Here is a 122,351-nt window from a genome sequence, read left to right on the forward strand (position 1 = left end):
GTTGATAATATTAAATTACCATGTTATACTCTCCAACCGACGCAGAAACTTACCCCCTTGTATACATGACAATTTATCTGCATCGCACTGGTTATCGCATTGCTTCTTTCTTTGGTGTTAGTAGATGGCCACATATATCGATATAAAGATCTGGAGGGAAAAAGGGGAATTGAGGCGAGTCAGGATAAGTATATATATATATGTATATATAGGCGTAGAAAAAGTCGAGGTTGCTTCTCTAATATCGATCCTTTTAAACCTTTTGCAGAAACTGAAAGTTATGACGTATAAAGGGAGGCTTAAAATTTAGAAATGATGAAGATGAACATCCGTAGACTCTCGGAAGAGATTGGGTGTAAGGAAGAGTAGCGTTAAATGTTTGTTGTTGTTTTTGTTGTTTAATTTGTTTTATCTCGTATATACAATCCCCAATGACCTCAATACCGTTGCACGCAATTAGAGACTGTTCGATCACTAAAGCGTTCCTCGTTCTCAAGAACAAGTCTCTGTAAGAATCAAACATCTTGGGAAATGAAAATTTTCAACCCCCCCCCCCCCTTCAAATTCTGCATGCAGTAAGGCACTCAGGGAGGATGCACAAAAATGCCCTTTTTAAAGGTCGCAGCATGGTAACAACGGCTGCTTGTTCGAGGCCTGGGGCCTCATTTTCATACAAAAACGTCGCAAAAAAAGAGGAAAAAGAAAAGATGGAAACTTCATGGAGAAATACAGCGTCACGCCATCGTGATAACGTACATGTTTATGACAATTGATCTGTGTGAGGATACTTCAGTGTAGATCAGCCGACTTCAACATGTTTCAAATGACATACAAGTATATCAGTGTATCTTCAGACAGAAGTATCTTCGGGTTGCTCAAATTTCATGAAAGAAGGTGCAGCACTCGGAATCTGGGTGATATGCACACGATTTGAGGTACATGTTTTAAGTTCCGTCGAGTAGTCCTCCATGAGGTTTGATCAATTTTTTTTTTTAAAAGCTGACAACCAGAGGCGAGATTTCTCTTCGGGATATTGTTCATAAGATAACACTCTTCCAAAGCCGTGCATGTTTCATTTGTCTGAAACATTTGTTGTTGGGAACATGAGATATAAACATCGCCAAATTATGCAATATCTGATTTTGAGCTTTTTTCGCGAATTGCCCCTATAAAAAGTAGAAGCAGGCCCACAGAGATTTTTACATATTTAAAAACTAGAATATTATAACCAGCTAGGTGGGTAGTTTCAGTTCCAGAATCGGTGTACTTTTGGAGAAATTCAGATAAACGTTTTCCCTGTTTTACCCGACAACAAAAATGATCGAAACTGTACCGAGATGAATAATCTATTGGTATGTTCACATTCACTCTCAGGGAAAATTGAATGAATCAAAGTGAAGACGAATTATGTCACTATATATGGTAGAAGTGCCAATTTGTAATGTTGTATGTAGCTTGAGATAGATAAATAAACATTTCACTCTTTTTTTGCGACGTTTTTGTATGAAAATGAGGCCCCAGGCCTCGAACAAGCAGCCGTTGTTACCATGGCAACAAGAGTGCTGCGACCTTTAAAAAGGGCTTTTATGTGCATCCTCCCTGAGTGCCTAACTGCATGCAAAATTTGAAGGGGGGTTGAAAATTTTCATTTCCCAAGATGTTTGATTCTTACAGAGACTTGTTCTTAATCACTAAGCTTTATATCTTCTTCGCTTTTATCGGCTCAGTTTTTTTTGATAAAATCGTAAATAGCCTTCTGGCTTTCGCCATTGCTTTTTTCAGAGGTTTCCAGATCATAATAAAATTTGCTTGGTAAATGATCTTATTCTTTTTCGTCGACCTTCATTGTAATCAGTCGTTTGGTGACTTGTTGCCGGACTTGTTTCTTTTCAGTTTTAATTGCAAATTTTGAATTTTCAGGTTTTCGAGAATAAAAATTCTCGGTTACTGACCGTTTCCGATTAAGAACCAATCAGAACAGATTCATCTCAGCACTTCCTTGTTATATGATAGAGAATTTTGCGGAATTTTTAATTTCTGTAACTTGAATCCTAAGGCGTAACGTGAGCGACAGTACCAGAGAAACAATTGCTTAAAGGCCCGTGAGCTGGAATGTGAAATGAACAAAAGAATTGAGTCTAGTGTTTTGTAGACGTTTAAGCTGCTACGGAAAGGTTTATCGTGAAAATAAAATGTTTGAATTCAATATAGTTTGTAACCACATCGTACACGTGCGTTCACTATATTTGAGTTTGCGCCGCAAAAATTTTAAACGGCCAGGCCGGCCTGTTGACGCGCCAACAGAATAAGCTTGTTTCCTGTAGTGTTTGCTCAAATTTAACTGGGCAGGTTTTTCAAGACATTGAGAAATATCAGTTTTTTCTCTTACTGATAACACTTGCATCGTCATGCAGTTTGGCGAACCAGTCAGGTTCCGATCAAATGCTTTCAGGATGAAACATCAACTGTCGTGCTGTATAGCGGCATAAAACTGAACTGCAGGAAATTTGAATGCAAAATGGTGCTCGACTTTGCAGCAAAGAATGATAAAGCGAAATGCAAAATCAAGCATCAAATAAAGAATGTTTTAATTCTTCGAGGTTATAAGGTTCTGGCTGAAATGATAGAGAATATCTCGCAATATAGAGTCAGTATCAATTGTGGTGTCAGCTTTAACCTTTTTGATCGGCGCTATCTGTAACTGATAGTTGACACTTCCATAGGGGAGACTCTATGTCGTGGAACAAACCATTCAATTTTCATTAATCAGAATGTGTATGTTTGACAGGCTTCTTCCAGATAGTTTATTTACATAAGTATCTGAAATTCTAAGGGATTCTGTTTGAATTAATAACAAGTTCGTTGACAAAAAGAATTCCGCTTTGTAAAATTCTCGTTATCCAGTTCTTCACTTTTTTGAGTACTGTCGTGCGCATGCCAGATTTTTACACTTCTTAGGGTATTCAAAATTAGGGTATTCAAGTTTTGCAGCAAAGAATGATAAAGCGAAATGCAAAATCAAGCATCAAATGGAGAATGTTTTAATTCTTCGAGGTTATAAGGTTCTGGCTGAAATGATAGAGAATACCTCGCAATATAGAGTCAGTATCAATTGTGGTGTCAGCTTTAACCTTTTTGATCGGCGCTATCTGTAACTGATAGTTGACACTTCCATAGAGGAGACTCTATGTCGTGGAACAAACCATTCAATTTTCATTAATCAGAATGTGTATGTTTGACAGGCTTCTTCCAGATAGTTTATTTACATAAGTATCTGAAATTCTAAGGGATTCTGTTTGAATTAATAACAAGTTCGTTGACAAAAAGAATTCCGCTTTGTAAAATTCTCGTTATCCAGTTCTTCACTTTTTTGAGTACTGTCGTGCGCATGCTAGATTTTTACACTTCTTAGGGTATTCAAAATTAGGGTATTCAAGTTTTGCGATGGTTTTTATAATGAAAAGCTTGTAGCTCTGCAATTTTTCAAAAAATCAAGGAGGGCATAAGACACGCTAGACATGTATATGTCGTGTCACCAGCTTTATCTACTTTCGTCACATTAGCGTATTCAGGTTAACACCTGATTCTCGAGTAACGTTCTTTTATTTCCTTGCAGATATGACACAAGGCTATATTCCTCGTGAGCATGTTAGATTTTAACACTTCCTAAGGTATCAGTCAAGTTATTTTTCTATTTCTGTAGAGGTAGCTCAAAAGGAGTTAATCACCATAATAATAATATTCACAATCTTAAAATTTTTGTTCGTCGAAGAATGTTAAAACTTACTTTGAATAAGTTTCTTTGAGAAGTCCTAGTTAAATATTGAGCGGTAACTCAAGCTCCAACCAATTACATTCGGCCGCGATACAAAACAGTTTGAAATGACTGCGTTTTGAAGGCTAGTTTCCATTTGCGTGGGAGGAAGAACTTCACTAAAAGATACTAATGCAAACTGTACCTGGTTAAATGAAAATCGTATAGCTGAAGAAACAGTGGAAAATATGTAGAAAAATTTTCGTGCAGGAAAAAAAGTTAGGCAATCATCGTAGGTGGATTTTAAGGTTGACAGCATAAGAAACTCGCCCTTTCGCACTGGCGCCTAGAAAATAACCTTTATCTATCTATACATTTTAAAAGAGCTCAAAAGCTATATGAAAATAATAAACTCTCAGAATTGTTCTTAAAAGTTAATGTCGCAGTAATATATAAAGACGTTTCTAGACTTAATAACAGCTGCGGATTTTTATTCCTACACCCTTTTAAACAAAAGTAGCCTTTAATTTGAAAATAAAGGAAAATTAAAAAGGCCCGACAGCTGTGTTTCGATAGAGGTATTCTACAGCCTTGCCGCTAATCTTCAGTAATTATGTCACTATAAGCGCGTAAACGAACTCAAAATGTTTCGCAACCCTTCCCGGCTATGAAATTCACTTTGATCAAGAAAGAGACGAAAAATCATTTCTGATCGCGACATCTTGAAAATACCCTTATAGAAAGTCAGCAACAATGTTATTTGACAATAGCCTATGACAACTTGAACTATACGAAAGTATATAAGTCAGACGCGAAAACCCCTCACGGTGACATATATCTTTCGGGACGCAACAAAATCTTACATTAAAGGCACACGAGTTTGTACATTCAATAGTGCGATTTATTTGAACTCAGAAAAATCCGTCAGCAGCGTTGTTAGTATGGCCTCCTTCATAGTCTTCTGAAATCTAACAGTAAGATGCAGGAAAGAAAGAGAATAGCGTGATCCAGCCAGCCGAGAGGACCTCAACTGCCGTCAAGTTTAGCCAAAGACCTTACTCGTCCGTCATGTTACTCATAGTTGGTTTCACCTCATTAACTTTCTTTGCCTTTGCAAAATATCTGTCGTAGGTTACTCAGTTTACGCAGCGAGGTATTGATTGAACTGACATCTGCCAATAAAGCAAACTGGACAACTTGATTAAAATCCCGTTATCAAATAAACTATGGCACATTTTGACTGACGCATTTTTGTGAAGAGTGCCGACTGAGAAAGTAGTTAATTATCTCCGAGCTGAGCTGGTAAAACGTTTCTATACAGCTGCAAACATCTTGGATCGCCGGCGATTAATATATACACCAGAACTTTTCATTCACTGAAGCTTGTGTCAGCGAGATGAAGACTACAGCACTTTGTGTTTTTGCTCTGTTCCTTTCTTCGATGTTAGTTGAGGGCGGGATGCATGTTCCTATCTGCACTGAGAGAAATGATTGCGATGAAAAAAAAGTACATGAATAAGTAGAAATCTCTCTCGTTTTCAATCCACCTAAAATGTTTTAGATAGTGTTAATGTTTAATTTGAGTTGAATATTCTAAGTGGTTCGATTAGGAGTGGCAATGTTTTTTCCTTTCAAAAGGAGAATTTCCAGTAAGGAACACTTATTAGTGAGCGTAGACATACCTTATCTATATATTTAGTCATATCAAATTGAGCTGGAATCTTTCAATAATGTTTTTTTCTTTATCATTTCATTCATGTCATTGTTGAATGATCTTAGTTGTTCAACTCAGTAATTTTTCGCACTAAAAGCCGTTTTAAATTCTTTTAGGTAAGGACTCTGAAAAAGTTTAGGGATAAAGGAGAGGCTGGAAATTTAGAAATGATGAAGATGAACATCCGTAGACGCTTGGAGGAAGTAAGTACAGGTTTTTAATCCATGGTCTCTTCGGTTTGTCTGGTTAAGTCAGTATCCAAATAGTTGAATCGTAAAAAGAAGTCATTCGGTTCTTTTCATGCATTTTACTCCAAATATTCGTCAGAGCTTAACGGTCTTGTTTTTTTATTTCTTTGTTTTCGAATAAATTTGAAGAGAAATTTTAAGATTATGTTTGTTGAATCTTTGTAGGCAAAACGTGAGCAACAGTTCCGGAGAGAAATTTGCTTACGAGCCCGCGAGCTGAGATGTGGAATGGAACAAAAGAAATAGGTTCACTGCAGTGAAGACTACACAGCTAACTTGAAGTTAAAGCATAATTTCATTCCTAAATGACGAAATTGAGATGCAGATGTTTTAGCCGCTATCATTAATATTGTATTCTGTGAAAATCTATAAATTGTTTGAATTCAATAAAGGCTGTGGTCCATATGGTGAATATGTACGATTCGCTCTATTTATTGTTGAGCCCTAACATTTTAAGTGGCCCGCCAGGGTAGTGTGAGGACTCTTTAACCCTTTAACTCCCATGACTGACCACGACACATTTTCTCCTTACGATTTCAATACAATATCAAACAAACAACTGATGAGAAAAAGGAAAATATAATTTAAGTGGATTATCAGTTGACCCAATACCAATTTCTCCAAATTACCATCATAAAAAATTGTATGATAGACAGAAAGGAGAATTACTTATAAGATCTTTAAAGTGAAAGGGTCTATCTCGAGGCTTCTATATTGATGTTTAGTTAAACACGAGTTATTACCCCTGTAATTCGCAATAAATTTCTATTCACAATTTACTGAGTCCGGTGCATCCCCAAGTAAACATCAGGGATCTTTCCCCTTGCACAGCTGCTGCAGTCATTTTCGTTTCACCATAGAAGAAAGGCATGATACTAGTCTTTATTTTAAAGAATCATAGAACGGCAGCAAATCCCTATCAGTTTGAGCTACAGAGCTATACAAAAGCTAACGTTTTGAAGAATGTATGCAGGCTAGGATAAGCTCAAAATATTTTACATAACCTCATTCCCTGCAGCCGGTAGTCTTTTTCGCATACTCAAATGTGGGCGGTTTCGATAGATGTCGGCCGTCCTCGTCAAAACGTGCCAAGACTGATGGCTGAGAGGCATCAGAACTGTCAACATCTAACCATAAAGTGAAATTGATATCATCACCTGCCGCGGAGAATTTCACGTTAGATTTCACACTAACGGATAAGATCGAACGAACGATATCGCACGAATCATGTGTCGAATTGCAACGCGTCCCGGCAATGTAGCATGTTAGTCGGCTGCCAATGGTGTATTTTATTTTGGTGCCTTTTATTTTAGTTCGACATTAAGTAAGCTCTGCTTAGTAACATAATTCTTGTTGTGATTTGATCTTAGCTATCCATGTGCCATAGCCTCCCAGCCAGTGGAATTAAAAGGGAAAACATGCAGCGCTCTGCTAAAGCCTCCTCGTTAAAATTGCACGTTTTTATAAAAAGCGTCGACAAAGCTGCGCGAGTGCAGGACCGAGCGGCTTTATCCAGACTGGCTCACGTCAACAAAATGGTTTTCTATAGCATTGCGTTGCGCCAGAGAAAAGACATCCGCAGAAAAAAATTAATGAATGAACAAACAAACAAAAAAATAATAAATTAAGCGCTCTTAGAGATACTAAAATCGAAAGACAAAGAAGAATGGGGTGCTTTCGCGGAGACCGTTATTATAACATATTTCCTCAATGTTTTATTGTTTTTTTCCCGCCGCAAATTAGTTTTAATCCTGACAAAGCTTAACTGAGCCTGCTCAACAAGACAAAACAATTCCAATAATATGGCTCGCCATTTCTCTCATCGTCTTTCATCGTTTTTAACTAGCAAATGATAATGTAAATATTGATTGTAACGAAGATGATAATAACAATAATGCAAACAGTGTCTATGGTCAAGCGACATGTCACTGGAATTACACAATTTTGCAAAATTCTCTTCGAAAAAGTGGCCTTTTTATTTTAAAAAAAGGTAAACCACGGTGTGAACGGCAAAACACACAACAGTTACGATTTAAGCGTTCCTTGCTTTAATGATTCAAAAGAGGGTACTAAAAATTTGCATTTCAGTGAATTGATATTTAAAAATCAAGCTGCTGGTACCTGTTGAAGACATCATTGCACACTCAAATATCATTTCTTCTCTGGCAATTTTAACTAAGCCACTGTAGGTAATGAATCTCGTATTCGAACCCATGAGCTTGCTTCAAAATTACTGTTTAAAGTAAACTAATATCTCTCAACGGAGCAGGCATTCTAATAACACTTCTCTATGAGGTTACCAAATATTACTTTCTATACCCTTTCGTCAAGAGAAGGGGGGAGTACCTACGATAAACTGTTTACAGGGTTGCACCTCTAGAAAGTTTGACACTTTCAGGCTAAAGGTATATAGAGAAAGGGGTTTGAAGGGCTGCAGTAAGGAAAACAATGAGGAAAGTTGCAACTGACACTTTAAATTGAACATTACAAATGTTGCAAAAGAAAAAATGAAATGTATAGAAACCACTTTTAATTTTCCCTCTTCATGCTACTACAAGATGTTTGAGTGTTGTGTTGATTTACTGAATTTAGATGAAAAGTACCCAATACTACAAGGAAAGTACACATATGCGAAATATATATATCGAGTTGCTCAGTAGTTCTTCGTCAATTAGGAAGAAGTATTTGAAACTCCGGGTAGGAAACCCCACCCCTGCCTCTCTATAAAATGAAAATGAATGCACCCTCCCCCGGTTCGCGTTCAATTTGAAATGTGCATCATAACGGCTGCCAAGTTTTAGAAAAACCCGTTTCTGCGTAAATTTTAAAGCCTGTGGTCAAAACAAATCCTAAAAATCTCCTGCAAAGGTGCAAAACATGATTTTACCCATCCTCAACATGGACGTGACGCCGTTTGTACAGTTCCTGGTCTTCGTTGCATACATTGGTCTTATTTTTGGACTTTCTGTTGAACTTATCGGACGTAATCCATTAAACATGTTGAGAGTAAGAGATAGAGAGGAAGGATCTGCCATAAATGCAGAAGGTTCAGTCATAACAAGCGAAGATTCTGCTATTACGAGCGAAGGCTCTGCTTTAAAGAACGAAAACTCTGTCAAAGAGATCGAAAACTCAGAGGGAAATACATGTTTGGCTGACTGAGGTGAGATCGTTTTTTCGGTTATTGAGTGACACTGGGACACAGTCTTCTTTGAAGTATTCAGTGCATTCGTAGACGAAATATTTTATTTGTGTAATTTTAAATCCGTCCTAGTAACTTTCATCGCCTTTCGCCATCCTCCATCCTACCCGAATATGATTATGTGGACTTAAACTGATGAGTTGATTAGGACAAGATTAATTTTCTCGGTACGTTTGTCGAATTCAAGTGGAAAAATGTAGATTATGGCGCACCAAGTTTCATATTGGTTTTTTCATTTTTTATGTAGACGCTTGAACAAAGCCGAAATAAACTCAAAGAAAACCCATATTTTTACCCTTACTGGCGAATTGATATTTCACCGGCGGGCTTTAAAATGAGGGTCGACACTTCAATTGTGGGCTACAAATTCAAAATGATTTTCACTCAAAAAACCTTCAGTCTTCGTTGGCAGCTTCAAATCACGATGGCTTACCAACCTTCTTTTTTTTGGCTCCAATTTTTTTCAAGATTAGTGGTAATAATAATTCAGTGTTATCGATTAATATTTCTGTTTGTAACGTGAGTTGAATGCCACATTTTATCTTTCTTTCCAGGGCATGCTAAAATTGAATCGTGGATTATTGGTAGAGTCTTCAGATTTAGAGAAAACAGTGCCAACAGATGATGAGCGTACGCCATCCCACCAGACACTCCTCAAGTTGCGCAGAAGAAAGCCTTTTTGATTGCCTTTTCCTGCCGTCCATAAAACGAACAGAACTTAAACGGACACTGCAAGATCATCAAATTTATTTAAGTGGGTAACTTAGAATGATTTGATAATATTAATGAAATGTTGACAATGATCTAAAAAAGAGAGTCAACCTGTATTCTAAACCCTGATATAGCGTTAGGTTGGCACTAACTTACCCGCCGACTGATAATAAGTTGAGGAGTTAAATTAATTGTATTTTAAGTTGGATAAAACGCACCTCGTGCATTACGGAATGAGAACTGGGCAACCTTTAATTACTTTGTGCGTGGAAAATTCTGGGAATAGCGCACGGACAAAGCCTGTTGTAAAGATTTTATGGCATATGGTATTTAAGAACAACTCTCGTACCCATTCTGATAAATTTTAAATACGCGCCATATTGGCGCTCTAAATAATGCAACTTAATACCATGTTTAATACTTCCTACACCAACAATCCAATTATTTTAAAAATATTACATCAATTTTATTTAATTTTTTTGTTCCAGAAAAGCTTTCATAGGAGCTAGCTAGATCTTTATGTTTCGAGCAGTGGTTCATGTAGAAGTGGTAGTTAAAGCCGTTTACAGAGAATGAGTAGTTGAAACTGAAAGATATTACAGAAACCACTTCACTTTAGGGTCTAAAATGATAAACGTAATCGTCATTAATATATTGGGAAAACTGCATTTGTGGACTGCTCTGTAAATTGTGGTCCGCGTATTCATCATCCTTCATTCAACGCTGTGTGTGTGGACTGCACATGGGTTTAAACGTTACTTCATTTAATCGCTGCTGATAAAATGAGGAAACGAATTTAATGTTTGGTTCATAATTCGAAATCCGACCCGAAAGCAAATAAATAACTAAGTTCGATGGTCCTTTCTTAGTGGTAATAGTGATTAATTTCTGAGACGAAGAGTTTCGGCAATCCCCTCAAACATTTCACTTTCACAACACAAAAAAATACATGAAAATGTCCTAAGATTATCTTTCTCAGACTTACTAAGTCTTCTTACTCATTAAATTATTAGTTAAGGCAATGTCAATGATACGCATACACCGAGATACAAATGAGAAAGGACACTCTTTCTTTGTGAGTGTATTTGTGTTTGTATAGTTTTATTAAACGGTTGAAATCCTTTCGTCTCCACCGCTTAAAGTTTTGGGTATTTGGCTGGTTTCTCGTTTGCCAGCGGCATAAACTGATATCGTGGTAATGTCACTTATCCTTGCGCGTGCCTTGAGATGAAGGAATTTGTAGAAAGCTCTTTTGAACTGAGGAAGCCTCCATGCGTATAAATAAGGGTTTATACCAGAATTGCACAACAGAATTAAGAATTGCAAATCCCGCAACCAATGAATCAGCACACAACTACAGCCTGAGCAATAATTTAACAAGTAAATCATAACACAGGCTGGTGTGAACGAAGCAAAAGATGCAAGAAGCACAATCATCAATGCTTTGACTGCTTTGCTGTCCTTCTTTGCATTGATAAGATTTCTTTGGTTCTCCTGTACATCAGACTTCGTGCTCTCTTTTGCTCTCCTCTTTCGCCAATATCTCGATCTTTGTCGCAGTCGTTTAAGTTTTCCTACATGAACAAAGATGAGAACCCCAAACGTGCTGAGAACAGCAGTGTTTACAAATATGAAGGAGTAGAATATAAATCCAAGTTGGAAGTAAACGAAAGAAAACCCTAGTGCCGCCACCCAAATTGACAGGGATGTTAAAATAGCGCGCTTGGAGGTAACCATTGTTCTGTACTTCACTGGCGACGATACGGCCACATATCTGTCTACGGTAAGTGCCATGAGTGTTAGAATAGACGACGTGCACAAGATAAAGTATAAAGTGTGAAAGATTTTGATATCTACGCTGTCAAGTTGAAGCGCTTCGCTGGTGTGAAAAGCAACTGACACGGGATCCAGAATCGTTCCCACAACCAGATCAGTGGCCGCTAGACTTAATAGGAAATAGTTAAAAGGTGTTTTCAAGTTTCTGAAGGGATCTTTTATGATGGCCAAACAGACTAGAAAGTTTCCAGGAATAATCAAAATTATTAGGAAAACTGAAAAGGAGGCTGTAAAGTATGAGAGAGCTTTTGGAGGACCAATGTTTGAACACATACTTGACGCCGATGCTAAAGCCATTTAAACTATCTGATTTGTTCCCGCCACATGGAGAAAAGATATATTTAGGTGTCCTTAAACATGGATTAATCCTGTCTTAAACTCAGGTTTAATAAGTTTAAGTTGATGTTTAAGTCACTTATACCTAGATTTAAGTTGGACTTAAACCTGGCTTATACTATCTTAAGGCTAAAACTTAATGCAGGTTTAAGTGCACATTAAATGTGTCCAAAACATTCCTGTATGTTTAAGTACTGTTTAATTGAAGTAAACAGAACTTAAACATTTAATGTTGTCAAAGTACCATTTAATGCAAATTAATCTGCTCAAAATTTGTTGCTTATTTTAGTTTTGAATCAAATTTGTGAAATCAGTGAAATATTATTGTTTTGTTGTTTCATTACTAAACTGCCACCCACCAGGTCACATATCACACTAAACAATATATGTTTCAAGTTTCTTTTATTTTAAATTCACTGATACACATTCTTAAAGCTACTGCCTATTTGTAATTAACCCTTTAACTCCTAGGAGTGATTAACAAGTAACTTCTCCCTAAAATATCTTGAACTTATCCAGCAAAGAGATAATGAGAATTCTCAAACTTATCAGGTATAGGTCTTTGTCTTGATATCACACCAGATTCTCATAACTAAGTTACAGGGAAATATGTAGCAGCTAGAGAGGATAGTTACCAATCAGATCTTGGGAGTTAAAGGGTTAAAATGTCACACATACCTAGCTTATTTATGCTTGACAGGAACAAATTTTCCCCATCATAAGTCAATAAATTTAACAATACTTGGAAGAAACTATCCCTGTGATCTAGATGACAATAATTTGTTCTAACAAAACAATTACTTCAGTTTGCCATTAAATACATGATAAATAAATGAATAAAAAGTAGAAAAAGTGTTAAGTATTTTTTCAATCACGACTCTTTGTTTATCTGCCTGACAGCCCAAAGTGGGCCAGCAGGTGCAGGCCTCTCCGACATGCCACCAACACTCCTTGGCTTAGCCATTGCCCTGGCATGGGGGGTCAAATTATTTTTGTAGGTTCTGTCTAGCCTGGCTTTTGCATTTGTCAAGCTTGTTCTTTCCCATGATAGCTTCTTGGTTACATATCTTGCCAGTTTCTTTTCTTTTTCACCAGTCACACAACGCGTGACGCGTTCATGAATTAATCGTTGGCTTTTTCTCGAGACGTGAGCTTGGGCCGCCTGTGACAAGACAATTGCGTAAACAATATTTAACATAATAACATTATACATAAAAAAACACAGGGTTTTGGATCACTTATTTATTGAAAAAGAATATCCATACAACTACAACGAAAACGAACATAAGATTCACCTTTCTGATTGTGAAATTAATACCATTCGTACTGTTATCACAGCTACGTTTCTTGTCATCAAGTGAATCCAACATGTCGTCTTTCTTCACAAGCAGTTTGCATCCATTATAGTTATGTTCTTCAGTCTCACGGTAGTAGTGTTGTTCAATAGATTGCATAGAGTATATGCAGTTTGGTTTCAGATTTCAGATTTTGCTTTTTACAACAAGTGAACGTTTTTCAACTATGATATTGGCATACTTAGCATACAAGGCATTCAAGGCTTTCAAACGTTCGCGACTCAATCCGTTCCAAAATTACCGCTCAATAACACCTTTCAGTGTGGATTAGCCGCGATTAATACGGCATGTATATGCGTATGTAAGTATTTTGCGCGTTTGCGCCATAATGCTCCAGGAGATCGCAATCCAAATACGTTGAAATACAAAACAAGTTTATCACGTGTTCGTCATGTGACCCGGCCCTGTCCGTGTATGGCAACGTCAATCATCATCAAGATAACACGCGTGATCAGCAAATGAACACCTCATTGGATCTCAGTTAGTTGTCATGGTGTTGAGGGCCCAATGACCTCTGGGTACTATTGCGCAATTTTTCCATTTTGCGGCGGAGGAAAAAAAAAATAAAGACGACAAAAAAACAAAGGCATTTTATGACTGGGCTACCACAGGTATCCCAGTAATAACAATAATGCAAACAGTTTCTAGGGTGAAGCGACATGTCACTGGAATTATACAATTTTCATACAAAATTCTCATCGAAAACAGTGGCCTTTTTATTTTAAAAAAAGGTAAGCCACGGTGTGAACGGTAAAACACACAACAATTACGATTCAAGCGTTCCTTGCTTCAATGATTCAAAAGAGGGTACTAAAATTTAAATTTCAGCGAGTTAATATTTAAGAATCAAGCTGCTGGTACCTGTTGAAGACATCATGGCAAACTCAAATATCATTTCTTCTCTGGCAAGTTTAACCAAGCCACTTTAGGTAATGAATCTCGTATTCGAACCCATGAGCTTGCTTCAAAATTACTGTTTAAAGTAAACTAATATCTCTCAACGGAGAAGGCATTCTAATAACACTTCTCTATGAGGTTACCAAATATTGCTTTCTATGCCTCTCCTTAAACTCTCTGATTTGTTCCCGCAGGCGCGCTAAAATCAGTGTATGCGCAAATAGTATATTTGTTAAACTTCGACTTGACACCGATTTGTAAAGGTGCTTTCTGGTGTCTTTTATGCACTCACGCCTCCAGCAAACTGGAACTTCTCGGGCCCTCGATGGAATATTCCGTTTTGATCCAACCAAGTGATGCACCTCGAGCTCTTTGGAACAGTATCCTTGTCAACAACTATGAAAGATCAAAACCAATCAAATAATTTCCTGCATGTGTGTCTGGTTACAATTCGACAGCTTGTCTGACTTTGTGACTCAAATACGAATTACCATGTTGCAGCATTAAGTAAGGGAGACCACCAACAGAAGATAACTTGAATACAGCTTCCACCTCAAGACAGGTGAAACAGAAGTCAGTGGGATAAATGCTGAGATTTTTGTCCTCAGCGTGGCGGTACGAACATCCTGAGTTTTGGTGAAACAAAATCAATAGATCTAGCTTTTCAGAGTTTCTTATAAAATTTTCTAATAACTGGGAGGCATACAGAAGAAAAAAAAAACAGAACAAAGCAGTTACATTATTTTGATTTTCAGTGTCAAATTTCATCATAGAGTGCATTCTCTTTGTTCTCCTCCTTTTCTCCAGCGATATTTTTGATAAACCTATGATCGTCAAAACAATTCTGATAGGTAAAATTCAACGAAGTTATCTTTATTCATAAAGTAAAGCTTCCCTTTATGTTTTACACATTAATACTAAATGCATTTTTTTTATCATCGCCTTTAATTTTTCCGTCAATTTATTTCCTATATAAGACACCTGCAATAGCCACGGATCGTCGCTAAAAGTTCTTTTTCTTAGGGGCTAAGGAGCTTAAGTATCATTTCATTCAGGTTTTTTAAAATTTATTGCGCCTATTTTCACATTGACTTACCGAAAAAAAAGTATCTCTAAAGAAATCATTGTCTATTTGACAATTTGACATATGGTTTAGTTAAGTTATACTTTCCTATCATCAAAATGTCAGTTCTCCTACATCCAGTTCCAATTGCCAAATCCTGATGTTTTCTATAGCTTTGTATTTATTTCACCAAAGACCCAACGTAATTGCAGCGATCAAAGAAAGTGTTCAAATTGTCTTTCTTTTGTCGCTTTATTTGAAGGAGTAAAAGGGCTGAGAAGCTTTTGGAACTAAAGTATTCCACAGTAAAGGAACAAAAAAAGCAAAATTAAATATAACTCTATTTATTAAAAATGGTAATTTCCAAAAACCATGTCGTCGTATACACTGATCACAAAAGCAGATATATACCGATATTGACAAGTTAAGCTAGTTATTGCGGAGAGTGAAGTAAAATTGAAGTAAAGAGAGGAAAAGAAACAGGAAACTGAAATAGAATCCATATAGGATAAGATATCAAAAGAAGCAGCCTCTTTGATTAGAAATAGCCGTCACGATCAATCTTGAAGAGAGCTGATAAACTCTATCACCGAGTTGCAGCTTACTTAACTTCTGTGCTATTATTAGATGAATTTGTTGGACGATTGTTTCCTTTCATAGATTAGCAATTAGTTCACTTTTTTTATCACAGAAGTATAGGTTTCCTTCTAATCCTAACAAAAGATAAGAAGCAATAAGACATCATTCTCGTTTACAAAAAATGATTACTCACGTTTCTGAAGAGCTTCGGCCAGGAGAATAAAAAAAAGAAGAAACAGTTAAGAGAGAAATCCGCCACAGGTTGATCAAGAGAGGATTGATTACACACAGTACGAATACACCGAAAAATACCGAAAAGATCCCAAAGTCGGGATCCTATGCCTAATCGAAAATGAAGTATGGGATATTTATCGCTATATCTGCTTAAATATTGGAAGCGACATAACCTCGGATTATCTTTTTCACAGTTTAAATTCAGTATGATAGGTATATAGTACTACTCATCATCATGCGAGAGCCAATTCGTATGAGTAGTCAGCTAAATATTTTTATACGTGAAAAGTGATAATCTGATCAGGACCGTACTAACGTGATCACTGATTCATAAACTGTGGATTTTAAAGCTTTTTAAAGTCTGAAACTTGTCTCAAATTCTGTTCGTTTGTTCATGTTTTGCGCCTGAAAGCTTGGTATGTTGGGTATTTCACACAATTAATACTGCATCTATTTCTTATCTTAATGACTTCCACGACTGAATGATTTTCCTAACAATCCTCGTTCCTTTTTTATTGGTTGTTTATTTTCTGTTTGGTCCTTTTGTATCTGTGTTTTAGGCAATCTGCCGAAAGCTGCACCGTGAATGAAGAACGGAGAAAAACTAAAACTGTTATAAGACTATGGTGCTAAAACAGCTCAGAAAGGACATTCTCTTAAAAAGATAAGAGACGAGCAATAACACAATAGAAACTGTTAAAAACGCGTTTCAAAGGTCATGTTTTGGGGAAAAAATAAACAGTTTATATAACCAGATACAGATGTTGTTAAAAGTTTTACGGATGACCCAGAGGAAATAAATGAAAATAATTTTTATGTAAATTCTCTGATTAACCGGCAGATTCATGATTAACTGGCTTGACAATTCCTTTCACTTTGTGATATGCTTCACTTACAGATTTGCTTCAATACACCTTCATCTGTAAATGAGCGAAAAACCTCTCACTTGTGAAAGGCTCGCTGCTCAATAAATAGCGTCACCTTACAATGAAAATCAGAAACTTACCTGATACGACCCGCGTGCCCGTGGTGGAAACAGTGAATGAGTCAGACTGACTAACGCAATTACATTAAAGGGCTACTGAACGAAGTCCAATATATATTATCTCAATCGATTCAGGAAAACTGGTCGAGTACACGAGGTCGAGTAATATTCACAATCTTTTGTGAAAATTTTTTTGTGCGTCATAGAATCTTAAAAATTACTTTGAATAAGTTTCTTTGAAAAGTCCCAGGTAAATACTGAGCGGTAACTCAAGCTCCAACCAATTACATTCGGCCGTGATACAGAACAGTTTGAAATGACTGCGTTTTGAAGGCTAGTTTCCAGCGAAAAGTTTTTCGGAAGTTTCTAAAGTTAAGGTGTTTCATTTGTGTGGGCAGAAGAACTTCACTAAAAGATGCTGATGCGAACTGCATCTGGTTAAATAAAAATCGTATAGCTGAAGAAATGGGTGGAAAAATATTTAGCTACTAGCAGAAATCGTTATTGTGCAAAGCAGGCGATTTGAGTAACAAAATGATAAAATCAAAATTAGAAGAGAGAAGAAAGAAATAAAAGATGTTTAATGCCAAATTAATTATTCATTCCATCAGTGCAAATCATGACTTTTACGATCTAGTCACATTATTCTATAACTGACAGCATTCAGAGTTGATATGTAGATAAATTTTCGGGGAGGAAAAAAGTTAGGGAATCATCGTGGGTGGATTGACAGCTTAACAGCATGAGAAACTCGCACTTCCGCGCTGGCGCCTAGAAAATAACCTTTATCTATGTATACATTTCCAGAGGGCTCAAAAGCTATATGAAAAAAACAATAATAAAAAGAATTCTTCTCAAAGTTAATGTCGCAGTAATATATAAAGAAGTTGCTAGACTTAATGACAGCGGCGGACTTTTTTTTCTACACCCTTTTAAACAAAAGTAGCCTTAACTTTGAAAAAGGCCCGACAGTTGTGTTTGAGGGAGGTTTTAGTGTTCCGCAACCCTTCCCGGCTATGAAATTCACTTTGATCAAGAAAGAGACGAAAAATCATTTCTGATCGCGACATCTTGAAAATACCCTTATAGAAAGTCAACAACAATGTTCTTTGACAATGGCCTATGACAACTTGAAATATACGGAGGTATATAAGTCAGACGCGAAAACCCTTCACGGTGTCATATATCTTTCGGGAAGGAACAAAATCTTACATTAGAGGCACATGAGTTTGTACATTAAATCGTGCGATTTATTTGAACTCAGAAAAATCCGTCAGCAGCGTTGTTAGGATGGCCTCCTCCATAGTCTTCTGAAATCTCACAGGAAGATGTGAAGATGATTACTGCCCCTGTAATTCGCAATAAATTTTCATTCACAATTTACTATAAGCTCAGTGCATCCCCAAGTAAACATCAGGGATCTTTCTGCTTGCACAGCTGCTGCGGTCATTTTTGTTTCACCACAGAAGAAAGGCACGATATTGTTCTTTAAATTTAAGAACCTGGAATAGCAACAAATCCCTATCAGTTTGATGTACAGAGCTATACATGTATAGCTGAAATCTTGAAGAATATATATTATCAGGCTGGAATAAGCTCAAACTGTTTTACATAACCTCTTTCCTTTCAGCCGGTAGTGGTTTTAGCATACTCAAATGTTAGCGGTTTCGATAGATGTCGGCCGTCTTTGTCAAAACGTGTTAAGACTGATGGCTGATAGGCATCAGAACTGTTAACATCTAACCATAAAGCGAAATTTATATCATCACCTGCCGCGGAGAATTTCACGTTAAATTTCACACTAACGGATAAGAGAAGGGGTCAGTACTTACGATAGACTATAGACAGGGTTGCACCTCTAGAAAGCTTGACACTTTCACGCTAAAGGTATATAGAGAAAATGGTTTCAAGGGCTGCGGTAAGGAACACAATAAGGAAAGCTGCAACTGATGCTTTAAATTGAACATTACAAATGTTGCAAAAGAAAAATGAAATTTATAGAAAACACTTTTAATTTCCTTTCTTCTTGCTACTGCAAGACGTTTGAGTGTTGTTTTGATTTACTGAATTTAGATGAAAAGTACCCCATACTACAAGGAAAGTACACATATACGAAATATATATATCGAGCTGCTCAATAGTTCTTCGTCAATTAGGAAGAAGTATTTCAAACTCAGGGTAGGAAACCCCACCCCTGCCTCTCTATAAAATTAAAATGAACGCACCCTCCCCCGGTTCGCGTTCAATTTAAAATGTGCATCATAACGGCTGCCAAGTTTTAGAAAAACCCGTTTCTGCATAAATTCAAATGGTCAAAACAAAGCCTAAAAATCTCCTGCAAAGATACAAAACATGATTTTACCCATCCTCAACATGGACGTGACGCCGTTTGTACAGTTCCTGGTCTTCGTTGCATACATTGGTCTTATTTTTGGACTTTCTGTTGAACTTATCGGTCGTAATCCATTAAATATGTTGAGAATAAGAGATAAAGAGGAAGGATCTGCCATGAATGCAGAAGGTTCGGTCATAACAAGCGAAGATTCTGCTATTACGAGCGAAGGCTCTGCTATAAAGAACGAGTGAGATCGTTTTTTCGGTTATTGAGTGACATTGAGACACAGTCTTCTTTGAAGTAGCTACCCGTATTCAGTGCATTCGTAGACTAAATATTTTATTTGCGTCATTTTAAATCCATCCTAATAACCTTCATCGCCTTTCGCCATCCTCCTTTCTTCCTAAATATGATTATGTTGACTTAAACCGATTAGTTGACAGGGACAAGACTAATATTCTGGGTACATTTGTCGAATTCAAGTGGAAAAATGTAGATTATGGCGCACCAGGTTTCATATCGTTTTTTCATTTTTTATATAGAAGCTGGGAGAAAGCCGACATAAGCTCAGTGAAAACCCATATTTTTACCCTTATTGGCGAATCGATATTTCACCAGCAGGCTTTAAAATGAGGGTCGACACTCCGATTGTGGGCTGCGAATTCGAAATGATTTTCACTGAAAAAACCTTCAGTCTTCGTTGTCAGCTTCAAATGACGAAATTGAGATGTAGATGCTTTAGCTGCTATCATCAATATTGTATTCTGTGAACATCTATAAATTGCTTGAATTCAATAAAGGTTGTGATCCATATGGTGAATATGTACGATTCGCTCTATTTATTGTTGAGCCCTAACATTCTAAGTGGCCCGCCAGGGTAGTGTGAGGACTCTTTAACCCTTTAACTCCCATGATTGACCACGGCACATTTTCTCCTTACGATTTCAATATAATATCAAACAAACAACTAATGAGAATAGGGAAAATATAATTTAAGTGGATTATCAGTTGACCCAATACCAATTTCTCCAAATTACCATCATAAAAAAATTGTATGATAGACAGAAAGGAGAATTACTTATAAGATCTTTAGAGTAAAAGGGTTTATCTCGAGGCCTTTACATTGATGTTTAGTTGCACACGAGTTATTGCCCCTGTAATTCGCAGTAAATTTTTATTCACAATGTACTATGAGCCCGGTGCATCCCCAAGTAAACATCAGGGATCTTTCCGCCTGCACAGCTGCTGCAGTCATTTTTGTTTCACCATTGAAGAAAGGCATGATAGTGGTCCTTAATTTAAAGAATCATGGAACGGCAACAAATCTCTATCAGTTTGAGCTACAGAGCTATACATATATAGCTAATGTCTTGAAGAATGTAATCAGGCTGGGATAAGCTCAAACTATTTTACATAACCTCTTTCCCTGCAGCCGGTAGTCTTTTCGGCATACTCAGATGTTGGAGGTTTCGATAGATGTCGGCCGTCTTTGTCAAAACGTGTTAAGACTGATGGCTGATAGGCATCAGAACTGTCAACATCTAACCATAAAGTGAAATTTATATCATCACCTGCCGCGGAGAATTTCACGTTAAATTTCATACTAACGGATAAGATCGAACGAACGATATCGCATGAATCGTGTATCGAATTGCAACGCGTCCCGGCAATGTAGCATGTTAGTCGGCTGCCAATGGTGTATTTTATTTTGGTGCCTTTTATTTTAATTCGACATTAAGGTAGCTCTGCTTAGTAACATAATTCCTCTTGTGATTTTATCCTAGCTATCCATGCGCCATAACCTCCCAGCCAGTGGAATTAAAAGGGAAAACATGCAGCGGTCTGCTAAAGCCTCCTCGTTAAAATTTCACGTTTTATTAAAAAGGGTCGACAAAGCTGCGCGAGTGCAGAACCGAGCGGCTTTATCCGGACTGGCTTACGTCAGCATAATGGTTTTCTATAGCATTACGTTACGCGAGAGACAAGACATCCGCAAAAAAAAAAAAAGAAAAAGAAAAATGAATGAACAAACGAATAAATAAATAACAAAATTAAGCGCACTTGGAGATACTAAAATCGAAAGACAAAGAAGAATGGGGTGCTTTCGCGGAGACCGTTATTATAACATATTTCCTCAATTTTTATTCTTTTTTTCCGTTGCAAATTGGTTTTAATCCTGACAAAGCTAAGCTGAGTGCACTCAACATAACAAAACAATCGCAATAATATGGCTGGCCATTTCTTTCATCGTCTAACTAGCAAATGAGAATGTAAATATTGATCGTAACGAAGATGATAATAACAATAATGCAAACAGTGTCTATGGTGAAGCGACATGTCACTGGAATTACACAATTTTGCAAATTCTCATCGAAATAGTGGTCTTTTTATTTTAAAAAAGGTAAACCACAGTGTGAACGGTAAAACACACAAAAGTTACGATTTAAGCGTTGCCTGCTTTAATGATTCAGAAGAGGGAACTAAAAATTTGCATTTCAGTGAATTAATATTTAAGAATCTAGCTACTGGTACCTGTTGAAGACATCATGGCAAACTCAAATATCATTTCTTCTCTGGCAATTTTAACCAAGCCACTGTAGGTAATGAATCTCGTATTCGAACCCATGAGCTTTCTTCAAAATTACTGTTTAAAGTAAACGAATATCTCTTAACGGAGAAGGCATTCTAATAACACCTCTATACCAGGTTACCAAATATTGCTTTCTATGCCTTTCCTTAAGAGAAGGGGGGAGTACCTACGATAGACTATAGACAGGGTCGCACCTCCAAGGAGTTTGACACTTTCAGGCTAATAGTATGTAGAGAAAGGGGTTTGAAGGGCTACGGTAAAGAAAACAATAAGGAAAGCTGCAACCGACGCTTTAAATTGAAGATTACAAATGTTGCAAAAGAAAAAATGAAATGTATAGAAAACACTTTTAATTTTCCCTCTTCTTGCTACTGCAAGACGTTTGAATGTTGTGTTAATTTACTGAATTTAGATGAAAAGTACCCCATACTACAAGGAAAGTACACATATACGAAATATATATATATACATCGAGTTGCTCAATAGTTCTTCGTCAATTAGGAAGAAGTATTTGAAACTCCGGGTAGGAAACCCCACCCCTGCCTCTCTATAAAATGAAAATGAATGCACCCTCCCCCGGTTCGCGTTCAATTTGAAATGTGCATCATAACGGCTGCCAAGTTTTAGAAAAACCCGTTTCTGCATAAATTTTAAAGCTTATGGTCAAAACAAATCCTAAAAATCTCCTGCAAAGGTACAAAACATGATTTTACCCATCCTCAACATGGACGTGACACCATTTGTACAGTTCCTGGTCTTCGTTGCATACATTGGTCTTATTTTTGGACTTTCTGTTGAACTTGTCGGACGTAATCCATTAAACATGTTGAGAGTAAGAGATAAAGAGGAAGGATCTGCCATAAATGCAGAAGGTTCGGTCATAACAAGCGAAGATTCTGCTATTACGAGCGAAGGCTCTGCTTTAAAGAACGAAAACTCTGTCAAAGAAAACGAAAACTCAGAGGGAAATACATGTCTGTCTGATTGAGGTGAGATCGTTTTTTCGGTTATTGAGTGACACTGGGACACAGTCTTCTTTGAAGAAGCCACCCATATTCAGTGCATTCGTAAACCAAATATTTTATTTGCGTCATTTTAAATCCGTCCTAATAACCTTCATCGCCTTTCGCCATCCTCCTTCCTTCCTAAATATGATTATGTTGACTTAAACCGGTTACTTGATAAGGACAAGACTAATTTTCTGGGTACGTTCGTCGAATTCAAGTGGAAAAGTGTAGATTATGGCGCACCAAGTTTCATATTGTTTTTTCATTTTTTATGTAGACGCTGGAAGAAAGCCGACATAAGCTCAGTGAAAACCCATATTTTTACCCTTATTGGCGAATCGATATTTCACCAGCGGGCTTCAAAAAGAGGGTCGACACTCCAATTGTGGGCTACGTATTCGAAATGAATTTCACTGAAAAAACCTTCAGTCTTCGTTGTCAGCTTCAAATACTCGATTGCTCAGCAACCTTCGTTTTTTTGGCTCCCATTTTTTCATGCTCAAGATTGGTGATAATAGTAATACTGAGTTATCGATTATTATGTCTAGTTGTAATGTGAGTTAAATGCCACATTTTTTCTTTCCTTTCAGCGTATACTAAAGTTGAATAATAGATTATTGGTAGCGTCTTCAGATTTAGAGAAAACAATGCCAACCGATGATGAGCGTATGTCATCCCACCAGACACTCCTCAAGTTGCGCAAAGGGAAGCCTTTTAGATTGCCTTTTCCTGCCGTCCATAATACGAACAGAATTTAAACGGACACTGCAATGTAATCAAAGTCATTTAAGCGGGTAACTTAGAATGATTTGACAATATTAATGAAATGTTGATAATGATCTAAAAAGAGAGTCAACCTGTATTCTAAACCCTGGTACAGCGTTAGGTTGTTACCAACTTACCCGCCGACTGACAATAAGTTGAGGAGTTAATTTAATTGTATTTTAAGTTGGATAAAACGCACCTCGTGCATTACGGAATGAGAACTGGGCAACCTCGAATGTACTTTGTGGGTGGAAAATTCTGGGAATGGCGCACGGACAAAGCCTGTTGTAAAGATTTTATGGCATATGTTATTTAAGAACAATTCTCGTATCAACGTCATCTCCGAATCTGCAGATGAATTGGAACCACATGGAGCAGTCACAATCAGCCCATTGGCTCCATGAAGAAAATTAATCACTCCAATAGTTCGTAAATTAAAAGGTAATACAATTAACAAGAGCTAAGGCTGCGCTCTTCTATCACTGATTAAAGAAATAAACGAAAAAGAAATCAAAGTCAAACAGAGTCGACTCCCATCAAAATTGGCTTGTCGTCTGTTTTACCTGAACAAAGAACAAAATATGGCAGACGAGGAAGCAAAATTGACATTTCCGCAAGTTGTTCCGAAATCTTATACCACCCATTCTGATAAATTTTTAAATACGCGCCATATTGTCGCTTTAAATAATGCAACTTAATACCATGTTTTAATACTTCCTACACCAACAATCCAATTATTATAAAAAGATTTCATCAATTTTATTTAATTTTTTTTGTTCTAGAAAAGCTTTTATAGAAGCTAGCTAGATCTTTATGTTTCAAGCAGTGGTTGATGTATTAGTGGCAGTTGAAGCTGTTTACAAACGACTAATGAGAATGTTGAAACTGAAAGATATTACAGAAACCACTTCACTTTAAGGTCTAAAATGATTAACGTAATCGTCATTGATATATTGAGAAAAATGCTTTCGTGGACTGCTCTGTACATTGTGGTCTGCGTATTCATCATCAGTCGTTAAAACGCTGTGTGTGTGGACTGCATATGGGTTCATACGTTACTTACTTCATTTAATCGCTGCTGATAAAATGAGGAAACGAATTTAATGCTTGGTTTATCATTCGAAATCCGACCCAAAAGCAAATAAATAACTAAGTTCGATGGTCCTTTCTAAGTGGTAATGGTGATTAATTTCTGAGACGAAGAGTTTCCGCAATCCCCTTGAACATTTTACTTTCACAACACAAAAAAATACATGAAAATATCACAAGATTATCTTTCTTAGACTTACTAAATCTTCTTACTCATTAAATTATTAGTTAAAGCAATGTCAACAATATGCATACACCGGGATACAAATGAGAAAGAACACTCTTTGTGAGTGTATTTGTGTTTGTATAGTTTTATTAAACGGGTGAAATCCTTTCGTCTCCACCGCTTAAATTTTTAGGTATTTGGATGGTTTCTCGTTTGCCAGCGGCATAAACTGATGTTGTGGTAATGTCATTTATCCTTGTGCGTGCCTTGAGATGAAGGAATTTGCAGAAAGCTCTTTTGAACTGAGGAAGCCTCCATGCGTATAAATAAGGGTTGATACCAGAGTTGCACAACACAATTAAGAATTGCAAATCCCGCAACCAATGAATTAGCACACAACTACAGCCTGAGCAAAAATTTAATAAGTAAATCATAACACAGGCTGGTGTGAACGAAGCAAAAAATGCAAGAAGCACAATCATCAATGCTTTGACTGCTTTGCTGTCCTTTTTTGCATTGATAAGATTTTTTCGGTTCTCCTGTACATCAGACTTCGTGCTCTCCATTTCTCCCCTCTTTCGCCAATATCTCGATCTTTGGCGCAGTCGTTTAAGTATTCCTACATGAACAAAGATGAGAACTCCACACGTGCTGAGAACAGCAGTGTTTGCAAATATAAAGGAGTAGAATATAAATCCGAGTTTGAAGTATACGAAAGAAAACCCTAGTGCCGCCACCCAAATTAACAGGGATGTTAAAATAGCGCGCTTGGAGGTAACCATTATTTTGTACTTCACTGGCGATGATACGGCCACATATCTGTCTACGGTAAGTGCCATGAGTGTTAGAATAGACGCCGTGCACAAGATAAAGTATAAAATGTGCAAGATTTTGATATCTACGATGTCAAGTTGAAGCGCTTCGCTGGTGTGAAAAGCAACTGACACGGGATCCAGAATCGTTCCCACAACCAGATCAGTCGTCGCTAGACTTAACAGGAAATAGTTAAAAGGTGTTTTCAAGTTTCTGAAGGGATCTTTTATGATGGCCAAACAGATGAGAAAGTTTCCAGGAATGGTTAAAATTATCAGGAAAACTGAAAAGGAGGCTGTAAAGTATGAGAGAGCTTTTGGAGGACCAATGTTTGAACACATACTCGACGAGGATGCTAAAGCCATCTAGACTCTCTGATTTGTTCCTGCAGGCACGTTAAAATCAGTGTATGCGCAAAAAGTATATTTGTTAAACTTCGACTTGACACCGATTTGTAAAGGTGCTTTCTGGTGTCTTTTATGCACTCACGCCTCCAGCAAACTGGAACTTCTCGGGCCCTCGATGGAATATTCCGTTTTGATCCAACCAAGTGATGTACCTCGAGCTCTTTGGAACAGTATCCTTGTCAACAACTGTGAAATATCAAAACCATTTAAATAATTTCCTGCATGTGTGTCTGGTTACAATTCGACAGCTTGTCTGACTTTGCGACTCAAATACGAATTACCATGTTGCAGCATTAAGTAAGGGAGGCCACCAACAGAAGATAACTTGAACACAGCTTCCACCTCAAGACAGGTGAAACAGAAGTCAGTGGGATAAATGCTGAGATTTTGGTCTCGCCAGCTGCTTTTTTTGGACAGTGAAGCACATCGGCTAATCAACGTTATTATAATTTATCTATATCCGTCAGCCCTACAAGAAAAATAACTTCCATTTTCTCTCAGTAGGAAATATCTATCGCTTATCTAAAATTAACATATACATATACAGAAAGAGGAAAAAACAGCGTCTACGACGGTACACTCAACGACATGATGCCTTTCGCTTTCAAGTTATTAAATTTGAAGTATTCTTTTTAGGAAGCAAAATTAAATGTATGCATTTCTGACAGATTGCATATTCAATTCAATTCTTAAGCTTTGAATATTCCAAAATATAATCATTGCCTAAATTAGAATCAGTGATCGAGGCTGTACATGTACCATCAACTCAGCGTATACATTAGCAGTTTTGGAAGTTGTAATCATATTTTTTTCTTTTTTATCTTTATTAGGTGATTACGTGATAAATAGCAAGGGAGGATGTAATGGTATAATTTTCAATCTCTTAGTTAATTACCCTCAGCGTGGCAGTGCGAACATCCTGAGTTTTGGTGTTTTCCTTTTAGAAAACAAAATCAAGAGGTCTGGCTTTTCAGAGGTTCTTGTAAAATTTTCTAATAACTGGGAGGCATACGGAAGAAAAAAAAAAACAGAACAAAGCAGTCAGATTATTTTGTATTATTTTATCATAGAGTGTATTCACTTTTTTCTCCTCCTTTACTCCAGCGATATTTTTGATAAACCTATGATCGTCAAAACAATTCTGATAAATATAATTTAACGGAGTTATCTTTATTCATAAAGTAAAAGTTTCCCTTTAAGTTATACCGCACATTAATACTAAATGCATTTTTTTCATCGCCTTTAATTTTGTTCCGACAATTTATTTACTATCTAAGACAACCGCAATAGCCGCGGATCGTCGCTAAAAGCTCTTTTTCTTAAGTGCTTAGGAGCATAAGCATCATTTCATTCAGTTTTTTTTTCTAATTTACTGCGCCTATTTTCACACTGACTTACCGAAAAAAGGGTATCTCTCGAGAAATCATTGTCTATTTGACAATTTGACATATAGTTTAGTCTAGTTACACTTTCCTATCATCAAAATGTCAGTTCTCGTACATCCAGTTCCAATTGCCAAATCCTGATGTTTTCTATAGCTTTGCATTTCTTTCACCAAAGCGCCAACGTAATTGCCGCGATCAAGAAAGCGGTCAAATTGTATTTCTTTTGCCGCTTTATTTGAAGGAGTAAAAGGGCTGAGAAGCTTTTGGAACTAAAGTATTCTACAGAGAAGGAACAAAAAAAGGAAAATTAGATATAACTCTATTTATTAAAAATGATAATTTCCAAAAACCCTGTTGTCTTATATTCTGATCACAAAAGCAGATATATACCGATATTGACCGGTTAAGCTGGTTATTGCGGAGAGAGCTGAAGTAAAATTGTGGTAAAGAGTTAGGAAAATAAACAGGAAACTGAAATGGAATCTATATAGGATAAGATATCAAAAGAAGCAGCCTCTTTGAGGGCGAAATAGCCGTCACGATCAATCTTGAAGAGAGCTGATCAAACTCTATCACCGAGTCGCAGCTTATCGAGGAATTCTAAACATCTGTGCTATTATTAGATGAATTTGTTGGACGATTGTTTATTTACATAGATTAGCAATTAATTTACATTTCTATCACAGAAATATAGGTTTTCCTCAAATTTTAACAAAAGATAAGAAACGATAAGACATCATGCGTGTTTACAAAAAATGATTGCTCACGTTTCTTAAGAGCTTCGGCCAGGAGATTAAAAAGAAGAAGAAGAAGAAGTTAAGACAGAACTCCGCCACAGTTTGATCAAGAAAGGATTGATTACACACAGTACGAATACACCGAAAAATACCGAGTCAGAATCCTATGCTTTAATCGAAACTGAAGTATGGGATATTTATCGCTATATCATGCCTAAATATTAGAAGCGACATAACCTCGGATTGTTTTTTTCATAGTTTAAATTCAGTATGATAGGTATACAGTACAACTCATCATCATGCGAGAGCCAATTCGTATGACTAGTCAGCTAAATATTTTTATTTGTGAAAAGTGATAATCTGGTCAGGACCGTACTAACTTAATCACTGATTCATAAACTGTGGATTTTAAAGCTTCTTAAAGTCTGTAACTTGTTTCAAATTCTGTTCGTTTGTTCATGTTTTGCACCTGAAAGCTTAGTATGTTGGGCGTTTCACACAATTAATACTGCATCTATTTCTTATCTTAATGACTTCCACGACTGAATGATTTTCCTAACAATCCTCGTTTCTTTTTTACTGTTTGTTTAGTTTCTGTTTGGTCCTTTCTATCTGTGTTTTAGGCAATCTGCCGAAAGCTGCACCGTGAATGAAGAATGGAGAAAAACTAAAACTGTTATAGGACAATAGTACTAAAACAGCTCAGTGAGAACATTCTCTTAAAAAAGATAAGAGACGAACAATTAGACGATGAGAAACTGTTAAAAACGCGATTCAAACGTCATGTTTTGGGGAGAAAATAAACAGGTTTACATGGCCAGATACAGATGTTATAGAAGTGTTGAGAGGAAATAAATGAAAATAATTTTTATGTAAATTCTGTGATTAACCGGCAGATACATGATTAACTGGCTTGACAATTCCTTTCGCTTGGTGATATACTTCACTTTTAGATTTGCCTCGATCGCGATATGCCTTCATCTGTAATTGAGCGAAAAATCTCTCACTTGTGAAATGCTTGCTGCTCAATAAATAGCGTCACCTTACAATGAAAATCAGAAACTTACCTGATATGACTCGCGTTCCCGTGGTGGAAACAGTGAATGAGTCAGACTGACTAACGCAATTACATTAAAGGGCCAATGAGCGAAGTCCAATATATATTATCTCAATTGAGTCAGGAAAACTGGGTCGAGTACACGAAGTCGAGGTTTGTTGGAAAACTTCCCAGAAGAACACTGTGAAATAGAGTCAAGTTACGAATTATGCAAGATTGCCTGCTCAGGTAGCCAAACAGAACATAGGATTCCACGGGCGCTTCCAGCGATATAATAATGATAAATGATAATAGTAATAGAGTAAATGTTCTTGAGCATAAATATGGTTTGAGCCCATCTCATAGCTTATTTTTACCCTCGCCTTACAGCTCGTGCCGAAATGCTCTGAGTTGGGCCCAAAACATATTCATACCCAAGAGCATAAACTCTGTTGTTTTGATAACAGACCATTAGACTTTATTTTGAAGTAAACTTCTTGTGGATGTTCGAGGGGCGATACCTGATGAAAAACTATCATCCTTGTGTATTATAATAACAATGATAACAAAAGCGGTGAGATAATTAACAATAATAATGATAATAACAATTATAATAATTACGATGATGATTAACAGGGTCGGAAAACACATTTACAGAGGTCATCTGTAAGGGATGTGATGAAGATACTGTGAGAAGTGGTAGGAACAAGATCCATTAACAGTAATAAAGAAACAAGAGATTGCAATCAGCGCAGTGATGAACGACACATGTCTTGAGGATCAATTTTGGAGCTCTGAAACAATGAACGCATCAAGTTTTAATTTAAAAAAAACTGAACTTAATTTTGCTAGTTGCAGAAAAATACATATTGGCGGCGTCAACTTTTGTACCGCTTCTGATACACTAAACCACACAGGCTAGTTGAAATTTCAAAAATTTTAAAAAAACAAAAGCTAAGTTTTTCGTTTGTCTCACGATGTAGTCACGTGTGATGTAGATCTCGACGTTTCGACTGCACACTACTAGTCTTCTTCAGGCGATGAGGTCGACTGGTCATGCGTGATCTTATAAAGCATGATGCTCTGCTGTGATTAATTAGTTGTTTTTCAACAGCTCTGATTGGTGCATTTTGATCCTTGCTGTTCACTTAGTGATTTGCTCCCTCGGCGATCTGCAGTCGCGCAGCTCTTCTGTTGTTGTGTTTTTTGATCGTGGGCATCCACGGTCCTGGAATTTCTATTCCACTATAACTGTTGATGTTGTTAGGATGAAGTCTTATATGAATTGCCCATGGGCTTGTAGTAATGAGGGTCACGATCAATAAACTTTACTTCGTTCCAGAGTGGCTTGTGTCCAATATTGCTCTGAAACGGCGGAGGTCTCGGTACGGGCGAGTCGAATGTCTCGATCGTGCTCCTTAATTCTGTCTTGCATAGGTCTTCCAGTCTCTCCGATGTACACCTTGCCGCATTCACAGAGACTCCTGTAAACTACGCCATCTTGTTTAGCCGGGTCGACAGCGTCTTTTGGTCGTACTAGCTGAGATCTTGGCGTAGTCTCCAATTTGAAAACAGCGCGTATGCCTCGTTGTTGTAGGCAACGGCGAAGCTCTTCGGACAGAACTTTGACATAAGGTAAAAACGCAGTAGCTTTGAATTTTTTGGCTGGTCCGGAACAGTTGTTTGGTTTTCCGGTCTTGGTTTCTGCAAGAAATAAGACGGACCATTAGAAACCAGAACAGATGACAGACGTTTTTTCTCCTCGGAGATGACTGAGGGTTTTTTTACGAGACGTTTGGCGCTCTCGTAAAGGCACTTAACAATACCGCGTTTTACTGATTGAGGGTGGTGTGAATCATACGCTAAGTATTGATCGGTGTGCGTAGGCTTCTCGTATACGCTGATGGTGAGGTGGGCGTCAGGTTCTCTTAAAACTGCGGTGTCTAGGAAGGCGAGTTTGTTGTCTTTCTCTGTCTCCATGGTGAAGCGGATGGAAGGCTGCTGGTTGTTTAAATGCTGTAAGAAGTCATCTACGTTTTCGCGATCCAGTATGGTAAATGTATCGTCCAAAGATCTGACAGACTGCCTGACCCGCAAGTTGTCCGAAAAGCTGCTTCAATCTAATTCAGTGATATTACATCAATATTCAAGCACTACCCTGAATGTCCGCTGAATTGAAGTAACGTTTTTCCACACTTCCGAGCCTTACTGTGCCATCGTATTTTGGCTATCACTCTAGACCGTCCTTGCTCCGAAGAGCTGTCCTGACCTTCCCTTGCGGAACAGATATTTTATTGAAATTTACATTTAAGGACTCCTCGCCCAATATAAAGAGATCTTTTTAACTCAGAATGTGACGGCTTAGAGGGGAAAAAAGAACATGGCGATTTGTTGCAGCGTGCTTCGGAGATCACTACCGACTGACCTCTCTCACCGTAAGTAGCTCGCGATTGGGTTGATGGCAGCTTCGTCTATTTCTGAAGGGACTTGCAGAACAAACTGCTGTAATTGTCACTATGGATAACAATTCTAACGGAGATTTAGACGATGAAAGTGTTCCGGATACCTTGAAACCTCCGCCACGCTCAAAGTCTCGAACAAAGTCAGTGGACGAGCTTGTGGCACATTTAGAGGAACAGAACAGGTGAGTCTTCACTAGACAGGATTGCTGTGATTTATTACATTCCTTTCATGTGTGAATAAAATGACAAGAATTTAAAAGGTGTGTAAATGATTAATTAAAATTTTCGATGTTTATTTCACCCTTGATATTTCAAGATATACTGTTTGAAAGTTATTGCTACAGAGTATGTGACTATGTACATTGAATTACAATATCAGAGACGCTTTTTAACCTTTAATCGAGGCTAAAGAATTTTTGCCCCTCTATATCGAGAACGAGAGGTCTCAGAAGCATAATTCATCTTTCTACCCGAAGATTATTCATTTCACTTTTGTTTCATCGTTGTGGGCTTTTCTGGTAAGCTCTTGTTAATATTCTCGTGACTTTATTTCCGGCACATGATACTGTTTCTTAAGCGGCCAAAATACTGCGTTAAGTTAAAGTAAAGATATGTCAAAGGAAAGGAACCTCTCAAATAATGATTATATGTTTTTGGAGCTGACACTTAAAAGTCTACATGCTCTTAAAGGTAACTAAGTGAACGCTCTAGTGAATCGCTAATTAGATTAACAAATAACTCAGTCAATTGGTTCAAAATTTGCATATTATTCGATCGGAAATATTACAGCTGTGTGAAAGGGCTATATTGTATTGGTTTTTGTGTTGTGTGATCAATTCACAAGCAGTAACTTTAAAGAAAATTAATATGAAGTCAAGATGAAGTCAAGATAGATCGTTATGTGGCCTTGGTAAAGAGTGTGTGCTCATAAATATTAATCATTTTTTATCATGAGGAAAGGGATGGGTGACAGGATATAATCTGACAGCTGTAGCATAACAAATGTTAATTTTGATTTAATAGATCTTTATTCAATTTTGTGATCATTTGTTATTTTATGTTATCATTGCATACAAATTTGTGTTCAAATATTTTATTTTCTGAGCTAAGTTTAAAATAAATCTTAAAAATGTCACTTCCTATTATCTTTACCCTGTGCAAAAAATTTCTTGAAAAATGTCATTTGCCTGTAAGCACTGGTGGGACCAACCAATTACCATTTGCTCAGTTTTGTTTTACCCAATGTAGGGCCCTTAACCTTCTTATGATTACATTATGAAAAAAGGAACAAATATTTGAAAATGGTAAACATGTGGAATACTAGAAAAAAGTTTTGAAAAAATTGTCTTTTTGATCCTTCAAAATTTCATTTTGGCTTTATTGTGCAGAACCACTATTTTGAAGCTATTGCAGAAGAGAAATTTACAAATTTGAATTATATTCAAGCAAATTAGATGGAAAGTAAATTTTAAATTGTGTTACACCCCAGATTTATTTTTTCAGCAGCCACAAACCTTTTGAGCATGCATGCATGCTAAATACCTTGAATAGAATGTTTTAAATGCTTCAATGTCTGAAACCTTGGTTTGAGTGAAACCTTCTGTAAATAACCAGCCCTCAGTGTTGTAAGTGCTTTAGTGTCTCAAACCATGGTTTGAATAAGACCTTGTGTATATTCAAGCAAATTATATGGAAAGTAAATCTCAAAGTGTGTTACACCCCAGATTTATTTCCTTGGTGGCCATGAACCTTATGAGCTTGCATGCATGCTAAATACCTTGAATAGAAATTTCAGGTCTGATTATTTTAAACAAAGTTAAGCCACAATCCTCAGTCAAGCCAAACCTTCTATCTGAACATTTATTATTGTGAACAGTGTAAAGAGGACTGAAAGCTAACAGTGTAAGGACATTTATTTATTTATTCAGTCAACGTTTGGTTGTTCAACTCAGTAATTTTTCCGCACTAAAAACCGTTTTAAATTCTTTTGGGAAAAGCCTCCGAAAAAGGTTGGAGATGAAGGAGGGGCTGGAAATTTAGAAATGATGAAGATGAACATCCGTAGACGCTTGGAGGAGGTAAGTACAGGTTTTTAATCTATCGTCTCTTCGGTTTGTCTGGTTAAGTCAGTATCCAAATAGTTGAATTGGAAGAAGAAGTCATTCGGTTGAGTTCAATTTTACATGAGCGTATGTAAACACGGTTTTCGTTCCTCTTTCACTAGTTATTTTATAAAAGAAATGTAAAATGGTTTCCACGTTCACATAGCCTGATGTAAACACTTGGAAGGTTGGGAGAACACTCGATAAGCTGGAAACCACTCCGCTTCGCGTCGTGGTTTCCCACGCTTATCTCGTGTTCTTCCAACCTCCCGCGTGTTTACATCAGGCTATGTAAACACGGAAACCATTTTACATTTCTTCATTACGATGCGAGAGCCAATTCGTATGACTAGTCAGCTGCATATTTTTGATAATGAAAAGTGATAATCTGGTTAGGACCGTATTAACGTAATCACTGATTCATAAGCTGTGGATTTTGAAAGATTTTTGAAGTCTGAAACTCGTTTCAAATTCTGTTCGTTTGTTCATGCTTTGTTCCTGAAAGCTTATATTGGGCATTTCACACAGTTAATACTGCATCTACTTCTTATCTTAATGATTTCCACGACTGAATGATTTTCCTAATAATCCTCGTGTTTATTTGACTGTTTGTTTAATTTCTGTTTGGTCTTTTTATATCTGTGTTTTAGGCAATCTGCCGAAAGCCGCACCGTGAATGAAGGCGGGGAAAAACTGAATCTGTTATAGGACGATGGTGCTAAAACAGTTCAGTGAGGAAATTCTCTTAAAAAGATAAGAGACGAACAAGAATACGACGGGAAACTGTAAAAAACGCGATTCAAACGTCACGTTGTGGGGAGAAAGTAAACAGGTTTACATGGCCAGATAACTGATGTTATTTAAAGTTTTACGGATGACCCAGAGGAAATAAATGCCAGAGTGCTCAAACTAGAAAAACTAGTGAGCATGCATAATGCTAGCAGCAATGACTCATCCTAGTAGAGTGCTCAATTTGGACATGATAGCATAGCTTTGTATGCCAAAGAGCTATATCTAACTGCAGACAGTACTGTTTCGGCCTTCTGGGCCTCATCAGTGCAGTGCTGATGATAGGATGGGGGTAAGGCCACATAGCTACCCCAAGTGATCTCACACATGTGGGATCATCTAAGCCATGCCAGAGTGCTCAAACTAGAGAATTTATGCGGTATTTTTAATTTCTGTAACTTGAATCCTAAGGCACAACGTGAGCGACAGTACCAGAGAAACGTTTACTCACAGGCCGGTAAGCTGGAATGTGAAATGGCACAAAAGAATTGAGTCTAGTGTTCTGTAAACGTTTAAGCTGCTACAGAATTGTTTATCGTGAAAATAAAATGTTTGAATTCAATATGGTTTGTAACCACATCGTACACGTGCGTTCACTATATTTGAGTTTGCGATGCAAAATTTTAAACGGCCAGGCCGGTATGTAGACACGCTAACAGAATAAGCTTGGTTCATGTAGTATTTGCTCAAATTTCACTGGGCAGGGTTTTCAAGACATTGAGAAATATCATTTTTTTCCCTTACTTATTACACTTCCATCGTCATGCAGTTTGCGAACCAGTCAGGTTCCGATCAAATGTTTTCAGGATGAAATGTCAACCGTCGTGCTGTATAGCGGCATAAAACTGAATTGCGTGAAATTGAATGCAAAATTGTGCTCGACTTTGCAGCAAAGAATGAAAAAGCGAAATGCAAAATCAAGCATCAAATGGAGAGTGTTTTAATTCTTCGAGGTTATAAGGTTGTGGCCGAAATGATAGAGAATACCTCGCAACATAGAGTCAGTACCAATTGTGGTGTCAGCTAGCTTTAACCTGTTGATCGGCGCTATCTGTAACTGATAACTGACACTTACATAGAAGAGACTCCATGTCGTGGAACAAACGATTCAATTTTCATTAATTAGAATGTGTATGTTTGACAGGTTTCTTCCAGATAGTTTATTTGCATAAGAGTGTGAAATTCTAAGAGATTCTGTTTGACTTATTAACGAATTCCTTTATAAAAAGAACTCCGCTTTGTAAAATTCTCGTTATCCAGTTCTTCACTTTTTTGAGTACTGCGCAAAGGACAACAAAAGCTCAAACGGCTGAGTAAGTATCAAGCCGGTAACAACTAATAAACCAAAGAACAAAAGGAAATTCTAAATTCTATTCTATCACATAGCATATTGGCCCAGAGCCGCTCTTCTTGAAATAAAACTGAAAAAAAAACCGTGAGTAGTTGCTCGGAATACAGTGAGCTGTTAATGCCAATACTAATGGACCATAAATACCTTAACTCATTGAAGTGTGAGTAACTTTACCATTTAGTACATGTGAAAGATCATTCATCGGTCAACCTTCATGAACATCCGTGTACAAAAGTATTGTCAGAGAGGAAACAACAATTATTTTATTACTTCATTTTTTATTTTTTTTTTTTTTATCACAGTTTCTCTTTTCAGCTTACATGGGATACGTGTCCAAGCAGAAAGGCGTCATGAGAGATGTAATGGTTTTTGTTATGGAAGCTTGTAGCTTTGCAAATTTTCAAAAAAACCAAGGATGGCGTAAGACACGATAGACATGTATATGTCGTGTCACCAGCTTTATCTATTTTCGCCACATTAGCGTATTCAGGTTAACACCAGATTCTCGAGTCACGTTCTTTTATTTCCTTGCAGATATGACACAAATTTATATTCCTCGTGCGCATGCTAGATTTCAACACTTAGGGTATTCAAGTTTTGCGATGGTTTTTATTATGCAAGCTTGTAGCTCTACAATTTTTCGAAAAAAAGGAAGGCATAAGATACGCTAGACATGTAAATTTCGTATGACCAGCTTTATCTATTTTCGCCAAAATAGCGTATTCAGGTTACCACCAGATTCTCGAGTAAGGTTCTTTTATTTCCTTGCAGATAAGACACAAGACTATATTCCTCGTGCGCATGCTAGATTTTTAACACTTCCTAGGGTATTCAAGTTTTTTCTCTTTCTGTAGAGGTAGCTAAAAAGGAGTTAATCACCATAATAATAATATTCACAATCTTAAAATTTTTTGTTCGTCGAAGAATGTTAAAAATTACTTGGAATAGGTTTCTTTGAGAAGTCCCAGGTAAATATTGAGTGGTAACTCAAGCTCCAACCAATTACATTCGGCCGTGATAAGGAACAGTTTGAAATGACTACGTTTTGAAGGCTAGTTTCCAACGAAACGTTTTCGAAAGTTTCTATATTTAAGGGGTTTCATTTGCGTGAGAGGAAGAACTTCACTTAAAGATGCTAATGCGAACTGCACCTGGTTAAATTAAATGAAAATCGTATAACTGAAGAAACGAGTGGAAAAATATTTAGCTACTAGCAGAAATCGTTATTTTGCAAAGCAGTCAAATTTGTTGGGTAACAAAATGATAAAATCAAAATTAGAAGAGAGAAGAAAGAAATAAAAGATGTTTAATGCTAAATTAATTATTCATTCCATCAGTGCAAATCATGACTTTTACGATCTAGTCACACTCTTCTATAACTGATAGCATTCAGAATTGATATGTAGATAAATTTCCGCGGAGGAAAAAAAGTTAGGGAATCATCGTAAATGGATGTAAGGTTGACAGCATAAGAAACTCGCTGTTTCGCACTGGCGCCTAGAAAATAACCTTTATCTATCTACACATTTCCAGTGAGCTTAAAAGCTATATGAAAAAATAAACTCTTAAAACTATTCTTAAAAGTTAATGTCGCAGTAATATGTAAAGAAGTTGCTAGACTTAATGACAGCGGCGGATTTTTATTTTTACACCCTTTTAAAACAAAAGTAGCCTTAACTTTGAAAATAAAGGAAAATGAAAAAGGCAGGACAGCTGTGTTTCGAAAAGGTATTTTACAGCCTTGCCGCTAATCTTCAGTTAATTCAAAATGTTCCGCAACCCTTCCCGGCCATGAAATTCACTTTGATCAAGAAAGAGACGAAAAATCATTTCTGATCGCGACATCTTAAAAATACCCTCATAGAAAGTCGGTAACAATGTTCTTTGACAGTAGCCCTTGACAACTTGAAATATACGGAAGTATATAAGTCAGGCGTGAAAACCCTTCACGGTGTCATATGTCTTTCGGAAAGCAACAAAATCTTACATTAGAGGCACATGAGTTTGAACATTAAATGGTGCGATTTATTTGAACTAAGAAAAATCCGTCAGCAGCGTTGTTAGTATGGCCTCCTTCATAGTCTTCTGAAATCTAACAGTAAGATGCAGGAAAGCAAGAGAATAGCGTGATGCAGCCAGCCGAGAGGACCTCAACTGCCGTTTAGCCAATGACGTAACTCGTTCGTCATGTTACTCATAGTTGGTTTCACCTCATTAACTTTCTTTGTCTTCGAAAAACATCTATCTATGGTTGTTCAGTTTACGCAGCGAAGTAAATATTTTGCGTATTTTTGGATGATTGAACTGACTTCCGCCAATAAGGCAAACTGGAAAACTTGATTAAAATCCCGTTATCAAATAAACTATAGCACATTTTGACTGACGCATTTTTGTGAAGAATGTCGACTGAGAAAGTGATGAATTTTATCCGCGCTGAGGTGGTAAAGCGTTTCTATACAGCTGCACACATCTTGGATCGCCGGCGATTAATATATGTACCAGAACTTTTCATTCACTGAGGCTTGTGTCAGCGAGATGAAGACTACAGCACTTTGTGTTTTTGCTCTGTTCCTTTCTTCGATGTTAGTTGAGGGCGCCGCGCCTAATCCTCCCTGCTTTCTTGGTGCTTGCAATGGAGAAAAAGTACATGAATAAGTAGAAATCTCTTTCGTTTTCAATCCATCTAAAATGTTTTAGATAGTGTTAATATTTAATTTGAGTTGAATTTTCTGAGTGGTTCGATTAGGGATGGCAATGTTTTTCTTTTCAAAAGGAGAATTTCCTGTAAGGAGCACTTATTAGTGAGCATAGAAGTACCTTATCTATGTATTTAGTCATGTCAAAATGGGCTGGAATCTTTCAATAATGTTTTTTCTTTATCATTTCATTCATATCATTGTTGAATGATCCTGGTTGTTCAACTCACTAAAAGCTGTTTTAAATTCTTTTAGGAAAAGCCTAAAAAATCTCCAACGAAAAAGCCTAGAAAATCTCCAACGACGCTTGGAGGAGGTAAGTACAGGTTTTTAATCTATGGTCTCTTCGGTTTGTCTGGTTAAGTCACTATCCAAATAGTTGAATTGGAGGAAGAAGTCATTCGGTCCTTTTCGTGCATTTTACTCCAAATATTCATCAGAGCTTAATGGTCTTGTTTTTATTTCTTTTTTTTCGAATAAATTTGAAGAGAAATTTTAATGTATGTTGAATCTTTGTAGGCAAAACGTGAGCAACAGTACCGGAGAGAAATTTGCTTACGAGCCCGCGAGCTGAGATGTGGAAAGGAACGAAAGAAATAGGTTCACTGCAGTGAAGACTACATAGCTAACTTGAAGTTAAAGCATAATTTCATTCCTAAATGACGAAATTGAGATGTAGATGCTTTAGCCGCTATCATCAATATTATATTCTGTGAAAATCTATAAATTGTTTGAATTCAATAAAGGCTGTGGTCCATATGGTGAATATGTACGATTCGCTCTATTTGTTGTTGAGCCCTAATATTTTAAGTGGCCCGCCAGGGTAGTGTGAGGACTCTTTAACCCTTTAACTCCCATGACTGACCACGGCACATTTTCTCCTTACGATTTCAATACAATATCAAACAGACAACTGATGAGAATAGGGAAAATATAATTTAAGCGGATTATCAGTTGACCCAATACCAATTTCTCCAAATTACCATCATAAAAAAATTGTATGATAGACAGAAAGGAAAATTACTAATAAGATCTTTAGAGTGAAAGGGTTTATCTCGAGGCCTTTATATTGATGTTTGGTTAAACACGAGTTATTACCCTGTAATTCGCAGTAAATTTCTATTCACAATTTACTGAGTCTGGTGCATCCCCAAGTAAACATCGGGAATATTTCCGCTTGCACAGCTGCTGCAGTCATTTTCGTTTCACCATAGAAGAAAGGCATGATACTGGTCTTTAAATTAAAGAATCATAGAACGGCAACAAATCCCTATCAGTTTGAGCTACAGAGCTATACAAAAGTTAACGTCTTGAAGAATGTAAGCAGGCTGGGATAAGCTCAAACTATTTTACATAACCTCTTTCCCTGCAGCCGGTAGTCTTTTTTGGCATACTCAAATGTGGGCGGTTTCGATAGATGTCGGCCGTCTTTGTCAAAACGTGTTAAGACTGATGGCTGACAGGCATCAGAACTTTCAACATCTAACCATAAAGTGAAATTTATATCATCATCTGCTGCGGAGAATTTCACGTTAAATTTCACACTAACGGATAAGATCGAACGAACGATATTGCACGAATCTTGTGTCAAATTGTAATGCGTCCCGGCAATATAGCACGTTAGTCGGCTGCCAATGGTGTATTTTATTTTGGTGCCTTTTATTTTAATACGACATTAAGGTAGCTCTGGTTAGTAACATAATTCCTCTTGTGATTTGATCTTAGCTATCCATGTGCCATAACCTTCCAGCCAGTGGAATTAAAAGGGAAAACATGCAGCGGCCTGCTAAAGCCACCTCGTTAAAATTTCACGTTTTTTTAAAAAGCGTCGACAAAGCTGCGCGAGTGCAGGACCGAGCGGCTTTATCCGGACTGGCTTACGTCAGCATAATGGTTTTATATAGCACTGCGTTGCGCGAGAGACAAGACATCCGCAAAAAAAAAAAGAAAAAAAGAATGAATGAACAAACAAATAAATAAATAACAAAATTAAGCGCTCTTAGACCGTTATTATAACATATTTCCTCAATTTTTTGTTCTTTTTTTCCGTTGCAAATCGGTTTTAATCCTGACAAAGCTTAACTGAGCCTACTCATCAAGACAAAACAATCGCAATAATATGGTTGGCCATTTCTCTCATCGTCTTTCATCAATATTGTTAAATCAATATTTCAATATTGATTGTAACGAAGATGATAATAACAATAATGCAAACAGTGTCTATGGTCAAGCGACATGTCACTGGAATTACACAATTTTGCAAAATTCTCTTCGAAAAAGTGGCCTTTTTATTTTAAAAAAAGGTAAACCACGGTGAGAACGGCAAAACACACAAAAGTTACGATTTAAGCGTTCCTTGCTTTAATGATTCAAAAGAGGGTACTAAAAATTTGCATTTCAGTGAATTAATATTTAAGAATCAAGCTGCTGGTACCTGTTGAAGACATCATGGCAAACTCAAATATCATTTCTTCTCTGGCAATTTTAACCAGGCCACTGTAGATAATGAATCTCGTATTTGAACCCATGAGCTTGCTTCAAAATTACTGTTTAAAGTAAACTAATATCTCTCAACGGAGGAGGCATTCTAATAACACTTCTCAATGAGGTTACCAAATATTACTTTCTATACCTTTCGTCAAGAGAAGGGGGGAGTACATACGATAAACTGTATACAGGGTTGCACCTCTAGAAAGTTTGACACTTTCAGGCTAAAGGTATATAGAGAAAGGGGTTTGAAGGGCTGCGGTAAGGAAAACAATAAGGAAAGCTGCAAGTGACACTTTAAATTGAAGATTACAAATGTTGCAAAAGAAAAAATGAAATGTATAGAAAACACTTTTAATTTTCCCTCTTCATGCTACTGCAAGATGTTTGAGTGTTGTGTTGATTTACTGAATTTAGATGAAAAGCACCTCATACTACAAGGAAAGTACACATATGCGAAATATATATATCGAGTTGCTCAGTAGTTCTTCGTCAATTAGGAAGAAGTATTTGAAACTCCGGGTAGGAAACCCCACCCCTGCCTCTCTATAAAATGAAAATGAATGCACCCTCCCCCGGTTCGCGTTCAATTTGAAATGTGCATCATAACGGCTGCCAAGTTTTAGAAAAACCTGTTCTGCGTAAATTTTAAAGCCTGTGGTCAAAACAAATCCTAAAAATCTCCTGCAAAGGTACAAAACATGATTTTACCCATCCTCAACATGGACGTGACGCCGTTTGTACAGTTCCTGGTCTTCGTTGCTTACATTGGTCTTATTTTTGGACTTTCTGTTGAACTTATCGGACGTAATCCATTAAATATGTTGAGAGTAAGAGATAAAGAGGAAGGATCTGCCATGAATGCAGAAGGTTCGGTCATAACAAGCGAAGATTCTGCTATTACGAGCGAAGGCTCTGCTATAAAGAAAGAAAACTCTGTCAAAGAGATCGAAAACTCAGAGGGAAATAAATGTCTGTCTGACTGAGGTGAGATCGTTTTTTCGGTTATTGAGTGACACTGGGACACAGTCTTCTTTGAAGTATTCAGTGCATTCATAGACGAAATATTTTATTTGTGTAATTTTAAATCCGTCCTAGTAACTTTCATCGCCTTTCGCCATCCTCCTTCCTACCCGAATATGATTATGTGGACTTAAACTGATGAGTTGATTAGGACAAGATTAATTTTCTCGATACGTTTGTCGAATTCAAGTGGAAAAATGTAGATTATGGCGCACCAAGTTTCGTATTGGTTTTTTCATTTTTTATGTAGACGCTGGAACAAAGCCGAAATAAACTCAAAGAAAACCCATATTTTTACCCTTACTGGCGAATCGATATTTCACCGGCGGGCTTTAAAATGAGGGTCGACACTTCAATTGTGGGCTACGAATTCAAAATGATTTTCACTGAAAAAACCTTCAGTCTTCGTTGGCAGCTTCAAATCACGATGGCTTACCAACCTTCTTTTTTTTGGCTCCAATTTTTTTCAAGATTAGTGGTAATAATAATGCAGCGTTATCGATTAATATTTCTGTTTGTAACGTGAGTTGAATGCCACATTTTATCTTTCTTTCCATGCTAAAATTGAATCGTGGATTATTGGTAGAGTCTTCAGATTTAGAGAAAACAGTGCCAACAGATGATAAGCGTACGCCATCCCACCAGACACTCCTCAAGTTGCGCAGAAGAAAGCCTTTTTTGATTGCCTTTTCCTGCCGTCCATAAAACGAACAGAACTTAAACGGACACTGCAAGATCATCAAATTCATTTAAGTGGGTAACTTAGAATGATTTGATAATATTAATGAAATGTTGACAATGATCTAAAAAAGAGAGTCAACCTGTATTCTAAACCCTGATATAGCGTTAGGTTGCTACTAACTTACCCGCCGACTGATAATAAGTTGAGGAGTTAAATTAATTGTATTTTAAGTTGGATAAAACGCACCTCGTGCATTACGGAATGAGAACTGGGCAACCTCTAATGTACTTTGTGCGTGGAAAATTCTGGGAATAGCGCACGGACAAAGCCTGTTGTAAAGATTTGATGGCATATGGTATTTAAGAACAACTCTCGTACCCATTCTGACAAATTTTAAATACGCGCCATTTTGGCGCTCTAAATAATGCAACTTAATACCATGTTTAATACTTCCTGCACCAACAATCCAATTATTTTAAAAATATTACATCAATTTTATTTAATTTTTTTGTTCCAGAAAGGCTTTCATAAGAGCTAGCTAAATCTTTATGTTTCGAGCAGTGGTTCATGTAGAAGTGGTAGTTAAAGCCGTTTACAGAGAATGAGTAGTTGAAACTGAAAGTTATTACAGAAACCACTTCACTTTAGGGTCTAAAATGATAAACGTAATCGTCATTAATATATTGGGAAAACTGCATTTGTGGACTGCTCTGTAAATTGTGGTCCGTGTATTCATCATCATTCGTTACAACGCTGTGTGTGTGGACTGCACATGGGTTTAAACGTTACTTACTTCATTTAATCGCTGCTGATAAAATGAGGAAACGAATTTAATGTTTGGTTCATAATTCGAAATCCGACCCGAAAGCAAATAAATAACTAAGTTCGATGGTCCTTTCTAAGTAGTAATAGTGATTAATTTCTGAGACGAAGAGTTTCGGCAATCCCCTCAAACATTTCACTTTCACAACACAAAAAAATACATGAAAATGTCCTAAGATTATCTTTGTCAGACTTACTAAGTCTTCTTACTCATTAAATTATTAGTTAAGGCAATGTCAATGATATGCATACACCGAGATACAAATGAGAAAGGACACTTTTTCTTTGTGAGTGTATTTGTGTTTGTATAGTTTTATTAAACGGTTGAAATCCTTTCGTCTCCACCGCTTAAAGTTTTAGGTATTTGGCTGGTTTCTCGTTTGCCAGCGGCATAAACTAATGTCGTGGTAATGTCACTTATCCGTGTGCGTGCCTTGAGATGAAGGAATTTGTAGAAAGCTCTTTTCAACTGAGGAAGCCTCCATGCGTATAAATAAGGGTTTATACCAGAGTTGCACAACACAATTAAGAATTGCAAATCCCGCAACCAATGAATCAGCACACAACTGCAGCCTGAGCAAAAATTTAACAAGTAAATCATAACACAGGCTGGTGTGAACGAAGCAAAAGATGCAAGAAGCACAATCATCAATGCTTTGACTGCTTTGCTGTCCTTCTTTGCATTGATAAGATTCCTTTGGTTCTCCTGTACATCAGACTTCGTGCTTTCCATTGCTCTCCTCTTTCGCCAATATCTCGATCTTTGTCGCAGTCGTTTATTCCTACATGAACAAAGATGAGAACCCCAAACGTGCTGAGAACAGCAGTGTTTGCAAATATGAAGGAGTAGAATATAAATCCGAGTTGGAAGTAAACCAAAGAAAACCCTAGTGCCGCCACCCAAATTGACAGGGATGTTAAAATAGCGCGCTTGGAGGTAACCATTGTTCTGTACTTCACTGGCGACGATACGGCCACATATCTGTCTACGGTAAGTGCCATGAGTGTTAGAATAGACGACGTGCACAAGATAAAGTATAAAGTGTGAAAGATTTTGATATCTACGCTGTCAAGTTGAAGCGCTTCGCTGGTGTGAAAAGCAACTGACACGGGATCCAGAATCGTTCCCACAACCAGATCAGTGGCCGCTAGACTTAACGGGAAATAGTTAAAAGGTGTTTTCAAGTTTCTGAAGGGATCTTTTATGATGGCCAAACAGACTAGAAAGTTTCCAGGAATAATCAAAATTATTAGGAAAACTGAAAAGGAGGCTGTAAAGTATGAGAGAGCTTTTGGAGGACCAATGTTTGAACACATACTTGACGCCGATGCTAAAGCCATTTAAACTCTCTGATTTGTTCCCGCAGGCGCGCTAAAATCAGTGTATGCGCAAATAGTATATTTGTTAAACTTCGACTTGACACCGATTTGTAAAGGTGCTTTCTGTTGTCTTTTATGCACTCACGCCTCCAGCAAACTGGAACTTCTCGGGCCCTCGATGGAATATTCCGTTTTTATCCAACCATGTGATGCACCTCGAGCTCTTTGGAACAGTATCCTTGTCAACAACTATGAAAGATCAAAACCAATCAAATAATTTCCTGCATGTGTGCCTGGTTACAATTCGACAGCTTGTCTGACTTTGCGACTCAAATACGAATTACCATGTTGCAGCATTAAGTAAGGGAGACCACCAACAGAAGATAACTTGAATACAGCTTCCACCTCAAGACAGGTGAAACAGAAGTCAGTGGGATAAATGCTGAGATTTTTGTCTCGCCAGCTGCTTTTGTTGGACAGTGAAGCACATCGGCTAGTCAAACGTTATTAGAGTTTATCTATATCCGTCAGCCCTGCAAGAAAAAACAATTTCCATTTTCTCTCAGTAGGAAACATCTATCGCTTACCTAAAAATTAACATATACACATACAGAAAGAGGAAAAAACAGCGTCTACGACGGTACACTCAACGACATGATGCCTTTCGCTTTCAAGTTATTAAATTTTGAAGTATTTTTGTTAGGAAGCAAAATTAAATCTATGCATTTCGGACAGGTTGCAAATTCAATTCAATTCATCATAGTAATCAGTGACTGAGGCTGTATGTGTACTATTAACACACAGCGTAAACATCAGCAGTTCTGGAAGTTGTAATCATATTTTTTTCTTCTTTATCTTTATTCAATGATTACGTGATAAACAGCAAGGGTGTATGTAATGGTATAATTTTCAATCTCTTAGTTAATTACCCTCAGCGTGGTGGTACGAACATCCTGAGTTTTGGTGAAACAAAATCAATAGATCTAACTTTTCAGAGTTTCTTATAAAATTTTCTAATAACTGGGAGGCATACAGAAGAAAAAAAAAACAGAACAAAGCAGTTACATTATTTTGATTTTCAGTGTCAAATTTCATCATAGAGTGCATTCTCTTTGTTCTCCTCCTTTTCTCCAGCGATATTTTTGATAAACCTATGATCGTCAAAACAATTTTGATAAGTAAAATTCAACGAAGTTATCTTTATTCATAAAGTAAAGCTTCCCTTTATGTTTTACACATTAATACTAAATGCATTTTTTTATCATCGCCTTTAATTTTTTCGTCAATTTATTTCCTATATAAGACACCTGCAATAGCCGCGGATCGTCGCTAAAAGCTCTTTTTCTTAGGGGCTAAGGAGCTTAAGTATCATTTCATTCAGGTTTTTTAAAATTTATTGCGCCTATTTTCACATTGACTCACCGAAAAAAGAGTATCTCTAAAGAAATCATTGTCTATTTGACAATTTGACATATGGTTTAGTTTAGTTATACTTTCCTATCATCAAAATGTCAGTTCTCCTACATCCAGTTCCAATTGCCAAATCCTGATGTTTTCTATAGCTTTGTATTTATTTCACCAAAGACCCAACGTAATTGCAGCGATCAAAGAAAGTGGTCAAATTGTCTTTCTTTTGTCGCTTTATTTGAAGGAGTAAAAGGGCTGAGAAGCTTTTGGAACTAAAGTATTCCACAGTGAAGGAACAAAAAAAACAAAATTAAATATAACTCTATTTATTAAAAATGGTAATTTCCAAAAACCATGTCGTCGTATACACTGATCACAAAAGCAGATATATACCGATATTGACCAGTTAAGCTAGTTATTGCGGAGAGTGAAGTAAAATTGAAGTAAAGAGAGGAAAAGAAACAGGAAACTGAATTAGAATCCATATAGGATAAGATATCAAAAGAAGCAGCCTCTTTGAGCACGAAATAGACGTCACGATCAATCTTTAAGAGAGCTGATAAACTCTATCACCGAGTTGCAGCTTACTTAACTTCTGTGATATTATTAGATGAATTTGTTGGACGATTGTTTCCTTTCATAGATTAGCAATTAGCTTACATTTCTATCACAGAAGTATAGGTTTCCTTCTAATCCTAACAAAAGATAAGAAGCAATAAGACATCATTCTCGTTTACAAAAAATGATTACTCACGTTTCTGAAGAGCTTCGGCCAGGAGAAAAAAAAAAGAAGAAACAGTTAAGAGAGAAATCCGCCACAGGTTGATCAAGAGAGGATTGATTACACACAGTACGAATACACCGAAAAATACCGAAAAAATCCCAAAGTCGGGATCCTATGCCTAATCGAAAATGAAGTATGGGATATTTATCGCTATATCATGCTGGAATATTGGAAGCGACATAACCTCGGATTATCTTTTTCACAGTTTTTCACTTGTTTCAAATTCTGTTCGTTTGTTCATGTTTTGCGCCTGAAAGCTTGATATGTTGGGTATTTCACACAATTAATACGGCATCTATTTCTTATCTTAATGACTTCCACGACTGAATGATTTTCCTAACAATCCTCGTTCCTTTTTTACTGGTTGTTTATTTTCTGTTTGGTCCTTTTGTATCTGTGTTTTAGGCAATCTGCCGAAAGCTGCACCGTGAATGAAGAACGGAGAAAAACTAAAACTGTTATAAGACTATGGTGCTAAAACAGCTCAGTAAGGACATTCTCTTAAAAAGATAAGAGACGACCAATAACACAATAAAAACGCGTTTCAAAGGTCATGTTTTGGGGAAAAAATAAACAGTTTACATAACCAGATACAGATGTTGTTAAAAGTTTTACGGATGACCCAGAGGAAATAAATGAAAATAATTTTTATGTAAATTCTGTGATTAACCGGCAGATTCATGATTAACTGGCTTGACAATTCCTTTCGCTTTGTGATATGCTTCACTTACAGATTTGCTTCAATACGCCTTCATCCGTAAATGAGCGAAAAACCTCTCACTTGTGAAAGGCTCGCTGCTCAATAAATAGCGTCACCTTACAATGAAAATCAGAAACTTACCTGATACGACCCGCGTGCCCGTGGTGGAAACAGTGAATGAGTCAGACTGACTAACGCAATTACATTAAAGGGCTACTGAACGAAGTCCAATATATATTATCTCAATCGACTGTTCAGGAAAACTGGTCGAGTACACGAGGTCGAGTAATATTCACAATCTTTTGTGAAAATTTTTTTGTGCGTCATAGAATCTTAAAAATTACTTTGAATAAGTTTCTTTGAAAAGTCCCAGGTAAATACTGAGCGGTAACTCAAGCTCCAACCAATTACATTCGGCCGTGATACAAAACAGTTTGAAATGACTGCGTTTTGAAGGCTAGTTTCCAGCGAAAATTTTTTTGGAAGTTTCTAAAGTTAAGGTGTTTCATTTGCGTGGGCGGAAGAACTTCACTAAAAGATGCTGATGCGAACTGCACCTGGTTAAATAAAAATCGTATAGCTGAAGAAATGGGTGGAAAAATATTTAGCTACTAGCAGAAATCGTTATTGTGCAAAGCGGTCGATTTGAGTAACAAAATGATAAAATCAAAATTAGAAGAGAGAAGAAAGAAATAAAAGATGTTTAATGCTAAATTAATTATTCATTCCATCAGTGCAAATCGTGACTTTTACGATCTAGTCACACTATTCTATAACTGACAGCATTCAGAGTTGATATGTAGATAAATTTTCGGGGAGGAAAAAAGTTAGGGAATCATCGTGGGTGGATTGACAGCTTAACAGCATGAGAAACTCGCACCTCCGCGCTGGCGCCTAGAAAATAACCTTTATCTATGTATATATTTCCAGAGGGCTCAAAAGCTATATGAAAAAAAAAAAAATAATAAAAAGAATTCTTCTCAAAGTTAATGTCGCAGTAATATATAAAGAAGTTGCTAGACTTAATGACAGCGGCGGATTTTTATTTCTACACCCTTTTAAACAAAAGTAGCCTTAACTTTGAAAAAGGCCCGACAGTTGTGTTTCGAGGGAGGTTTTCTACAGCCTTGCCGCTAATCTTCAGTAATTCTGTCACTACAAGCGCGTAAACGAACCCAAAATGTTCCGCAACCCTTCCCGGCTATGAAATTCACTTTGATCAAGAAAGAGACAAAAAATCATTTCTGATCGCGACATCTTGAAAATACCCTCATAGAAAGTCAGCAACAATGTTCTTTGACAATGGCCTATGACAACTTGAAATATACGGAAGTATATAAGTCAGACGCGAACACCCTTCACGGTGTCATATATCTTTCGGGAAGGAACAAAATCTTACATTAGAGGCACATGAGTTTGTACATTAAGAGCCATTTTCCGAGAAAATCGAAAATCGCAAGACACTCGTGGAAAAAACGAATTATTTTTCCTCTCGCCAAAACATCCCTTTTAGTAACCTTATTAAAGAAAAAATAATTTTGGTTTCAAGCGATTCATTGTACGGGAGAAATTACAAAAAGTTTGAAAAATCGATTTTTTGCTGGTTTTTCGTACTCAAAAGAACAAAATCCGACCGCAACTTCGAGAAAACGGTGAACGCATAAGAAACAATCCCTAACATCGAAACTTCAGCCGAGTATTATTTCGTACTTACTCTTTAATTTCCTGAAAGAAATTTGAAGAAAGAAGTTTTTAACATTTACAATCGACAAGTTTAAAAAGGTCAAATTTGTATCCCTGGAAATGTTAATAAATGAAGGCGAACTTTAACTGTTGTAAAAGGCCACTGGTATATGCCGCTTCCTAATAAAACCCATATAGAATAAAACCTTGGCTATTGAACTAACTTACTGGAAAGTTTAAGCTCTGGAAATCCAATATAGTCCTCACACTAAAGTAAGCAATTTGAGTATCTGAGTAAATAAAATTTATGCAAATTAGACGGCCCGCTGAATGAATTCATATTTTTAACGCAAAGTTTTGTTGAACGAACAACTTACCATTGCTTGTTACGATAGAAGTTAAATCCATCTCTCAATCTGTTTGTTCTGTGAAGTGGCAACTCATCCATACCTGATTTTGACCAAAATGTGTCAAGCAACTTCAGCGCTTGAGCTATCTAAACACTTCCCACGCAGCGCTTATTACGCATTATCAGACGCTTTAATAATAATGAAACCCGATTATGTTTTGGTCCGAAAATAACATACAATGATGAAAATTAACCACTGCTCAAACCACACAGTTAACAAGGTGAGTATTATTCTTATTGAGCGAACAAATCAGGTACTAGACGGGATAACAAGATCATATGACGTGTAATTTAGCAAACGTGCAGAGATTGGTCACGCTTGTCGCTTGTCGCATATGACGGTACGTGCTATACTTCGTACACAATGTAAACAGACAAAGAAGCAATTATAGCTGTCCCAATGAAAAAATGTACAACTGTACGTCTGTTTATAGATCATCAGTGTAGAAATATTCGACTCTAGGAACAATTTTAATAAAACATTTCCAGGTCAAATGCTCCTGGAATAAAATTTATATATTGTCACGAACTGTTTCGCCACTTACTATTGCACGTGCCTCTACGATATTATTTTTAATTGAATTATTCCCGTCTAGTATTACGAATACCGAAACAGCGTTAGTGGAGTTTGTCTCGTTTGTTGGGAGAGCTTTGTTTTTTGTCATGGCTTCGGCAACGTTTCACTCATGTAGTTTTTCTGGTTTATTACACGACGCCACACCCTGTGGTTTGAGCAGCGATTATCCAGGCCAAGTTGAAGTTCTCGCTTTAAGAAATTGTACAAGGGACATTTCGAGGCACTGCGAGCTGTATGGATTAAAAGCAGATACAGCACTTGACACTGAATGGAAACTGCTGTTAGCAAGAGCAGGTAAATCTTATGTACTGTCTTACCGTCTTACGTAGCGGCTAATAGTGGTGTACATTTCCATCATCTCTTTATCACAGACCTCACGATGGTCATGTTATTCTAAAAAAATATTCGGGTGCTTTCCATTCAGCCCAAAATTCCGCAAGTTTCGGTTAGAAATCAAATGGAGTGGAACATTTCGGTTCGGTCCTACCAGAATATTTGGGAACGCCTTTGAAGCTGGTCCAATTTGACCGGTCAAGTTATTTCGGTCGGTCGAACCGAAAAGTCCCCTTCCATTTGACAAAATTATAGTCCCCAGTACTTGTGTACCGCTCTTTTGTATCCTGCTTGCAAGAACGATAAGCAAACGAGTTCATCTCTTTAAAAATCGCAGGCTTTTATCCGCGGCGTTAATATTTTGCAAACCTAATATTAACGCTTACGATAGCAAAAAGGTCTTTATTCACCACCCCCACCCCCACCCCCACCCCCCCCCGCTCCGCCACCCACGCACACACACCTGTCACTGATACACAGACTTTAAAGACTTTTTTATGAAAAAGGGGACCTCGAGATCTCCTAGCACACGAGCCTCTCAACTCGCTCGTGATGTATGCAATAGATAACTTTCCCTTTACCTTTGTTTAGGGGTATTTGCAGTGGAAGAGTCCCACTTGTCATTGACAATATGCCCTCGCCACAGAGCGGAATTTGGTATGCGCTGGAGATCCTCAAAAGTGAAGTGTAGCATTCCACTAGAAATAGCTGCTCACAAAACAGTCTCGGTCAAAGGCAATCGGCATTTGGACAGCGTTCTATCTGCATTTATTTTAAACACTGAAGGAATACTTATTCAAGTTGGATCGCGTAAGTTTATCGTAACACATTTGTAGCTAAAGTATACGCTTTAATTTTAAACGAGCGAGGGCGTAAAGCAACATATGCGCAAGCGTTACAATACCCTTTATTCTCCTGTTCCCCTCCTCCCAAAGAAGAAAATGGCTTTGAAGAATTGTAAAGAAATCGGCGATGGCCTTTTAACAAGGTTAACATTTATTTTTGCTACAGCTCTTTGCAGAATGTGCAAGCAACATTTCGCGGAGACAAACCAACAACAGAAAGTGACATCCGCACCAATGATTGAAGTTACTCCATGCGTAGAACTAGAGACTTCAGAAGCAAATGTAAGTAAGTAAACGGTAACCTTGGATACAGACAGTTATTCCAACATAACAAATGCCAAAATTCCGAAAGGGCTGGGTAACTGTGAATAACTGTAAACTTTGAAAATGACTCTGAAAATGATTTTAAGACGAATAGGTCACTGTTCGTTTCTTTAAATTCCTTTCGGTCTGGCTGGAGCGGGAGTATTGATAATGATAGCGGTATGCATGTAAATTCATATTTTCTTTTTTTAAAATGATGTATAACTTAAGTTTCGAACTATAATAAAACAACTAATGCCTAGTGACAAAATAAACAGAAATATTGAAGTAACATTGATGTCTAAACGTCTTTTTTGTATGTTACAGAACAGCTCAAACTCATCTCCAGGACAAAGTGATACCAGTCAATCTGTTGAAGAGTTCGCAGAAAGCCTTGGATGTCTAACAATCGCTGATGACACCTTTCTGTCACCAGACACAATAAGCACAGCTTCCACTCAGAGTGACGAGCCCACACCTGTGATCTTACATGAGCCGCGCGAAAAGCTGAGTGAGTTCCTGGCAGCATGCAAACTTGAACCGCTTGGAAAGCCATGGCTTTCTTGGAGTGATTCCTCTGAGCGAACAAGAAAACGTCAAACAAGGAGAGCCACATAAATAGTAGCAACTGTGCTAAAGAGCACCACCCCTGATAATGCTGGTGAACTCTGGCGACGTTTAGCCTCTTCTACGGCTATGAACAAGGCCCTAGGTGTAAGCGAGTTGTCACATTCAGAGCATTTGTATTTAGAGGCCCTAGCAGAAGCGTACCAGAATGCAACAAGCTGGGATACACGTAGACAAGTGCTTTCGATTATGGCAGGGGTTGGAACTTTCAACGACATTTCCCGTTATATCCCGGGGTTGACAAGATACCGATACTCCATGGCTAATTTTCATCGATCACAGTTTGGCCGAGGCGCTCAAGTTCTACAACAGCCTACCACATGAATACGAGTAGACTTGAGGCAGCTTGACCACTTTCTTGGTTTCATCACGAGCCCGCATCTTGTTCAGGACCTTCCATTTGGGCAAAAACATCTCAAGCTTTCGTCTGGTGAGGTTATTCAAGTACCTAACGTAATCCGTATGATGATGCCCGAGCGAGTGATACAACAGTACACTCAGTACTGTTTGGAGATCAACTTCAAACCATTCAGCGAAACTACTATCAGACGGGTACTCTTTGAGTACAGTGCCTCTGTAAGAAAATTACTGCAGGGCTTAGATTATTTTGCAGCTGAAGGTGCTCGCGCATTTGATGATCTCGTGGCCCTCGTACGCCAAATAGGGGGATTAGGTTCCGGCAAGGAGTGAGAGACTACAGTTGTGAAAGCTCTTATGACAAGCAAGCAGTATTTGAAGGGGGACTATAAGGTAATGTGAATTCTGACTCCAGAAAGACAGCTTGAATAAAACTAAAAGTAAGTACTTATTTTACCTCGTCAACAAAATCATTCCGTAAAACAAATATATATTTTGTACTCTTTTTCTTCACTAAATGGTGCACGTGTAACTAGCTTACATAAATTCTCGAGATTAACAATGCGCGCACGAGGATAGTTTTTTTTCTAAGGTTAAGGTTAAAAGTTATTCGCCCCCTGACGTTAATAATATATGTTAGATTAAAAATCATTTGATTAACTATTATATTGAAGTATAAGCACAGACAAACAGTAATCTCAGTTTTGTTCTATCAACAGGTTCATGTCACAAGCCCCTCTAACGTAGCAGACCATTGTGTGTTGTTTGCTCTTAGCGACAGTAGTGATGCAGATTACCAGCAACAATGCAGTCACCAACACACTGATCTTTGTGACCGTTGTCAAAGTCTTCAGGAAACTCTGGCAAAGATTGAACGGGTCTTTGGCGAGACGACCTTTCCGACTCAGGACGCCAAAGACGAAGCGCTATTTATATTCCAGACAGCCGAGCTGGCCATAATGTCCTGGAAATGCTACATCCTTAGATCAGCTAACCAAGACCAAGCGAGAATAGATGCACTGGAGAAACTTGACGACAACACTGTCTTGATAATTAACGACTGGGCCATGAAGTTCCTGCCACAAAAATACAGAGAGTCCCAAACCGACTGGTTTGGTAAGCGAGGTATCTCCTTAGGTTAGTCTAATGAAAATTCACAATTCTTCCTTTTTAGAATTATTTCATCGCGCAAATATATATTTTTTTATAGTTTGAGTAAAAAGGTGTACGTTTATCGTTTGTTATAGCCTTCAGACGCATGAAAGGCATCCATTTCCCATCCTGGTACGCAGGAGGAGCGGGTGTCTGCCACCCCGTGGGGTTTTGCTTTGTAAAAGACTTAAGCCCCTTAGACCCTTTATAAATTTATAGTCCTTGATTTGTTCTTCAAAATTTTTAAAACGAACATTGCAGAATATGGCGGTTCTGAAGAACATGTCCGGTCATAAGATGTAAAAAGCAAACGTTTCATCTGTTCGCGCAGCAAAGTGGACCAAAGGGGCACTCTTCACAGGCTGTGCAGAGTGAAGTATTGAAGTAGGTGAACAGTGCTGTTAATGCATATCTTGTTTCTTTATGTGTTATCTACTTCAGAGCATGGCATTAGTTGGCTTTCATCTGAGTTTTCTTCTGGAGACTTTAAACCCCTTAGCCCAAAACCGACTCAGTCAAGGAAGAAGCAAGAGACGGAAGTGGAGCAGGTTCATGATCCCACTGACAATACAAATGAATCGTCATCCGTGTTTACCTGCCCTCAGGATGGGTGTGTTAAGGTCTTTCAAAGGCTGTCTTCTCTCGAAAAACACCTATCTTTAGAGAAATGCACCAAGTCTTCAGAGAAACGGTCTTTGTTAGACCTTGCCAAACTAGACTACAAGTCCAGGTTGGAGGAGGGCATGACCAGTCAAGTTATTTCGTTTGCGTCCTTTAGGGATACAAGAGAGGCTACATCCGGCGAAGTAGAGGTAAAAGAAGGATGGGCGCTAAAGCCGAGCAAAAAAGCATATCGCTTTAACCAAAACCAGAGGGATTATCTAAATGCGAAGTTTACAACTGGTTAAACCAGCGGCAGAAAACTGGACGGTGATATCGTACCACGTGAAATGAGACGTGCACAAGGACCTGATGGTGTTCGTTTGTTCAAAGTATCCGAGTTTCTTACCCCGCAGCAGTGCACTTCATATTTCTCACGTCTTGCAGCGAAGGTCCGACGGCAAACATCCGACGATGCTGAAATCCAAGCTGTAGTAGAAGAGGAAAACTTTACCATGGCAAGAGAAACAATCCTATCCATCACGCTACAGCACCCCATCACTTACGATCAGTACGATATCTGTGCCATGGCCAAGGGAGGATCTCTGGAGCGACTTAAACTTGGAATGCTTCAAAACATTTGTCAGTAACTAGAATTAGAAGTACCTCCCAAGCCTGTTCGCCGCAAAGCGCTCTACGTTGACCTGCTGAAAAAAGCCGTCATTAATTGCACTTGCCAGCTCCGTGGGAAAAATATGTAGAAACAGAAAGTACTACCCTGCTCACAGACGTTTTTCTGTTTTGGGAATTTGGTGCGCGCACAAGATAAGCGATTGCTCGTGAGAGAGGGCGGAACGCGCTTTTTTTTTATACGTGTACTCGACGATATCTAAAAATGAAGAGAGTCTGTGAACAGGCTAGTAAAGTACACAAATTGTAGAGTTTTGCCTAAACGGTGTTCTCACTTCTCCTCAGAGGCTTGCTTCCAGGAGTGAATCATTCACCATTTGTTCTCGCCGGGATAACTAAGTCAAGAAAAAATCTATTTTGTTCATTGTTTTGCTTCCTTTACTTATTTTTGAAGTTTGTTTATGTTTAAAAGAGCGTTCCTTTTCGGAAAGTGAGATCATTTCTCGTTTGTCAGGATGAGTCCTTGTTACAAATCAGTCAGTTACCTTTCAGCTCGTGACTATTTGCACTTTATAAATGTCTCTTCCCGCTCTGACAAATCAATGACACCTTATCTTATAAATGTGAAGAGGTATTTTAGCTTGCATAACAGCCGCTTTATGAGCCAAGCGAGGCGAACGCGGCATTTGTTCGGAGCACGAAACGAGTGCGAAGCGCGAGACGAGGGATGGAGAAAAATAAAGCTTTATTTTTCTCCTCCCCTCGTCGCTTCTCGCGCTTCGTGCAAAATGCCACTTTCGCCTCGCTTGGCTCATAAAGCGCCTTTTATGCAGGCTGGAGGTATTTCTGCAAGTTCTTTGAGTTAACCAAAGATAACTTTGTTTATCTTCGCTAAACAACACTTCTAGAGGTCTCAGAGAAAGCGTTACGCGCTAGAATGTGGAATTTTATAACACTCCACATCGCGTATTCAGCCCTGCGGAGTGGTTCTCTTTTTCTCGCGCTCGCGGCGTGAATTGGTCATAGTTAACTCAAAGATTATTATTAGCCTCAATAGGCTTTTCAACAATTTTGAAGAGGTCTGGAAGGTTTTAAGGATGCGATAAGCACACGCAAGTTTGAAGTTGTGTTGTGGACAAGCTCTAAATGAAACTGAGAATTTCTAGTTACCTGGCTAGGGTTTCCTGGTTTCGGAGGAAAAATCATAAAAAAAAATCCAAAACAAAACTAAAGCAAGCTATAAAGTTGACTTTTATGCTTTTTTTTTTTTCTTTTTTTGCTGTAGGGATTATTGCAAGGTGGGAAATTCGGGAATAACGAACTTATTAAGGAAACATTTGTGTTTGAAATATTTTGGGAAATATTATACCACTCTGAATCAAAAACTGTGATGAATGTCTTTCACAGCCGGTCAGCATATGCATGTGTCCAGGCCAATACAAATATATAAATCAAATAAAGCAAGAAGGTCTGTTCTGTGAAAAGTTTATATATTTTTTTTACCAAAACAAAGGCCGAAAACAGAAGTTATTGAGTATTTCGTGACAGTTTGCTAACGTGACCTTGGCATGTAGCCGATTTCCGGGTCAGTAGAGGTCATAAGACCTTGTGGTGGCTTGAAATCTTAACTAAACGAATTCAAAATCGAAGTCAATGGTCTCGAATGCATTTTAATTCTGCTTTTTCCCCCTGAAGAAAACTATTTTAAAATTGTGGTAACGGAGTTTCGTCAAGCGATGACAGCTTCAGTTTGAAGTTGCGATCTCAATGATTTCGCTGGTAGCAAAGTAGCTAAACAAACGTTTTTCAGTCAGTTATTTACGGCTCTTACCAACACAGCTGAAAGCTAGAAATAACATTTTCACTGTAAAAACATATTACAAGCAACAGTAAGTAGTCCTTTTACACTAAACTTTGCATTTAGTATGAATTCATTCAGCGGGCCGTCTAATTTGCATAAAGTTTATTCTCAAATTGCTTGCTCCAGTGTCAGGGCTGTATTTAATTTCCAGAGCTAAAACGTTCCTGTAATTTGCTTCAATAGCCAAGGCTTTATTCTATATGGGTTTTACTAGGAAGCGGCATATACCAGAGGGCTTTTACAACGGTTAAAGTTCGCTTTCATTTTCTAACATTTCAAGAGACACAAATACGACCTTTTTAAACTTGTCGATTGTAAATGTTAAAAACTTCTTTCTTCAAATTTTCTTTTAGGATTTTAAAGATTAAGAACGAAATAATACTCGGCTGAAGTTTCGATGTTAGAGATTGTTTCTTATGCGTTCACCGTTTTCTCGAAGTTGCGGTCGGATTCTGTTGTTTTTAAGCGCGAAAAGACAGCAATAAAACGATTTTTCAAACTATTTGTTATTTCTCCCGTACAATGAATCACTTGAACCCAAAACTATTTTTTCTTGAATTAGGTCACTAAAAGGGATGTTTTGGCAAAAGAATTCAATTTTTTTACGTGTCTTGCGATTTTCGATTTTCTCGGAAAATGGCTCTTAAATCGTGCGATTTATTTGAACTCAGAAAAATCCGTCAGCAACGTTGTTAGGATGGCCTCCTCCATAGTCTCCTGAAATCTCACAGGAAGATGCAGTAAAGCAAGAGAATAGCGTGATGCAGCCAGCCGAGAGGACCTCAACTACCGTTTAGTCAAAGACCTTACTCGTTCGTCATGTTACTCATAGTTGGTTTCACCTCATAAACTTTCTTTTGCCTTTGCAAAATATCTATCTAAGGTTACTCGGTTTAAACAGCGAAGTAAATATTTTGCGCATTTTGGATGACTGAACCGACATCTGGCAATAAGGCGAACTGGAAAACATGATTAAAATCCCGTTATCAAAAAAATCTATGGCACATTTTGACTTACGCATTTTTGTGAAGAATGCCGACTGAGAAAGTGTTTAATTTTCTCCGAGCTGAGCAAGTAAAGCGTTTCTATACAGCTGCACACATCTTGGATCGCCGGCGATTAATAATTATACAATTATAATTAATATATATAATAATTATATAATTATAATTAATATATATACCAGAACTTTTCATTCACTGAAGCTTGTGTCAGCGAGATGAAGACTACAGCACTTTGTGTTTTTGCTCTGTTCCTTTCTTCGATGTTAGTTGAGGGCATGATTCTCTGCCCTATGCGTGGTACTTGCAAGGTAGAAAAAGTACATGAATAAGTAGACATCTCTTTCGTTTTCAGTCCATCTAAAATGTTTTAGATGGTGTTAATGTTTAATTTGAGTTGAATTTTCTAGGTGGTTCGATTAGCAATTGCAATTTTTTTTCCTTTCAAAAAGAGAATTTCCAGTAAGGAACACTTATTAGTGAGCGTAGAAATACCTCATCTATTTATTTATTCATGTCAAAATGAGCTGGAATCTTTCAATAATGTTTTTTCTTTATCATTTCATTCATGTCATTGCTGAATGATCCTGTTTGTTCAACTCAGTAATTTTTCCGCACTAAAAACCGTTTTAAATTCTTTTGGGAAAAGCCTCCGAAAGAGGTTGGAGATGAAGGAGGGGCTGGAAATTTAGAAATGATGAAGATGAACATCCGTAGACGCTTGGAGGAGGTAAGTACAGGTTTTTAATCTATCGTCTCTTCGGTTTGTCTGGTTAAGTCAGTATCCAAATAGTTGAATTGGAAGAAGAAGTCATTCGGTTCTTTTCATGCATTTTACTCCAACTATTCGTCAGAGCTTAACGGTCTTGTTTTTTTATTTCTTTTTTTCGAATAAATTTGAAGAAAAATTTTAAGATTATTTTTATTGAATCTCTTTAGGCAAAACGTGAGCAACAGTACCGGAGAGAAATTTGCTTACAAGCCCGCGAGCTGAGATGTGGAATGGAACAAAAGAAATAGGTTCACTGCAGTCAAGACCACACAGCTACCTGAAGTTAAAGCATAATTTCATTCCTAAATAACGAAATTGAGATGTAGATGCTTTAGCCGCTATCGTGAATGTTATATTCTTTGAAAATCTATAAATTGTTTGAATTCAATAAAGGCTGTGGTCCATATGGTGAATATGTACTATTCGCTCTATTTGTTGTTGAGCCCTAACATTTTAAGTGGCCCGCTAGGGTAGTGTGAAGACTCTTTAACCCTTTAACTCTCATGACTGACCAAGACATATTTTCTCCTTACGATTTCAATACAACATCAAACAAACAACTGATGAGAATAAGGAAAATATACTTTGAGTGGATTATCAGTTGATCCAATACCAATTTCCCAAATTTCCATCATAAAAAGTTGTATGATAGGCAGTAAGGAGGATTACTTATGAGATCTTTAGAGTGAAAGGGTTTATCTCGAGGCCTTATATTGATGTTTAGTTAAACACGAGTTATTGCCCCTGTAATTCTCATTAAATTTTTATTCACAATTTACTATGAGCCCGGTGCATCCCCAAGTAAACATTAGGGATCTTTCCGCTTGTACAGCTACTGCAGTCATTTTTGTTTCACCACAGAAGAAAGACACGATATTGTTTTTTTAAATTTAAGAACCTGGAACAGCAACAAATCCCTATCAGTTTGATATACAGAGCTATACATGTATAGCTGAAATCTTGAAGAATATTATCAGGCTGGAATAAGCTCAAACTGTTTTACATAACCTCTTTCCTTTCAGCCGGTAGTCGTTTTAGCATACTCAAATATAGGCGGTTTCGATAGATGTCGGCCGTCTTTGTCAAAACGTGTTAAGACTGATGGCTGAAAGGCATCAGAACTGTCAACATCTAACCATAAAGCGAAATTTATATCATCACCTGCCGCGGAGAATTTCACGTTAAATTTCACACTAACGGATAAGAGAAGGGGTCAGTACTTACGATAGACTATAGACAGGGTTGCACCTCTAGAAAGCTTGACACTTTCACGCTAAAGGTATATAGAGAAAATGGTTTCAAGGGCTGCGGTAAGGAACACAATAAGGAAAGCTGCAACTGATGCTTTAAATTGAACAATACAAATGTTGCAAAAGAAAAATGAAATTTATAGAAAACACTTTTAATTTCCTTTCTTCTTGCTACTGCAAGACGTTAGAGTGTTGTTTTGATTTACTGAATTTAGATGAAAAGTACCCCATACTACAAGGAAAGTACACATATACGAAATATATATATCGAGCTGCTCAATAGTTCTTCGTCAACCAGGAAGATGTATTTCAAACTCAGGGTAGGAAACCCCACCCCTGCCTCTCTATAAAATTAAAATGAACGCACTCTCCCCCGGTTCGCGTTCAATTTAAAATGTGCATCATAACGGCTGCCAAGTTTTAGAAAAACCCGTTTCTGTATAAATTCAAATGGTCAAAACAAATCCTAAAAATCTCCTGCAAAGATACAAAACATGATTTTACCCATCCTCAACATGGACGTGACACCATTTGTACAGTTCCTGGTCTTCGTTGCATACATTGGTCTTATTTTTGGACTTTCTGTTGAACTTATCGGACGTAATCCATTAAATATGTTGAGAGTAAGAGATAAAGAGGAAGGATCTGCCATGAATGCAGAAGGTTCGGTCATAACAAACGAAGATTCTGCTATTACGAGCGAAGGCTCTGCTATAAAGAACGAAGACTCTGTCAAAGAAAACGAAAACTCGGAGGGAAATACATGTCTGTCTGATTGAGGTGAGATCGTTTTTTCGGTTATTGAGTGACATTCAGACACAGTCTTCTTTGAAGTAGCTACCCATATTCAGTGCATTCGTAGACCAAATATTTTTATTTGCGTCATTTTAAATCCGTCCTAATAACCTTCATCGCCTTTCGCCATCCTCATTTCTTCCTAAATATGATTGTGTTGAGTTAAACCGATTAGTTGACTAGGACAAGATTAATTTTCTGCGTACATTTGTCGAATTCAAGTGGAAAAGTGTAGATTATGGCGCACCAGGTTTCATATTGTTTTTTCATTTTTTATGTAGAGGCTGGAAGAAAGCCGACATAAGCTCAGTGAAAACCCATATTTTTACCCTTATTGGCGAATCGATATTTCACCAGCGGGCTTTAAAATGAGGGTCGACACTCTGATTGTGGGCTGCGAATTCGAAATGATTTTCACTGAAAAAACCTTCAGTCTTCGTTGTCAGCTTCAAATGACGAAATTGAGATGTAGATGCTTTAGCCGCTATCATCAATATTGTATTCTGTGAAAATGTATAAATTGCTTGAATTCAATAAAGGCTGTGGTCCATATGGTGAATATGTACGATTCGCTGTATTTGTTGTTGAGCCCTAACATTTTAAGTGGCCCGCCAGGGTAGTGTGAGGACTCTTTAAACCTTTAACTCCCATGACTGACCACGGCACATTTTCTCCTCACGATTTCAATACAATATCAAACAAACAACTAATGAGAATAAGGAAAATACAATTTAAGTGGATTATCAGTTGACCCAATACCAATTTCTCCAAACTACCATCATAAAAAATTGTATGATAGACAGAAAGGAGAATTACTAATAAGATCTTTAGAGTGAAAGGGTTTATCTCGAGGCCTTTACATCGATGTTTAATTAAACACGAGTTATTGCCCCTGTAATTCACATTAAATTTTTATTCCCAATGTACTATGAGCCCGGTGCATCCCCAAGTAAACATCAGGGATCTTTCCGCCTGCACAGCTGCTGCAGTCATTTTTGTTTCACCATTGAAGAAAGGCATGATATTGGTCCTTAATTTGAAGAATCATGGAACGGCAACAAATCTCTATCAGTTTGAGCTACAGAGCTATACATATATAGCTAATGTCTTGAAGAATGTAATCAGGCTGGGATAAGCTCAAACTATTTTACATAACCTCTTTCCCTGCAGCCGGTAGTCTTTTCGGCATACTCAGATGTTGGAGGTTTCGATAGATGTCGGCCGTCTTTGTCAAAACGTGCTAAGACTGATGGCTGATAGGCATCAGAACTGTCAACATCTAACCAGAGAGTGAAATTTATATCATCACCTGCCGCGGAGAATTTCACGTTAAATTTCATACTAACGGATAAGATCGAACAAACGATATCGCACGAATCGTGTGTCGAATTGCAACGCGTCCCGGCAATGTAGCATGTTAGTCGGCTGCCAATGGTGTATTTTATTTTGGTGCCTTTTATTTTAATCCAACATTAAGGTAGCTCTGCTTAGTAACATAATTCCTCTTGTGATTTGATCTTAGCTGTCCATGCGCCATAACCTCCCAGCCAGTGGAATTAAAAGGGAAAGCATGCAGCGGTCTGCTAAAGCCTCCTCGTTAAAATTTTACGTTTTTTTTTAAAAGCGTCGACAAAGCTGCGCGAGTGCAGAACCGAGCGGCTTTATCCGGACTGGCTTACGTCAGCATAATGGTTTTCTATAGCATTACGTTGCGCGAGAGACAAGACATCCGCAAAAAAAAAAAAGAAAAAGAAAAATGAATGAACAAACGAAAAAATAAATAACAAAATTAAGCGCACTTGGAGATACTAAAATCGAAAGACAAAGAAGAATGGGGTGCTTTCGCAGAGACCGTTATTATAACATATTTCCTCAATTTTTATTCTTTTTTTCCGTTGCAAATTGGTTTTAATCCTGACAAAGCTTAACTGAGTGCACTCAACAAGACAAAACAATTGCAATAATATGGCTGGCTATTTCTTTCATCGTCTAACTAGCAAATGATAATGTAAATATTGATTGTAACGAAGATGATAATAACAATAATGCAAACAGTGTCTATGGTGAAGCGACATGTCACTGGAATTACACAATTTTGCAAATTCTCATCGAAATAGTGGTCTTTTTATTTTAAAAAAGGTAAACCACAGTGTGAACGGTAAAACACACAAAAGTTACGATTTAAGCATTGCCTACTTTAATGATTCAGAAGAGGGAACTAAAAATTTGCATTTCAGTGAATTAATATTTAAGAATCTAGCTACTGGTACCTGTTGAAGACATCATGGCAAACTCAAATATCATTTCTTCTCTGGCAATTTTAACCAAGCCACTGTAGGTAATGAATCTCGTATTCGAACCCACGAGCTTTCTTCAAAATTACTGTTTAAAGTAAACGAATATCTCTTAACGGAGAAGGCATTCTAATAACACTTCTATACCAGGTTACCAAATATTGCTTTCTATGCCTTTCCTTAAGAGAAGGGGGGAGTACCTACGATAGACTATAGACAGGGTTGCACCTCCAAGGAGTTTGACACTTTCAGGCTAATAGTATGTAGAGAAAGGGGTTTGAAGGGCTACGGTAAAGAAAACAATAAGGAAAGCTGCAACCGACGCTTTAAATTGAAGATTACAAATGTTGCAAAAGAAAAAATGAAATGTATAGAAAACACTTTTAATTTTCCCTCTTCTTGCTACTGCAAGACGTTTGAGTGTTGTGTTAATTTACTGAATTTAGATGAAAAGTACCCCATACTACAAGGAAAGTACACATATACGAAATATATATATATATCGAGTTGCTCGATAGTTCTTCGTCAATTAGGAAGAAGTATTTGAAAGTCAGGGTAGGAAACCCCACCCCTGCCTCTCTATAAAATGAAAATGAATGCACCCTCCCCCGGTTCGCGTTCAATTTGAAATGTGCATCTTATAAAGGCTGCCAAGTTTTAGAAAAACCCGTTTCTGCATAAATTTTAAAGCTTATGGTCAAAACAAATCCTAAAAATCTCCTGCAAAGATACAAAACATGATTTTACCCATCCTCAACATGGACGTGACACCATTTGTACAGTTCCTGGTCTTCGTTGCATACATTGGTCTTATTTTTGGACTTTCTGTTGAACTTGTCGGACGTAATCCATTAAACATGTTGAGAGTAAGAGATAAAGAGGAAGGATCTGCCATAAATGCAGAAGGTTCGGTCATAACAAGCGAAGATTCTGCTATTACGAGCGAAGGCTCTGCTTTAAAGAACGAAAACTCTGTCAAAGAAAACGAAAACTCAGAGGGAAATACATGTCTGTCTGATTGAGGTGAGATCGTTTTTTAGGTTATGGAGTGACACTGGGACACAGTCTTCTTTGAAGAAGCTACCCATATTCAGTGCATTCGTAAACCAAATATTTTATTTGCGTCATTTTAAATCCGTCCTAATAACCTTCATCGCCTTTCGCCATCCTCCTTCCTTCCTAAATATGATTATGTTGACTTAAACCGGTTACTTGATAAGGACAAGACTAATATTCTGGGTACGTTCGTCGAATTCAAGTGGAAAAGTGTAGATTATGGCGCACCAGGTTTCATATCGTTTTTTCATTTTTTATATAGAAGCTGGGAGAAAGCCGACATAAGCTCAGTGAAAACCCATATTTTTACCCTTATTGGCGAATCGATATTTCACCAGCGGGCTTCAAAAAGAGGGTCGACACTCCAATTGTGGGCTACGAATTCGAAATGATTTTCACTGAAAAAACCTTCCGTCTTCGTTGTCAGCTTCAAATACTCGATGGCTCAGCAACCTTCGTTTTTTTGGCTCCCATTTTTTCATGCTCAAGATTGGTGGTAATAGTAATACTGAGTTATCGATTATTATGTCTAGTTGTAATGTGAGTTAAATGCCACATTTTTTCTTTCCTTTCAGCGTATACTAAAGTTGAATAATAGATTATTGGTAGCGTCTTCAGATTTAGAGAAAACAATGCCAACCGATGATGAGCGTATGTCATCCCACCAGACACTCCTCAAGTTGCGCAAAGGGAAGCCTTTTAGATTGCCTTTTCCTGCCGTCCATAAAACGAACAGAATTTAAACGGACACTGCAATGTAATCAAAGTCATTTAAGCGGGTAACTTAGAATGATTTGACAATATTAATGAAATGTTGATAATGATCTAAAAAGAGAGTCAACCTGTATTCTAAACCCTGGTACAGCGTTAGGTTGTTACCAACTTACCCGCCGACTGACAATAAGTTGAGGAGTTAATTTAATTGTATTTTAAGTTGGATAAAACGCACCTCGTGCATTACGGAATGAGAACTGGGCAACCTCGAATGTACTTTGTGGGTGGAAAATTCTGGGAATGGCGCACGGACAAAGCCTGTTGTAAAGATTTTATGGCATATGTTATTTAAGAACAATTCTCGTATCAACGTCATCTCCGAATCTGCAGATGAATTGGAACCACATGGAGCAGTCACAATCAGCCCATTGGCTCCATGAAGAAAATTAATCACTCCAATAATTCGTAAATTAAAAGGTAATACAATTAACAAGAGCTAAGGCTGCGCTCTTCTATCACTGATTAAAGAAATGAACGAAAAAGAAATCAAAGTCAAACAGAGACGACTCCCATCAAAATTGGCTTGTCGTCTGTTTTACCTGAACAAAGAACAAAATATGGCAGACGAGGAAGCAAAATTGACATTTCCGCAAGTTGTTCCGAAATCTTATACCATCCATTCTGATAAATTTTAAATACGCGCCATATTGTCGCTTTAAATAATGCAACTTAATACCATGTTTTAATACTTCCTACACCAACAATCCAATTATTATAAAAAGATTTCATCAATTTTATTTAATTTTTTTTTGTTCTAGAAAAGCTTTTATAGAAGCTAGCTAGATCTTTATGTTTCAAGCAGTGGTTGATGTATTAGTGGCAGTTGAAGCTGTTTACAAACGACTAATGAGAATGTTGAAACTGAAGGATATTACAGAAACCACTTCACTTTAAGGTCTAAAATCGTCATTGATATATTGAGAAAAATGCTTTCGTGGACTGCTCTGTACATTGTGGTCTGCGTATTCATCATCAGTCGTTAAAAGGCTGTGTGTGTGGACTGCATATGGGTTCATACGTTACTTACTTCATTTAATCGCTGCTGATAAAATGAGGAAACGAATTTAATGTTTGGTTTATCATTCGAAATCCGACCCAAAAGCAAATAAATAACTAAGTTCGATGGTCCTTTCTAAGTGGTAATGGTGATTAATTTCTGAGACGAAGAGTTTCCGCAATCCCCTTGAACATTTTACTTTCACAACACAAAAAAATACATGAAAATATCACAAGATTATCTTTCTTAGACTTACTAAATCTTCTTACTCATTAAATTATTAGTTAAAGCAATGTCAACAATATGCATACACCGGAATACAAATGAGAAAGGACACTCTTTGTCAGTGTATTTGTGTTTGTATAGTTTTATTAAACGGGTGAAATCCTTTCGTCTCCACCGCTTAAATTTTTAGGTATTTGAATGGTTTCTCGTTTGCCAGCGGCATAAACTGATGTTGTGGTAATGTCACTTATCCTTGTGCGTGCCTTGAGATGAAGGAATTTGCAGAAAGCTCTTTTGAACTGAGGAAGCCTCCATGCGTATAAATAAGGGTTGATACCAGAGTTGCACAACACAATTAAGAATTGCAAATCCCGCAACCAATGAATTAGCACACAACTACAGCCTGAGCAAAAATTTAACAAGTAAATCATAACACAGGCTGGTGTGAACGAAGCAAAAAATGCAAGAAGCACAATCATCAATGCTTTGACTGCTTTGCTGTCCTTTTTTGCATTGATAAGATTTTTTCGGTTCTCCTGTACATCAGACTTCGTGCTCTCCATTTCTCCCCTCTTTCGCCAATATCTCGATCTTTGGCGCAGTCGTTTAAGTATTCCTACATGAACAAAGATGAGAACTCCACAAGTGCTGAGAACAGCAGTGTTTGCAAATATAAAGGAGTAGAATATAAATCCGAGTTTGAAGTATACGAAAGAAAACCCTAGTGCCGCCACCCAAATTAACAGGGATGTTAAAATAGCGCGCTTAGAGGTAACCATTATTTTGTACTTCACTGGCGATGATACGGCCACATATCTGTCTACGGTAAGTGCCATGAGTGTTAGAATAGACGCCGTGCACAAGATAAAGTATAAAATGTGCAAGATTTTGATATCTACGATGTCAAGTTGAAGCGCTTCGCTGGTGTGAAAAGCAACTGACACGGGATCCAGAATCGTTCCCACAACCAGATCAGTCGTCGCTAGACTTAACAGGAAATAGTTAAAAGGTGTTTTCAAGTTTCTGAAGGGATCTTTTATGATGGCCAAACAGATGAGAAAGTTTCCAGGAATGGTTAAAATTATCAGGAAAACTGAAAAGGAGGCTGTAAAGTATGAGAGAGCTTTTGGAGGACCAATGTTTGAACACATACTCGACGAGGATGCTAAAGCCATCTAGACTCTCTGATTTGTTCCTGCAGGCACGTTAAAATCAGTGTATGCGCAAAAAGTATATTTGTTAAACTTCGACTTGACACCGATTTGTAAAGGTGCTTTCTGGTGTCTTTTATGCACTCACGCCTCCAGCAAACTGGAACTTCTCGGGCCCTCGATGGAATATTCCGTTTTGATCCAACCAAGTGATGTACCTCGAGCTCTTTGGAACAGTATCCTTGTCAACAACTGTGAAATATCAAAACCATTTAAATAATTTCCTGCATGTGTGTCTGGTTACAATTCGACAGCTTGTCTGACTTTGCGACTCAAATACGAATTACCATGTTGCAGCATTAAGTAAGGGAGGCCACCAACAGAAGATAACTTGAACACAGCTTCCACCTCAAGACAGGTGAAACAGAAGTCAGTGGGATAAATGCTGAGATTTTGGTCTCGCCAGCTGCTTTTTTTGGACAGTGAAGCACATCGGCTAATCAAACGTTATTATAATTTATCTATATCCGTCAGCCCTACAAGAAAAATAACTTCCATTTTCTCTCAGTAGGAAATATCTATCGCTTATCTAAAATTAACATATACATATACAGAAAGAGGAAAAAACAGCGTCTACGACGGTACACTCAACGACATGATGCCTTTCGCTTTCAAGTTATTAAATTTTGAAGTATTCTTTTTAGGAAGCAAAATTAAATGTATGCATTTCTGACAGATTGCATATTCAATTCAATTCTTAAGCTTTGAATATTCCAAAATATAATCATCGCCTAAATTAGAATCAGTGATCGAGGCTGTACATGTACCATCAACTCAGTGTATACATTAGCAGTTTTGGAAGTTGTAATCAAATTTTTTGTCTTTTTTATCTTTATTAGGTGATTACGTGATAAATAGCAAGGGAGGATGTAATGGTATAATTTTCAATCTCAGTTAATTACCCTCAGCGTGGCAGTGCGAACATCCTGAGTTTTGGTGTTTTCCTTTTAGAAAACAAAATCAAGAGGTCTGGCTTTTCAGAGGTTCTTGTAAAATTTTCTAATAACTGGGAGGCATACGGAAGAAAAAAAAACAGAACAAAGCAGTCAGATTATTTTGTATTATTTTATCATAGAGTGTATTCACTTTTTTCTCCTCCTTTACTCCAGCGATATTTTTGATAAACCTATGATCGTCAAAACAATTCTGATAAATATAATTTAACGGAGTTATCTTTATTCATAAAGTAAAAGTTTCCCTTTAAGTTATACACAATAATCCTAAATGCATTTTTTTCATCGCCTTTAATTTTGTTCCGACAATTTATTTACTATCTAAGACAACCGCAATAGCCGCGGATCGTCGCTAAAAGCTCTTTTTCTTAAGTGCTAAGGAGCATAAGCATCATTTCATTCAGTTTTTTTTTTTTCTAATTTACTGCGCCTATTTTCACACTGACTTACCGAAAAAAGGGTATCTCTCGAGAAATCATTGTCTATTTGACAATTTGACATATAGTTCCTGTCATCAAAATGTCAGTTCTCGTACATCCAGTTCCAATTGCCACATCCTGATGTTTTCTATAGCTTTGCATTTCTTTCACCAAAGCGCCAACGTAATTGCCGCGATCAAGAAAGTGGTCAAATTGTATTTCTTTTGTCGCTTTATTTGAAGGAGTAAAAGGGCTGAGAAGCTTTTGGAACTAAAGTATTCTACAGTGAAGGAACAAAAAAAGGAAAATTAGATATAACTCTATTTATTAAAAATGATAATTTCCAAAAACCCTGTTGTCTTATATTCTGATCACAAAAGCAGATATATACCGATATTGACCAGTTAAGCTGGTTATTGCGGAGAGAGCTGAAGTAAAATTGTGGTAAAGAGTTAGGAAAATAAACAGGAAACTGAAATGGAATCTATATAGGATAAGATATCAAAAGAAGCAGCCTCTTTGAGGGCGAAATAGCCGTCACGATCAATCTTGAAGAGAGCTGATCAAACTCTATCACCGAGTCGCAGCTTATTGAGGAATTCTAAACATCTGTGCTATTATTAGATGAATTTGTTGGACGATTGTTTATTTACATAGATTAGCAATTAGTTTACATTTCTATCACAGAAATATAGGTTTTCCTCAAATTCTCACAAAAGATAAGAAACGATAAGACATCATGCGTGTTTACAAAAAATGATTGCTCACGTTTCTTAAGAGCTTCGGCCAGGAGATTAAAAAGAAGAAGAAGAAGAAGTTAAGACAGAACTCCGCCACAGTTTGATCAAGAAAGGATTGATTACACACAGTGCGAATACACCGAAAAATACCGAGTCAGAATCCTATGCTTTAATCGAAACTGAAGTATGGGATATTTATCGCTATATCATGCCTAAATATTAGAAGCGACATAACCTCGGATTGTTTTTTTCATAGTTCAAATTCAGTATGATAGGTATACAGTACTACTCATCGTCATGCGAGAGCCAATTCATATGACTAGTCAGCTAAATATTTTTATATGTGAAAAGTGATAATCTGGTCAGGACCGTACTAACTTAATCACTGATTCATAAACTGTGGATTTTAAAGCCTTTTAAAGTCTGAAACTTGTTTCAAATTCTGTTCGTCTGTTCATGTTTTGCGCCTGAAAGCTTGATATGTTGGGCATTTCACACAATTAATACTGCATCTATTTCTTATCTTAATGACTTCCACGACTGAATGATTTTCCTAACAATCCTCGTTTCTTTTTTACTGTTTGTTTAGTTTCTGTTTGGTCCTTTCTATCTGTGTTTTAGGCAATCTGCCGAAAGCTGCACCGTGAATGAAGAATGGAGAAAAACTAAAACTGTTATAGGACAATAGTACTAAAACAGCTCAGTGAGAACATTCTCTTAAAAAAGATAAGAGACGAACAATAAGACGATGAGAAACTGTTAAAAACGCGATTCAAACGTCATGTTTTGGGGAGAAAATAAACAGGTTTACATGGCCAGATACAGATGTTATAGAAGTGTTGAGAGGAAATAAATGAAAATAATTTTTATGTAAATTCTGTGATTAACCGGCAGATACATGATTAACTGGCTTGACAATTCCTTTCGCTTGGTGATATACTTCACTTTTAGATTTGCCTCGATCGCGATATGCCTTCATCTGTAATTGAGCGAAAAATCTCTCACTTGTGAAATGCTTGCTGCTCAATAAATAGCGTCACCTTACAATGAAAATCAGAAACTTACCTGATATGACTCGCGTTCCCGTGGTGGAAACAGTGAATGAGTCAGACTGACTAACGCAATTACATTAAAGGGCCAATGAGCGAAGTCCAATATATATTATCTCAATTGAGTCAGGAAAACTGGGTCGAGTACACGAAGTCGAGGTTTGTTGGAAAACTTCCCAGAAGAACACTGTGAAATAGAGTCAAGTTACGAATTATGCAAGATTGCCTGCTCAGGTAGCCAAACAGAACATAGGATTCCACGGGCGCTTCCAGCGATATAATAATGATAAATGATAATAGTAATAGAGTAAATGTTCTTGAGCATAAATATGGTTTGAGCCCATCTCATAGCTTATTTTTACCCTCGCCTTACAGCTCGTGCCGAAATGCTCTGAGTTGGGCCCAAAACATATTCATACCCAAGAGCATAAACTCTGTTGTTTTGATAACAGACCATTAGACTTCATTTTGAAGTAAACTTCTTGTGGATGTTCGAGGGGCGATACCTGATGAGAACTATCATCCTTGTGTATTATAATAACAATGATAACAAAAGCGGTGAGATAATTAACAATAATAATGATAATAACAATTATAATAATTACGATGATGATTAACAGGGTCGGAAAACACATTTACAGAGGTCATCTGTAAGGGATGTGATGAAGATACTGTGAGAAGTGGTAGGAACAAGATCCATTAACAGTAATAAAGAAACAAGAGATTGCAGTCAGCGCAGTGATGAACGACACATGTCTTGAGGATCAATTTTGGAGCTCTGAAACAATGAACGCATCAAGTTTTAATTTAAAAAAAAACTGAACTTAATTTTGCTAGTTGCAGAAAAATACATATTGGCGGCGTCAACTTTTGTACCGCTTCTGATACACTAAACCACACAGGCTAGTTGAAATTTCAAAAATTTAAAAAAAATAAAAGCTAAGTTTTTCGTTTGTCTCACGATGTAGTCACGTGTGATGTAGATCTCGACGTTTCGACTGCACACTACTAGTCTTCTTCAGGCGATGAGGTCGACTGGTCATGCGTGATCTTATAAAGCATGATGCTCTGCTGTGATTAATTAGTTGTTTTTCAACAGCTCTGATTGGTGCATTTTGATCCTTGCTGTTCACTTAGTGATTTGCTCCCTCGGCGATCTGCAGTCGCGCAGCTCTTCTGTTGTTGTGTTTTTTGATCGTGGGCATCCACGGTCCTGGAATTTCTATTCCACTATAACTGTTGATGTTGTTAGGATGAAGTCTTATATGAATTGCCCATGGGCTTGTAGTAATGAGGGTCACGATCAATAAACTTTACTTCGTTCCAGAGTGTCTTGTGTCCAATATTGCTCTGAAACGGCGGAGGTCTCGGTACGGGCGAGTCGAATGTCTCGATCGTGCTCCTTAATTCTGTCTTGCATAGGTCTTCCAGTCTCTCCGATGTACACCTTGCCGCATTCACAGAGACTCCTGTAAACTACGCCATCTTGTTTAGCCGGGTCGACAGCGTCTCTTGGTCGTACTAGCTGAGATCTTGGCGTAGTCTCCTATTTGAAAACAGCGCGTATGCCTCGTTGTTGTAGGCAACGGCGAAGCTCTTCGGACAGAACTTTGACATAAGGTAAAAACGCAGTAGCTTTGAATTTTTTGGCTGGTCCGGAACAGTTGTTTGGTTTTCCGGTCTTGGTTTCTGCAAGAAATAAGACGGACCATTAGAAACCAGAACAGATGACAGACGTTTTTTCTCCTCGGAGATGACTGAGGGTTTTTTTACGAGACGTTTGGCGCTCTCGTAAAGGCACTTAACAATACCACGTTTTACTGATTGAGGGTGGTGTGAATCATACGCTAAGTATTGATCGGTGTGCGTAGGCTTCTCGTATACGCCGATGGTGAGGCGGGCGTCAGGTTCTCTTAAAACTGCGGTGTCTAGGAAGGCGAGTTTGTTGTCTTTCTCTGTCTCCATGGTGAAGCGGATGGAAGGCTGCTGGTTGTTTAAATGCTGTAAGAAGTCATCTACGTTTTCGCGATCCAGTATGGTAAATGTATCGTCCAAAGATCTGACAGACTGCCTGACCCGCAAGTTGTCCGAAAAGCTGCTTCAATCTAATTCAGGGATATTACATCAATGTTCAAGCACTACCCTGAATGTCCGCTGAATTGAAGTAACGTTTTTCCACACTTCCGAGCCTTGCTGTGCCATCGTATTTTGGCCATCACTCTAGACCGTCCTTGCTCTGAAGAGCTAGTGTCCTGACCTTCCCTTGCGGAACAGATATTTTATTGAAATTTACATTTAAGGACTCCTCGCCCAATATAAAGAGATCTTTTTAACTCAGAATGTGACGGCTTAGAGGGGAAAAAAGAACATGGCGTTTTGTTGCAGCGTGCTTCGGAGATCACTACCGACTGACCTCTCTCACCGTAAGTAGCTCGCGATTGGGTTGATGGCAGCTTCGTCTATTTCTGAAGGGACTTGCAGAACAAACTGCTGTAATTGTCACCATGGATAACAATTCTAACGGAGATTTAGACGATGAAAGTGTTCCGGATACCTTGAAACCTCCGCCACGCTCAAAGTCTCGAACAAAGTCAGTGGACGAGCTTGTGGCACATTTAGAGGAACAGAACAGGTGAGTCTTCACTAGACAGGATTGCTGTGATTTATTACATTACTTTCTTGTGTGAATAAAATGGCAAGAATTTAAAAGGTGTGTAACTGATTAATTAAAATTTCCGATGTTTATTTCACCCTTGATATTTCAAGATATACTGTTTGAAAGTTATTGCTACAGAGTATGTGACTATGTACATTGAATTACAATATCAGAGACGCTTTTTAACCTTTAATCGAAGCTAAAGAATTTTTGCCCCTCTATATCGAGAACGAGAGGTCTCAGAAGCATAATTCATCTTTCTACCCGAAGATTATTCATTTCACTTTTGTTTCATCGTTGTGGGCTTTTCTGGTAAGCTCTTGTTAATATTCTCGTGACTTTATTTCCGGCACATGATACTGTTTCTTAAGCGGCCAAAATACTGCGTTAAGTTAAAGTAAAGACATGTCAAAGGAAAGGAACCTCTCAAATAATGATTATATGTTTTTGGAGCTGACACTTTAAAGTCTACATGCTCTTAAAGGTAACTAAGTGAACGCTCTAGTGAATCGCTAATTAGATTAACAAATAACTCAGTCAATTGGTTCAAAATTTGCATATTATTCGATCGGAAATATTACAGCTGTGTGAAAGGGCTATATTGTATTGGTTTTTTTGTTGTGTGATCAATTCACAAACAGTAACTTTAAAGAAAATTAATATGAAGTCAAGATAGATTGTTATGTGGCCTTGGTAAAGAGTGTGTGCTCATAAATATTAATAATTTTTTATCATGGAGAAAAGGGATTTCTGATGGGTGACAGGATATAATCTGACAGCCGTAGCATAACAAATGTTAATTTTGATTTAATAGATCTTTATTCAATTTTGTGATCATTTGTTATTTTATTTTATCATTGCATGCACATTTGTGTTAATTCAAATATTTTATTTTCCGAGCTCAGTTTAAAATAAATCTTAAAAATATCACTTCCTATGATCTTTACCCTGTGCAAAAAATTTCTTGAACAATGTCATTTGCCTGTAAGCACTGGTGGGACCAACCAATTACCACTTGCTCAGTGTTGTTTTACCCAATGTAGGGCCCTTAACCTTCTTATGATTACATTATGAAAAAAGGAACAAATATTTGAAAATGGTAAACATGTGAAATACTAGAGAAAAGTTTTGCAAAATTGTCTTTTTAATCCTTGAAAATTTCGTTTTGGCTTTATTGTGCAGAACCACTATTTTGAAGCTATTGCAGAAGAGAAATTTACAAATTTGAATTATATTCAAGCAAATTAGATGGAAAGTAAATTTTAAATTGTGTTACACCCCAGATTTATTTTTTCAGCAGCCACAAACCTTTTGAGCATGCATGCATGCTAAATACCTTGAATAGAATGTTTTAAATGCTTCAATGTCTGAAACCTTGGTTTGAGTGAAACTTTCTGTAAATAACCAGCCCTCAGTGTTGTAAGTGCTTTAGTGTCTCAAACCATGGTTTGAATAAGACCTTGTGTATATTCAAGCAAATTATATGGAAAGTAAATCTCAAAGTGTGTTACACCCCAGATTTATTTCCTTGGCGGCCATGAACCTTATGAGCTTGCATGCATGCTAAATACCTTGAATAGAAATTTCAGGTCTGATTATTTTAAACAAAGTTAAGCCACAATCCTCAGTCAAGCCAAACCTTCTATCTGAACATTTATTATTGTGAACAGTGTAAAGAGGACTGAAAGCTAACAGTGTAAGGACATTTATTTATTTATTCAGTCAACGTTTTTATAGAGAAAGCCCACTGATTTCTTGAAACCATTGTTTGGGTTAGACTTACTCTAAATAATCAGCCTCCAGTGTTCTGAGTGCTTTAGAGTCTCAAACCTTGATTTGAGTGAAACCTTCTGTTAATAACCAGCCCTCTGTGTTTTAAGTGCTTTAGTATTTCAAACTATGGTTTGAGTGAAACCTTCTGTAAATAACCAGCTCCTAGTGTTTTTATTTCTTTAGTATCTTAAACAATGGTTTGAGTGAAACCTTCAGTAAATAACCAGCCCCTAGTCTTTTAATTGCTTTGGTGTCTCAAACCTTGGTTTGAATGAAACCTTTGGTAAATAACCAGCCCTCAGTGTTTTAAGTGCTTTAGTGTCTCAACCTTGTGTAAATAACCAGCCCCCAGTGTTGCAAGTGCTTTAGTATCTCAAACCATGACTGTAAATAACCAGCCCCCAGTGTTTCAAGTGCTTTTAATTAGTATCTTAAACTGTGGTTTGAGTGAAACCTTCTGTAAATAACTAGCCCCCAGTGTTGTAAGTGCTTTAGTGTCTCGAACCATGGTTTTAGTGAAACCTGTAAATAACTAGCCCTCAGTGATGTAAGTGCTCTGGTGTCTCAAACCATGGTTTGAGTGAAACCTTCTGTAAGTAACCAGTCCTCACTGTTTTAAGTGCTTTAGTATCTTAAACCATGGTTTGAGTGAAATCTTCTGTAAATAACCAGCCCTCTGTATTTTAAGTGCTTTAGTATCTCAAATCTTGGTTTGAGTGAAACCTTCTGTAAATAACCAGCCCTCAGTGTTGTAAGCGTGTTAGTGTCTCAGTCACCTTGGTTTGAATGAGACCTTGTGTAAATAACTAGCTCTCAGTGTTTTGTGTGCTTTAATGTGTCATCTTTAAAGTATAATGTACCACATTCATTTAGGATTATTTCATGAGGATAACAGTACAAATTTATCCCTTCATTAGGTTGTTAAGCAGTGATTCTAAGGCACTGACCACCATTCCAGATGGAGCGTCTCCAAGCCTTGCCAAAAAGAGATGGTCAGCTTGCAGTGCAGGAAGTAACTCTCTAGATGCTACAAGTGACAGTCCAGAGACACCAGACAACTATGATGAGGTGTGTGGTGAAGCAGACACTTATCACGAGTGGGGACAACTCATTGGTAATTGGTCTGATTCTCAGAGGAAGAAACCAAAGTTTATCAGAGATATGGTTAGGATGGGCGTTCCAAATGCGCTGCGTGGAATGGTATGGCAGTTGCTCTGTGAAGCTAGTGATTCCCCTCTTAGAGAACAGTACCCTCAGCTCATAAAGGTTAGTTTCAGTCACCAGTAATGTGAATGCAGCACTTGGCAAATTTCCTGTAAATGCACAGCATATGTATCTTGTGTTTTAGTGGTGATAGATAGATAATTTCATTTTATTGATAATTGAGGGATTTGAAACAACTCTTTAACTTTATGTTGCTTATTGACATTTTTCACACAATTTTTAGTAATAAATATATTTTAGGACTTTTGAATTACGAAAAGATTTTTCATCACAGCACGCTGTATTCAAAGTTAGATGTTTTAGGTAACATCATTCTGTTGGCAAGCCACAACTATTAGCTTAATTTCTTTTTTAAAATTGATCAATAAATATTAGTTTTCAAAGAAGTTTCCTTCAATTTTTTTGTTTTGTCACCTAATTTCAGAGCAACTCAGCATGTGAACGGATGATCAAACGAGATATTGCTAGAACCTTTCCTGATCATTCGTTCTTTAAAGATAAGGATGGCATTGGTCAAGGAACTCTTTATAATGTTATTAAGGTAAACCAGTAAATTTTTAAGACATTTCAGCTATTAATCCCTTTATGCCCTAACTTAGGTATGCATATTCTCTATACTGTTCTCTTTACATTTTTTAAGGTTCTGAAAAGGAGAATTTGTTTAACAGTCAAGAGTTCTTTAGTTGTCGATCATTTCCCTTATTCTCATGACCTTAATGTTTGATTCAGGGCTGATATTGTGAGGAGAAATTAGATGTTAGTCACTCTTAGGAGTCAATGGGTTAATTATTGCCCAGTATTTATGGTTCTATGTAAATTTGAGACTTATTATAAATTAAATATGTGCTACAATCATGATTCTTGTGGAGGTTTACTGGTCAGATAATTAAATTTCATGCTTCCTGTGCATAAATACGAGTTTAAAAATTTTGGATGAATTTTTTTGGAACTGCTATTATTGTTTCCACATTTTACTTACACTTTCCACTACATGTACATAATTTAAAGTAGAGGATTTGGTAGAGCTTGAATGAGTACTAAGTTTTTTTCTTTATTTTTTGAATTAGGCATACTCTGTTTGGGATAAAGAAGTGGGATATTGTCAAGGTAGTGCATTCATAGTTGGCATATTGCTTATGCAGGTAAGGATGTTATGAAATAAATCTTTAGTTTTGTTTGCTTTTGATTGTTTTTTATCATATGTTTCATCTTTGTACAAAGATAATGTTAATTTTCCTATTTTTTCTGTTTTAGATGCCTGAGGAAGATGCATTTTGTGTATTTGTAAAGCTCATGCAGGAATATAGAATGAGAGAAATTTTCAAACCTACAATGGCTGAACTAGGACTTTGCATATTTCAGCTGGAAAGCATGTTGCAGGTTTACTAAAATTATTTTCATTAACACAATTGGTTGGTTTATTTTCTTTCACATCAAAGAGAGGCGAGTATGATAATACAATCAGCATTGTAGTGTGTGTACTTCACCTCTGGTACCACACTAATAGCTGGGATAAATTTGCATGCTCATGTTATTTTGCATTACACAGTCTAGCTGTCTGTTTCTTATTTCAATAACACTCTTTCTACCTTTCAGGAACATCTTCCTCTTCTGTTTTCACATTTTCAAGCCCAGGTATTTCCAATTTCAGAATATTATAGAACTGTACTTTTTTGTTTTTGGAATGTGGATATTAAAATGCCTCTTTAACCACAAGTTTAGAACCTTGTTTAGACATTTGTAAACATTTCTGTATTTTCCCTAGTAGTCAAACAAGCTCATGCCATATCCAGCTTGGACAAGGTTACTTTTTCCAGCAAGCTCCATTAACCCTTTTAACTCCCATGAGTGACCAAAAAAGAATTTCTCCTTACAATTTCTATACATTATCAAGCCGACAAGTGATGAGAATAAAGAAAAATATCAATTAGGGGTTTATAAGTTGATGCAATACCAAATTCTCCAAACAAACATCACAAGAACTGTATGGCAGACAATAAGGAGAATTACTAATGAGATCTTGGGAGTTAAAAGGTTAAGCTCCCTCTGGAAAGTTTTACCCTTTTGGCTTGACAAATGGTTCAATACACGACGTTTCCATATTGTTTGCTTCATGTACAACTATAATTTTGGATAGTGCCAGATATCTGTTTTTTGAAAAAAAGAAAACAAACAAACAAACAAAAAGAAAACAAAGACAGTAGTAATTTTGAGAGACTAGCCTATGTCTTCAATACTTTCTTTGACACCAGGGATTCCATACAGCCATGTATGCTTCATCATGGTTCTTGACGCTTTTTGCCTCTGTATTTCCTCTGAATGCATCATTCAGAATCATGGATGTCTTCATTTGTGAGGTGAGAGGTGATAAATGATTGAAGAATTTTCAATTATCAAATATTTCGCTTTTAGAACGTTTGCTCATACAAGCAAGTCAATTACCCACTTTCAAGCCTACCAAGAACAAAGTCAGTGTAACTGTATTTAAACAGTATTGGTTACTTTTTCGTTTAGGGAAGGGAAGGTCTGTTTCGTGTTATCATGGCAATGCTCACCCTTGGTCAAGATGAGATACTTGAACTTGATATGGAAGGAATGCTGAAGGTGAGTCAACCAGCCGTGCATTGGGTGCTCAGGTGATAATGGTAGTAAAATTTGGTCTTAAGACTCTTAGCTGTCCATGATAGAGAACAAAAGAAAAGAAGCTGTTAGCTCTCAGTCTTCTAATGCTGGTCACCAGCAAACGACTAATTTGAAGTCTGGTCAATATTCTTGATGTAAATCAGCGCTTTGGAAACGAAAGGTCCATCACTTTTTGTTGTGCCTTTATCACTTAGCTGCCGATCGTTCAAGAGTAGGATTTGTACATTCTGTTTCGATGAACTTGTTCCAATTGGCGATGGAAATAAACGCCCAGGTTTAATAATTGTCACTTGTCGCCCAACTGGAAAAATTTTATTTCGGACCCTACCTTATTAGGTCTCTTTGGCTTGGCAAGGCCGATGGGATGGCTCTGAGTCCCAACATAGAAAAAGTTAGAAAGACAGGTTTTGATAAAATCGTTAGATGTTGCTGAGAAGACGTTATTGTCATCTGTATGTATCCTCATCTTGTCACCTCAGCCACTGAAATCTTACAGTTGTACCATTATAACAACCGGTATCAAAGTTGATTGTTTCATTTTATCTTCCTTCTTCCTAATCAGTATTTTCAAAAAACTATGCCAGACAAGTACGAAAAGGACATGAATGTTCTGATGAAAGCAGCTGCCGAAGCCAAAGTGAGCACCAAGAAATTAAAAAGGTACATCCACTGGCAGCTGTGTCGACCTTAATAACTTGTAAACTACTGAACTTCCCCTGCCCACTCCCATTGGTGCCCTGGATATTCATATCAGACGCTCGCTCAGTCTATAGGGGTGCGTCAATCCAATTCCTTTCGCGCGTTTATGTTTTAGGCTGGAGAAGGAATACACGCGGGTAAAACACAAAGAAGCAGAAGACAACGAAGAACTACGACGATTGAAGACTGAAAATAGGCTGCTGCTTCAGAGAATCGACGAACTGGAGAAGGTCAGTGCAGTTCGGATGTGTACTTGCATATATGATAACAATAGGCTAACTTAGGCACTTAACAAGTAACTTTGTTTTTCTTCACGTCCATTATCATTGTTGGAAGTTGCATTGGGTTACTGAAATTTTACTTCCGAGTAATGACGACAAATTTTTTTACTAAATCTGAGTAACCTTTTGATTTTTATGTCCAATAGGAGAGTGCCAGTTTAGCAGACAGATTGATACAGGTAACGGCTCTTTTTGATTGAGTGTGATCTTGATAAAAATTAGGTTGTTATGCATTTGCCCACAGCTTGGGACAAAGACAAAAAAACTCACAGAGAATCAGTGTCAGTATCAATAAGTTCAGGCAAACACTACTATATGTATTTGTGAAGATGGTTAATCCTAGGGATGTTTGGTATTAGGTACGATCTCTGAAAAAAAAAAGTTTTTGTACTATTGCTCACGGTTACATGTAACTAAGTTTCAAATGAATTTTCGTCACATTTTTCTATTGCCGTTGTGGCAAAGTGTGCTTGACCAGATCTTTCACTTCCTACCATTTATCAATTTTAGGGTCAAATAACTCGAGCGCAGGAGCAAGAAGAAATTTACGCTCTAAAACGAGATCTTGTTGTTTTGAGAAGACACGATAATGCAACTGCTGCTGCACTTTTAGAAGCCAACAGACGAATAGAAGAACTATCCATGTTTAAGGTACTTTAATGTCTGTCGAAGCTCTGATTTCGTTAGCTTTTGTGTACCTTTCACTGAAAAGAGGACATCACTAATACGCGAAAGGTAATTTCGTCCAAAAAAAATTGTACCTTTGATTTTGTATTCAGGCGCTATTGCTCGCTTAGTGATTATTTAAATGTGAATGGCCTATCGCTTACAAACGCGAGAAAGAAATGGAATCGTCGTGCAAAACAAAGAGAGTTAATTGCGGAGAAACAAAAATTATAGAGAACGTATATTGGTCTTAAGTGGTCAGACCTCTGTGCTTCAGATCGTAATCTGAAGCGAGTCGTGAGTTTTTCGTTGTACATGAATGGGCATACCTGCCTTTCGGTGTACAGCAAATCCTCTTTTTCCCAAATTTGTTTGGTCAAGATGGGAGAGCACTGTAACTCCTTTTCTTGTTTCTCTTTCCATCTATGATTTTAGAGTTACAAAAAGAACGCGGCCAACCTTGAACTCACCCTCACTCTATTCGCATATTTCCCAACAGAATCATATAATCAATGAGATGAGCGGGCGACAAGATGCCTCGCCTCCCTCCCCACGGGACGTCAAGATCATTGCACTGGAGGCGGAACTGGAAGAGTACAAAAAGAGAGAATCCAAAACAAACCAAGTGCTAAATGAACTGACGAGGAGGTCACGAGATTTAGAAAATGAGGTTTGTTTTTAAGGGATATTGCATAGGGTAATAAACAGGGAGATAAAGGTGCATTTAGGTTGTCATCAAAGTATTACTATCTCAGTCGCAGCTATGAGTGCTGCAAAGTTATCAAATCGTACAAAGCAGACAAAACACTTGTTCACGATTGGAATCAAAAGAATAAAGTAAACTTTACAAGCATTAAAAAAGAATTATAACATAGCGCGCGTGTTTGCCCAATGTAAGTCCTATTGAGCCGCAATGAACAAAATCTTTATTTACGCACGCCCGTGCGTAAATAAGATGACGTGAGCATTTTTTGTTCATTGTCGCTCTGTTCAGTATAAAAGAATTTGCTCATGCTTTTAGCTGTGCGTATATCGAGTTATGGATGCACTTGGGAAGTTTGGAGAGCACTCAAAAAGCTAGAGTTGCTCTCGGCTGCGCCTCGAGCTACTCTTACGCATTTTTCGTGCTCTCCAAACTTCCCGCGTGCATACATAACTCGATATACGCACGCTAAGCATGAACAAATTTTAATTTTACAGGGTAAAGTTACACCCTCGTTTCGAAGTGTAGAATAGAAATTGAAACTTCGACATCAATCGACATACGGTTGTACACGTCCCAATTTCTAGAATACCCACGAGGTCTTTTATTTGTTCATAATAATCGGTGATTTTACTGGTAATAGAGTGCTCTCTGCGGTAGAATCAAGTGTCATCGTCAAAATATACCAACATTATTCATAGAGGTTCTTATTTTATTTTATCAGCTACTCTACATCGTGTAACTTGCATATTATGTGATTCGTTTTCGTAAGATCATCTTTTGCCTGAATCACCAATTGCTGATTATCTAGTGAAGTGATGTTGTCCATTTTGTAGCTTTACCTTGCCAAAGAAAGTACAGAGGGAGCGACCGTTTCTCAAGTGGAGGAAGAAGTCCAGAAAGATGAAACAATTATTTGATTTTAAAACAGTTGGTGAATCAACGACTTTGGATGAACATGCTGATGTAATCAAAAGACGAGCAATGCATTACAGGGTCGAATCGTTTAGCTGATGTGTTACTGAAGCACACAAAAACAGTTGACCTCGTGTACAGCTGGAACATCCGTTAAATAATGACAATTAAGTCATTCAGCTCTCATACAACTCAGTTACCTGGCTTTATCAGGCCAAAATTGGATAATTTATTTTTATTGACATGCAAAATGCTGTAATTTCCTTTCCTTTTTTTAAATTTTCGTAAGGATAAACTCGTAATGGTCATCGTTGAGACGGAAGAAGTGAGTTTACAAGTGTATAAAATGAAACTGTCTCTTGACTATGGTTAAAATGTAATGAACATATTTTATGATATAAGGAATAATTATAAATACTGAGAAGCATTTCTTAATGGAACTAGAGAAAGAAGGATTTGGGAATAACTTTGTTCAATTTTTCTTAGTTGTTTCTAGTTTTGGAATTTTTCTTCAGTGGCAAAATAGGTAACAAACCACATGAAAGAAAAATTAATCACCTCGAATCCTCTTGTTTCTTAAGAGAATTGTATATAGTAAAAATGAAGGTATCGAACTGAAATCCCTTGTTGAGATTGTAAAAAAGCGAAAGCTGTAAAAGTTATTGTGGAAAGTTGTGCTTTGTATGAGAAATTAAGGAATTTCAATTTTTCTGGTAATTGTATCTTCGATTTAAGAGTTCAAATATTATCAGAGTACCTTAAAATATTGATGAAGAGGATAGTCTACTGTATGGTTCAGTTTTGCATTTGTTATCTTTTTAAAAAGTATGTGCATGTCATTGGAAAAAGAGACTAGACCAGGTTTCTGTGGTCAATAAATACGGAAATTGTTTCACGGAAAATCGAATTTATCACTTGGATTTCCTGTTCTTGATTTCTTCTTCAGTCTTCAAATATAAATCTGTATTCTCTATATTTTTTAGATGAATGTTATTCATTCCAAGATAATTGATTTCAATATTCCTGGGTGTCGAAATCTATGTCAGGACTTCCCTTGCAATTAAGCCAATTAAAAAGTAAATAACTTTAGCCATTTTCTGGACTTGTCAGATAGTAGAAACTCAAGAAAGACTCTATTGTAATTTTTTCATTTTATTCAATCTCTGTTCAAGCACCAGCAAACTTTGTTCTGTGGAAAGGACGGTTCCTTAGTCTCATTACTCGAAGACCTGTAAAAGAAAGGAAATTCAAAAGTGAATTTAAAATTACTTGAAACAAACTTTTTCTTAGGCTTCGAATATTTGATATTTATCAAATTGACAGCGGCTTTCTTCAAAGCACGCATGCTAGTATTTTAATTGGTGTAGGTATTTGAATCACTCCAACTGTCATATGAGGGCAAGGGCGCATAAACGTCACAAGCTCGGGATTTTTTATCCAACCGGCCTCTTTCAATTTAGAGTTAGGATGAACGGTTGGGGGAAGGGCGGAGGAAGTCGAGCACCCCTCCCCTCTCCTTCTAAGCCATACTCACCTCTCTAGGCATCGCACCCATATAACTCCACCCTCATGCAGGGATAGCTCGCGTCGACAACGATGATCTTGACATATCGGGTCTTAACAGGATTGAATGTATTCACCACAGGTGTGAAATGATCACAGTTTCCCGTAAAAACCTGAAATGATAGAACGACATACGACAGCTTTTAACTGCCGGACAAACTTTTGCAGGTACGTGGAATACTTAAAGTGCTCCAAAAGTGGATGAGTAAGAGACAAATTGCTTTTGCATCAACCCGATGGAAGCCAAAAAACGGAAACAAAAACAAAAGTTAGGCAAAGGAACTGGAAGTTAACTCAATAGCATTTGATTCTTACCTTTTCCTTTCCATTTTCCTGGTAAGTCTGGAAGCTTGATCCGTCATTACTGAAAGCCAGCTTGTATTCTTTGACGTGCTCGTGGAAAACATCGCGCCCTTTAAGGAAAATTTAGATAAAAAGCTAAATATAAATTGAATACATTACCTAGCTTTCAGTTTCTGGATAACATTACAAACTGCGCTCACTCGAAGGGCTCTTGCAACATTTTTTTCTGATTTTAGCGATTGAAAAATTTCGTCAATTTCATATGTTCAACATTGCAGGTGGCATCATCTTAGAAAAGCAATTTTCAAACAAGAATCGAAGGCTATCCTAAATTGCTTTAATTTAATTTTGCTTTTCTACGTTCTGTGATGGATCTAGAAAAATTGCTCCACCCACTGAACCAATCAAATTTTAATTGGGGTTTGTTAAGGTGGATAAGGCGCTGGTGTTGCGTTCATATACCCAGCGAGGGAGCTTCGTTGGTTACTGACGTGATGATTTGACAATACAAATTTTTCAAATAAGTGTTAAAAATAATTCGAGATTGCAGTATTTTTGCTATACCTTGGTAAGTGGTTGGTCCAGAATTTTTACGTCACCTTCTCAACCAATCAGGTGCAACACGACTTAGTTGCCCGCGTTTTCCTGCACTTTGCGTAGTTAGCTTCATGTTTTAACTTTGAGTTCTCATTGCCTTTTAAAGGTATTTTATTTTCTTCTGATAGGCCACTGGGTTTGTTTACGTTCGTTTTGGTTGTACGACACTCAATAAGAAAGCGCTCTATCAGCTTTAAGGTTTTTCCGGTGGATAAATCGCTGGCGTTATGAGCATTAATCCTCTCGCAAGAAAAAAGCCCGCTGACGGTCCCGGCCCACATGTTACAAATGTAGTCCATATTACCTTGTGTGGCTATTCCCCTTACTGTCTTGGTTTGACCAAGATCAATCTGTAGCCACTGGTTATCGCGATCGTCAGCGCACCAAGCTCCGATCCTTTTGTTGTCTTGGTCATCCTCAAAGTAAAGACGAGCATTGTCTGCCGTAGCTCTCCAATCGCCTGTACATGAGAACAAAACCAAACGAACGTAAAACGCAAACGAAAAAGGAATCATTTGGCAACAGAAATCCATTACGTGGTTCTCCAATCACCATCTCATAAGATCAAACCAAACGAACGCAAAACGCTAATAAAACAAGAAACGATACAGCAACAGAAACGCTTGTGTCTAATCACGACTTTAACTCTTTACTCCCAGGTTTAGTGCATTTATACTGTAATTGAAATTCTTTAAACTGTTATAATCCTTCAAATCATAAGGGTGACCTGCATCCAATTTTTTCTCACAATGTCACCAACTAAAGAGCAGAAAAGCTCTTGATTGTTGAACAAATTCTGTTAGTCAGAACCTCAGGAAATGTCTAGAGAACAGTATGGAGAATATGCATACTGATGTTAGGGTGTAAAGGGTAAAACCTTACGCGTCATGTTACACAGAAAGTCACGTAGTTTGCCATTTTGTAAGTGCACGCCATGTATCGAGTGAAACAGAACAGCATAATAGATGTAAATCAATTAACGTTATAAAATGGCTGACCAATAAAGAAAGGAAAATGCGTTGTTCTAATCACAGCAACAATGGCAAAGGTGTGAGGACGATGAATATTTTGAAATGGAATTTATTATTTCTTACCCACCTGGCCTGTACTCTGTTGAAGCACTAAAAGCATTGTCTGGAAGTTTGTAGTTTCCTGGCCATCCTAGACCGAGACCTTCCGAGCAAGCACCTAGATCATAGGAAGGTAGCATTAGTCAGTGTCTTGTGTTTCTGAAATTTGGAAACAATGGCAGGCCTGTCGCGATTGTGCGCGGAAACTTTTGAGCAACTTTTTGCGATTTCAGCAACCTCGAACAATTTTTGCCTTTCTGAGCAATTTTTGAGCAACTTTAAGGTTTGGAGCACATATCAAGGACGATAAAGTTAACGATTTCTTTAAAAAAAAACTTTGATTTATGCAAATTTCTTGAATGTTTCGCAGGCCTAGTATCAAGCATTGGAACGGATAATCGGCTTAAACGACGCACAACTTTCCATGGATAGAGATAGATAGTCAGAAGCCGCCTTAATTGGCGAGCAACTCTGTAAAGCTAAGTTTATTATTGCGAAGAACGCAAAATCAAGAAATTTAGGAGGCAACTTTTGAAATTTAAGTAGCCACTTTTCAGATTTTTGGCAATTTTTTAGCACTTTTTTTACATTCCAGAGATTTCCAGCATTTTGCGAACACAATCCGGACAAGCCTAAACGGTGATAAGGTTTTCAACTATATATTTTAGCGCCCCTACTATTTTAGCAGTTTTAAGACAGACATGAATTTACAACTTTGAATGTGACTGGCATATTGAACTGTCCGATAGCAAACTGTCCGATAACAACTTGGCAAGTGAGTAAGAGGAAAATAACAATCGAGGAAATTGTGATTTTTCATGATTATACTGATAAAAATACTTTAATCATTACCTTTTGGCTTGATTGGGTACGTGTCGCATCTTGTTTTGCAGCTAATGCGACAGGTGCTTTCAGTCCATCCATTGGTTTTGCACTCACCACTGGCGGCCCACGATGGACAGCTTTTACGTTTATCAACACACATCAAGCCTGAAAAGGAGAGAGTCAGATACCCAGTGTTCGCTTTGCAGTGATTCGAAAAGTTTTTATTTGGTCAAGATTTAAAGAAAATCATTTGTGTACAGATGGTGCTTAGTGATAATAGCAAACCGGAAATAGTTGTTCAGAAGGCAGGGATTCTCTAGGCAGTTTTTAAATTGCAAACAGCGAAACTGAATCGTATTTTGACGGTTTGTTTTCTAAACTTGTCATTTCTCAAACAGTATAACTTAACACTCCATACCTAAGATGTCTTTGTTCGGCAAGTAATTGACAGAGAACAAAGGATTTTGTTGATAGGAACTTGACGCCTCCTGTAAATACACTCTGTTCTTAATAATATGAAAATAGAACTAAAGGAAACAAGGAAAAATGAATGCACAAACCCGATCCTGTCCTGTTCGGCAAAGTTGGTGGAACGGTTGGTATCCCTGTGATTGGTGGATTAGTCGGGTTTGGTGGTTTGGGTGGATTAGTCGGTTTTGGTTCTATCGAAAAAAAAAAGGAAAAAAAAGAAAGAAATAGAAAGAAAAGAAGGGGAAGAAGAACAGAATGGCGTTGGGAATCACTAGACAACTAATTCTATCAAAACATCACACCTCAATAAAGGTGTTCTAAAGAGCTCTTACTTGTACACTCGTTACAGTAGCCACAAGTGTGAGGACATTCCATTTCCATCTTGACTGGATCAGAACTGCATTCATCATTATCTGCACGGGTCTTACAGTCATATTTCAGATCGACGCAGTTATCCGTGGAAATGCAATAGGCACCTTAAGAATTTGAAGTCTTTGGTTGTATCTAATTTGTACCCTTTCTGTTTTCTGACGAGCGAAATTGTAGAGAATTTTGGCCCCTGTTTGAGATAAGATGCATGAGACGAAGCTGATGATTAATCTGCCAATCCAAAAAAATCTTTCTATTAGGAGAAGTTTACATTTGGAAGAATTATCCATTTTCACAAAAAAATTCCTTTGAAGCACGCATGCATGTACCAGATGAGCAGAAATCACAAGTCTTTTTGCAGTGATAGATCAATGCCGAATGTTGGGAACAGAATCCAGACTTCTTCCAGCTGGCACAATCCGCTGATGAAGCTCTGTCGATACAAATCTGTGGCGATGGGTCTAAAAATTTAGAATAGGAAGTAGTTATTTTTAATTTATCCCTTTTTGTGAAAAACAAACGTACCTCTTTTCAACATGTTTTGCATTAGTTAGTGGACAATGGTGTCACGTCTTCTTATTGACCCCCTGAGCTGTCTCTGGCTAGACTAAGATTGTAAGTAAAATCAAGATTTTTCGGCCAATGCTTATTGTATTTGCACTAAACAATAATGAACATGACTTCGTATTTAGATCATCATTTACAAATATATTTGTAGAAGTGTAGTAGCAAATATCTTGAGCAAGGAACTAGGTTTGATGAGCTTGCAACCCTTTAATTAAAGAACGCGTAACGAAAACGATTCCCCTGACCGAGAAAGTAATAACACCAATGGAGCGACTGACCAAACAGAGGCAAAGAAAACGAATATTTTCTTAATTTTTTGTTTTTGTTTGCTTGTTTTTTTACCCCTCGTTATTGTGGGCGAGTCGTAAGCGCGACGGAGTTACAATCGCGAGATATCCTGTTTCCGAGTCCCGCCTCGACCACCAAGTGGATAGGTACTTCCAAGTTACTTCCAAGGTTATATGTTAGGTTGTTTATTTAGCTTTTGGAAGTGGAACATACCAGTGCACTTTTTGCAAGTGTTACAAGTGTGGGGACAATTCTTGTCCATGTAAGCTTTGTCAGATGAACACTTTCCGTCAGAAGCCCATTTTTTGCACTCGGATTTCAAGTCAATACAACTATCTGAAAACAGAAAGAAAAGAAGCGTTGGCATTTGTATGCCCTGTGCTACAGAAACAGCAACAAAAATTAATTGCAGAAGGTATTTTATTCCACATAGGATAGATAAATCGCAAAGATGTGTGTTGATTTCTGTGTTGTGAATCTTTGTGACGTAGATAATCCAATCAAATCTCATCAAATATCGACTATTCTATTTTCCAAAAAGATAACTAATCTTAGTATTTTGGTGGGAGAAGCTAGAGATCTTTCAGATGTATCTTTTATACTTACTAGATGAGCAAAATTCACAAGTTTTTTTGCAATGGTAAATCATGGAGGAATGTTGTGTGCAGAAGCCGGCTTGCTTCCAGCCCTCGCAATCGACTTTTGGAGCTCTGTCTACGCACCTTTCTGGAGCGGCATTTGCTGGAAATAAAAACCAATGCAAAAGTTTTAAGGTTTTTTTCCTTGCATCTATCTCACTCTCTCACTCTATCTCTTGATAATATAATTTAGACATAGTTAAAACTAGTAAGAGGTAAGATATCATTTATCTAATTATGAAGATAGTATATGATCCAGCTAACTAACAAGACCTTATAACTCACAAGTTAGGTTCGGAGTTTTTATGTTCAAATCCTCAGGCGCAGAGAGCTTAGGTTTTTTTCTGTCTCACATGCACTTGGCACAATAGGATTTAGTCTCAGGTCCACGACAGTATGTGGTTTACAAGGTGAATTTTCTATTTATTTCAAAACCCGCCAAACGGTATGTGACAATATCAAGAAAACTTTCAGTAAAGTGCAGCATTGAATTGATGGTTGTCGTTCATTTTATTTTATAGGAACTGATTTTAATTCAGTACTTAATATATTAATTGTAAAAAGCTAGTAAAAGGGATCACTTACCTAGTGCGTTTCTCTTAGCTCGACCTAATAACAGAGGAATTTACAAATAGTTAAAAATTGATGTTCACCATGGTAGAAAATGTACTATGCGCAATTGATATTTTTAGCAAGCTGTGTATTTGGTTGAATAACAGAGAGCTAAAATTTGCAACCTACATGATAAGCTTCTTAATCAAATTAAGATGGTTTCAACTGATTAAAACAATTGGTTTTCTCTAAAGAAAATCATCCTTGGTATAAGTATTAACGTATCACAATAAGGAACCAAAAGGGTAAACAATATCGAAGATTTTATATATCGCAAATGGCTATTGATCGATAACCCGATACATTTCAATCCTGTTTTCTTGCTTTTGTTGGTTTGTTTTTTCAAGATACTAGGCCTTTCAGTTACACCTTAAATTTTCGTTATTTCCACAAGTCATAGCATTGTGAGACAGTTACTAGGACAATTGCACATCCTGTGCTTGTAAATTTTCGTCACTTCCACAAATCATAGCATCATAATACACTTGCTGGGACAATTGCACACCCTGCGCACTGGTAAATTTTTGTCACTTTCACAAATCATAGCATTGTAAGATACTTACTGGGACAATTGTACATCCTGCGCGCTTGTAATGCGTCATCGTCACTGAGTTTTATATACGGCATCTTTCCGTTCAGTGGCCTGATAGGCTCCAGAGTCATTTTTCCATTTTTGGAAAAAGCAGTCCACGGGTAATGCATTATAGACGAGTAATCATATGGGACTCCATAGTCGATTACCTCCGTTCCTTGAACCTTCTTCTTGAAGTTGTACGCCATACCTAGGAAGAAAAAGCATTGACTTGACTAGTAGCAAATCGCCGTCCGTTACCTCGGAAGGTCAAGTTGTGGCCTTCTTTCAGACCATTCTAGAGATCGAGAAAGATTTTGCAAAATAATATTTTATCGATCTTGCCGCCCACCCTTGTTCATCTTTTAAATGCCTTTTCGAGCTCGATAACTCACTGTCTAGAATGTTTTCCCAGTTAATCTTCAAGTAGTTGTCCCTATCAGGTCTGCTCTGCTCGTGCCAAAAACCTATAGCGTGTCCAAGCTCGTGGGTCATCACGTGCTTGTATTCACAGCCGCTTCCAATGGATAGCCAAGTTTTTCGACCAGACACTTTTCCAACCTCACACCAACAACTGTAGAAAAATGTGGGACGTTTAATGGTTTGGTAAAGATCTTAGATTAAATGGCTTAATTCGAGTCCGAGGAGATTTTACGGTACTTATGTTTGTCCTCCAACTTCTCGTGTTATCACCTAGTTACCCATGTAGCAAATAGAAGGGACCCTTTCATTTTCGAGTGCTTTTGACTTACATGATCACTCAACTTTAATACCGTAACATTGGTATGTATATTCTCCATACTTTTCTTCACACATTTCCTAAGGTGCTTAAGGGAGAAACTGTCTGACAATCACGAGCTTTTTGTAGTTGGTGATAAACACCATTTTTTCTTATGACCTTAAAGAGTGATTCAAGGGTGGTATTGTGAGGAGAAATTAGATGCTTATCACTCTTAGGGGTTAAAAAATTAAAAAGAAGGAGCAGCAATATTCCAAGTCGTTTCATGCTACAGAAACCGAGATATACCATCAAAATCAGGGGATAACTGGCTCGTAAGACCTGATAAAACCCGTCATACCCATTTCCACGGTGGAACCAAAGAAACTCTGTCTCAGTCGTCCTCTTAACGAATCTTAGGCATGTTTTGCTCTCCCATACGGCAATAGCTTCCATTGTGGTTCGTACCGCTCGATCCATGTTAGCTGCAAACAGATGTCGCATTCAATTGGTTAAAACATCAGCTTCCTATTTTCAATTTTGCAAAGTCGATTCAGAATACTTCCGTTAAATGCAAAACAGATTAGGGAAAAGCTGGCTGGGATATATTGTCAGCCAGTATGGCCAAAAATTCTTATTCAGTCAACGTTAGGAAGAGACTGGATACTTTCTTGCTTCCTCTTAAACAGTTATTTGTTTCATTAAACCGCCCTTGGTGTTAAACACTCACCCACACTACAATCAAACTCATAAGGAATAACGCCATTGGGCCACTTTATCTTATCTACATTAGTTGCAGCGCGTCCTGGAGATCCGTCTGGGTTTCCATACAAAGCGTTGTTGAGTCGCTGCTCCTCTGAAAGCTTTATGTCTCCTTCGTAAAGATGCTGTGAGTCCGATTGGCGCTGTCCTTGGCTCTCTGGGTTATCTGCAAAAGAATGAATTTTCAAGCAGGAAGTGAAACAAGTTATTCCGTACACAGGGTTAATTTTGAAGTGTGCGCAGAATTAGATGTAATCCGCGGTGATAATGAAACTTCCTAACGTTATCATATCGAAATTTTTGTACTTTGTGAGTTTATTGAGAACCTCACTTCGACTAAAAAATTTCACATGGTACCTTTTTCTTGTAATGCGACTGGTAAATAATTTTAAAACCTTAATTCCCTTAAATTACAAGGGATCCGCTTGAATAACCTGTTTTCGTGTGGCATAGTTAGCTCATTCGTCTGGAAATTACCGCGACTCAGCTTGAACGGGTGTAGCACTAATTCCTCGAAATTTGTTGATGCTGGGACAGATTTTTTAGGATATTGTCGCCTCTTTCTCTAGAAATGACATATTTTCCCTTGCATTGTATCTGAATTGCCTTCACAAGTTTGAGTTCTGTCCGAAAAATTTAGATGAAAAAGGATAGCCTTCAGTAGAGCTCAAATTTAAACTTACTTTTAATTCCAAGATTTACTTCCAGAATCTGTTCGAAGGCTCCTTTCTCGCACAGGCCTTCTTTGGCCACGAGGAGGGCACCAAGAACCAACAACGGCAGGTGATTCATCAATAAAAGGAAAAAGTCCTGAAAAAGGATAACGTTTAACAGTTATCTTTGAATTCTCAGATATAAACAATTCAATGCATCTTCAGAGTTTACCACCTCAGCATAAGGAAGGTAATGCGAATAGGGAGTTTCCAAAAGTAACGGTCTGCTAAAGTGATTTGGTGTTTCCTGCAATTCCAACTTACTGTATAAATTGTTGCAAATATTTTTTATTTCTCTCGAAAATCAGACGGTAAGGTTGAAATAAATGAAAAAAGTTGCTCCACATTTGGTTCTCTAACATTCCGACATTTTTAAGACCGATAATTGGCAACTCCGTTTTCTACACTACATTTCAAATTTTAGCCAAAACTGACTTGAAATTTTCCAACTTACAACCAACTTACCTGATAGTTCACTTACTGATGAGGTACAAAGGTACCTCGGGACTGTTCAACGAAGAGTAACTCTGCTTGGCAGGGTAAATCCCTTTCATAGATGTTGTTCATTTGAACAGTTGCTGAACTGATTTACCTTCAAAAAAAACAGCGCTTTTCTCAGCTAATGCCTGTGTTTGGAATAGCAACAATGCCCATCTTGCCCGAAAACCTATTTGGCATTGTGACTGTTTTTCTGTATAAACACAGAGCAGATTTCTGCAGTATCGCGTTGATCTATTTAGGACTCTCTCTTTACTCAACTACAAAAGGAAACAAGAACTGTGTGCGTGTTAATATGTTAGCAGTGGCCGATTTAGAGAGATCTTGTTTGTTCTTCCGACAGATCCTTTATTACTGTAACTGCCTATATCATGTTCTGGACTTACATCTTGCACAATTATTGAAATGAAAGGGAAAACATACGATTTTATTGCTGGAAAACTAACAAATTTGTGAAATATTTAATGCGGGTAGGAGTTAATTGTTCATTCTCGTGGTACTGTAACGAAAGCAACAAAACTTTTCACTGAGGCAAGTTGAAGACGCACTTTATAAATCGTATTGAATTTGGAACCGTTCACTCTTCAAATATAGTTATATCATATAACATCTTCATTGCTGAAAAGTTCAAATTATAAGATATTTAGTGATAATAAAACGAAATATGAGTCAACTATTCAAGCTCTACCTCGTATTTACACAGCCTTAGTTTCACGCGTAAATATGATTGCAAAAGGTAGACTTGGGTATTTGTGTTACCCTCTGCTAAGTCTAAGACAGAGCTATTGAACTCAAAGAAAGGCACACACAGCTGATGCACCGAGTAATCCGACGCTGGCACAAGCGAAAACACGACGTAATTGGGGGTAATATTGTAGAGGATTTCTTATCAATTCTCCTCTTTTAATGAATAGGCTAATTAGATATATTTGTACCAGATACATTCATTGTATGAACGACTGCTAATTCGCTAAAATCATGAGGAAGAGATACAATTAATAAACGTATTTTGCGTGAGAAAGACTAAAGTAAAGCGAGATAAAATTCTGCATTCTGAAAAGGATACTTTTAAAGAAAAGTTACTAGTTGTTTATCGTTGTCATGGTATATTTGGTTTTAATAATACTAAGAATGCCCCTAGCTTTTCTGAAGCGGAAAGTTTACTGCACACTGAAAACGAGGAAAATTTACAAGGTGTGAATTCTTGGAAACAGACCAGTGATTTCAGTTTATTTCTGAGCAAGAACGTATTTTGCGTAAGAAAGACTAATTTAGACGAGATAAAATTCTGCACTCTGAAAAGGATACCTTTAAAGAAAAGTTACTAGTTGTTTATCGTTGTCATGGTATATTTGGTTTTAATAATACTAAGAATGCCCCTAGCTTTTCTGAAGCGGAAAGTTTGCTGCATACTGAAAACGAGGAAAAATTACAAGGTGTGAATTCTTGGAAACTGACCACTAATTTCAGTTTATTTCTGACCAAGAACGTATTTTGCGTAAGAAAGACTAATGTAAAGCGAGATAAAATTCTGCACTCTGAAAAGGATACCTTTAAAGAAAAGTTACTAGTTGGTCATCGTTGTCTTGTTATATTTGATTTTAATAATACTAAGAATGCCCCTAGCTTTACTGAAGCGGAAAGTTTACTGCATACTGAAAACGAGGAAAATTTATAAGGTGTGAATTCTTGGAAACAGTCCGCGGATTCAGTTTATTTCTGACCAAGAACGTATTTTGCGTAAGAAAGACTAATTTAGACGAGATAAAATTCTGCACTCTGAAAAGGATACCTTTAAAGAAAAGTTACTAGTCGTTTATCGTTGTCTTGTTATATTTGATTTTAATAATACTAAGAATGCCCCTAGCTTTTCTAAAGCGGAAAGTTTACTGCACACTGAAAACGCGGAAAAATTACAAGGTGTGAATTCTTGGAAAGTGACCACTAATTTCAGTTTATTTCTGACCAAGAACGTATTTTGCGTAAGAAAGACTAATGTAAAGCGAGATAAAATTCTGCACTCTGAAAAGGATACCTTTAAAGAAAAGTCAAGGTGTGAATTCTTGGAAACTGACCAGTTATTTCAGTTTATTTCTGACGAAGTACATAGAAGGAAACAATTTGCGGTCATCCAAAGCAACAAATAACATCAATTACATAAGTAGATACAAATGCTCTTGAAAATAATTTCTTCCTGTTTTCACGCAGTACAACGAAGAACACTGCGTTTCCCCTGGCAAATAAATCACTAACAAAAACATTGTAAGGAGAAATCGGTAACGTTGATGTTTGTCAATTTTTCAAATACTCTGGGAACGGTCGCTTTTGTCAAATGAATACGATGTGAACACATGTAGCAATCTTAAACGAGGCTGAAAACGAAATATATCCACCGCGTTTTAGCGCGAAAATGTGTAAGCCTTTAAGAATTTCGCTTTTAATTCGCTCAAGCGTATAAGAGCACTGACGGTTTTATGTCACGTAAAAATACAACTATTACTTGTGGCGTATTGCGGCTTTCTCGGTTTGAACTCCATCTTAAACCTCACTACAGCTAAAATGACTAAGGTATGTATACTTGAAAGTCCCGTTCGCTTTAATAATTGGTCACTGGCAAATTGTATGGCGACAGTTTCCCAACAAGGGTATTGGATGTTCAATGAGATATTTACTCACGTTGTTGTCTTGAAATTGAACTTCTTTCAAATTGTTTCTCAGATGAATTTAATCTTCATGTGATATTTTCACGGGATATAACAAACATAACTAAAATCGTAGCCAAGTTAGTGTAGACCTAATGGCGTAGACTTTAATTTTTGATATTTTACTGCTTTCCCGTCGACTAATCACGTCGCTATTTTCAAGCAATAACCTAAACTTTACGTTGCGAAGAATAATGGCTAGAGTGCCTTTTTAGGACGACGAAAGCTGAGATTTTTGGGTCATTGTAAAAATTCGATTTCCCATTTATTGCTCAGATCGTTAGGGTGATATTTACACATAAGAATGAGTAACGGGAAAGTTATCCTAGAAGGAAAGATGATGGACTTTATCAGTAAGACAATAACAGGAGCCTCTACCCTGTCAACTCAGTTTTAGAGAGAAGACGTGCGAAATGCGGTTAAATTCAGTGCGAAGTCTACGTTAAAATAAGCAGTGAGAAAATTGAAAAAATGCATTGATATTTATTTTAGTAACGAAGAGCACCGATTTAAAATTATCGGGTGATTCTGTTTTGGTATTGACTTTTCCTAACAGGGAATTGTGGTTTTCATCCTTTTGACGTGCATTGGAGCATTTTGCCAACAATTGAGCGTGGACAAAGTGATCACCAGAGACGCCCACCAGTCAATTCGGGCACGTTCTCCTAAGCCAAACTCTCCATTTGGAAGATATGCCGAGCCACGTCAAAATTACCGTGAAGATGACTGCTGTGTCAAGAAGAAGATAGTGCAAAATGGAAAAATCAAGACTCAGTGTCGCAGCGAGCATCCTGATTGTTTCAGTAAATCAGATCCCAGAAGCCCGTATTTTGGGATGTGCGAAACTGTGCGGAACAGTCAAAATGATGTAGTTGCTTGTCGATGCGCTGCTCAAAAACGAGATAGTAACCCTAACTGACCTTTGTTTCATTAAAATCTTTATCATGGGAAGTTCTTAATAATCGCCTTAAAAAAAAAAAGAAAAAGAAAAGAGGCTATTTAGCCTCTGTATTATTGCCTTCTCTGCATCGGAATAATTTGATTTACGATTCTGCACCATTGATGACAATGAGTGATTAAGCTTTCTTCTCTCATTCCTTTTGCTTGATTTAATCACAGTAAAACTATTTGTTTACACGTGTCTTTCGTTATCTAAATTAGCGAAAAATATTTATAGACATATGTAAATAATAGTGAAACTGCTCTTGGGTTTCAAAAAAGAGTGACCCGTTCCAAGTTGATTCCCGCAAGAAACTATCGGCTAATGTAAGCAACGTATAATATAGCCTGTAAGTGCATCACAGAAATCAGAGGGGTTGACCTCGAAATTTGTCAGAGAATTTCAACTTCATTTGGGAAAAAACTTTTTATTAGGCTAAATAAATAAATTTTGATCTTGGTTGACGTCTTCCGGTTGAGTATCAACAATGTTTCTAACCGACTGACCTTTTAAGTACACCATAATTTTTATCGGAAGTTGCACTGAACCTGTTGACGATTGAGTGCATGAGCGCATATTCCAGTTGTTTCAGCAAATTAAATACCGCAAACATTTCCTTTCCTTGTTTTTTCATTCCGGAAAATATTGTGATTGGCTTTCAGTCCGATGAATGACTGTATCTTTAAGAGATTTGGGTATCTCAGTAAAGATCATATGACGTTACTTGATAGCCCGACTTATTAATGTGAAAATTGATTACACACATACTTAAATTCACCCTTCAAACCTTTACAAAGAAAGCATTCAGCCTTTTGAAGATTTCACGTGATCTGTGATGAGCAATTAGCATTCCTCATGAAAACCGTCTACTTTGGGGTATAAAAAGACTGGGATTGCTCATTCAATTGCAAATGAAAGCTGCAAAGGCTACTTTTTTACAATTTTATATCCCTATCTATTTGTATGTTTTGGAAATCATGTTTCTGTTGCATTTAGTACTCACTTCCTGATGAAGAGGACGTGAAATGAAGGAAAGATTGGAAAATATTTTAATTGGGTTTAGTTTTTAAACAGTTGCTCCAAGTACTCTTAGAAAGAAAATGACCAAGATGGTTAATAATTGTATTATTCTTATCTGAGCAATGGCGAAAAAAGAGAAAAATCGCAAAATTTAAGTACAAATGGGGAATTAACGGCAAACTGTTCTTCGTTCAGTTTAACTCAATTTGGAATCATCCCGGTTTGTGATATGGTTGTGATTTTATTGGCAACTTTTCAAAATTAAGGACTGTTTAATAAGGTATTCATTATGGTACCAAGACGCATTTAGCTATTTTGCACTTACAGTAGACTTTGAAGTTTATTTCAACTCTTTATTTCACAATCCTTAAACACTCTGCAACAGTAATGTCTTAACGCCACTCATTTAATAATACCTTTATGTTTGAATCATTTTAAATACTTGATTGTAATTTCGGCTGCCAGAAATAATATTGATCTGTTTATGTAAAAAAATAAATCATAGCACGTTTACACACAAATCAAGAAACTTTTCCAGTTACTTTTTACCGGCGCATCGACAAGCAATCACATTTTTTCTACCGTCTCTCACAGTTTCACACTGCCCAAACAACTTGCTACCAGGATCAGATTTACTAAAACAATCAGGATGCTCGCTTTGACACTGATATGTGACCCGGTTATTGTAGATAAGCTTCTTCTTCACACAACAGTCGTCATTAGATGGTTGACGCTTGATTCTTCGCAAAACAGAACCTCTTGCAGCATCAATCTGTGTGGCATTCCAAGGAGACTGGGTGGAGTTGAGTAGTTTCTCCTTCAGACCTTGCGGCGAGCAACTTTTTTCATGAAGGAGACAGCAAACAGCAGTGACAAAGATAGCAACCTTGTGAAAGAAATGGAATGCTCCGTTAAGTGTATCTCCTTGAACAGATGTTGGTTTTTATTTCGAGTCTGCGGAGGGGGGAACATTCTAATTGTTACTGAATTATTTTATCAAATCTGTTTCGTCAAGTTAAAGATGTTTTTGTGGAAGGACTTATCACACTTCTTTTCACTGGTCTCACTCACAAAATGCCGGCATGAAAGCGCTTAAGATGTTTTGAAAGAAATCATTCACCTGTTCAGAGAAATAATGTGTAATTAAACTCACTGCAGTAAGAATAACTGAAGCAGGTAGCATCTGTGCTTTGAACTTGACTTATCACCTGCTTCATACGAGAGTCTTGAAATTCTAGAGTCTATTTTCAACACATCGTACCTTAGTAAGCATTTTGGTCCTATTCTGAACTTGATTAACCCAAGGACAGTAAAGATCCTTCTGATTTCACTGCAGTATGAGTTGATGTACCTCTCCTAGAAGCTGTTCCCTTATATAGTTTTTCTATCCACTGTAGACATCTAATTTCATTGATCATATATAAGCATCGTCCAAACAAAGAGAAGCTATTCTTATCAAAAAGATTTGTAATGGTTTGACAGAAATAAGCCGGCAATGAGATCGTTAGAGTGAGCATTTAAGACTTGGGGACTCCCCACGTCCCTAAATATGCAACTTGCAAAAGGCTAAAACGAGGTTTTTTCTAAACAAAGACAAAATTTTAGCTGCGTCATGACTGTATGTTATCAATTGATTTGTATACCTTTAAACTTGCCCAAAATTTCGTCTTTCAGTCGGTTTCTTTTGTGCGAATTTCCCGTCACGAAACAGCCGAAAAGCAAAATAGAATAAAAAGAAACCTTCCAGTCAGATACAGTTCCGTAGGAGAAATAACTTTAAAATAACTTTCTTTTTTTTAACTGAAAACCACAAATTGTCTACTTAAACACCATTATTTAGACGTACGGTACTAACATTTAACTCTAAATAACTTTAAGATAACTTTCTTTTTTTAACTGAAAACCACAAATTGTCTACCTAAACACCATTATTTAGACGCACGGTACTAACATTTAACTCTAAATAACTTTAAGATAACTTTCTTTTTTTAACTGAAAACCACAAATTGTCTACTTAAACACCATACTAACATTTAACTCAAAAAAAAAACTGCGATAAAATATTTCTTATAAACATTATAATAGTTTTTAAGTTTAAAGGAGCTAGATGAAGCCTTTTCGACATTAACAATTTCATTAACAGTGTTACTTGTAAAATATTCACAGCTTTCAATACTAATTCTTATATTGCGAAAATTGTATACAAAACTAACAAAATGATTAATAGAGGGCTTATTACATGGCGGATGTATATGTATGTTCCTGTACACGATTATGATGTATTGGTCATTAAAATCTGCCATTTTAAAATAACAATTTACGAAAGTTTGGATGAGATGAAATGTTTCCGAATTTCTGAATGGGGAGAGAGGGGGGGAGGGGTCCTCATGTCGGTTGTCGGTTAGAATTTTTTTCTTTGTCGGTGGTTGGTTAAATTTGCTATCTCTGTCGGTAGTCGGTAAATCTTAGTTAATGCAAGTTACTTATTCATATCCTTTAATTAATTCGTGAGCTCGAGTACCGCACTCTGTTCTGAAAATGAACAGAAAATCTGTGTACAAATATCGATATTGTTGAACAATTTTGGTTATCTGTTAATATTTCCATGTCGCTAATCGGATTCCGGATTTCTCTCTTTTTGCTTTTTGTCAGGAGTCAGTTGTTCTTTTCGCCCTTTGTAGCTTGTCGGCTAACCCCATTCAGACCCTAGGTCTGAATAGGATATAACCGATAGGGTATAACCGTTGCCTAAACGACGCTCGTTTAAGGCAAACGGTTATACCCTAAATTGATGATAATAGGCTATTTTTGTCCAAAATAAGATGTTTGTATAAGGTAAAAAAAGAATAACACGATGTTTAACAATAGCGCAAAGGGTAGAATATAACATCTTTCATTTTTTATGAACAGCGAAGCTTTCTCAGCCCTCGCTCACTCTCTCAGTCTCTTACCCACTCAGTCATTTGCTCGTTTACTCATACTCTTTCACTAACATTCTCCTTCACCAACTTACTCGATGACTTATTTAATTTCTCACTTACTCCGTCACTTTCTGACAAATTTACACAAATTTACACTTTCTTTTTAACGGCAACATTCAACTGAAGAGAATGTCGAGCATTGTAAAGGTAATAGCGCGCGTTTTATCAGATAAACGTATAGCAAATATTCAGTCGTAGGTACAAAGACCTCAAAAAACAATAAATTTTCGAATTCTGCAGATTACAAAGGTCATGTACGAAAAAATAGTTTCCACCCAAGCCCTCTAAAATAAGTTTTTTTCTATTCTTTCCCAAGTCAATTTTTAAACAAAATCCTGTCTTAGGCTGAGGTAAATTCAGCCTTAAAGTTGAATATTTTTTTGAAGATGAATGAATCCTTTTTCCTTATGAAACTCCTTTCTTTCCTTTTAACAAAATATTTTTCCATACGTTTTGCGCTTTTAAAGAAGAACTGCCTCCATTTTCGTATAATTCAATTCAGGACTTTTTTCACGATTTATTTAGGAAAACGTATTCGTAGCAAATACGCATCCTTGTAGCAAATATGCATTTTCAGTATTCGGTGACAAAGTGTTGTTTTTTTTTTAACAAAATACGATGCATTGATGGCATTAAGGCACATAAGAGGATAGATCTGATAAGTGAAATGCCCTGAAGGAAAAAAAATTTATCTTTCTCTGATTTCGTTATTTTTAGTCTCATGTTAAACCTTTCGTCTTCCTCTTTTGTGTACTAAGCTTAAGGTCTGCGTTGTTCCACTGAGTCTTCAGTCGTTTTCTATCACTTTTTTAGCTTAGATATTTTGATGAGTAATGCCTTATAATGTTCTTGAAATCTTTAATATCCGTGTGTCTTGAAACCGAGTTTATAAATTACGTGATCTACCCTCTGAGTAAGGTATCATAAAAACTTGATGTTACTGGTTAGAATACAAGCAATCCTTTTTTCCCAGTGAATGAAAAGGTAAAAAGGTAATTGGACCAAGCGGAAGTGGCTAAGTAGAGAGGGCATACCTTGGGCACTGTTTTTACAGACAGGGTTCATTTGTAACCGTATAGCTTTCGATGACGTTACGCCTTTCGTTTACACAGTGCCTATCGTGACCACTACTGAAACGGACTCGTTTTGAAAACGTTATCAAACGTGGAGGATTTCCAAAACGACTCGGTTCTGTTCGCCGTTGGGCGAGACCGGATCGCTTTGAAAATGGTTACGTTTTGGAACAAATTGGCTGGTTGGCGAAGAGTAAACATGATGAACCACCACGGAGAGCAGCACTTGCTTAAACAATCAGATTGCATGGGAAGCACCGGGAAAACGGTTAAATAGGTTCCCCGTAAACACTTCAAAACCTTGCGTCTTTTTCGATTCCGTGTCGTGGTCATGAAACCATGTTAATTGATAAATGCGTCGGTATAGACGATCCATCATTCACCCCAAGTTTTGACGCACCGCGTTAGGTTCTTGATCGATTTCTTGATGAGGGACTGCTTCCTTTTCTCATTCATTTTGAAGCCACTTGAGTCACAAGAACTGCACTCGCAACATAATAATTTGTTCATAGTTTAGCACAGTTACAGTTTATACTTACTACTTAAATCGAATTTGGCAGTTGTTATATTTTTAAAACTAGACTAATGAGCAGCACTCTTTATGAACAGTAGTTATACAACGTCTTATTCTCTGACGCGTTTCATCTAACTGTCGTAGACTTCTTCAGGGAGGTTTACAAGTTAACACTAAACACCTGTATCTATAAGCCATAGTTAGCGGCTATCCGGAAGCCAATGACCATGAAGGCTTGGCCGGACATACGAACAGGAACAGCGAAGTTGTGAAAATTTGAAATTGTTTTGCGCAAGGTGAGAAAAATATTTGGGGCCACAGTTTTAGCTTAAAACAGTGGTCGTATGTACGTAAGTATTTTTAGTTAAAAATACTTACGTACATAGATTCTCTATTGTTACAGTTTTCCTGCAACACACAGTAAAATTTAACTCTGTCAGAATATTAGTGATAACAATCTTAATACGGGCATGACTGCAGATGAACGTAGTATTAATTTACCTGAAAAGGATATGTCTGACATGTCTCGCAATTTCAGGAAGTTTTAAACATTAGCGCAATAATCATAAGTATATTGTCCATTAAGAAGTTAAGAGAGGGAAATCAAAGAGCTGTTAAAAGGAAAATTCATGGCAAATCATGTGTACTTGTAAGTTCAACTTGATTTTCCATTTTTTGGTTGTTCAACGGCATTGATTTTGCCTTAAGGAACTCAGACTTAAGGAAAATATATTTACGAACTTCCTTAAAATGAGATGACCTCACTATTTGACAATGAACTGAGACCGGAGTTTCTCATGTTTGATTTTATTTTCAAAACAGTTCTTTGGCACATTCAGGGCAATTACACTCATAAAGACAAGTTTCTAGTTCAAGGAGAGAAATATCAAATTTCAATAAAAATCTGATCATTTTCTTAGCTATATTCTAGCGGCGCACCGACAAGAAATCACAACTTTCTTGCTGTTTCTCACAGTTTCACACAGCCCAAATAGTGGACTAGTAGGGTCAGATTTACTAAAACAATCAGGATGCTCGCTCCGACACTGATAAGTAATTCGTCCATTGTAGACAAGCCTCTTCTTCACACAACAGGCATCAAAAGAGACTTGACGCCTGAGGCGTTGCAATATAGATCTTCTTGTAGTTTTTGTTTCTGTCGTATTCCAAGAGGGCTGGGAGTAGTTGGTAACTTCGTCATTCAGAACTTGCGGCCAACAAGTTGCTTCGTACAGAAAACAGAAAACAGCGAAGGTAAAGATGAGAGTCTTCTGAAAACAAGGAAATGCTCGGTTAAGAATTTGTAGTTCTCTTCAAACTCGATTTTTATCTCGAGTTTTGGAGGATGAAGCATTTAAACGGAACCGTAGGGGTTCATCGGTTCTGTTTCGCCATTGAATTTACTTAAAATGTTAAAATATTTCTTGGCTGTGGGAGTATTTTTACTTGCTTATTACCATACTTTCTGTATACTTGCTTCACTTAAAAAATACAATAAGAAAGCAGTTTAAAGGAAAAAAAAGGCACCTCAAAACATCTCAACTACACGAACTGAAATCAGAATAACTGACATTATAAACGTTGTAATAATCATAGCATTTTTTTCCAACTCTGAAATAAGTTCAAGGGCGACATGACATCTTGGAGTCTAACTTCAGTACACCGTACCTTGTTATTCATTTTAGTGCGGTTCAGAATTATTCCACGTACAGCAAAAATACTTCTTCTCTTTAAAGCGTCAGTATAAAATGATGTTCTTGTCCAAAAAGGTGGCCCTTATATACTTCATCATCAAATCAGGGAACTAGTATCCCATCTATGGCACCATAGTGAGACAAGAAGTCTCCCACTTATTAAAAACTTGACGTCCGGTTAAACAATGGTTATTCTTAACAAAATCAGGGTACATTTTTGACGTAAATTAATTGACAATCGTTACAGAACGTTACGGAAAGCAAGTTAATACTGGGTCTTTTTCTGACCCAAACATGAAACTTGTAAAGGAATAAATCCAGGGTAATTCAGTTCTTAGAGAAAGTTTAATCAAAAGCGGCCATTTCATCGGTTGATATACGTTATCATACACGTATACCAAATTCAGTTTTCGTTTTGAATTCAAGTTTCAATGTTTGTATTTTCCTTTACTAAACAGTTAAAAAACAGAATATACCAACAAACAGCCTTTCCGGTCGGTAAGAGTTCCCGTAAAACAAAATAAATCTTTATGACTATCAACAAGGTAAAGTTTCTCTGTTTTTCAAAACCACAAGTTTTTTTACAATAATACTGTTATTTTCGATGATAACATTACTTACAATTTAATCAGAGAACGATCACTGCTTGCAATACTAAAGTAACTTAAATGGCTACGTTTTTTCAATACTTATTAGCAGAACAAAAGTCGCATTAATTAGATTGACGTATTACGGGGATGTACATTTCGATAGAGCTATGGTGTATTAGCTGCAACATCTTCCATTTCATAATATCATTTAACGAAATTTAAACTATGCAAGCATGAGTCGCAAGATTTCCGAATTGACGAGCTCTGGAATTCAGTGTCTATAGTAGCTAAAAAATTTTACCCGCTCTATTGAACCGAGAATGCACGTAGCATAAAAATTACAAGATAGGCAGGTCGGATAAGTAAGGTGGAGTCAGATGTGAAAAAAAAGCATTTTTGAGATATAACGTGAGAGTTTCAAATTAAGTAAAGTTTATACCAGTGATATCCGCCACTCAATATGTCCGACTTAAACAGAAAAAAAGACATAATTTTTTCCTCCCATGTTTCAGCCTACTGGTCTTTAGAGATCACGTCTTGTGCTGAAGATTTTACCGGATAGACTGATTTTGTTATTATTAGCTTTTCAGCTTCTAGGTAAAGTGGAAGTCAAATCAAAGACGAAGAACGTGCTTCTTCATATAGCTTGGCCAGCGCTTGGAAATCAATTCGTAATGTGACATTCATAATTTTATATAGTCTCGTTTGCTTTCTTAAAGCATTTTCCACTTCGGCCTAAATTTATCTTTTTATTTCGCAGTAGGGGAAGAAACCAGGTTTTATATAACGATTGTTGGCATGTTTTCGTGAGATATTTATTTTGCACGGAAGACGTTGTCAGTATAAAATCAGAAGGAATAACATTGTGTCTTATATTAGTGCAACGGACACTATGTTGGATTTACTATTTTTGGAAAATTTTAACAACAAAGCGAGCGGCCTCAGTCGCTCGTTTATTCGCTCACTCCCGTACTTTCTGTCTCACTCACTTACTCACTCAGTGCTTAGTCGAGGCGCTTAGCTTGAAATTTATATAATACTTGCATTCTTGGCTTGACAGACGGCTGGCAAAACCCTGATAGATTCTACATATTGGAATCCAGAGCTTACCGAGTCAGAAATCTTGCAACTCAGTTATCTATGCTTACCTAAAATTTTATTTAACAAATAAAGAAGCCTTGACTGTGTTCTGTTCTGTTGTAAAGCATGGTGAACTTACATATATCGTTAGTTGTAGTAAAAGAAGAATATCGCCCCAAAAAAATTTAAAGAAAAAGAGAATATTGATGAATTGCGCACGCTGTTCAGTTCATCTTAACTCATAATTATCTCAGACTTTCATGAGGCTTTGATTTCTTCCATAAGAGTTCAAACATAATTATGGACAATGAACAAGTAATCTACACAGCAATGAGTCTTTGAAGTCTTTTTTTTTCTCATAATCTCATTTTATTCTTATTTTGTTAACAATTCTTTTTATTGGCATTTTTACAGTACTTTAATATGATTTATCTAAATCGTAGGGGAAAAAAATTCAATTACATTTCTATAGAAATATGTATAACTTTCTCAGCTGGCTATATTCTAGCGGCGCATCGACAAGCAATTACAACTTTCTTACTGTTCCTCACAGTTTCACACTGCCCAAATAACTTGCTTCCGGGATCAGATATAGCGAAACAATCAGGGTGCTCACTTTGACACTGATAGGTGATTCGTCCATTGTAGATAAGCGTCTTCTTCACACAACAGTCATCGCTAGAGACTTGACGCTTGACTCGTTGAGAAATAAAACTTTTGGTCTCTGTCATATTCCGAGGGAACTGGATGGAATTGGTTCCGTGAAGAAAACAGAAAACTATAAAGGCAAAGATGACAGTCTTCTGAAAGCAAAGGAAAATTGGGTTGAAGTTTTGGTTTTTCCTTATCGATTTTAATTTAAAGCTTTACCGCGCTCTCTATTCAGGATGTTTTGTAACACTTTCAAATTTTCTTTACGGGAGAATCTTTTTCATTGCTTGATATTTTCCAAAATTTTTTTCAAGGATTTTTGAAAACATATGGGCAGGAATGTCATCGAATTCCTCTGCAAAAATTATAGTTCTTCAGGTTAATTACGTGTGGGTGAAAAGTAACTCTAGTAAGAAAAATTTGAGGTAGTTTGCTGATCAAAGAATATGAATTATCACTCAAGTAGTAAAGGGGTGTTTAGAAGTTTGAATTCGAAATTCAACTGACCTTAATCATTTTGGTTCCAAATAGGATTGCTGCACTGTTGATAAAGGTACTTCTCGGTTTTTCTGAGTTTGATGGGCATCTCAAAAGTGCATACCTTTTATACTTTTAACATAAAAAGGGAAACAGAGAAAGGCTATTCTTATAAAGGGAAATTTTCCTATATTCATCAAGTTGCACCATTACAAGACATAATGAGATTTACAAATCGTTATTATCATTTTGGTCTGAACGGAGAAAGGATATTTTTATTCAAAGTCCAAGTAACGGTTTGACGTGAACATACTAATAATCGTTGTAGAGAGCATGTAACACCTTGGGGCCTCCCCTTTCTCACATCCACAACCTGGAAGAGCATAGAAGCACTACAAGGGAAAAAGGTCTCCTACGTCATAGAGTTATAGGTTGATTCCCATTCACTTGCTAAATTTCGGGTCATGAAATTTTCTTAGTTGAGTCATCTTCCCCTTTGCAGGTAACAAAGTATATTTCTGTTCACGAGGGTGAAGAATATAGCTTTAAAAAAAAAAAGTTTTTAATGCAACATCTATCAACAAATTGGATGAGTGACAAGATTTCCGATCTGAAGAAAGTCCCTCGTAAGCCACTTATAAAGAGTTGTTAAGGTTTTCATTTACTCTAGATCTATTACACCAAACACGCATGTAGTATTTGATACAACTAATCGATTGAACAATATGAGAGTTTACGCAAACAATCTCTGTCAAGCAAATGAATCATGGTCCTTTGTTTGTTTAGTTGTTTATTTATGTACCTGTTAATTCATCTATAAGGTTAATTAAATTGCTAAATTTCGGGTCATGAAATTTTCTTAGTTGAGTCATCTTCCCCTTTGCAGGTAACAAAGTATATTTCTGTTCACGAGGGTGAAGAATAGCTTTAAAAAAAAAAGTTTTTAATGCAACATCTATCAACAAATTGGATGAGTGACAAGATTTTCGATCTGAAGAAAGTCCCTCGTAAGCCACTTATAAAGAGTTGTTAAGGTTTTCATCTACTCTAGATCTATTACACCAAACACGCATGTAGTATTTGATACAACTAATCGATTGAACAATATGAGAGTTTACGCAAACAATCTCTGTCAAGCAAATGAATCATGGTCCTTTGTTTGATTAGTTGTTTATTTATGTACCTGTTTATTCATCTATAAGGTTAATTCAATCCCAAGAAGTTAACAAAATAAAATAACGCAACAAAAAGGGCCTTTCATTGATAATGAATTTAGTTGTGGGCTTCACTGCTGACGGAAAAGATCCAAAGAGAGAAAAATCATTTTCATTCAAATTCATCTTCATTCATGAATATATGGTATAACGTTTTAGGCAATATGTGTGTTATAAGAGAATAACTATAACAGGTATTAATAGCTTCTTTTCTCTTCTTTGTTACTAAGCGTGCTCCTCTTTTACCTTCCGGTTCCGCACTCATGAATATAAAGAAGGTTTAAAAATAAACAGCTTATACCACTGAATGATACCTTAACATGCCCTTTATAATTTTCTGTTTACACTATTGAGTTTACGTAGAACCGGTTGTAGTTTATTGAAACAACATTGTCTTCAGAAACAAATTTGCTTTTCGTACAGTGTGTCACGATAAATTGATTTGTCTGAAATATGCATTTACGGATTGCTAAAGAAATTACAACATCAGCCTTAAGGCTTACATATCACAGTCATGTTTCAGCAGACCAAAATAATATTTGAAAGGAAGTAGTTTTAGCAAAAAGAAAAGAAAAGAAAGCTAACACGGGAATCAATTATAATCTATAGATAATGACTTCAATTTAAAAAAAAAGGAGCTTTAAATTGGTAGTGGAGTGCTAGACTTGCTAGACTGCAAAATAATTTGATAATTTGATTATTATATCAGAATTCTCGATTTCAAAACAATTTCATCTAACGCGCTACATTATTTGTCCTACTTCAGCCCACCCCCGTAAATTGAGAGAAACAGTGTTGATCATAGAATGCTGACCACTTATTTACTAAGGATTTCACAGGATAGACTGCTTTAAGTGTCATTAGCCTTTCAGCTTTCAAATAAAGTGAAAGTTAAATTTAAAAAAAAAACTGAACATAATGATTAATAATAATGTACAGTTTAATATTCAATTGTTTTTTGTCATAACAAAGCACTCCAAAGTTAGTCAACTCAGTTTTAGAGAGAAGACATACGAAATACGATTAAATTCAGAGTGAAGTCTAAGTTAAAATAGGCAGTGAGAAAATGGGAAAAATGCATTGATATTTATTTTAGTAACGAAGAGCACCGATTTGAAATCATTGGGTGATTCCGTTTTGGTATTAACTTTTCCCAACAGGGAATTGTGGTTTTCATCCTTTTGACGTGCATTGGAGCATTTTGCCAAAGAAAAAGAAAAGAGGCTATTTAGCCTCTGTATTATTGCCTTCTCTGCATCGGAATAATTTGATTTACGATTCTGCACCATTGATGACAATGAGTGATCTCCATAGAGTAAATATTAGAGGAGTCAGTTTTCCTTTAAGCTTTCTTCTCTCATTCCTTTTGCTTGATTTAATCACAGTAAAACTATTTGTTTACACGTGTCTTTCGTTATCTAAATTAGCGAAAAATATTTATAGACATATGTAAATAATAGTGAAACTGCTCTTGGGTTTCAAAAAAGAGTGACCCGTTCCAAGTTGATTCCCGTAAGAAACTACCGGCTAATGTAAGCAACGTATAATATAGCCTGTAAGTGTATCACAGAAATCAGAGGGGTTGACCTCGAAATTTGTCAGAGAATTTCAACTTCATTTGAGAAAAAACTTTTTATTAGGCTAGATAAATAAATTTTGATCTTGGTTGACGTCTTCCGGTTGAGTATCAACAATGTTTCTAACCGACTGACCTTTTAAGTACACCATAATTTTTATCGGAAGTTGCACTGAACCTGTTGACGATTGAGTAAATGAGCTCATATTCCAGTTGTTTCAGCAAATTAAATGCCGGAAACATTTCCTTCCTTGTTTTCATTCCGGAAAATATTGTGATTGGCTTTCAGTCCTATGAATGACTGTATCTTTAGGAGGTTTGGGTATCTCAGTAAAGATCATATGACGTTACTTGATAGCCCGACTTATTAATGTGAAAATTGATTACACACATACTTAAATTCACCCTTCAAACCTTTACAAAGAAAGCATTCAGCCTTTTGAAGATTTCACATGATCTGTGATGAGCAATTAGCATTCCTCATGAAAACCGTCTACTTTGGGGTATAAAAAGACTGGGATTGCTCATTCAATTGCAAATGAAAGCTGCAAAGGTTACTTTTTTACAATTTTATATCTCTATCTATTTGTATGTTTTGGAAATCATGTTTCTGTTTTATTTAGTACTCACTTCCTGATGAAGAGGACGTGAAATGAAGGAAAGATTGGAAAATATTTTAATTGGGTTTAGTTTTTAAACAGTTGCTCCAAGTCCTCTTAGAACGAAAATGACCAAGATGGTTAATAATTGTATTATTCTTATCTGAGCAATGGCGAAAAAAGAGAAAAATCGCAAAATTTAAGTACAAATGGGGAATTAACAGCAAACTGTTCTTCGTTCAGTTTAACTCAATTTGGAATCGTCCCGGTTTGTGATATGGTTGTGATTTTATTAGCAACTTTTCAAAATTAAGGACTGTTTAATAAGGTATTCATTATGGTACCAAGACGCATTTAGCTATTTTGCACTTACAGTAGACTTTGAAGTTTATTTCAACTCTTTATTTCACAATCCTTAAACACTCTGCAACAGTAATGTCTTAACGCCACTCATTTAATAATACCTTTATGTTTGAATCATTTTAAATACTTGATTGTAATTTCGGCTGCCAGAAATAATATTGATCTGTTTATGAAAAAAAATAAATCATAGCACGTTTACACACAAATCAAGAAACTTTTCCAGTTACTTTTTACCGGCGCATCGACAAGCAATCACATTTTTTCTACCGTCTCTCACAGTTTCACACTGCCCAAACAACTTGCTACCAGGATCAGATTTACTAAAACAATCAGGATGCTCGCTTTGACACTGATATGTGACCCGGTTATTGTAGATAAGCTTCTTCTTCACACAACAGTCGTCATTAGATGGTTGACGCTTGATTCTTCGCAAAACAGAACCTCTTGCAGCATCAATCTGTGTGGCATTCCAAGGAGACTGGGTGGAGTTGAGTAGTTTCTCCTTCAGACCTTGCGGCGAGCAACTTTTTTCATGAAGGAGACAGCAAACAGCAGTGACAAAGATAGCAACCTTGTGAAAGAAATGGAATGCTCCGTTAAGTGTATCTCCTTGAACAGATGTTGGTTTTTATTTCGAGTCTGCGGAGGGGGGAACATTCTAATTGTTACTGAATTATTTTATCAAATCTGTTTCGTCAAGTTAAAGATGTTTTTGTGGAAGGACTTATCACACTTCTTTTCACTGGTCTCACTCACAAAATGCCGGCATGAAAGCGCTTAAGATGTTTTGAAAGAAATCATTCACCTGTTCAGAGAAATAATGTGTAATTAAACTCACTGCAGTAAGAATAACTGAAGCAGGTAGCATCTGTGCTTTGAACTTGACTTATCACCTGCTTCATACGAGAGTCTTGAAATTCTAGAGTCTATTTTCAACACATCGTACCTTAGTAAGCATTTTGGTCCTATTCTGAACTTGATTAACCCAAGGACAGTAAAGATCCTTCTGATTTCACTGCAGTATGAGATGATGTACCTCTCCTAGAAGCTGTTCCCTTATATAGTTTTTCTATCCACTGTAGACATCTAATTTCATTGATCATATATAAGCATCGTCCAAACAAAGAGAAGCTATTCTTATCAAAAAGATTTGTAATGGTTTGACTGAAATAAGCCGGCAATGAGATCGTTACAGTAAGCATTTAAGACCTGGGGACTACCCACTTCCCTAAATACGCAACTTGCAAAAGGCTAAAACGAGGTTTGTTCTAAACAAAGACAAAATTTTAGCTGCGTCATGACTGTATGTTATCGATTGATTTGTATACTTGTAAACTTGCCCAAAATTTCGTCTTTCAGTCGGTTTCTTTTGTGTGAATTTCCCGTCACGAAACAGCCGAAAAGCAAAATAGAATAAAAAGAAACCTCCCAGTCAGATACAGTTCCGTAGGAGAAATAACTTTAAAATAACTTTCTTTTTTTTAACTGAAAACCACAAATTGTCTACTTAAACACCATTATTTAGACGTACGGTACTAACATTTAACTCTAAATAACTTTAAGATAACTTTCTTTTTTTAACTGAAAACCACAAATTGTCTACTTAAACACCATTGTTTAGACGTACGGTACTAACATTTAACTTAAAAAAAAAAAAACTGCGATAAAATATTTTTTATAAACATTATAATAGTTTTTAAGTTTAAAGGAGCTAGATGAAGCCTTTTCGACATTAACAATTTCATTAACAGTGTTACTTGTAAAATATTCACAGCTTTCAATACTAATTCTTATATTGCGAAAATTGTATACAAAACTAACAAAATGATTAATAGAGGGCTTATTACATGGCGGATGTATATGTATGTTCCTGTACACGATTATGATGTATTGGTCATTAAAATCTGCCATTTTAAAATAACAATTTACGAAAGTTTGGATGAGATGAAATGTTTCCGAATTTCTGAATGGGGAGAGAGGGGGGGAGGGGTCCTCATGTCGGTTGTCGGTTAGAATTTTTTTCTTTGTCGGTGGTTGGTTAAATTTGCTATCTCTGTCGGTAGTCGGTAAATCTTAGTTAATGCAAGTTACTTATTCATATCCTTTAATTAATTCGTGAGCTCGAGTACCGCACTCTGTTCTGAAAATGAACAGAAAATCTGTGTACAAATATCGATATTGTTGAACAATTTTGGTTATCTGTTAATATTTCCTTGTCGCTAATCGGATTCCGGATTTCTTTCTTTTTGCTTTTTGTCAGGAGTCAGTTGTACTTTTCGCCCTTTGTAGCTTGTCGGCTAACCCCATTCAGACCCTAGGTCTGAATAGGATATAACCGACAGGGTATAACCGTTGCCTTAAACGACGCTCGTTTAAGGCAAACGGTTATACCCTAAATTGATGATAATAGGCTATTTTTGTCCAAAATAAGATCGATGTTTGTATTAGGTAAAAAAAGAATAACACGATGTTTAACAATAGCGCAAAGGGTAGAATATAACATCTTTCATTTTTTATGAACAGCGAAGCATTCTCAGCCCTCGCTCACTCTCTCAGTCTCTTACCCACTCAGTCATTTGCTCGTTTACTCATACTCTTTCACTAACATTCTCCTTCACCAACTTACTCGATGACTTATTTAATTTCTCACTTACTCCGTCACTTTCTGACAAATTTACACAAATTTACACTTTCTTTTTAACGGCAACACTCAACTGAAGAGAATGTCGAGCATTGTAAAGGTAATAGCGCGCGTTTTATCAGATAAACGTATAGCAAATATTCAGTCGTAGGTACAAAGACCTCAAAAAACAATAAATTTTCGAATTCTGCAGATTACGAAGGTCATGTACGAAAAAACAGTTTCCACCCAAGCCCTCTAAAATAATTTTTTTTTCTATTCTTTCCCAAGTCAATTTTTGAACAAAATCCTGTCTTTACAGAGTTTACCTCAGCCTTAAAGTTGAATATTTTTTTGAAGATGAATGAATCCTTTTTCCTTATGAAACTCCTTTCTTTCCCTTTAACAAAATATTTTTCCATACGTTTTGCGCTTTTAAAGAAGAACTGCCTCCATTTTCGTATAATTCAATTCAAGACTATTTTCACGATTTATTTAGGAAAACGTATTTGTAGCAAATACGCATCCTTGTAGCAAATATGCATTTTCAGTATTCGGTGACAAAGTGTTGTTTTTTTTTTTAACAAAATACGATGGATTGATGGCATTAAGGCACATAAGTGGATAGATCTGATAAGTGACATGCCCTGAAGGAAAAAAAAATTTATCTTTCTCTGATTTCGTTATTTTTAGTCTCATGTTAAACCTCTCGTCTTCCTCTTTTGTGTACTAAGCTTAAGGTCTGCGTTGTTCCACTGAGTCTTCAGTCGTTTTCTATCACTTTTTTAGCTTAGATATTTTGATGAGTAATGCCTTATAATGTTCTTGAAATCTTTAATATCCGTGTGTCTTGAAACCGAGTTTATAAATTACGTGATCTACCCTCTGAGTAAGGTATCATAAAAACTTGATGTTACTGGTTAGAATACAAGCAATCCTTTTTTCCCAGTAAATGAAAAGGTAAAAAGGTAATTGGACCAAGCGGAAGTGGCTAAGTAGAGAGGGCATACCTTGGGCACTGTTTTTACAGACAGGGTTCATTTGTAACCGTATAGCTTTCGATGACGTTACGCCTTTCGTTTACACAGCGCCTATCGTGACCACTACTGAAACGGACTCGTTTTGAAAACGTTATCAAACGTGGAGGATTTCCAAAACGACTCGGTTCTGTTCGCCGTTGGGCGAGACCGGATCGCTTTGAAAATGGTTACGTTTTGGAACAAATTGGCTGGTTGGCGGAGAGCAGCACTTGCTTAAACAATCAGATTGCATGGGAAGCACCGGGAAAACAGTTAAATAGGTTTCCCGTAAACACTTCAAAACCTTGCGTATTTTTCGATTCCGTGTCGTGGTCATGAAACCATGTTAATTGATAAATGCGTCGGTATAGACGATCCATCATTCACCCCAAGTTTTGACGCACCGCGTTAGGTTCTTGATCGATTTCTTGATGAGGGACTGCTTCCTTTTCTCATTCATTTTGAAGCCACTTGAGTCACAAGAACTGCACTCGCAACATAATAATTTGTTCTAAGATATTTGCGCGTGTTCATAGTTTAGCACAGTTACAGTTTATACTTACTACTTAAATCAAATTTGGCAGTTGTTATATTTTTAAAACTAGACTAGTGAGCAGCACTCTTTATGAACAGTAGTTATACAACGTCTTATTCTCTGACGCGTTTCATCTAACTGTCGTAGACTTCTTCAGGGAGTTTTACAAGTTAACACTAAACACCTGAGCCATAGTTAGCAGCTATCCGGAAGCCAATGACCATGAAGGCTTGGCCGGACATATGAACAGGAACAGCGAAGTTGTGAAAATTTGAAATTTTTTTGCGCAAGGTGAGAAAAATATTTGGGGCCACAGTTTTAGCTTAAAACAGTGGTCGTATGTACGTAAGTATTTTTAGTTAAAAATACTTACGTACATAGATTCACTATTGTTACAGTTTTCCTGCAACACACAGTAAAATTTAACTCTGTCAGAATATTAGTGATAACAATCTTAAAACGGGCATGACTGCAGATGAACGTAGTCTTAATTTACCTGAAAAGGATATGTCTGACATGTCTCGCAATTTCAGGAAGTTTTAAACATTAGCGCAATAATCATAAGTATATTGTCCATTAAGAGGTTAGGAGAGGGAAATCAAAGAACTGTTAAAAGGAAAATTCATGGCAAATCATGTGTACTTGTAAGTTCAACTTGATTTTCCATTTTTTGGTTGTTCAACGGCATTGATTTTGCCTTAAGGAACTCAAACTTAAGGAAAATATATTGACGAACTTCCTTAAAATGAGATGACCTCACTATTTGACAATGAACTGAGACTGGAGTTTCTCGTGTTTGATTTTATTTTCAAAACAGTTCTTTGGCACATTCAGGGCAATTACACTCATAAGGACAAGTTTCTAGTTCAAGGAGAGAAATGTCAAATTTCAATAAAAATCTGATCATTTTCTTAGCTATATTCTAGCGGCGCACCGACAAGAAATCACAACTTTCTTGCTGTTTCTCACAGTTTCACACAGCCCAAATAGTGGACTAGTAGGGTCAGATTTACTAAAACAATCAGGATGCTCGCTCCGACACTGATAAGTAATTCGTCCATTGTAGACAAGCCTCTTCTTCACACAACAGGAATCAAAAGAGACTTGACGCCTGAGGCGTTGCAATATAGATCTTCTTGTAGTTTTTGTTTCTGTCGTATTCCAAGAGGGCTGGGAGTAGTTGGTAACTTCGTCATTCAGAACTTGCGGCCAACAAGTTGCTTCGTACAGAAAACAGAAAACAGCGAAGGTAAAGATGAGAGTCTTCTGAAAACAAGGAAATGCTCGGTTAAGAATTTGTAGTTCTCTTCAAACTCGATTTTTATCTCGAGTTTTGGAGGATTGAAGCATTTAAACGGAACCGTAGGGGTTCATCGGTTCTGTTTCGCCATTGAATTTACTTAAAATGTTAAAATATTTCTTGGCTGTGGGAGTATTTTTACTTGCTTATTACCATACTTTCTGTATACTTGCTTCACTTAAAAAATACAATAAGAAAGCAGTTTAAAGGAAAAAAAAAAGGCACCTCAAAACATCTCAACTACACGAACTGAAATCAGAATAACTGACATTATAAACGTTATAATAATCATAGCATTTTTTCCAACTCTGAAATAAGTTCAAGGGCGACATGACATCTTGGAGTCTAACTTCAGTACACCGTACCTTGTTATTCATTTTAGTGCGGTTCAGAATTATTCCACGTACAGCAAAAATACTTCTTCTCTTTAAAGCGTCAGTATGAAATGATGTTCTTGTCCAAAAAGGTGGCCCTTATATACTTCGTCATCAAATCAGGGAACTATTATCCCATCCATGGCACCATAGTGAGACAAGAAGTCTCCCACTTATTAAAAACTTGACGTCCGGTTAAACAATGGTTATTCTTAACAAAATCAGGGTACATTTTTGACGTAAATTAATTGACAATCGTTACAGAACGTTACGGAAAGCAAGTTAATACTGGGTCTTTTTCTGACCCAAACATGAAACTTGTAAAGGAATAAATCCAGGGTAATTCAGTTCTTAGAGAAACTTTAATCAAAAGCGGCCATTTCATCGGTTGATATACGTTATCATACACGTATACCAAATTCAGTTTTCGTTTTGAATTCAAGTTTCAATGTTTGTATTTTCCTTTACTAAACAGTTAAAAAACAGAATATACCAACAAACAGCCTTTCCGGTCGGTAAGAGTTCCCGTGAAACAAAATAATTCTTTATGACTATCAACAAGGTAAAGTTTCTCTGTTTTTCAAAACCACAAGTTTTTTTTTACAATAATACTGTTATTTTCGATGATAACATTACTTACAATTTAATCAGAGAACGATCACTGCTTACAATACTAAAGTAACTTAAATGGCTACGTTTTTTCAATACTTATTAGCAGAACAAAAGTCGCATTAATTAGATTGACGTAGTATGGGGATGTACATTTCGATAGAGCTATGCTGTATTAGCTGCAACATCTTCCATTTCATAATATCATTTAACGAAATTTAAACTATGCAAGCATGAGTCGCAAGATTTCCGAATTGACGAGCTCTGGAATTCAGTGTATATAGTAGCTAAAAAATTTTACCCGCTCTATTGAACCGAGAATGCACGTAGCATAAAAATTACAAGATAAGCAGGTCGGATAAGTAAGGTGGAGTCAGATGTGAAAAAAAAGCATTTTTGAGATATAACGTGAGAGTTTCAAATTAAGTAAAGTTTATACCAGTGATATCCGCCACTCAATATGTCCGACTTAAACAGAAAAAAAGACGTAATTTTTTCCTCCCATGTTTCAGCCTACTGGTCTTTAGAGATCACGTCTTGTGCTGAAGATTTTACCGGATAGACTGATTTTGTTATTATTAGCTTTTCAGCTTCTAAGTAAAGTGGAAGTCAAATCAAAGAAGAAGAACGTGCTTCTTCATATAGCTTGGCCAGCGCTTGGAAATCAATTCGTAATGTAACATTCATAATTTTATGTAGTCTCGTTTGCTTTCTTAAAGCATTTTCCACTTCGGCCTAAATTTATCTTTTTATTTCGCAGTAGGGGAAGAAACCAGGTTTTATATAACGATTGTTGGCATGTTTTCGTGAGATATTTATTTTGCACGGAAGACGTTGTCAGTATAAAATCAGAAGGAATAACATTGTGTCTTATATTAGTGCAACGGACACTATGTTGGATTTACAATTTTTGGAAAATTTTAACAACAAAGCGAGCGGCCTCTCGGTATAAGAACAGTCACTCGTTCATTCGCTTACGCTCATACTTTCTGTCTCACTCACTTACTCACTCAGTGCTTAGCCGAGGCGCTTAGCTTGAAATTTATATAATACTTGCATTCTTGGTTTGACAGACGGCTGGCAAAACCCTGATAGATTCTACATATTGGAATCCAGAGCTTACCGAGTCAGAAATCTTCCAACTCAGTTATCTATGCTTACCTAAAATTTTATTTAACAAATAAAGAAGCCTTGACTGTGTTCTGTTCTGTTGTAAAGCATGGTGAACTTATATATATCGTTAGTTGTAGTAAAAGAGGAATATCGCCCCAAAAAAGTTTAAAGAAAAAGAGAATACTGATGAATTGCGCACGCTGTTCAGTTCATCTTAACTCATAATTATCTCAGACTTTCATGAGGCTTTGATTTCTTCCATAAGAGTTCAAACATAATTATGGACAATGAACAAGTAATCGACACAGCAATGAGTCTTTGAAGTCTTTTTTTTCGCATGATCTCATTTTATCCTTATTTTGTTAACAATTCTTTTTATTGGCATTTTTACAGTACTTTAATATGATTTATCTCAATCGTAGGGGAAAAAATTCAATTACATTTCTATAGAAATATGTATAACTTTCTCAGCTGGCTATATTCTAGCGGCGCATCGACAAGCAATTACAACTTTCTTACTGTTCCTCACAGTTTCACACTGCCCAAATAACTTGCTTCCGGGATCAGATATAGCGAAACAATCAGGGTGCTCACTTTGACACTGATAGGTGATTCGTCCATTGTAGATAAGCGTCTTCTTCACACAACAGTCATCACTAGAGACTTGACGTTTGACTCGTTGAGAAATAAAACTTTTGGTCTCTGTCATATTCCGAGGGAACTGGATGGAATTGGTGACTTCCTTATTCAGACTTTGCGGCCAACAGGTTGTTCCGTGAAGAAAACAGAAAACTATAAAGGCAAAGATGACAGTCTTCTGAAAGCAAAGGAAAATTGGGTTGAAGTTTTGGTTTTTCCTTATCGATTTTAATTTAAAGCTTTACCGCGCTCTCTATTCAGGATGTTTTGTAACACTTTCAAATTTTCTTCACGGGAGAATCTTTTTCATTGCTTGATATTTTCTAAAGTTTTTTTCAAGGATTTTTGAAAACATATGGGCAGGAATGTCATCGAATTCCTCTGCAAAAATTATAGTTCTTCAGGTTAATTACGTGTGGGTGAAAAGTAACTCTAGTAAGAAAAATTTGAGGTATTTTGCTGATCAAAGAATATGAATTATCACTCAAGTAGTAAAGGGGTGTTTAGAAGTTTGAATTCGAAATTCAACTGACCTTAATCATTTTGGTTCCAAATAGGATTGCTGCACTGTTGATAAAGGTACTTCTCGGTTTTTCTGAGTTTGATGGGCATCTCAAAAGTGCATACCTTTTATACTTTTAACATAAAAAGGGAAACAGAGAAAGGCTATTCTTATAAATTTTCCTATATTCATCAAGTTGCACCATTACAAGACATAATGAGATTTACAGATCGTTATTATCATTTTGGTCTGAACGGAGAAAGGATATTTTTATTCAAAGTCCGAGTAACGGTTTGACGTGAACATACTAACAATCGTTGTAGAGAACATGTAACACCTTGGGGCCTCCCCTTTCTCACATCCACAACCTGGAAGAGCATAGAAGAGCACTACAAGGGAAAAAGGTCCCTATTACGTCATAGAGTTATAGGTTGATTCCCATTCACTTGCTAAATTTCGGGTCATGAAATTTTCTTAGTTGAGTCATCTTCCCCTTTGCAGGTAACAAAGTATATTTCTGTTCACGAGGGTGAAGAATAGCTTAAAAAAAAAAGTTTTTAATGCAACATCTATCAACAAATTGGATGAGTGACAAGATTTCCGATCTGAAGAAAGTCCCTCGTAAGCCACTTATAAAGAGTTGTTAAGGTTTTCATTTACTCTAGATCTATTACACCAAACATGCATGTAGTATTTGATACAACTAATCGATTGAACAATATGAGATTTTACGCAAACAATCTCTGTCAAGCAAATGAATCATGGCCCTTTGTTTGTTTAGTTGTTTATTTATGTACCTGTTTATTCATCTATAAGGTTAAGGTTGTAGTTTATTGAAACAACATTGTCTTCAGAAACAAATTTGCTTTTCGTACAGTGTGCCACAATAAATTGATTTGTCTGAAATATGCATTTACGGATTGCTAAAGAAATTACAACATCATCCTTAAGGCTTACATATCACACTCATGTTTCAGCAGACCAAAATAATATTTGAAAGGAAGTAGTTTTAGCAAAAAGAAAAGAAAAGAAAACTAACAGGGGAATCAATTATAATCTATAAGATAATAACTTCAATTAAAAAAAAAGGTAGCTTTAAATTGGTAGTGGAGTGCTAGACTTGCTAGACTGCAAAATAATTTTGATTATTATTTTAGAATTCTCGATTTCAAAACAATTTCATCTAACGCGCTACACTATTTGTCCTACTTCAGCCCACCCCCGTAAATTGAGAGGAACAGTGTTGATCATAGAATGCTGATCACTTGTTTACTAAGGATTTCACAGGATAGATTGCTTTAAGTGTCATTAGCCTTTCAGCTTTCAAATAAAGTGAAAGTTAAATTTAAAAAAAACTGAACATAATGATTAATAATAATGTACAGTTTAATATTCAATTGTTTTTTGTCAGAACAAAGCACTCCAAAGTTAGTCAACTCAGTTTTAGAGAGAAGACATGCGAAATGCGATTAAATTCAGAGTGAAGTCTACGTTAAAATAGGCAGTGAGAAAATGGGAAAAATGAATTGATATTTATTTTAGTAACGAAGAGCACTGATTTGAAATCATTGGGTGATTCCGTTTTGGTATTAACTTTTCCCAACAGGGAATTGTGGTTTTCATCCTTTTGACGTGCATTGGAGCATTTTGCCAACAATTGAGCTTGGACAAAGTGATCACCAGAGACACCCACCAATCAATTCGGGCACGTTCTCCTAAGCCAAACTCTCCATCTGGAAGATATGCCGAGCCGCGTCAAAATTACCGTGAAGATGACTGCTGTGTCAAGAAGAAGATAGTGCAAAATGGAAAAATCAAGACTCAGTGTCGCAGCGAGCATCCCGATTGTTTCAGTAAATCAGATCCCAGAAGCCCGTATTTTGGGATGTGCGAAACTATGCGGAACAGTCAAAATGATGTAGTTGCTTGTCGATGCGCTGCTCAAAAATGAGACAGTAACCCTAACTGACCTTTGTTTCATTAAAATCTTTATCATGGGAAGTTCTTAATAATCGCCTTAAAAAAAAAAAAGAAAAGAGGCCATTTAGCCTCTGTATTATTGCCTTCTCTGCATCGGAATAATTTGATTTACGATTCTGCACCATTGATGACAATAAGTGATCTCCATAGAGTAAATATTACAGGAGTCAGTTCTCCTTTAAGCTTTCCTCTCTCATTCCTTTTGCTTGATTCAATCACATTAAAACTATTTGTTTACACGTGTCTTTCGTTATCTAAATTAGCGAAAAATATTTATAGACATATGTAAATGATAGTGAAACTGCTCTTGGGTTTCAAAAAAGAGTGACCCGTTCCAAGTTGATTACCGTAAGAAACTACCGGCTTATGTAAGCAACGTATAATATAGCCTGTAAGTGCATCACAGAAATCAGAGTGATTGACCTCGAAATTTGTCAGAGAATTTCAACTTCATTTAAGAAAAAACTTTTTATTAGGCTAAATAAATAAATTTTGATCTTGGTTGACGTCTTCCGGTTGAGTATCAACAATGTTTCTAACCGACTGACCTTTTAAGTACACCATAATTTTTATCGGAAGTTGCACTGAACCTGTTGACGATTGAGTGCATGAGCGCATATTCCAGTTGCTTCAGCAAATTAAATGCCGCAAACATTTCCTTTCCTTGTTTTTTCATTCCGGAAAATATTGTGATTGGCTTTCAGTCCGATGAATGACTGTATCTTTAAGAGGTTTGGGTATCTCAGTAAAGATCATATGACGTTACTTGATAGCCCGACTTATTAATGTGAAAATTGATTACACACATACTTAAATTCACCCTTCAAACCTTTACAAAGAAAGCATTCAGCCTTTTGAAGATTTCACGTGATCTGTGATGAGCAATTAGCATACCTCATGAAAACCGTCTACTTTGGGGTATAAAAAGACTGGGATTGCTCATTCAATTGCAAATGAAAGCTGCAAAGGCTACTTTTTTACAATTTTATATCCCTATCTATTTGTATGTTTTGGAAATCATGTTTCTGTTGCATTTAGTACTCACTTCCTGATGAAGAGGACGTGAAATGAAGGAAAGATTGGAAAATATTTTAATTGGGTTTAGTTTTTAAACAGTTGCTCCAAGTCCTCTTAGAAAGAAAATGACCAAGATGATTAATAATTGTATTATTCTTATCTGAGCAATGGCGAAAAAAAAGAAAAATCGCAAAATTTAAGTACAAATGGGGAATTAACGGCAAACTCTTCTTCATTCAGTTTAACTCAATTTGGAATCATC

At 36.9% G+C, this 122,351-nt stretch overlaps 8 protein-coding genes, 3 long non-coding RNA genes and 1 pseudogene across 15 annotated transcripts; 7 read left to right on the forward strand and 5 right to left on the reverse strand.

Annotated features, from left to right (window-relative positions):
* The first annotated feature begins 5,565 nt into the window (after positions 1-5,565).
* Positions 5,566-39,412, forward strand: LOC113683429 (uncharacterized). 4 transcript variants are annotated; one of them, XR_016186417.1, is made up of 3 exons: positions 38,334-38,591; positions 38,900-38,960; positions 39,164-39,412. It is a non-coding gene; the product is annotated as an uncharacterized LOC113683429 (long non-coding RNA). The 4 variants fall into 4 exon arrangements; XR_016186418.1 differs by lacking the exons at positions 38,334-38,591; positions 38,900-38,960; positions 39,164-39,412 and adding exons at positions 5,566-5,671; positions 5,882-6,128; XR_016186420.1 differs by lacking the exons at positions 38,334-38,591; positions 38,900-38,960 and adding an exon at positions 5,584-5,671.
* Positions 10,421-11,762, reverse strand: LOC149047367 (uncharacterized). The gene has a single exon (XM_089205713.1). It carries the CDS (start codon positions 11,760-11,762, stop codon positions 10,734-10,736), a length of 1,029 nt encoding a protein of 342 aa, XP_089061839.1. The 3' UTR covers positions 10,421-10,733.
* LOC149047368 (adrenocorticotropic hormone receptor-like) lies at positions 24,349-26,461 on the reverse strand. Its single transcript, XM_089205712.1, has one exon. The coding sequence runs from the start codon at positions 26,042-26,044 to the stop codon at positions 25,016-25,018; it is 1,029 nt and encodes a 342-aa protein (XP_089061838.1). The 5' UTR covers positions 26,045-26,461; the 3' UTR covers positions 24,349-25,015.
* Positions 39,413-42,736: 3,324 nt separating the features above from the next.
* LOC149047369 (uncharacterized) lies at positions 42,737-45,862 on the reverse strand (annotated as a pseudogene). Its single transcript, XR_016185444.1, has 2 exons — positions 45,323-45,862; positions 42,737-45,227 (listed from the first exon to the last, which is right to left on the reverse strand). The product of XR_016185444.1 is annotated as an uncharacterized LOC149047369 (transcript).
* A 4,594-nt stretch (positions 45,863-50,456) lies between these two features.
* On the forward strand, positions 50,457-51,793 carry LOC149047370 (uncharacterized). The gene is made up of 2 exons (XM_089205715.1): positions 50,457-50,832; positions 51,463-51,793. The coding sequence occupies exons 1-2, from the start codon at positions 50,625-50,627 to the stop codon at positions 51,705-51,707; spliced, it is 453 nt and encodes a 150-aa protein (XP_089061841.1). The 5' UTR covers positions 50,457-50,624; the 3' UTR covers positions 51,708-51,793.
* Positions 51,794-52,319: 526 nt separating this feature from the next.
* On the forward strand, positions 52,320-56,933 carry LOC149047371 (uncharacterized). The gene is made up of 3 exons (XM_089205716.1): positions 52,320-53,396; positions 53,723-54,140; positions 54,597-56,933. Exons 1-3 carry the CDS (start codon positions 53,361-53,363, stop codon positions 55,061-55,063), a joined length of 921 nt encoding a protein of 306 aa, XP_089061842.1. The 5' UTR covers positions 52,320-53,360; the 3' UTR covers positions 55,064-56,933.
* Positions 56,934-58,412: 1,479 nt separating this feature from the next.
* Positions 58,413-59,432, forward strand: LOC113683533 (uncharacterized). Its single transcript, XR_016186421.1, has 3 exons — positions 58,413-58,558; positions 58,897-58,977; positions 59,187-59,432. It is a non-coding gene; the product is annotated as an uncharacterized LOC113683533 (long non-coding RNA).
* A 4,650-nt stretch (positions 59,433-64,082) lies between these two features.
* LOC149047372 (uncharacterized) lies at positions 64,083-66,519 on the forward strand. Its single transcript, XR_016186422.1, has 2 exons — positions 64,083-64,381; positions 64,990-66,519. It is a non-coding gene; the product is annotated as an uncharacterized LOC149047372 (long non-coding RNA).
* On the reverse strand, positions 65,901-68,630 carry LOC149047373 (adrenocorticotropic hormone receptor-like). Its single transcript, XM_089205717.1, has 3 exons — positions 68,524-68,630; positions 67,909-68,097; positions 65,901-67,813 (listed from the first exon to the last, which is right to left on the reverse strand). Exon 3 carries the CDS (start codon positions 67,583-67,585, stop codon positions 66,557-66,559), a length of 1,029 nt encoding a protein of 342 aa, XP_089061843.1. The 5' UTR covers positions 67,586-67,813; positions 67,909-68,097; positions 68,524-68,630; the 3' UTR covers positions 65,901-66,556.
* Positions 68,631-72,948: 4,318 nt separating this feature from the next.
* On the forward strand, positions 72,949-83,244 carry LOC113683491 (EVI5-like protein). The gene is made up of 14 exons (XM_027200737.2): positions 72,949-73,414; positions 76,129-76,477; positions 76,860-76,976; positions 77,503-77,577; positions 77,690-77,815; positions 78,032-78,070; positions 78,688-78,792; positions 78,950-79,039; positions 79,641-79,738; positions 79,893-80,007; positions 80,205-80,237; positions 80,569-80,709; positions 81,224-81,394; positions 82,264-83,244. The coding sequence occupies exons 1-14, from the start codon at positions 73,287-73,289 to the stop codon at positions 82,345-82,347; spliced, it is 1,671 nt and encodes a 556-aa protein (XP_027056538.1). The 5' UTR covers positions 72,949-73,286; the 3' UTR covers positions 82,348-83,244.
* A 187-nt stretch (positions 83,245-83,431) lies between these two features.
* On the reverse strand, positions 83,432-92,982 carry LOC113683490 (zinc metalloproteinase nas-15). Its single transcript, XM_027200735.2, has 18 exons — positions 92,875-92,982; positions 92,380-92,506; positions 91,665-91,862; positions 91,296-91,419; positions 90,612-90,790; positions 90,209-90,427; positions 89,619-89,642; positions 89,002-89,136; positions 88,609-88,731; positions 87,870-88,001; positions 87,504-87,626; positions 87,261-87,362; positions 86,728-86,865; positions 85,904-85,993; positions 85,110-85,265; positions 84,221-84,318; positions 83,877-84,018; positions 83,432-83,571 (listed from the first exon to the last, which is right to left on the reverse strand). The coding sequence occupies exons 2-17, from the start codon at positions 92,486-92,488 to the stop codon at positions 83,881-83,883; spliced, it is 2,088 nt and encodes a 695-aa protein (XP_027056536.2). The 5' UTR covers positions 92,489-92,506; positions 92,875-92,982; the 3' UTR covers positions 83,432-83,571; positions 83,877-83,880.
* Positions 92,983-95,346: 2,364 nt separating this feature from the next.
* On the forward strand, positions 95,347-97,012 carry LOC113683428 (uncharacterized). Its single transcript, XM_027200670.2, has 2 exons — positions 95,347-95,475; positions 96,166-97,012. The coding sequence occupies exons 1-2, from the start codon at positions 95,467-95,469 to the stop codon at positions 96,526-96,528; spliced, it is 372 nt and encodes a 123-aa protein (XP_027056471.2). The 5' UTR covers positions 95,347-95,466; the 3' UTR covers positions 96,529-97,012.
* Positions 97,013-122,351: the final 25,339 nt, after the last annotated feature.

This window comes from Pocillopora damicornis, chromosome 4 (assembly GCF_964200805.1).
Source record: "Pocillopora damicornis chromosome 4, jaPocDami1.2, whole genome shotgun sequence".
In the NCBI taxonomy this organism is placed as follows: Eukaryota; Metazoa; Cnidaria; class Anthozoa; order Scleractinia; family Pocilloporidae; genus Pocillopora; species Pocillopora damicornis.

Bases quoted from the DNA above. Each gene is read 5' to 3' on its own strand.
- LOC149047367 (XM_089205713.1), bottom strand. From the start codon at position 11,762: ATGGCTTTAGCATCGGCGTCAAGTATGTGTTCAAACATTGGTCCTCCA.
- LOC149047368 (XM_089205712.1), bottom strand. From the start codon at position 26,044: ATGGCTTTAGCATCCTCGTCGAGTATGTGTTCAAACATTGGTCCTCCA.
- LOC149047370 (XM_089205715.1), top strand. From the start codon at position 50,625: ATGGCTTCGGCAACGTTTCACTCATGTAGTTTTTCTGGTTTATTACAC. The intron at 50,833-51,462 runs GTAAATCTTATG...ACCTTTGTTTAG, and splicing joins ACTGCTGTTAGCAAGAGCAG to GGGTATTTGCAGTGGAAGAG.
- LOC149047371 (XM_089205716.1), top strand. From the start codon at position 53,361: ATGACAAGCAAGCAGTATTTGAAGGGGGACTATAAG. The intron at 53,397-53,722 runs GTAATGTGAATT...TTCTATCAACAG, and splicing joins ATTTGAAGGGGGACTATAAG to GTTCATGTCACAAGCCCCTC. The intron at 54,141-54,596 runs GTTAGTCTAATG...TATCTACTTCAG, and splicing joins TAAGCGAGGTATCTCCTTAG to AGCATGGCATTAGTTGGCTT.
- LOC149047373 (XM_089205717.1), bottom strand. From the start codon at position 67,585: ATGGCTTTAGCATCCTCGTCGAGTATGTGTTCAAACATTGGTCCTCCA.
- LOC113683491 (XM_027200737.2), top strand. From the start codon at position 73,287: ATGGATAACAATTCTAACGGAGATTTAGACGATGAAAGTGTTCCGGAT. The intron at 76,478-76,859 runs GTTAGTTTCAGT...ACCTAATTTCAG, and splicing joins AGTACCCTCAGCTCATAAAG to AGCAACTCAGCATGTGAACG. The intron at 77,816-78,031 runs GTTTACTAAAAT...TCTACCTTTCAG, and splicing joins AGCTGGAAAGCATGTTGCAG to GAACATCTTCCTCTTCTGTT.
- LOC113683490 (XM_027200735.2), bottom strand. From the start codon at position 92,488: ATGAATCACCTGCCGTTGTTGGTTCTTGGTGCCCTCCTCGTGGCCAAA. The intron at 91,420-91,664 runs GTGAGTGTTTAA...ATCTGTTTGCAG, and splicing joins TGAGTTTGATTGTAGTGTGG to CTAACATGGATCGAGCGGTA. The intron at 88,002-88,608 runs GTATGTTCCACT...CTAAATTTTTAG, and splicing joins CACTTGCAAAAAGTGCACTG to ACCCATCGCCACAGATTTGT.